Genomic DNA, 144,179 nt, shown 5'->3' with positions numbered 1-144,179 from the left:
GGGGAGCGCTTGGCAGTCGCTGCGGTGTTGGCTCGGACAAGGGTGAGCAGAAATAGCTGCAGCGGAAGCTTTCGGAGTCGCCGTTTGGACAGTTACAGCCCAGGGTTTTCACACTGAGAGGGACCGGAATGAAACAGCGCCTTGTAGTCAGAGAAAAGAGGGTATAATGGGGAGATTGTTTCTGTTTGCTGAACCCAACGAGGATTGTGTTACCCCAAAAGCATCACTTTACACACACACACACACACACACACACACACACACAAACCCAGAACCTCTCGCTGTGTTTCTCCTTCCTCTCTTTCACTCGTTATGTTCTTTTCCCCCCCTCGCAAAAAAAAAAAAATCATTATTATTGTTCCGTGTTAATCAGCAGGCTTTTTATCTTTCCTGCACTAATTTCTGAAAATAGAAAACGCAGGTTTTGCAGAACGAGTCAAACTAAACAAAACAGAAAAGATGTTACGCAACGTTTCTGGAAACCCGACTTTAACCCGCCGCGGCGTGCAGTCGCCTTTGAGAAACCAGGAATGGCCGCCCTTTACGCGCGCATATCGGTGACCTTAAACCCACCACACTTAGCCGCCTTTTGTCTCAGCGCACAAAGATAACCAGGGGACTGTAGTTGGACGGGAAAAAAACAAAGTAGATGTATGGTAATGTGCTGTCCGGTTGCACTGGCGCTGCCGCTGTGGCAAACAAAACACTCTTTAAAAGACCCATAGAGGCAGAGAGGTAAGGAGATACATCAATCAATTAACAATTACCCCTGCTGCTAATCAGCTGTCCCCGGCCTGCGCCGGCCGGCCCTTTTGTAATCCCGTTGGCAGCATCAATTAAATTCTTAAGGTTAGTCTATTGAATTTTCCAGATAGTGGAAAATAGGGGTGGGGGGAGTTCGAGGGGAAGGACAAACTGAAGCCCAAACCTTCACCTCCTTTTCTTTCATCCACCCCCCCTTTTCTCCGAGCGTACTGTATGTGGCAGACCCGGAGTCAGAATTAATGGAATCAGATGGAAGCCGAAAAAGAAAGGGGAGACAGTAACACGACGTGGAAGGGAAAAGGAGAGGCTAACGGTATGTGATGGAGCAGGGCGGCAGGCTACAATACGGGGCTAATACAACAAGACAGAGCAGGACAATAGAAACAGGAGAGGTGGATTCTCAAGTGTGAGAGGGAAGAGAACAGGGTGACGCCGCTGTGAGCTGAAGGGTAAGAGGGGTGTGATTTAATAAAGTGAGGCGGGTAAGTGAGACCATGTCGCAGCGCCGCTGTACAGTGTGTGTTTACTCCTGTCTTGCTCGCCACGATCTACCTCGCTGTAAACTCCAGAATATCTCATTTAGTAAGAAGGAAACAAAATGAACGTGGATGTCACATTAATATTGCGTTTGATTTGGAGTCTGTCGCCATGATCTCCAGGGAATCATCATCAGCGAACATGAATAAAGATCAGAATGGTAGCAAAGTAGTTTCTCTATTTTTAATAATTGCACATATACTTGCACATTATCTTTATTTATGTAGATAAATAAACTCTTCTGATTCATTATCTCTCTTGTGATATGACAAATAATCGTCTAAACTTTTCTGGGTCCCAATTTTATACGTTTATCCATCAACTGCATGAGCTAAATCTCGCTATATGAGTGTACGTTACTCTTTTTTATAACATCGATCAAACCGCGACTTTGTCATGTTAAACCTCACATATTAATTTCAAAGATTGAATTTGTGTTTTGTTGCGTTTTCTGAGACATTCCTGGAAATGTTTCACCACCAGTCACAATTTCTGTTGAGCTGTTTTCACACAATGCATTGTGGGACAACAGTGTCAAGTGTTTTTAGCTCTTGGTGGTGAAAGATTTTGAAGAAATGACACAGCGATGCATCATAAAAGCTTTGGGAAAAAGATTTTTGTTGCCTCTGCCCCGCTGAATGAACTATATACCATCCTGTTCTCACAAACGTGGACACATATCACCTTTAACATTAACCTTGTTTGTCTGGCGATTCCCGTTTGTGGTTAGGCTGAGAGTGAATGTAACGTATGTATATCAGCCAAGGTCCTCACAAGAATAGCGGCACGAACACGTGGATCTGCTTCGCCAAAGTCAGCACAAACATGCAGAGATGCAGCCGCACATGCAGCGAACAAAAGGTGGAGGGGAATCTTTGATCTGTCCATAATGACCTGTAGAGAAAGCAGGAATCACATCATTATGTTAAAACAATCCCCTCTTCCATACACATCTGCTGACCGCACTAATTACCCACCGCCGGATCGATCCATTATTTAATCTTCTTCCCAGCAACACAAAGCTCTCTGCAAGAACCAAACCAGTCCGTGGTTCTTTTATTGCTCGCTGTTTATTGCTTACTTCCTCGAAAAAAAGGCTATCTGTAATTTAAACCGGGGCGGGATGCATGTGAACCTGATCGGAGAGGCCCGGCCGGAGGATGAGGGCGAAGAATGCTGACGGCGCTCCGATGTCCTCGAGTGAAACCTTAACTGGCTGACACCCGGCGGCCTCTGGCACCTCACTGAACTGCTGCTGGGTGCGATTGATCCGGACGCTGAACTTATCATGGAGTGTGACGGGATGGAGGAAAGGAAGAGTTCTGCCTCGGAATTAGGGTTTCCAGCAAATAACTGGTGGCAAAACGTAAAGACAAGAGGAAGGATGAAGCTGTTGATCAGACGCAGAAGCATTAAAACCTTCCGCTTATATTATCCCCCTTTCTCTATCCCTTTGTTTTCTAGAAAGATACATCAAGGGCTCCAAGAAGACGTTACTTTTCAGGCACTGTTCGGGATATACCTTGTTCACAATGGAATATAAATGGTCCATCGGATAGCGGTAACCCTGACCCCAAGTCAGCCCCAGCGCTTACAGATGCCAGCAACCAAAAGCCATAACAGAAGAAGGACGACGGTTCAAAGCAGGTAGACGTCTACGAGGTGGAAGACGTCTCCTGTTTCCAGGCTCTTGTACCTTCGACATCACGAAATGGATGCAAACTCAAAGCTGACTGAACGATTTGTGAGTCCTGTTCCTGAAATCGGGAACTATTGACGCGCCGACTATCTTAAATTCAACGCACATCACGCCAGAAAAAAATGTGCGTTGTCTCCATCACCCCCGATCGGTATTGGAGCCAATCAATACCCGACTACTGCGAAGTCATTCGACCCGTCATGAATGCCGATTGTACCCTTTCCCACTGAAGACAAAAGCCAGAGTAACGTATTAAATTTAGCACTTTCGGCTGTTAGAAGTCGGTGAATTCAGGCCCTTGAAAACAAAGAAAGAAAAGGTCAGTCCGGGTGAAGAATAAAGACGATGGCGCTCACTGTGCGGGGATTCAAACGCTCGACTGTAGCTACTGTGATGAAAGTCTCCACCAAAACAAAAAGCAGAGGGTGCGTGTTCACTTCTGCAACATCTCCCCATCACGCGCCCTCCATCACCGCGTCTGGCTGCGCGTCGGAGCGTGAACGGGCAGATTTTCCGGTAGCACAAGCCTGAGATGGGCTCCTGCGTCTCGGTGAGCTCGTTTCGCCGGGGCCTCCCGCCGAGTCCCCCTACCGCCGCTGCACAGACACGAGCCTCTGCAGCCCCAGGACACAGTCACCACGGGGGGAAGGAGAGGGGGGTAGCAACAGAGGGTGGGTTGAAGAAGGATGCATGAAGGGTGGGGGGGGGGGGAGATAATGAGAGGTAGAGGAGATGAAGGGACAGAGATGAGAAAGAAGGGAGCGGAGGGGAGGGGGGAGGCAGAGAGAGGTAAACAGAAAGCAAGGAGAAGTCGAGGCGCGAAAAGAGAGACGGAGGGGGGAAGAAAGAGACGGAGAGAATGATTGCTCGCGGCTCATTTCTCCACACATGAGCCCATCTGTACGGCGCCCAGGGTGGGACGGCACCACTGCTCTGTCTGAAATGACTGAGCGAGCCAAAGACACCCCAGCACCGCAGGAAGCCAAATGCAATCCCATGAATCCCGGGCTCGCCTATTATTCTGCAGAAAGCCCTTTTAAAGTGCCATTTTTTCTCGCTGATGGCGCCTTGTTGATTTACTTTCTTTTCCATCATGACTTAAGTTGACCGTAATGTGTTTGACAGAGGCTCATGGCTGAATATCGTGTTTGGGAATATCTTGGAGTCTCGCGCACTCATGTTATATACACAGTATAGATGCTGTATGTACACACACACACACACATGATTGCACACACAGACTTTCTCTCCTGGTTCCATCAACAGAGCAGCACCACAGGGGTAAAAATGGAGAAATTGACTGGCAGAGAGCAAGAAATGGTGTTTGCAGTGAGCATCTTGTGGTATTGTAATATTTACTGTTAGCACCTCAGGCTACATGATACGCTCCACTGTCACCATCAAACAAGCAGCTCTCTGAAGGAGGGAGCACATCTGTTGTCACCCCTCCAACCTCCCTCCCTCCCTCGCTCACCCTCCCTCCCCTATCTCTGGGAGTGAGGGGAGAAAAAAAAAATGTGGAGTAAGAAGCTAAAGCAGAAAAAAAAAAACCCTGGAGACACAAAAACACACAACTTTCTGACCTCTTTCCCTTCTTACCCACACACACACACACACCACGCCCTTCCTCTTCCGTCTGACCACGGCTTAGGATGCAGCTTAGGATTCAAATTGATCATCCCTCCGACCAATAATTCATCGTGATGGAGCAGACGTGGTGTGTGCACGGCGAGCGCCGGCCGCGCAATCGCACCTGCATACTAAACAGCCCCGCCGGCCAATCGCGCCGCGGCGATCCCGGTCAGGTGACCCGCTGTTTATCCTCTGATAAATGGCAGGTCAAGCCTGGTGGCGCTCACCGCCACATCCCTCAGCGCCATGTCACCCGCACTCCCGACCGCTCATCAAACCCCCTCGCTCCCTTTTTTCCCTCAAACCCCTCTCGGTCCCCTCCCGCCCCCTTAAACCCCTTTTCTGCAATCACCTCCCCCCCCCTCCTCCGCCTCCACCGCAAACTCCCCCCCCCGGCATTTGCCCCGCATGCATCCATTATTCTCCACGCTCGCTGCACCGTCAGCACAGTCATGATTGCTGACTTCTCCTTCCACTGCCAGCCTCCACTTTGAACACAATTAACTTAGTAATTGCATTTGTTTTAGGAGTATGGGAGTGATTATCAAAGCCACCTATGATCCTCCAAGCATACACACTGCCTCGCTGCCTCGCCTGTCTGTTGATGGGCGCTTGTGCAGGCGGGACCACGGCGGGGGGGTTGGGGTTGATGGGGGGGGGGGGGTACACAGATAGGGCTGGGAGCACTTCAAAGCAAAACCTCGCTTCCTTGCTCAACCTCATATACCTTATTAGAATCCCCTGATTGCCAAGCCCCTCTGTTGCTTTTGTTTATCTGTTTGTTTCTTGGGCGGCCAAGCCACGCCGGCTTTTGAAATCCAGGGGGTCATTTTCAGCACAGCTGCCACTAACAATGCAAAACACGAGGAGAGATTGAGCGGTGGAAGTAGCGCACGCCGACGCCCGCAGAAGCAGTTTTTGATTTGAATTTGAAGAGGGCTGAAGCGAAAATGCGTGTTGGGGGTGAAGTGTTTTGCTTTTGAGTTGGCCTTCTGTCGCAATCAAAGGGAGGAATGGGTCTGTACGTTGCCTCAGATAGAGCTTTAAGTTAGCCGGTGAGGTCCGGGTGATAAAAACCGGTTCCCACCGAAAGCATCTCCATCTTTTCCAAGCTCTCGAAAGTCTTGTTTTTACCAGTTCTGTTGGATTCTTTTGAGCTGAATCTAGCTTTTTCATATTTTTCAGAAAGATTATCCAATTGAATTACAAACGGGGGTCATGAACTCGCCATCCGCGTCCCCAACAATGCAGCTTCAACCGTTTTGCTTTCACGGCGTTGCTCAAAAAACTTTCGCCATTCAGCCGTGAACACAACCGGCGACGCTGAAATCCTGCAACCCAGCATTATGAGTCCGGACGCCGGCTTGTGTGATGTCCCCGCGCATTATTACACTACACACAAAATACTCCATTCTGCCTGCATTTTGTGGATCCTTCTTACGACATTGACTTTGAATAAAAGACCAGTATTGCAGCCCTTTTTTAATTGAAATGCAAACTACATCAACGGCCGGGCCGCGGAATTGGCAATACTCTCCTGGCGGCGTGATAAAGGCTTTTTTGCTGTTTCTGTGGCTATCGACTTGGTCATGTGTGTAATTGCCTAAAGCGTTTCTGAAGCCTCCGATGCACCAATGTAAATATTAAAGAGAGCGCTCAGCTTAATAAAACGCTGTTCAAACAATATGGGGCCCAAGTTATCTCCGCCTGTCCATTTTTCAGCGGGGCCCGGGGAGTCGAGAGGGTTCTGCACGGCAGACGGGGTCAGTATCAAGATGAGGCCTGCTCCTTCATGAGTGCCGGCGAGAGGAGAAAAAAAAAACGAAGGGGAGCGAGGCGACAAGCGATTAAATGAATCCACTAAAGAGTGAATAGGGCTGAGGTAAGAAAAAGGAAGTGAAAATGGGAGATATTATAGCTACTGAGAGGAAGGAGGAGGAGGAAGGAGCGAGACAGAAGAAGGGAGGGGAGTGATGGATCAGACAGATTCTCTAATGGTATTGATCCGGTCCAAGGCCACGGTGGAGATGAAGGCCTCCCTGCGCAGATACCCCGCTGTCACCTTGACCTTGGGCCAATCCCTGACCTCCGACCCCGTGACCCCCCTCTCCAGCCTTCCTTGACCTCCCATCACCTCCCCTGCTGGTCCCCCTCGCTCCCAACGCCACCTTTTCCAAATGAGAATTGACTTTGCCGCCGCGCGCCGATGTGGAAATGCAGGTTAAAGCGTGTCAATATTGTTTCACGAGAACAATTTCTCCGGCCGGCTTCGCGCGCCGGCGTATCGCTTTGACATTTGCTCGCCGTGTGGACACCACCGGGCAGTTGAAGGGGAGCTGCGAGGGCCCCGCTAACAGCCTTTAGCTATTGATCCGTCGGTTAAATTGCATGCACACAGATCCAGCAGAGAGGGAGCCTCGAGAGTCAGACGCCGGGGCGACGCACACTTGGCTCGCGATAGCCACCATCTAATGGTAATTGCTTTCGATCTCTCCCCGCAGACGCGCGATTTACAGCCGCTCTCCTCCTGAATAGGTGACACCAAATATTTAGTGCGTGCGCTTTGTGTGTGTGCGCGGGGCGAGTCGAGGTAGGGAAAAAAAGTGTATCACGGTTTGTTCTCACGCTCAGGTAGTCGAGGAACCGTACCAGAAAAGAAAGAAAAAAAGAACAACGGTTGTAAAAACATGATAGTTGATCATCTCTAAAAGGGACACTTGGCTTTCTCCTCACCCTGCACTTCATCACCGTGTCGCCGCTGAATGGTGTTTAGGGAGCGGCGGGAGGGGCGGCGGTGCTTCTCCCGCGGCCCCCAGGTGATTACGCTGAATGGATTACAGCGGGAAACGGCTGTCCTTCTTTCAAACTGCCAGGTGGCGTCCATTTTTCTCCCGGCCTCATTGTTCGGCTCTGTGTACAGGACAGATTTAGACGGCCCAATAAAGTCCCATCTTTAGACGAGACAGCTTGATGCAGCACACTCGGATCTCAAAGGGAATACAGTAGATCAACCGGCGTCGCCGTTAACTTGAGAGACAAAAGGTAGAGGCTGAAATGAAGTTACGCGCCCGCGCGCGCCTGGAAATCCTCCATAAGCCGTTAAAAACTGACCCGTTGGACGTTTTCCAAACTAATCAATCTTGTGCCCGTTCGCTCGTCCCTCAACTTTTTTTTCTTCCCCTCCTCCTCCTCCTCCTCCTACGCTCATCTCTTTCCCTTGTTACAAACAACAGCCGAGTTCATTAGCTGGTATTTGCATCAGGCCGTTCCCTACGGAGCGGGGAGCTCTTTGTATCCCTCGTAGCCTGATACCTGCCAATGCTAATCCTGTTTACAGTCGCACTAAAACACAACTTAGTGGGCCATCCATCCCAAACATCCTCTCCGCCTGTCAATAGGCTTAACACGTCCACCACATTTACGTCAGCGTCGTCGCGCGGGATCATGTGAGTCATTTGTAACACTTATCCGACCGGCGGCTCGCCATTAACAAACAGATCAGTGCAGGGGTGTTGAACTCTGCGGTACTTTTCAAGATTAAAGGAAAATAACCCACTTTAAATGATGCAAATCCTACGTGTTATTAGTGTTTGCTGTTTGCGAAGCTCACTTAGGAGCTTTTTAAAGGGGCAGCAGCGTGTTTTTTACTCTCACCTGTGGAGCTATTTATCCATTTAGATTGTTTTAGTGTCAAGGTCCGGAGATATCGGCCGTAGAGATGTCTGTGTTCTCTGTTCTCTGGAGACAGCGAAGACACATTCAGTCCTATGAAAGTTGCTCAATAAAGCTCAACTTCGTGCATATAACATCACCAGAATCTTCTGCGCTGTGCATCAGGTTTAGCAACTCAGACTTTTCAGATGCTACGGATCAAATTCTGTCATTTTATGGGGTTTATGGCCCTATCTTACGTTAAAGCAATTCATTGTGCATTGTTACGGGATGAGAAAACAGCAACCCTAACGTTAACTGTGCCAAAGGAAGCATGGATGAGGAGCTAGCTGACTATGCTAACTAAACTGGCTAACACTACGATGGAGGATGCTTATAATGTTTACATCCTGCGTTGTCACAATTACCAACCTCTCGTCTGTGAGAAGATGGGTAATAATATCTGGAAATAGACATTTATGTTAAGTGTATTGAATGTATGTTTTTTTATGTGCTATCTTGTTTAATTACATACGATAGACGGCGGACGTCTCTACTGCAGATATCTCCCAGACTTCACCGAAACGACCTAGATGATGGATCTGGATATGTATTTTCTTGTCCACCTTCTCACTTTGAAGATTTGGATCCACGTTTAGAAGAGTTTTTGGTTATTTCACCTGAGATTCTGATTTTAAAAAAATGAGGATTTAGCAACTTTGGAATCTGAATCTGATGACAGCCGGGAGGTCGTTTTGCTTCGCTGTCAGTCATTCCTGATCAAACCACACCGACGCGGCTCTGAAGAAGCAGAGGTGTTGAGTGTTAAACTCTTAATAAATGATACTTTTTTAACTTATTTTTTTCTTTGATTGATTCGTTCGCAGTCATGAATATTTGATGTTGCAGGGGAAAAAAAAGCCAGGTTTTCAGGGACATCAACAAATCAACAGAACTAGTCTGGATGGAGGTTTCCACCCAGCAACAACAAAATAATGAGCCTGACAATTAGCGAGCGGCTCTAAGGGGGCAGCTTGTTATCCATCATCCTTTTAAACTTGGATTTGTGGCAGCTTTGGGAACAATATTATTTAAAAAATCCTGGATCTAAATCCATCTCTGCAGCAAGAGGCAGCGTGATGAGGACGCAGCCCTCGGTTGTGCCGCTGTCGCCGGTTTCACGAGCACCTGATGTGTCCTACTCCTAAGTGTTTGATTCACCCGGAGCTGATGTTAAAATGGATTCCTGGAAGTTTTCCAGCGCTGTTTTTGTTCTCTCCTTTGTTACCGGTGGAGTATTGTGTATGATAGAGGGACCGCTGGGACTGTTTGTCACACTGATCCTCTTATACCGCCTCTATCCCTTTGTTTAAAGCAACAATTAAAACTGTTAAGCCACACACTGTTGTATTTTTTTTCCCCCTCTAAGAGCATTTTTCTCATCACTTCAAAGAGTTTAAGGGCCTTGATAAAAATACCATATTCTGAACAGCACTCGTTTTCATGTGAACAAATAATGTCACTTTATATTATGAGCACGGGACGAGGAGTGCTGTAGGTAGAGAGGTGCAAAATGAAATGTCTGCTTCTGCCGTCACTTTAGCCGGATTCGGACTCAGTAACACAGTAACGTCGTACTCTGTTAACACTAAAAGGAAATGACCCCGACAATTCTGTCCTAGCACAATGCAGAGTGACCCGTATCTGTTGCCTACGTCCTGTCGGCTTTCTAGTAACGTCCACCTTACATCCTCAGGCTAGTCATAGGAAACGTTAGCTTGATTTTCAAAGCTTAACACTAGGTCACCATACGGTTGGATGTTTGAGAGAAGACAAGGATCATCCATCCATCCATCATCCTTGTGAGCAAAGTAATCAAAACCTGACATACCCTCTCCATCCCATGTCCCGGTCCAGACTCAGACGCCACCCTATCTGGACCCAACCTAGAACTAGTGGCCCAGGAAATCAAATCCAATCAAAAATCTGCCTTGTGTTTAGCATTGGGATTAGAGAAGAAAAGCAAACAACTTTTAAAATGCTCGTTCCTTGAATGGAGTTGGGATCATTCAGCGCTGCACTGTGCAGACGTATTTCCATGACTTACCACATTGTCAGACTTCCTCGCTCACGTTCCTCCACGGCAGCTCCTTTTTTCGCCCCGTCTTGGTACAAATAGATGTGTTATGATACAGCTCTGGGTGTCCACGACGTCCATGAATAGTGATTATTATCCTCTCCTCCATTGTTGTTCATGTTCATTGTCCATTGCTTATGAACCTGACAGACCCCTTCTTTCACTTTTGTAACCAGAGACGTGAAGTTGCTAAAAACAACACATCCTCATACCTAACGACTGAATAGGTTGACCCCCAAAAACAACATACCGGAACTTCGTCACGTGTTTGCAGTTTGGTTTAGACACCAAACTACGTGGTTTGGGTGAAAATATGTTGCCACGCTAGCTCCACCCTGTCCCTTTGTTGCCATAGCAATTACTAAAACGTTTGAGTTCAGAATAAGCTGCTTTCACACCCGACCTTTACGTCCGTTTGTCTGATGAGGACAGACTGCGACAAACGACACGAAAAGAATGATAAATACTGTCAACGGTGACAGTGATGTAAGGATGGAGGCATCGGTGACGCGACTGTGGAGTAAACAGGTGCGTAGGTCGTAAAACGGATGCGTCGCGCTACATTCTGCGAGTAGAAAATCACATCGAGTGTCCGGAGTTGCTCCTTTTCACAATTTTCAACTTCCTCTATTCGTCAAGTTCTTGCTACAGTTGTGATTTTTTAATGGCTCATCTCAGCTTGTGAAATTGTTCCAACCATCCAGTCAGTATCCAGCGATAATCCCCTCATAATGAAGTCATTTTCATTTTTTGGAGTACACTTGGCCTTGCTCCAGGTTCCCTCAGATGGCGACCAGATGTCGAGATGTATCTCTAAAGACTCCCCAACACTTCAACATTTAATTTTTATTTATTTATTTTTTTTTTTTTACGGGCTTCTTCTCTCGACATGTGAATCTGTCATTCACACATGAGGGAGAGAATCAGTTTTTTAGGCTCAAGCTTATGTGTTTTTTTTTTCTCCTCCTCCTCCTCCTCAGCGAAAAAAACCCTTTAGACTCGAAAAATATTGATCGGCATCCATGAGTCCTTTGAGCGAGAGGGTCTGATTGTTGGCAAAACATTTAAACATGCAATTTGGTGGTATCTGCCTCTCTCATTAAGCCACTGCACAAGGCTGAATCTAAAGCAACGACAAGCAAGTGGCGAGTGTAAACAGGCAGGGTTCGCCTGCCAGCAGAGGCGAGTGTGTTAGTAAAGGGGGTCCAGGGAGCGAGGAGTAGTCTTGCAATATTTATAGGGTTTGACTTGGATCCCTCCCCGAGGATCAAGCATTGAAAACTTGCAATCTGTGGATCGCCAAAGGCAAACTGACGCAGGGGTCAAGCCTATAGGTTTTTCTTTACATGAAAACAACTCGTAAAAGGGAAAGAGACAGAGCAAGGGGAGAGAATAATATATTCAGCACCCGGGAGCAGGATTTTAGCTTGAGAGGGTTATGGATTTTTTTTTTTTTTTTCTTCCTCCTTCCTCCTTTCTTTCTTTTTTTTTTTTTTTGTTGTTGTTACAGACATCTCCCCTCATTTTCCCCGGGATCAAAAATCCATTTTGGATCATCCATTCAATATTAAATCTGGCAGGTACTTGTATACACAACAAACTCAATTTGCCGCTGCGATTCTGAGATCTTCCACGGACGTGTCGCTGACAGACAACAAAGATCCTTTTCTTTCTTTTTTTTTTTTTAAAGCGGCAACAGGTCGAGCGACGCCCGCTCGTGTTCCTGAGGGGAGAAAAACGGACGCCGCTCTTTCCTTTTTTTTGTTTCCCTCGCTTCTATTTAGAAATGAATATTGACATTGAGTTCCCGTCATATCATCCGTGACTTTTATCGGCGTGTTTATCCGACAGACACTCGGAGCCGTTTTCATGCCACAACAGAGGCCGGCCACTCCACTGAACTGCCACCCACGACTCGCACCAAAACAGAGCGAGGTTGAGTCTCATTTCCTCATGGTTACCCAGGCAATGAGGCCAGGAAATTGGACAGTAGGAGGCAGCCTCTCAGCGCACCATATGACATGCCTCAAATCCCTCTAAAGGACTCCTTAAGAGAAGCCACAACTATGCTTGATTACTTTTCTTACCATCTTTATTTCAGCTTCTCTCTCCAATCTGGATTTTTTTTTTTTTTTTTAAAGCGGAAAGCAATTATTTTTCATCCGAGCTGCGAGAACTCTCCTGCAATTGTCCGCCCGCCGCACGCTGTAATTTGCTGAAATGAGGCGAGACTTGTGTCCTCTTGTGCGAAATTCGCCCCGTTTTTTTCGTCGCTCCCTGAAAAAAAAACCAAAAAAAAAACCACAACATGTGAAGTAATTACGAGGCAACAATTACCCAGCCGCGGACCAGACGTAATCGATAGGCCATCAGACAGTCGGGTCGCGGGGGGGGGACGGGGGGGGCAAATGTCAGGGGTCAAAGTTCAGCCTCTCTCTAACTCGGTGTGTATATGTGTATGTATGCATCGTGTTCGTCTGGGTCCTCTGGAGGAAGAGGATGCTGATTCATAACCAGCAGGGGGACGGACAGCGAGGTGGAGTCCAGCTGTAGCTCCGCCAGCTATTCTTCTCCGGGCGGCGAGTATTGATTAGTATCTCGCACATTATGGTAGCCCTGAGGAGAGGCAATCCAAACAGCTGGGATAACACTGGAGGCGCCTGCTCCGGCACACCCTGGGGGGGGGAGGGGTGATACGGAGGCCGATAACATCACAATACCTAAAATATGTGGACGAGTGGAGACATTTATCCATCAGGTGGTCACCGACAGAACATCTTAAACAAGCCGGGGTTAAAATTGAGAGGCAAAAATTGGAATTTGTGCTTAAACATGTTTTTATTGAAGCATTTCTTCCAGTGTATGTGTTCAAAACGACGCGGGGGAAGCACTCAGATTGTATACATTTAAGTAAAAGCAGCAGTCAAAGTCATTCATTCAAATGTGTACTCGAGTAAAAGTACTGCAGTTTCAGCAACACCAACATAAAGTACCAAAAAGTGAAAGTACTCATGATGCAGTACAACATCCGTGTGCTTCTTCCACCTCCGTGTCGTTCATGTTTATCATGCAGCAGCTTTAAAAACAGCAAAAACGCTGTAAAAAATATGGAAACAAGGCGTCTCTTGATTGAAATAAGTTTAAAAAGTGGAAAAAAGTTCATATTGTCTCAATTAAATAATAGTTTATCATGATAGACTCTTATATTTAGAGATAATTTTGTCTGGAAAAAAAATACTTTTTTGACTTTTCATGGCCATTTTTTTCAGCGTTTCAAGTAAAACACTAGTTAAAGTAATTAATTTCTGAATTAATTTTTGAAGAATAAACTTGAAGTACCAAAAAGTAAAAGTACTCTTAATGCAAAATTACATATTATCAGAATATCGTCTCACTTCTGTGCAACAAAACGCTAAGAAGCTATTTCTCTAAAACCTTCAAATGAAAGAAGACTGCCTTTAAAAACTCAAAATCTTATTTATTTAAAAATAAATATCTCATTGCACTAAATATAAGAGACAATCCTGATTAATGGTCACTTTAAGAATATATTCTGGCAAAGTTACTGTTAAAACAAAGAATGTAATCCAAGTTTTACTTTTGGATGACACCAAAGGTCTAAAAAAAAAGACTCATTTATATTTCATCTTCATAATGAGTGTGAATCTTTACTGAATGACTCTGTAATCAGATTACATCAAGTTTTCTTGCATTTCCACATTGAAATGTCTCAAAACGAGTCGAGCTTTCTCACATAAAGAGTGATGAAGTCTCCCATGATTCAACAGTATCATTTGTGTTGATCTAAACTGAACTGAAGTTAAAAGCGGCAGAAAACGTTCCTCAAGTTAATATAAGAACAACAGCCTCTTAATCCTGCGAGTGTTATTTATGTTATTCGGTCCTTGTCCTGTGACATCGTTACTCCTAATTGGCTCTGGTGAGTAATCAGCCGGCACACCTGCTGAGTATTAGCGGCTGATTGTGACACCTCCACCGACTGATGGGGCCCCCTTTTTTTTTTTAAATAAAAAAAATGGAAGTGTACGGCTCGAAAACAGAAGCGATGTTGTTGGGAATGATTTGATTGGATAACGGCGCGATTATTTCTCTGTGAAATCAACTTAAAGGTACGACGACGACGATGATGATGATGATGATGATGATGATGATGCATTTGTTTAATCAGCGGTGAGGATTGATGTGCTGCGTTCTGAGATATCAACACTAACTCCAGTGGCGTCACACTCGTGCAGGATGTGATTGTGTTCTGCTGTTTGGATGCTCGATACGTGAGATGTGTCGCTGCACCGCTGTCCGATACTTTTAATACACTTTGAGGTACTTTAGTTGAGTTTTTATGGTGCGTATTGTACTTTTTACTCCACGACATGCTTTGGATTACTTTAGTTACTAGTTACTTTGAATGTTGCTGCAAAGTTAGCACAGCCATCATCAACTCTTGCTACTTAAGTACATTTAATATCCGATACTTTTAGACTTTTACCCAATTACTATTCATATGAGTGAGAGAGTAATACTCAGAGTAATACTTCAACATGATATCTTTACTTTTACTCAAGTGTGTTTTCCAGTGATGCAATGTAACTAAGTATATTTATTAAGTAATGAACTTAAGTGCAATTTTAAGGTACTTTTCACATTTAAATTATATTTCAATAGCTTTACTTTAATTATGCTGATGTACGTCCAATCTCCAGTGTTGTAATGTAACTAAGTACATTTACTCTCATCCTGTTCTTCAGAACAATTCAACATTCACCCGTAAAGCTTCTCTCGCTGGTCATAAGTTGTGATTTCTCCAGTGAGAGCCGCTGTGTCGTCCACGCTGTGTTCCTCCGTCCAATCACGCGGCGCCCAGTCCGGTGACATCACGCCGCGTCGACCTCCGAGCAGCCGGCGGCCGCACCAAATGATCCAGAACCTTTCTGCTGTAAAGTGGCTGGCCTGCGACGCGCAGGAGGAAGAGGTACAGTCCATCATCAGCCTCCTCCTGCGTGAGACCACCCCCCCTGCTCTCCTCCCTCCCTCGAACAGGGATGTATCCATGAAATATGTGCAACTTCCCGTTGAAATTAGAGGGCCCTGAACCATGAAAGGCACCACAGGTATTGGGCTGTACGGCGTGCAGCGGCGGCGGCGGCGGCGGCTACACAGCCGGCCTCCGCGTTGTAAAGCTCAGACGGCAGAAAGACACACGAGCAGCCGGCTGTAACATATTAAAACCAGGGGAAATAAATTACCCCGGCGCTCTGATGAATTATGAGTTGCGTCTCCGGAGCAGGAGACGCACGGAAATCTTCTTTGGAGTACGGCGAGCATCACCCGATTCTTCTTTCCCCCCTCTGGACTCCTCACATCCTCCTTAATCACCACTCTGAGTTAAAACACCATCAATTTTTAATAAGAAGACGAACTATTATTAGAAAAAATGAACAACTAACAAAAGTGACATTTAGTCTTCTTCTAGTTTCCCGCAATTAAAATCCATTTTTATGGATTCGTCTGCCGTCAGACTTCACAGGGATCCTTATAACCCATGTGATTTTTAAAAGTAGCTTGTCGTGTCAAACCAGTGCAGAACTCCATTCATAAAATACGCGTTTTTAAGAATCCACACATACAGAGCTCCCCTAAGAATAAACAGGGGAACAGCAGGTTTGAATGAATACAAAATGAGAGTTTCGTCTCTGCTCTCGCTCTCTTCAAAAGGACGATGTATTAATATGCTCATGAATGCTACTTTTGCTGTTAGTTATTTACATCTACAAAAGACTGAAATCTGACTCTGACAGTGTTCACAGCAGCTCGTGCTGAAGTTGTACCTCGATGCTCAAAATCTCAGCAGCAAAAATATGTCATAACTTTAATATTTCTTTCTGTTTCTTGAAATTAAAATATACCTTTTATAGATGTATCTGTCCTGCACAATACATTCAGTACCAACAGTACAGTACCAACAAAACGCTGTCAGACTTCACCTGTATCTTGCTAATCCGTGTGACTTTACAAACGGGTTTTTAGCGCTGCGTGTCAAAATAATGCAGAACTCCATTCATAAAAAAGTGCGTTTTACTAGACAAATGTACAGAGAGTAAACACAAGAAGTTAGCATCGAGTATGAAAGAATTGGCGAGTGTATTTCCAGAGTAACCACTAACTGCTGCTAGCTGTAGTTCCTTAGCTGCTAGCTGGTTAGCATGCTAATATCAGTGGATGTCTCTGGAGCGCAGCACACAGACACCATAACATTTAAAGAGCTGTTTATTCACATTCTGTTGGTCATTTTAATTCATTTCTTTTGAACGTTTTCAAGCAAAGTTCTTTCATATTGTCCGTTTAAATCCGGCTTAAATTCCTACGTACTGCCCCTTTAAATCGACTAAACAAATAGTTTCCTCTCTGCACGACTGTCGATCAATATTTCCATGAGTGCTGGGAGTTAAACCACGCAGCGTCTCTCTCTCTCTCTCTCTCTCTCTCTGTTCGTTGTTATTTACATCTCCAAAAAAAGGCTGCGATCTACTTCTGGCTCTATTTATAGCGGAGGAGGAAACGTATTGACGTTTTGGGGGTAATTTGGATGTACAAATACCGCTTTGGCAGTAAGCTTAGTCACACATCCGTGTTTACACTTTTACAGTCGCTCTATATTCCCCCCCCCCCCCGTTTGGTGAATCAATACGAGGCTCGCGGTGCTGCTGTGATAGATCTCTCCTCCCGCTCTGCGTCATTAAGAGGTCTTCCTCTTTTGGCGCTCGGGTAGCTGACGGTTAACAACGCAAAGCGACCGGCGTTATTAACTTAACAGTAAGCGCGTAGGAGGAGAAATCCATAGGAGAGTAATGAGCGCAGGCCGCCGGCGATGCAGTAAATATTTGCAGAGTTAATAAATCCGATCCATTGTCCGATTGAATTAGGAGGGGGACCATAATGCGATCCCGCCCCTCCCATTGGCTCACACGGCTGTTTTATGGACTGGTACAGTGAAACATCTTCATCAGGAAAAGAAAAAAAAAAAAAAAAACATGGCACCCCCCCCCCCCACCCCATCCTAGGACGGAACCGTATTTCTTTTTTTTCTTTCCGAGGGCACCTCTGACAAGTCGAGCATCCGTCTCGGCACGATTTAAAGGTGAACAACTTTATCTGGCGCCACTTTAAAGAACATCACCTCTAGAAGATTGATACTGTCAGAAGTGAAACATTGTTGAGCCACATGACTGATGGGGCCGCTCAGAGGGAAAAAGTGGAGCGCTTGATGAGATATTAATCAGGCGGCGGTGGCGGCGGCGGGAGAAGGGGGTGGAGCAGCCGGCGCCGGATTCCTAAACGCGAGGTTGTGATGGAGATGTTGGAGATCTGAGGTGTCTGCGGCGAGGCGGGGCTTGTTGGAGGAGGAGGAGGTGGATGGGGGGAATAATGAATCGCTCCATTAGCATATTGTCACTGGTTGTCTTGTTTACTCCGAGGTGTTTGCCAAGCAGCTCTCCCCAAGGAGAAACGGTGGCGCTTCACAGTAACTTCTGGAGTAAACAGTGATATGCTAATGCGGATGCAAATACCCACGTGCCCGGGCGCAAGAAAAAAAAAAAAAAACACACAATCAACTTTGCTTTTAACAACCTGTGACGGGGCGATGGCTCACGCTCTCTTGTCAATATTTATTGCGGAGAGGGAGGATGGGAGGGCTCAACACGGAAACGCTAAAGGCCTCGTGCATCTCCGCATCTGACGCCGCCCGTCGCGCCGAATCAAAGGGTACAAAACAGGCGAGTTTACCCACGGCAAACATCCGAGCGTCGCTTTTTCAGACGCCCGGGCAAAACAATCCGGCACAATGCCGCTCCGAAGCTATCTCACTGACGTTTTTCATCACGTCTCATGACCCGTACGCGCCCGTATCATCGTTTCCCGTTGATTACACTTGTATTTGTGAAAAAAAAAAAAAAATAAAAATAGGGGGGGTCGGGATGTTCATCTCATCCTGTCACTACTCCCTCTCTCTCGTTTTCCCACCTTTCTCTCCCTCCGCCGTCTCTCTCTTCTTTGTCTGCCTACATCCTTCTCCCTCCTAAAAACTCTCTCCGCCAGGCGCTCCGACTCGGGGGCTCGCGTAATTGCCGGTAGTCTGCTTAACAGTCACAATGCCTTACTGTAATCAAAGAACTGACAAAAGACCTCTTTCATTCCACTGTCTGCCTCTGTGTACAGTATAATAAGCTTCCATCTCGCTCGCATGTCGAGAAGCCAAGGACCCCGGCGCAGTAATTTTGCATTGAATGAGATGCAGGTGATCAAAGTCCGCATAGTCTTTTTGATTCCGTAGAATAGCCAGGCCCTCCCTCTGCTATGCCTTTTGAACATCTTAAGATTCCTCTGTGTTAAAAAAAAAAAAAAAATGCTATTCCTGCATTCTTCTTGTAGATATTCCCACTACAGTGAGAGGCTGGATCCCCAGCGTTTTTTTAGGGGGGGAAACTTTTGAAGGAAAGTAAAGGACAAGCAGCTTTTGGTGGAATGAAACCCAGACTTTGTCCGTACATCTGTTGGAGCGCAGCCTGTACAGCAGCAGTGAGCGAGCCTGGATTCACTTAGTCTGCAGAATGACTAACTGCTCATTTCTGCTGCATTGAACACCTGAAAGGAGCTCTGATTCACACGTTTCATCCTCATATGTCATCAGAGTTGTCTTTTCTTGATTTAAAGGCTGCAAAGTGATATTTTTCTGATCTTACCAGACTTGCTTGCCATCAAATCCACATTACTGGTCATTATTGATCAAAAGTCTCCTTTATGTTAATATTTAAAAGGAGTTGCAACGTCAATATTGAGTCATGTGGTCACAAATATTGTTATATTTGAGTTCGTCGCCCAGTCCAAGCATTCATGGTGAATTAAGTGCTTCTGAGGAGATTTTGAGATCAATAAATATCAAAATGTACCTTTAAAATATGACAGTTTCATTTAAAAGTGCAATACATAAGAATTGGCCACCTTGAATTCATACTTCATGCAGCATATCACCAGAGAAACTGCTGCGAGCTGTGCTCTGTTTCTGCATCCATGACCGTAGCTACGCTTAGCTTGTTAGCTCAGTTAGCTGTGCAGGTAGTGGGACTACCAGGGGGATTGTGTTTACACTGCTAGCACGGTTTATTTTACACTAGACCACTGGGACAAAAGTGGCTAGCTGGTAAACATGCTAACTTCAGTAGATATCTGTGCAATAATATCTATTAGCGGTAAAAACAATTTGTTAAGATTAACAAACATCATTCAGTGTATCTTTCAGCTTTAACATGATAAAGTTTCTTCTTTTTGATGCCATGTTGGATGACAAACAAAAGAAAAGAAACAAGTCTCTCTGTTCAGGTCAATAGTTGTTTTGCTGATGATTAAAATATTACTTTTTAATATTTATGATCTACTTAATCCCTTTCACTACTACTTCTTCTCTTGCTGGTTTCTTGTATAATCAGTTTTCTAAGCAAATGTCAGCCTCATGCATCCAGTGCTTTGCGGCGGTAGGTGGTGTCTGGCTGCAGCAACTTTTGGAACACCAGCAGAGCCCCTCTCCGCGCTCCTACATTCAATTAGAGGATTTCTCAGGTGATAAAGGCCGGCCGGAGGGGCCGATATCCCGGGGATCCCGGGCCGTCCCCTCTCCTCCCGTCCCTCCATCCGTCAGGGGCTCCAAATCCATTGTCAGAATTATGGCGAGCAGTTCAATAATTCAGATTAGAGCTCATGTTTATTAATGTCCTACATCTGTGCAAACAACGTGTCAAGCCGAGAGTTTATTGTAATTGCCTGAGCAAACAAAACCTGAAAGAAGCAATTTCCAGTTACAATGTGCTATGACAAGTAATGAGGCCATTGGCATTCCGCTCCCATCGTCGCCGCTGCTTCTTTTCATCGCCCCAGTATTGTGTGTGATAGATATTTTTATAAGGAATGAAGGTGCTGGATAATGTGGTGGCGCCACTAGAGGCAGGTTAGTGATTAAAGATAATCATCATTTTTTCTCTCTCCCCCCTCCTTTTCCCCGCAAGATCTTATTAGGTTTCCCTTAGCATTACTTACTCTGACTTCCATGCCGGGACTGAACGGCGGCCATCTCCTCCGCTTACGACCGAGAGACCAAACTATTAATTTGCATTCTCGGAACGGGGGGAAAAAAATAATAATAACATCGCCTCGTGGCCACCTGAGGGACGCGGCGCGGTCCCACTGTTTTTGAAAAATAGTTGTTGCATAATGCGCCAAAGCTCTAAATAATTGGAATTGACACAGGATATCAACCCCGACTTTCCTATCTGTGTCTAACATATTAGCCATCTCTGGAAATTAGCTATTATTGCCTAATTGAATTTTGGCTGCCAAATGTTTAATTAAATGGCAGTTGCGGGTTTATTGAATTCGCCCCGTGTTTGTGTAATGGCCGAGACCTGTGAGCAGATTATGGAGTAAGTGCTGCGGTTTGATACATTCTCCCCATCCCTCTATGGTGTTTTAATGTGATCACAGTCTTTGTTTTCAGTCACAGATGGTTGAGAGCAACCAGGGGCTTGTTCTGCAGTAGACTGCCATGCTGTTACACTGGAGCTGATGGACCCATGAGGATCTCAGGATGCCGATTGATGTCTCTACTTAGTGCTGTGCGATGTAGCTAAACTCCTCTCTTTTGGGTTAAATAGAGCTGTACGCCGCTGAAATGTGCTGCTGAAGACATTTATCTTGTCGGGAGCCGCCTGCACCTAGAGAATCAATGAAATATGTTTGTGCTTTTATACACTCTAATTATTCTCAGATAATTTCAGTTGTCGGGATTTATCACTGCAGAGTGTTGCATAAAATACACTTTTTCTATTTTAGCCGGAGTTTAAAGTTTCCCACTTGGCTTGTTGCTGTCACTGGTGGAACAGTTTTTATATATTACTTATTTGTGTATGTACTAGGAATGGGCGGGGCTTAATATTAAAGTGGGTGGGGCTAACTGGAAGTTAATCATTCAGTTACTATTATTCATGAGGAAACTAATGGTTCTTCATGCTAACGTGTTAATAAGGATGAGTGGGTACACCATTATATGTATCCCTGTCAATTCTGGAAATGGGCGGGGCTTTAACCAAAAGTGGGTGGGACTAACTGGAAGTTTTTAACTGAAGCTTGAAATTGATAGTTGATCAAAAGTTGCTTTATTTGTTATTTATCAGAAAAAATAAACATTTCCAGAAGAGCCTCAGAATGGAGCTGCATACTAACAACAGTATGCTAAAATGCTTAAAATAGCAAAGCTAGCATGCTGATGTCAAACAGGTATAATGATTAGCATGTTCGCTATCTTAGCTTAGCGTGTTAGCATGCTAACATTTACACCATTTAAACTATCATCTGTTCAATCAACGAAATTATCTGTATATAGAATTTAGCTTCATTCTGACAGTGTTTGCTATACATGTTTAGCATGTTAGCATGCTAAAGGGGGATGAGTGAATCAGATTATCTGTATCTGTACTTTGAATGGGCGTGGCTTAATACACAAGTAGGTAGTGCTTAAACATATAACGGGCGTGGCTAAACAGAAGTTAGTTAAGCCTTAAATTGATGTAGGTCAATCAAAAGTTGCAATATTTCTGAGTTAAAAAATATAGAACAGCATCAGAACTGAACTTTAGACCAGTATTTAGATAGATAGATAGATAGATAGATAGATAGATAGATAGATATACTTTATTGATCCAAGCTGGGAAATTACGGTGTAGCAGCAGCATTACACAGAGACATGAACAGTACAATGAAAAAAGAGGAACACTTAGACATATTAAATAGCAATAGAAACAAAAAAGTAATATGTACGAAATGTAAAAATGTACAGAATGTAAGAAATGTACAAGAAATATTTACAAATGTAAATGTACAATTAGTATTTACAAATGTATAAATAGGCAGAGTGACTGTAGTGCAAGATAAAATATAAGGTGCGGTGAAATGAGTGTGTAAAAACCACAGTGCACAGACAATATGTGTAATGACCAGAGTTTTAGCTGTTATTATTGTACAGTGTGATGGCGTGTGGCAGGAAAGATTTCCAGTAAAGAAGAGTCTGAGAGTTTGATAAGAAGAGTCAGAGAACTTTACTGGTAATGTTTTTTATAAAGCTAAATGAATAGATAGAGGTTTTGACCAACATCAACTCATAGAGCAGAGAGTGAAAACATGCTACAACCCTCTTTTGCTAACTACAGTAGCACTCTGAGCGACAGAGCAGCACAATCATGTTCAAAGTGCTGTGTTAACTATACGCTAAGTGTGTGTTTACAGCAGAACGTGGGCCCTGCTCGCTCCGTGACAAAGTGTTTAGGTTGCAACTCTGTCTGATGGCTCGGGGATTAGAAAATCCCTCTGATGATTGATAGATTTATTTGTCACCGCTGTCTGGACGCCAGCAGCTTACACCCTGCCAAAGCTGGGGACCATTAATCAGTGTAAATAACGCTCTTCTTATACACATATCAGGAGTCCGTACGCGGAGACATTTGACATGGTGGTGGTGGGGGGGGCCGGCATCTTTGCTGCAAATAGGCGTGTGACCGGATGATCAGGAAAGTGGCGCGCGAGGAGCTGCTGACGCCAACCAAGAGGAAATTGGTATTTTTTTTGCTGTAGGTTGGGACAGTAGGATTTGATTAATGACTCCATCGGATGTCCCGCTGTTGAAGACGGCATCTTACTCTCTGAAATATTGATTGATTTATAATTTAGGGTTTAAATATGAGATTTTTCTTGTGGCGGAAAAGTTGCAGACAAGTTTCAGGAATCAAGTTTCGATCAGCCCAGAAACTGCCAAGCAACACAATCCCCCCCCCCCCCTCAGTTTCTGGATATCCCGGCGATTATTACCCTATTAATTATCTTTCTGAATACATTTCAGGGCAATGATGATTATCACACATGTTTAATGCACTGCTCAACAATGGTCAAACATGTCCGCTGGATGCGCTTAATCCCCGTCCATTGTTGTCCAAAGAAACGATCTGATTGGGCAACTTCTCCGGGGTATCGCTTCACCCAAGGTTCGCTATTATCTTTGCATAAATGCACACCTTGTCATTATTTATTGCTTAATTAGCGCGCCGCTTAATTAAATCGGCATTAATCAAGGAGACAGAGGTGGCGCTTGGGGAACGCTTTACACATGTTAGCGATACTGTACTTTATTATCCAAGGAAACATAAATCAAGCGTCCCCTCGCTGGAATTAACTGATAACAGTCGGTTGTTGGCGGCGCGGGGGGAACGAAAGCAGCTCCCGCGCTCAGGTATCACGGGGAAGTGGACAACAACGGAGATGCTATCGCCTCGTTTCTAAAAAGAAAATTAAGTCGGGACAGAGAGAGAGATGGTAACGTTACGTCTCTTTTCTAATCTCTCTAAAAGTTTCCTCCCAATTCTTTGAAACCCCCCGGACACATTCGATGGGATTCTCGGAAAATCGTTCACATATAAGCAAACATGCTCAAACACATGAATCATTTTTAATTTGCTTCAAAAAATGTGTCATCTACGAAGAAGAAGAAGAGGAGGAGGAGGAGGAGGAGGTGGTGGAAGTGGTGGAGGGGGAAGAGAAAGAAATAAATAAAACCAATCTGTGAAAAGACATTTGAAGCTGAAAATGGTATTTGCTCCCTGCTGCATGTGTGGAAGTGCCGGTCTCTGCAGGCTCCTCTCCCCTCGCTCTCTCAATCTTAATGGAGAGGAGACGAGGAGTGCTCCCCTGTGGAGAGGGAGAGATAGGCGTGGGGAGGGCGGAGGGGGGAGTAGAGGGAAGAGGGAGGAGGGGGGAGTGGAGGTGGTGGAGGAGTCATCTCTGTGTAATTAAAGCTGTTTTAATGGGAGGTGCCAGGCGGTGGAAGGAAGAGGGAGGTCAGTCCCGACGGAGAGGAGCCCCAGAACGGCCGGCCCGGCACCCCCTCCGCGTGGGCACAAACTCTTTTTTAGCCCGCCGCCACTAAGAGGATTTCACTGGCGGCCCTCATGGGGAAGGGTGCTCCGGTTGGAGGCGAATGGGAGCCCCTGCTATGGCACCATGGAAAGCCCTGATTAACTCCCTCCACCAGTCCAAGCCCCCGCCATGCAAATGAAGGCAGCCCGGCGCTTTTATGAAGGGGGAAGCGCTTGTCAGTCAGGCTTGGCCGTCCCTTGATGTGCCTCCATTGTAATTCTAGGTGTGCTGGTTGTACCGTCTCAGATAGGAAGCGCAAGGTTGATTCATCCCCGTAGGATTGTTAAAAGGTGGATCCGCTAAGTTTTCAAAGTGACTCAAATGGGGGAAGGAGAAGGGTGGCGAGCGCTCTCTTGTCAGCTCTTTCTTAGCCCATCACAGACATTGGTTTTGAAGATTTCGCTGTCTGACTTTGTGATAATACATAATGGGGATTCTTTGACAGGGCGGGCGTCCCCTGAGGACAGGAGATATGTTTGCACCCCGAAGGTACGGGTCTGCGTTGTCTGCGGAGCGCTCACAGTCATTTAAGTGCTCCATTGAGCGAAGCTTTATCCCCTTTTTCATTAAGTGTTTCCGCAGACGTTTTTATAGGCAGATTCTTTACAGTGAGGGTGTCCAACGTACGCCACACGGGCCAGAACCGGCTGTCCAAAGGGTCCAATCAGGCCATCTGTATGACTTTTGTAATATTTTGATAAAATGCACTGCTATTCCTGATTTGTCCATTGGAGGTCGATGTTTAGGATTAAGAGCAGCAGGCCCTTTGCTACTGTCCTTTGTACTTTTACACATTAACGTGTGTTTACCGGTCTGTGTATTTGAACGCAGTGTAAAGTCTTTTGTGGCTCCAGAGAGCTGCATGTAATCTGATAAACTACCTCCAGTGATGTCACTCAGTGGCCAAGATGCATTGTGGGTAATGTTTTTTTTTGTTTGTTTAATTAAAAAGTATGTGTCGAATAAAATAAGTTATATCTCCATTAGTTTGTTTCTTATCTTTTCATAATGTCTCCAGCAGTGTTATAGGTCTGTTTTTAATGTCCTGGTTCCTACATTACCCACAATGCATCTCAGCCACTGAGTGACATCACTGATGGCAGATTATTAGACGACATGCAGCTTCCTCTAAGGCTTTACACTACTTCAGTAGTGCTCCACAGGACCTTTAAACACACTTTAAAGTGTAAAATTGGAGTAACAGGTATGCTTTAATTGACTTTATATCTCCTTTACAGAGGTCACAATGAAATATATCGAATAAATTGTGCACAGGAAATGTTGTCAAATGGTTTTTGGGGTCATGGGTACAAAATTTTGAACCAGATGTCGATCATGTGCTATCTACTCTTTAGACTTACCAACATTTCTGATGATGCCTGAGAGCTAATTGGAGTTTAACTGGTGTTTCTGTTCTAAGAAATCAGCCCGCTGTAAATTAGGACCGGGAGCTATGTTGCCGCTTTCTGGAGTCTCGCACACAATTTTCTCTCGTCCTTCTCCCGCCTGTCACAGATTGTAGCTTAGCAACCTTTCATAATGAGCCCTCGGTGACCTTGAGGGCGGCTTTTTCCTGCTCCCTCCCCCCCTTTTTCAATCGCTGCCAATTCCCTCCAAATTTAACCATCATTAGAAAAATCTTAAAGCCAGATTTTAAACTTCCCAAACATGTCAATAAATCTCCTGACCCGCGCCGTTTTGTTGGAACTACATTCCCTGACGTCTTCCTTCTCGAGCCTGTCGAGGAAGCGAGATCATTAAATCTACTTTATGGTGATAAAACCAGACTTTCTTCTTCCTTCCTCGACTTACTGAGAGTAATTTGTAAGGGTGAATTAGTTTGGAGAAGAGAGATGCCTGCTCTGCTTCGCCCCTGGCACGGCAATACTCTTAATTTTTTAGGAGAGAGAAAAGGACCGGCTTGAAACGAATGGATGGCGACTCCCTCTCATCTCCCCGCGTTTTGTCATTCGTTAACGCACTTGACCTCATAATCAGACTGCCGGCGCAACAAGGCAGCAAACAAGTTATGTCATGTTATCAATTTATCCGACATGACAAAGTAATAACCGCAATAAATGAACATGTACTTTGGAAACGGCGGCGTCGCAAATTGAAACGCCGGAGTGTGAGATGTGCCTCTCGCCCCCTCCAAAAGAAGGCGCAATGAAGATGATGGAAAATCTAATATGAAGGAAGACAAGTGTTTACATTGCGGCTTCGTGCGTTTTACATCCTAAGTACTCTCCGTCGCTCCGCTAGCATCCCCAGGGCTGCTGCCACTGTTAGCAAAGCATATGCGACGGAATTGGAATACAGTTCCAGCCCTTCCACGAGGAGAGGGGCTGCAAATAAAACTGCTGCGATCACACGAAACAACCGGGAAAAAAAGATAACAATCAGGATTTTCAATTTGGAGCATTTGGCTGATTTGCGGCCTGTTGGGTGCAGTTCTGCTCACCCGGGAGTGGGGGGGGGAGGTCCAGTTGGTTCCAGTTAGAGAGTCTAAATCAATCCATCAATCACCGAAGAAAAGGATTTCAAAGACGGCTCGACTCAAGCTGGAATACATCTCGATACATATTTCATGCAACCTCCTTGAAGTCGCTCTCATTTGACATCAATTCTCGGAGCGGTCCACAAAGGCCCTGGGCAGTCCACCTGCACACAGGACAAGCCGGGCCGGTTCAGTCCTCCCTTTATTCTCCGTGCCCCGGGCGCTTCACAGTTCAGCAGCTCTGCACACCAAACAGCACATCAGCCCCGGACAAATACCGACGACTGAGAGAACAGCGTGTTTTCTCTTGGCGCGTTTTCTTCGAGGCCCGCACGAGACTGCACGGAGGAGTTTCACCTGGAATCATGAAAGGAGCCATCAGGGGAGCTCGAAATCCCCCGAACACCTGCAGGTCGAAGGATCAAATCGGGCCACAGACCTCTCTGCTCCACTTTACTGCGTGTCTTTGCACAGAAGGAAGTGGTGGAGCAGACCAATGGAAGCAATAAAAGGAAAGAGTGTGTCATGTGTGGATTTCTATGTCTTTGTAATGTACTTTGACCGATCTCAGAGTTCGGATCAAAGATAATATGTGAGCTTTTCACAATAAAACAACTAAAAGCGACTTATTATTAGCGCACTTTATCCTAAATGTTTCCAACAACGTTCAACCCAAAGGTAATGGGTCTCCTGCCACTTCATCTTCAGTGAAGCATCAGTGAGGGTATAAATGTGAATGTGTTTGTCGAGCAATCTACTCGGTTGGAAAACATTTTGAGCGAGAACTTCTTCAAAGCTGTTAGCGTTAGCTACCAGGAAGTCCTTCCTTCAGGTCGGGACGTAAAGTCGTCACTTGTTTGCTGCAATTAAAGTGATTTATTGAATGATAAACACACATTGTTAGCTTTGCTTTTGATTAGCGTTGACGGTGGCTATTCTTCTTCCAGGAACCAGACTTTCTCTCAATCTGATTGGCTGTTTTTGACGAGCGATAGTGAAAGTGATGACCAGTATTTATTGTTGCACCTGCTCCCTCCCAATCACGACCACCGCCGGCCCTCACCGGTGCCTCCTCCTCCCAACTTTTTTTTCATCCCGCAGCTTCACCCAGTCTCTGAAGCTAAAAGTATACCCTGTCATCTTTAAGCTTGTAATTGCTCGACTTGCTGTTGCCCCCTTGGTATTTTTTATGTTTTTTTTCCCAGGCTGCGGCAATTACAGAAATACAATGAGGCTTGGCTTTTTTCTCGCGGGGTGTAGAATGTATATACTAATTCGCAATAAAGTGCTACAGCTGTCAGTGCATTTTCTGCTCGGTTACTTCAATAAATTGGAACTCCGAGTAGGGAACGGAATGGGAATATCGCTCCAGACGCGGAGGGGTAACCCTCTCGCAAACACAATTTTCATTTTCCTGCGATGAGAAAAATGCGAGTTGTCGTCTGAGAGATAGACGAGCGCCGACGCCGCGGCGCCCTAATAATGGATTTCACTTTTCAGGAAACAATTATTGCAGACTGGAAGTAAAACAGCTCCGTTTCTGATATCGAATTATGTAAATTGACAGCAACAAAAGTGCTTGATTACAGCTGGCGACCTCCTTCTTTGTCTCTCAGAAGTGACCTGCTTATTTTTGTTATTTCCAGGCTGATCCGTCCTCCGGCTTGACCCTCATCCACGCCGCTTCCTCATTGTTTAGTATCAATGATGGCCAGGGCCAGCTGGAGGGTCAGACTCGCTTCCAGATGATTAGCCGTTTTTCTCCCTCCCCTCCTCCTCTCCCTCCATCTCTCCCTTTTCTGCCTCTCCATTTCTCAGAGCTGCTGTCATTCACATCTGTTCCCAATGGCGTCCTCGGCTCGTCTTGGAATCCGAGCCGGGCCAAGCATCCGGAAGCGCCGCGGCCGCGATCCAGAAACGGCGCCGGAAGCGTCTGAAATCAAGGCTCTAATGATGCCACTGCATAATGCAGGATCTGCAGGGTGACGATGATTCGGGGGGAAGAGAAGAAAAGAAAAGGGGGGAGATGAGGAAAAGAGGGGGTACCCAGCAGCCAAATGGAAGCAGAAGGACGGAGAGGGGAGAGCAGCCAGAGTCGGCGTTAGCTGTGTTGTTCTGTAACTGCGTGCCGTTAACAGCTGCCCCTGCCATTAACACAATGGGACGTGGAGAGAGAGCGCTCCTTGTTAGGGATCATTTATTAACTGAGATCATCTTTTCGTTAGCCTTGGGGTAATGACTAATGTCAATGGCGAATTTCACAGTTGTCTAGAGAAATGAATTAGATTTGCAATAAAAAGGCCCCTTGGCTTGTTGTACATGCTCATTTGCCGGAGTTGGTGAACTTGGAGAACGGTAACGAAACCGAAAGCGCCGCTCCCTCTTCCCTCTCCTCGCGCCAGACGCTGACCTTTTTTTCTCTCATTAAAAAAAAAAAAAAAATCTATAAAAAGAAACGTTACAGTAATATGTGGGCAGCATCATTACGTTGAAGCGATGCAAATGAGACCTATAGATTCCAGCGAGCGTTTAGCTAAAAAAAAAAACCCACACACACATGCACACAAGCTGCGTGGGACCCGACCCTGACAGACCCGATTCAGCTGTTTGTGCATCTGTGTCTGCGCGGTTCAAAGATTAAGACTCTGGCGTTTTCTTTAATCCGCCCATTGAGCAGTAGCAGAGTGTGGAGACGGAATGGAGTGGGCACAATGACCCCCCATCGGTGGCGACTCACGCCATCTCCCAACGCCGCTGACGGCACCACAAAAACCGGCCCTCACCTTACGTGCACCCCCGCCTCCTCCTCCTCTCTGACCCCCCCTTTACAAAAGAACCTGTCAGGATGGGACCCCCACCCTCCGGACCCTCCACCCCACACTGCTGTCATCGCCCCTGGGGGTAGCGGACCCCCAAAAAACAGCACTCTTTCTCCCCTCTGTGTCTCATTCTCCTTTTCTCCCGGCTCCCTTTCTTTACAGGACAGATGACACAATGCGGTGATTCACACGGGGCCGGGCGCTCGCTCGCATACTGTAGGCCGCCTCCATTGGCCCATGTGGGGCTGGCTCGCAGCGTGGGGTTAATTGCGAGCGAGGTTAACAAAATAGGAGACAAAAATCAGTTTCAGAAGAGGGACTGGGACCCAGGAGGCTGCAGTGAGATGAAGTGGAGCCCAAAAAAAGCTGTCTGTGTGTGCGAGTGTGTGTGTGTGTCTGTGTGTGTGTGTGTGTGTGTGTGTGAACAGACGTGGGTCAAATATTAGATTAGATTACAAGATGAGGACGGTTCAGATTTAAGTGCATGATTTATTTTAAAGTTATATTTTCCTCAGTCTTAGTTTTTGATGTTTGATGATTGATCAACACAAATTTAATTAACAAAAACTCTGATAATAGAGGCAATTCATACTCCGAACAGATAGGGGGCAGCATATCACCAGAGTGTCTGCTAACTGTAGCCGGTGTTAGCTTGTAGGCTAAGTTAACCATGCAGCTAGCGGTCATACTGGCTGCCTCTGCCCAGATGGGGAGCTGGAGAGTGTTGGTGTCGCTTGCTATTCGACTCTCGCCTCTTGTTACAAACTAGCCAGAAGCTAGCTGGTTAGCATGCTAACTTCAATAGAAATATGTGCAACACAATACATAGACAAAACATCAAAACTGATATTCTTCATGTTCTGTTAGTAGTTTTCTTATCAATAATACATATAGCAAATTCTGCTCCACCCAGATCAAACTATCATCTTCCGATTAGCCACACCCCCTTTTAATGTAAACCCCACCCATCCTGAGTAAGGATACAGACATAGCTTATTGAATATTTGATTGTCAGACAGATAATTACTTTTTAGATAAGTTTGTGTCCATCTGATTGATCCAAGGACAATATTCAGTGTCTTTTAGCTCTCACGGAAAATTTTGGTCTTTAGTTGATAAATCCTCTTATGTTCACCAACTAGCTGCTGTATTTGTCTGGCTAACAAGCTAACGTGCCTTGATTTAACACAGATGCCTACATGTGACCTACATAAGTGAATGAGACCATTGTCAAGCAGATTTCTATACACTTATTATAGTTATTCTTATTATAGTCATCGAGGTAGTGGTGCTCATACAAGCTTTTGCCACAGGGGGCACCAGAATCAACCAAAATGAAAGTTCCCCGCAGCAGCTTTAATGTTATAACGCTCGGTAGAAAACTTTAGAGTTGGGTGATGACTCTCTGTGTATTTGTCATTATGAGTGCAACAAATGCCAAATATTTGCAGGTTTGAGCTTCTCATGTGAGTTCTTCCTTTTCTAATTTGTGTACGTCTTGCAGTAAGCGGGAATCAGTTTATTTAGATCGGCAGAATAATTAAGAGCCAAATGGAAGAAGACGAAAATGAGGATTTGTATTCACGATGGCACAAATTATATCACAAAGCAGGATGTAATAAAACAGTGACGCGGTTTGTATGAATGGCTTCGCTCCGGTTGTGTGACATCAACATAGGCTGCCGCATCACTCCAGCACAGTGCCATAAAGCCTCAGCTGTGTGTTATTAGGGAGCACTGTAGCAGTCAGTCACTTACTGTACACTTTCTCCACAATCGCATTTTTTTTTTTTTTTTTTTTTTTTTTTGGAAAATGGATGTAACATTTAGCTGTTAATACCAGCTGCTGGAGTGTTCGTCTTCAGATGATTTAATTGCCCGGCAATTTTCTCCTGTCAAAAAAGCAATGTGCACCTCGGATGAAAACGAGCGAGCGCAAGTGGGAGAGTTAATTAGCGACCTCGTTAGGGACCTGGAAGTGTCTGGTGGGGCCTCTGTGTGTGTGTGTGTGTGTGTGTGTGTGTATGTGTGTGAGCTGATGACTAGGAAACCCGAGAAGCCGTGCAGCAAAGGCCTAATCTCTCATTGTATGTATACATGACCAGCTTACCCTGTGTGACTGACAGGATGTTCACACTGTGAGCCAATTGGTTGATCTCTGTGTATGCGCTGATGCATTGTGGGTGGTGGCAGGGGTTGCTATGGCATCTAGATGGTTGGTCTGCAGCTAGATTGAGATGTGTATGAATAAAGACCATACATATTTGATTCGCTTTGGGAGAATTATCCTTCCGTCGGGTCAAAAACAATCAGAAGTATATTTTAGTTGAGTCATGTGGACTCTGTGTTTATAACATTGATGCTTGGTGTGTCAGGTCCTCATCATTCGATCCTGATTTGTTTTTTGGATATACAAGAAGTGCCTACATCTGTATTCTTTTATAGCCAGCTGACTGCTTTCAAAAAGAAGTCTTATTATATATAAGCTTATGAGAAAATGACCCTACTTCTCACCTGATTTGTGACCTCAGTGAACTGTTCACTTATGGGTTTATGGTCTCAAACTTTAGTGCCAAGTCTTCTTCAACACAACATGACGCTCAGTTTTTAAAGTATGGTCCCATTTTGTGTCAAATAGACGAAGAAGCAGGGTGTTTTTGAGGGCCAACTTATGATTGACAAGTTGGTACCACGGCATGTCCTCAGCAATCAAGATATCCCTCCCAGCTCAAAACCTGGATTCTCAACACCCATCAGGGGGGTTGAATCCAGTGGTTTCAAGGAAAAGTCAGATTTTATGTAAGCTTATGAGCAAATGACCCCGCTTCTAACTTGATTTATTACGTCAGAGAACAGTTTCCTGATGAGTTTATGGTCTCAAACTTTAGTGTCAAGTCTTCTTCAACACAACTTGATGCTGAATTTGTAAATTATTGTCCTTTTACGGCTCCAGAAACCCAAAGAGTTAAATCCTCACAAACTACACAGGCGGGCATAAGCATTCAGAGTGAAGGCTTTGTTTCGGGGGCTTCCCCACCTGTAGAATCAGAGTTCATCGGTTCCTGAAGCAGATCAGTGAAAGCAGCTCTTTAACTGAGGAAAAGACCCATCTTATCTCCCGATACGGAGATATCACAGCGGAGACGCTCTCTAACGCTGATCTGCTGAGACACGTCTCGCTATCAAAAAAAAAAAAAAATGATTGAATTATGCTCGAGATTTGGCTCCTTGCAAAAATGTCACCATCACATTCCAAGGGCGTGTCGTGTGTGTGTGTGTGTGTGTGTGTGTGTGTGTGTGGCGCCGTGGCTCAGTGAACTCTGTTGGTTTGGGGAGCGGTGCGGTAATTTGTTAAGACTGGGCCCCTGAATTATTAAAGGCATATGAGTGTAAATAATTCACTGATCACCAAACAGCATGACAGGCCATTCATCAGCGTGTGTCGCGTCGTGTGCGCACGTTTGGTGGGAGGCGGAGGAGGCGGAGGAGGTGGGCGGGTGGATGGCGTGGAGGAGAGGAGAGGAGAGTTGGAGGTAGCTGGGCCTCCTTCAAATGTTTCGCACCATCCCTGAGATGAATTTCTGCACCAGTGTACCTTAATTACACCTCCACGACGAAGCATGAGGAGAACTCCTGTGTTTTTTGTGGAATTATCTGGATGAAAGTGCTTCATCATAACCTGCTTTTGAATTTTTATATTCCTGGAGAGCCTTGCACTGCCTCCCCCTTTTCCTTTTCCTTTTTTTTCTTTCTCCTAAACTGTGTCTTCTCAATGGCAAAGCGAGTATGGTGACAAATTGCCATAAACGGGCGGAGAGCATGCAAATGCGGTCGAGGAGACAAATGTCCAACCTTGTGTTTAGTCGGAAGCTAAGGTCATCCACCCTCCCATCTATCACTGTTCTAATCAGCTCCACGCAGCCCCAATGCATAGCTCAGTACCTGCTGCATAGATAACAGAGAAGAGGGAGAGGTGGAGGAGGAAGACGAGGAGGAGGAGAAGGAGGAGGAGGAGGAGGTGGAGAGATAAAAACAAAACTGATAAAAAGATTCAACAAGTAAACATTCATATTGCTCCTGAGCAGCTTGGGGGTTTTGCTTTGTTTCATTTCTCTGGCTGTTTTTACGTGCGTTTCTTTCTCCACCAACCACCTTCACACACTTATATTCTCGTGTTTGCTAATCGTAAATTAGTTTTTTTTGGGGTTTTTTTTGACCCGAGCTGTATTCCAAGGCGAATGGATACGAGTTGATGTAATTGTAGTTGTCGACTCTCTCCTGTTTTGATTTCACTTTCTATCACGTCCCTTTTGTTTCCTCTTTACTTCATTTTCACACAAACTGAAAGCCAAACTGTCTTCTATTTGATATCACCCCCCCCCCCCCCTTTCCCTTTTTCTCCCCTTCTTTGCTCCCAATGAGTGTTTGCCCCCGTCAAGCGATCCAGAGATAGTTGAATTAGAGCCTTGGCCCACGCAATTAAAATCATATTATTGCTCGAGTGTGACCCGGCCTAATTTAATTGCTGTACATGCTCAAAAATGATTAATAGATACAGTTTGTAAATAGCCTGGGCAATGATGATAACACCACAGATATGGTTAGTTGAGTGCATTATTTCTTGCTAAAATAAACATTTGGGGAAACGGCACATTGGATCCTTGAGACGTTAGCGAGCGGTGGCAGCGTCTGATTGTAATAACTCTAAATGAAAGATCAAAGGACGCGGCAGCCACCCAAGGGAGAAAGTTTACCCGAACTAGGGAAAAGAGGAGTTGTGTCTCATGCATAGAGCCTATTAATCATTCAGCTTGCCTACCGTTATTACTCGCACACTCGTCTCTCTCTGTCAGAGTGTTATTCCGCCCGGCCGACACGGCGGTGGATATTTGTGATGAGACATTTTGTCCCCCAGACAGAATGCAAGTGTTGCCAAAACCTTGTAGACAGCTGGTGAATGTGTGTGTGCGCCTGTAACTGCAGGTAAGAGAGATAGAGTGGTGTGTCATGAATGTCCTCAGAAGGATAGAAAACCGACTTGAGGTTAGGCTTAAGAATACTATTAGAGAAAATGGGTAACTATAAAGCAAGAAATCTGTCTGTCTGTTGGTTTGTTACTGGCATATCTCAAGAACTGTTCATCCGATCTGCTTCACACTTGGCAGGTTTGTTGCCAAGAACTAAAGAAGGTGCAGTGTCAAATTTGATGCAATTTGGACGCACCACATGTTTTATATTAACTATTTTTGAAAAAACAGCTAACACCGCTTTGTACAGTAGCAGGGGTGTGGCCTCACTGCTCTGTCTTCATGACTCTGCAGACAAAAGCATGGCTCACACGTGATCCCTGTCATGGGGATTAGCATGGTGCAGCATAACACATTAGCATAAAGGAAAAAATAAAAAGCAGGAGGATGAACAAGTCTGGGTGAGTACAATTCTGCTCATAACTTAATTCCCTGTATATGTTGAATTTATGAGTAAGATCTAAATATTCACAATGATCCACATTAAAATAAAACATTACTCGTTGAGACAACTGTATTTTGTGTTTGGCTGGTTTTGATTGCTGTACTCAAAGGCAATAAATAGTATTATAAATAAATAATAAATAATCTGCCTATAAACACAGATTTCATTACTTTACTTAAAGCACCCAATGACCCTTTATAAACACATTATAATTCATAATAAAAGTTATTCTAACTTGTTATTAAATGATTATAATGTGTTACAACAATACAATTAGAATTGTAATGCACCAGTACGTCTAATGTATTGATACTTGACCACATAACTTATCATATAATGCCTTAAAAAGCAGGAATATTAAATAATAAATATTCTTGAACGCTCATAACAAAGCATAACATCACTATAGGTGCATTTTAATGCATTATAAGTATGTTCACACTGTGTTTTAATGCTTTATAGACGTGGGCTTCATAGAGAGTGTTACCAAGTGTTGTCATATAAATCAAATAATGTATTTTAGTCTGTGTGTGTGTGTGTGTGTGTGTGTGTGTGTGTGTGTGCTTTTGTGTATCCGGGGCAAGGTAAATGGGCGTGTGCTCATTAATCTCAGAGTGTGTGATGGAGCAGAGTGCTCGGCCGAGCTGCTGAATGTCTGTGCATGTGATTTATAGGGAGGAGCGTGCATTAGGGCCCATTCGTAGCCATTAGCCTGGACAGCTAAGAACGCCGTCGCCGCCACCTCCTACTGCAGCCACGGCGGTGGGTTACAGCCACTCCCCCTTTCAGCTTGGGACATTTTGTCCAGCATGTATTAGGAGCTACCAATAAGTATTGATGAGGTAGTGACATTTTGATGATGTTGACAGCTTTTTTTGCGACTGCACTTCCTGGAGGTCATCTGTCAATCAAACGGCACTCAGTTCTTCTGTTCACTCCATAGAAACGACAAATGTGATGCACCTTCGTTTCAATAAAGACTCCTCAAGTTCATGAATTGGCTCAAGGTTGATTGATTAGATGCCTGAGATGAATATAAGAGTTCTACCCATCATACAAGATGCAAGATGGAAAACCTCACCGCCTCAAATTTGAACCATAACCTTTAAATTTAACTTAAAGGAGCATTTCTCCCCCCAAAAAAATCTAAATTCATCTCCTCCCCTCCGTGCTGATGGAAAGTCTGGATATATTTCATAGTCCACAAAACATTTCTGGAGCTCGACAGCAAAACAGTGATAACATTCTCCTCTCCTGAGAATAAGACAGGGACTTTTTAAAACAAAACCAAACAACCAAAAAAGAAAACATCACAAGTGTTAGCATGCACCCCATCTGAAGACAGTGCACAAGCTCGAATGTGACTCGAGGATGTATATAACCTCTTTTCAAAAAGTTTGGGATCTCAAGGCTTTTGGGGATCTGGCCTGATGAGCTGTTTACCTCCACAAAACAGGTTGTGTTTTTGCCCATGTCTGTTTGTTGGTTTGTGACCAGGAATTCCTAAAAACTACTGAACAGATTACCACAAAACTTGGATAGAAGGATGAGTCTCGGCCCAGAATAGTGCAGATCTGGATAAAAGGGGCGGATTGAGGAATTTTTCGTTCTATTTTCTGAGAACAAAACAAAAATCTTGATGGGGAAAAAAAATCTGGCATATTTAGGTGGCTGGTGTCTGTGAGTGAGTACAATTTGATGCAGGTAATAAAAATAAAATCTGGATCTAGTGTTTGGAATGTTTAATTTCATACTGGATTGGGATTGATTGAATTAAAAAGGGACAGTCGAGCCGTGATGGAGGTATGCATTTGCCATCTCCTGCCAAATGTTGTAACTTTGTTTTCTGACTACAAAAGCTCCATGTGAAATTTGTACTTTTGGCTGAACGGTTCCTTTTAGATAAACAATGTAATTTTCCACCCAGACAATGCACTACGCACACAAGAAAGAACATTTAAAATTAAAGATATTATTCAAAAATGTCATTTTGATTAAAAAAAAGGTCTACAAAGATTCATTTGAGTGCCGACCAGGTGAATTAAGGGTTCAAGAGCAGAGTCACGATTTTATTTTGGGTGTGTCATTTTTAAGCTTTTTCCACAAACAAGATGCTCATTTACTCCCAAAAACTAGGACACGGAGGCGGAATACGAAGTGTTTAATGCTCCTTTAAAAACAAAAACATTTATTGAATTGACCAGAAAACGTCACGTCCTGAATATTCAAATTACAAACTGCACACACACACACACACACACAAGTGTTTGTATATGTGTGTGTGTCCGGGTGAGTCTATATCATCCAGTGTCAGTGGCTGTGTGAATGAGCGAGGTGGGCGGGTGAGGTTATGAGGGGTGGCGTTAGTCGGGGGGAGGCGGGGAGTAGATGGTGGTGGTGGTGTCGTGTGGGGAGGGGGTCACTCTATTTTGGCTGAGGTAATCCATCCATTGTGTTGAACTTCTTCATCTGTATCAATTCATTGAAAACACACCGGCCCTGTGGAGTGAAACTGAGCCTGCCCGCTCCTTTCTTGACAGGGCAACGACTGAGAGAGAGCGAGTACCACGGGATGGAGGAGGAGGGGGGGTGCTGGTTCTGTGGGTTTGGGTGGAGGTCCATGAAGGGAAGGGTGGCGGTGTGTGGGGAGGGGAAGGGGGTAGCGGACCATGGGAAAAACACAATCCCTGGCCCCTCTATAGCACTTGTTCCACCCCACTTCACCCGCACACCCACCCTGTGTGTGCCACTTGTCACTGACCCCTGCAACCCCCTCTCCGAGCCTTTGAGCCCGTCCCTCTCTCTCTCTTTCTGGGCTGCAGATGTAGCTCACGCCCTCCTCCACCACCTCCTCCACATCCTCCTCCTCCTCCTCCTCCTCCTACTAGGCCCCTTCCTCTACCTCTCTACGCCCAGGGATGGTGAAGCGTGGTGGGGCAGAGGCGGCGCCCGAAACCCCCTCGCATCCCGTCCCCGGAGAAGAATGGACCAAAGGGACGAAGAAATAACAGAGAGGATCTCTTTTCTTTGTGGGGCAAAAACACAACGAGAGATGTGTGTTTGTGGCTGCACACACACACACATGTCCGGTGGGAGGAGGGAGGATTATTGCGGCAACATGCGCCCTCGGTGACAGTGTAGTAATTGGTGTAAGGGCGTCCGCTCCCGCCGCCACCACCGCCGCCGCTGACAATGTAAGCTTTCATTAAAACATACGGCAGAAATACTTATGAAATGAATCATTACCACGCACCATTAGCCCGTCTCCTTCCAATAATTGAATTTGTCAGCAGTATCCTTTTCAAGCACGAAAACGCCGCCATCACATCTCGATGATGAAGGCGATCACTAACAACAGTTACAGGAATATCTGCACTCCTTAATTATCCCCCTTCCTTCTTCTCCTCCGGCCTGTCAATCACTGCCGTTGATGAACCTGAGTCGGATGATTAAGCGTCGGCGCTGACATTACAAGATTGATTTCATCTGCGACGCGCTGTTATCAATATCATTGATTAATTGTTAACATTTGTTGGATGCTTTAATCTGTAATTACAGTAGAATGGGTGGCCCCCGTGGCAGTGTTAGTGCCACACTTTCTCAGAAATGCAAGCTGTTAAGTAGCATTTGATGCTCCTCCGCCATGTAAAAATGTAAAAATAATGGTAATTGCGACGGCGCCGAGGGATTTTTCTGCATGCAAACTCATGACGCAGCACTCGGCGGAATGCAAATCTGCGTTACAGCATCGCCCCGCTTTTTCTTTTTTCTTTTTTTCTTTTTTTTTCCTTATGTTAAGCTCCTCTGGTTGCTGTAGTGCCAGAGCAGAGAAGCCCGTGAGAGAGTCTTTTTTTTTTTTTTACAGAAAGGAGGAGGAAAGAGAGAGAGGCAGCCAGCAGGGGGAGGTAAGACAAAAGGAAAAGTGATGGAGAGCGGGAGAGGTGGGAGAGGGTAGACAGGGGAAGGATGGGAGATGGGAGAACGGGTGGGGAGGAGGTGGAGGAGGAGGGGGAGGCTTTCTGGATCCGATCGATCCCATTGGTTTTCGGTCGTACATCAAGCGCGCCGGTCGGACCTCCCCCTTCAGTGGCCCCGTGGAGAGGAGGGCATGTGTGGCGTTGTCGGCAGAGCTCCGGCCTTCCTGCGTCCAGCTGTGTGCTCGGCGGGGAGTACAATACAGTATTTTGGAGCTGACCTGCGAGAGAAAGTATCCAATGTACTTTTACACCAATGACCTTTTTGAGGGAGGACGGGGGGGGAGACGATCACATGTGTTGACTTTACAACCTTGAATTCAAAGACGATTGGCGCTCAAGTTCTTTATATTCAACTGTTGAGGGAAATGCACTCAATATTTCAGTTTCATCTGCTAAATTGAAATCGTTGTCGCAGCGTGAGGACGGCTGATTGACTTCAATAATATTATACCGAGATATTTTTTCAAGTGGCGCCCACAGTTCGGCTTCGGTTCGTATTAGTGAGCGATCAGCAGCCAGAAATGAGCGAGAAGTGTTTGCTCTGCCTGCGAATCTGTAAAATCAGACGGGTGAATGTGCTCGGAATCAATCGACGGAGGCTGTCAGAGCTCCCTGGGGTTGAACGGGTGTATTTTTCCTTTATTGGACCTCACAAAAAAACAAAAGAAGACGTCCAAATTGTCGTTCAATCAATCAAAAAAAAAGAAGAAAGAAAACGAACACCTGACTCTGCTCAACTCAACCCAGATTCTTCCTTCTAAGCAGCACTTATAGGGACAAAGCTCCCTCTGAGCCGAGCAGCGTTCACCTCTAAGGCAGCGGCGCGTCGGCTGTTATAAATAATATATCACTTAGTTCATTTTCGGTATCTAAAGAGTTTAACAGTCTATTTTGAGGGTGTGACTCCGACAAGGGCTGTGAAGTTTTTCTCGCTTTGCAGGAGTCAACTGCTGCTGAAGTGACACTAAAAGAAGAGCAGAAGAGAGAGGAAGTGTGCAGGCATGAGTGTACTGTCGGCATTTTACTGTAGTTGTACTGCAGCTAGTGTGTCGTAGCACTACAGCAGCTGCAGCCTGGTCTCATACCAACGTATATATGAGACCAGGCTGCAATCTAATATCAAAATAAATGTTATTTCTGGTGCAAAATGTAGCTTTGATTTTGTTCTTCTTTCATGATGGATGAAAACTTTATCATAATCATCATTACTTAATGGTTAATTAATAGTTAATTAAACATTAGTTAATATATATTTAACTGATATAGATAATACAATACTTAATAAACTATGTATTAAGCAATGTAAAGGTTTATAAACATCAGTTGCAACAATAAAGAGTTGCTGAATAAATGTTTTATAATTGTGCTGCAGATGCTGTATTAAAGTACCACAACAGCTGCAGCCTGGTCTCATACCAACGTGTACATGAGACCAGGCTGCAGCTGAAAACTGCATATTTGACCTTTCTAATTACCAAACAAATGTCACATCTGACACAATATGTAGCTTGTTTTTATCCAATATTAAACATATGTACTGCAGATACCATACTATAGTAAACAACAGCTGCAGCCTGGTCTCATATACACGCTGGTATGAGTGTATAACTGTACGTTTGACCTCTCTTATTACCAAAAAAAACGGAAAACGGAACAGAACTACTTAATAGTTATTTGACATTTGTGGCTTTCTAAACATTTATTGAGCATTTTAAAGGTTTAGTTGGAACTTAAGAATACACAATTGCTTAGTAAATGGTTTATTTGGCGTTTTATTGTTTGTTAACAGTAAGTAACTCTAAAGTAATGATAAATTAACCATTCACTAACCATTTTGTAATGATGATTATTAGAAAATGTTACTGAATCACATTTCTGAAGGACAGAAAGTCTCTTGGTGTCGTGACCTAAACCGAACCTGCAGTTATATCTCTTAGAATGTTTTTAGTTTTTGCTAAAGTTCTTATTTGCTTCAATCTTTTCTAAAATTCAGCTAAACAGCTTTAATTTGGATGTTTTTCTTATGAAGTCTGGCTCATCTTCTGTTCTCTCAGACTCTATATGTATATATGTTTTCAATCCATCTATATTTTTGTCAACCTCATTAGTAGTGGGAGGGTAGGGTACACTTTGCTCATCTGAATAAAGGATCTAAGGAGAAAGGGAACAGATTGTAAAGCACATTTATTATATTGGGCTGTATAAATTAAAAAAAACAACTTGAGAATGAAAATCAGGACTTCTTTTCTCCACATTTAAAACAAGCCACTTGCCATTATTCAGTATTTTACCTCGTCGTTAATGGCTGCGAACACGAAGCCTCACTTCGGCTTTGTGAAACTTTTATTCCAGCGCGCCCTGCTTGGATGTTTTCACATCAGCGCGAGTATTACTTTACATTCTGCTTGCTGTCAATCACCTGACACCCACAGGAAGAAACTGAAGCCTCCTCCAGGAAATAACCCTTCAGAAACATGCTGCTTTACAAACTGTACTGTCACATCCAGGGCTTTTTATTTAGAAAGTCTTTGTTAGCCGGGACAGCAGATACTTTTAGGCTCAAACTCCAGACTCTAAGAAAGAAATGGGAAAAAAAAAGAGGCTCATTTGAAATCGGGAGTAAATTAGCGCTGACGGTTTGCAGCAAACAGCGATATGTGTGGAGGTGAGTCATGCTTGGTTTCGCTTGAGTGAAAGGTGTTAGCGGTGATGGTGGAGGACAGGATCAGGGAAAGTGTCCAAGGGCTCTCCAGTTTGCTCCCCGAGCTGCCTCCGTGCGTGCATCAGCCTCGTTTCTCAGAGGAAGGCGAAAAGAAAGAAAAAAAACGTGGGGTTCGAGAGGGTGGGGGAGAGGTGAAGGGAGGGGAGGAGGAGGGGGGAGCGTCGCGGTAGCTGTCCGGTGAGATCCGCTCGCAGCTGCCTCCACCCCCTCCCTCCATCCTCTCTCCTCGACGGCTCCTCCGGTTGAAAAAAAGGGCCCTGAGTGGCGAGCGGATCCATTTCAGCGTGGAAACCCCACACACACAAAGCTCTGAAAGCTGCTCTTATGCCACGTCTCGGTATCTCTTACCTGTTAGCCCGATTAATTATTCCCCCAAGTACAGGAGCCAGGGAAAGGAGACACCGCGGATGGGCCGGCGAGATACGGCTGCACTCTCTCAACTGAACGGGAGAGGCCAGATAAAGAAAGAGTGGGTGGTGGGGGGGTGAAGGAGAGGAAGAGGAGGGGAGGAAGGGGGAGAGAGCTCTGTTGTCTCTTTTTTTTCTCCCCCCCCCCCCTACAGTAGGAGCCTTCAATCTCCAGCTAATGTACTAGAAAGTTGCTCTTACAATGTACCCACACTTTCTTAGTCACAGTAGAGTGGGTTGAGAGAGCCACTAGCGTAGATAATCACAGTTTTTTTTTTTTTGCTTCTTTCCCTCCGACAGCTCAAGCGGCAGCATGCAGCACACGTGAAAGACCTCTCACCCCCCTCCCAAAAGAACGAAAGAAAAAAGTTGTGCTGTTTCCGCTGTTAGGGAGCATGTCGTGTGGATGGCGCTCTTGGCAGCCAAACTGCCGACGCACTGACCAGGAACGCCATTAGACGTGGCGCTCGTTGCACGCCCTGATTGCTCTGACCGCCGCGGAGAGAGAGAGTCGGAGGCAGCTTCGAGATAGGCGGTGTTGTGAAGAGTACACAAAATGGTAACTTGAGTAAAAGTATCTGACATTCAATGTAATTAAGAATCAAATATATGTAATCTAGTAAAGTAAAAGTTATCATGAATGCAGCTGAGTAAAAGCATTTGCCAGCATGTGTTGGAGTGTAAGCATAAAGTACCTCACAATTGCACAAAAAGTACTCGAGTAAATGTACTTAGTTACATTCCATCACTGGAGACGGAGTAAAGACGAACGCCGGATCAGAATCCAAACCTCGTCCCGGCCGTGCTCTCCTGACAACACCCTCAGGTCTCGGCGTCCAATCGCCTTCCCCGAGCGAGCACTTCCTGGTTATGCAGAGCAGGGGTTTCCATGGCTATCAATCAGCCAATGGCGGCGCGGCTCCTCGGAGCAGCGTGTTGAGAGCGGGGGTCTCTGGGGCAGCCTGTCTTTTTAAACAAGGCCAGACACTTCACAGACAGGGAGAGGGCCAATTAATTCTGCCGGGGGCAACGCTCCCAGGTTAGCATTTGCTTATAGTGATAAATTGGCGCTTTGTATCCGCAGTAAACTACCTAGGCTCCCCCTGCTCGGGCCGGCTTGGCAGGTCCGGGAGTGATGTCATGGGGGTTCAGGGCTGATTAGTCGGGTTGTGCCTCGTCCCTTTTCACGGGGTCACTGCGCTACTGTCTGTGTAAAATTAATTAAAAGCTGGCTGGGGTTAGTGTCCGCGCTAATTCCTGCTCGTCGCTAGCATCTGCTGAGGAGGAGGAGGAGGTGGAAGGGGAGGAGGAGGGGGGAGTGTGGAGGTGAGGGAGAGACCTTGAAATTTACAATATTGATCAGCTGTATGCAAATATTCCTTCATTTGTACATCGTGGGCTCGGGCGAGAAAGTACAGATTGGAGGGAGAGCTCGTCAGCATCACAACAAACCGTCCTGCTGAGCTTTCCCCCCGCTGAAACTTGACGACACTCTCCCCGACGATGATGATCTGAGCATGAATAACCGTCCACCGGTCCCCCTTTCCCCCCCGCTCTTATCCCAGTTTCATAAAGCTACCGTGACTGGACGTAGCCCCTGGTGACTGCTCTCGTACAGCCATGTGGTCTGAATTTAGCCATCCTTTATCTCCCTCTCCCATCCGGCTTCCTCTCCTGACTCAGCCTTCGCTAAGTGGTTGCATACATACATACATGTGCAAACCCAAGAAGAAGAAGAAAAAGGGGGGGGAGCATCTCGGATATTTACTTTTATTTAAATACTTTTCCAAATGCCTCATTATTTCTCACGCTACTCTGCAGCGCGTCGAACGCCCTCGCCGCTCTACCTTTTAAAAAACAAAAGGAAAGAAAAACTCGCCCAAGGTGAGAGGGGTTGATCATTTTTCTTCTCCGGTGCGAGCAGCGTGAGCGAAAGTCACGGCCAATTTCCCTTTTAACATGGACGCGGCAAAACACAACAAGTGCTGCAGCAACAAAACAGCCTTCAGTTGCAGGAGCGGGATCTTTGATTTGGCATATCAAAGTGTATGGTGGTGGTGGTGGTGGGCGGGGGGGGAACGCGATCCCTGGGTTGCCGTGGCTCCCAAGGTCGGAAACACACAGACCTACTTCGGCTGGATGTGATTGGCTGGCTGCTCGAGCAGCGCCGCACATTTGCCTAAGTGAAAAAAAGAGCTCCATTAGAGTATAGGTAGAAAATGTATTTTTCACCCCCTAAACAAATAATCAAAGTGCTTGAATTAATACACTTCAGAGACTGTAAATTATGATGAAATAGCAGGCAAATCCCTTAACTACCTTTTATTTGTTTATCACGTTGCTGCAAATTGAATTTGCATCAAGGACTCTCACGCAAATCATGAAAATGCAAAAAGGAGTGCTTCAGAAAAAAAACGACTTTTAGAGCTAAAAAAATTAGAGCTTTTCTTTAGCCCCAACGAAACGGCCTCCAACAGTCCAGAAACTTGTACAAGAATTAATAAATTCACAGGCGGATTAAATTCACGCCATGACAGATCTTTACATTCACTGGGTTGATTTCTGAGCGTCTGGAATAAACTTCATCTGGAGGCGCTGATCCTCCGAGAGAAAGTTGATATCATCCTCCTCTGTCGGCTGAGCAGGGCCCAGAGGTTTCCCCTCATGGGGGGTCCTGAGAATGTCACTCTCTCTCTCGCCCACGTGCAGGAGACCCCTCCTCCTCCTCCTCCTGCCGTTATATTCACCTACTTTATCTCCAAATGTCACCGGGAGTAAAACCAACAGCGCAGCGAGGATTTATCAAGGAGGTGCTCTGCTTCTTCGAGGCGTTTTGATGGAAGCATGTAAAAGTGGGTTTTAGCTCCGTGTGCTGTATGATGTCTTTATCACGTACGAGGTGTTCAGATCTCATTCTAAATGTCTAAATGTTTTAAATATCGCAAGCAATTTGTACTCCTCTGTACAGGATATGACATTTCAACCTCAGAAAATATCAGAGTTTCACGATATTACACAATTATGTTATTATTTTTATTATTATTATTATCAGTTAAAATGACCCTTAAAGTAATGCCAACATTGTGTTTCATGGGTTTTAGTTTAATTTAGCAAGACATTATGTTCTGACAGACATCACACTGAAATATATTTAGTTTTAGGAACACTAATATGGTAGACTTCAATATCAAACATAAGGAAATGTACACAATATGATAACGGTGCCATGGGGTACATTAAAAATGCTATGCAGCTGCAACCCCCTTCTTGATATTAGGTATATTTTTGACCGCCTTTAAAACTTAAAAGAAAGTCTTGCGTTATTGTCAGCAAGTTTTTGACAAACTATAAAAAAAACACACTGATGTTCCTTCACTACCATAAACATACATACAACAATCTAATTTTGCATCCGAAGCCAGTTCTGTTTAAGACATTTAACTGCATTACACATCTGATAATATCCTGGATCTTATTTCATTTGAACAGGACGGAAGGATGGATGAAAGACAGTCTTCAGTCTGCTGTGTTTTCAACATGCGGTACACATTTTACAAGCGCTTTGAGTCAAAACTCAAATCTGCAGCTGTAAATACCAAAGCACGAGTGCACTGCTGCAAGTAGTCCCCCAAAAGATTTACTCTGGATTGAATAACATTTGCTGAAACATACAAACCGTTTCTAAATAAAACTAAAGTAATTACTTTTCCTCATCGATTAATCTGTCCTTTTTTCCAGATTTTTAGTTGTTAGGTCCATATAATGTCACAAAATTATGAAAAATGTTGATTACAGCCGAATATGACATCCTTGAGTGTCTTGTTTTGTCCAAAACCCGAAGAAAATTCAGTTTAGTGTCATAGTGTTTAAGCAGCTGGAATCAGAGAATCATTTTTTTTTACGTTAAAAAAGGACTAAAAATGGTTTATTGATTATCAAAACTAGCTGTTGATTAATCGCATAGTTGCCAACTAATCACAGCTGTAATTAAAACTGCAATAAGAACGACTGTCCCTGGACAAAGAGCCATGGTATAGAAAAATACAATTTTGTTGGTATTTGGTACATCAAGTACCTGCAACTCTCAAGTTTTTAATTAATTGTCAACTATTTTTTATAATCGATAGTCCAAATTCTCTGATTCCAGCTTCTACAATGACAATATTTTGAATGTCTTTGGGTTTAACCATTTCCTGAAATTGATAAACCAAACAACTGATCAATTAATCAAGAAAATAATCAACAAATTAATTGACAGTAGAATTGCTCCTTAGTTGCAGCCCTAACTCATTCCTATGTTGGTATTCATCATCACAAATGAAGGCATATTCCTGCTATTCTCAGACTGTGTCCCTCTGAGGAATATGAGTAATCTACCCAGGGCTGTTTAGCATGTTAAATACAGGACACATGCACATTTGATGGTCCTAAGCTCTGAGTACAACCGCTGTCAGCATATTTCCTCTGTTGGTCTGGCTCATTATAGCCACGGCTTTATGAAATGTGACACTGTGAATAGTGAAAGAAAAGTTCTTTTTGCATGAGCCGCGAGTTCAATTGGAACAGTGGGATATGACGGATTTTTCTCCTGAAAGGCTACAAACACCTGGCGGTTATGGGTTTGGACAGCAGACATGTCATATTGACGGCTCCCAACCACCACCACCACCACCACCTCCTCCCCTCCACTCCACTTCAGCGACACCCCAAGCTCCGGCTTTTGTGGATTTTTTTAACACTCTGAAATTGTCAATCGAGTCAGTGGCCTGGACAAGCTCTTTCTTTGTGACGCTGGGGCTTTAAAATGGTGCCAACCAAGCAGCATGGACGAAGGATTTGAAAAAGGCACAATGAGCTGGAAAAAAAAAGAAAAATCCCAGCTACCTGGGAAACAAAACCAGGGGCAGGCGAGAAAATGTCGAAGAAAGAGGAAAAAGGGGAGGGAGACCCTCCTCACTCCCCTCTATTCCCCAGCCAATTCTGAGTCCTCAGAGTAAGCGGCAGGCATTTCTAGTCTTGAGAGGAGTGACAGAGAGAAAGGCAGGGACACACAAAAAAAAGGAGAGAAAGAAAGTGAGAGCCCGTCCGAAAGAGGGGGGGAGAACAAGAGAGAAGAGAGTGGCAAGCGGGGGAGGGAGGGGAGAGCAACTTGAATCGTTGTCATCAGCTCCGTCACGTTGAATAGGCCTAATGAATGCAAGTGAGTGTTGAGGAGCCATGGCCAGCTCTATCAAGGCAGGTAATACCGCCCAGATTTAATTGGGAGCAGGTATTGGAAGGGCTGTATTACTTTAATTGGGTAGGGGTTCTCTAAATGGAAAAGACAAAGTATAATGGCCAAATTGTGGTGCACAATAGCACTTAGCCTGGGATTGTATGCATTCGCTAATCTGCCCTGGAATGAGGCAATTCTGAACAATTTTCTCAGTGAAACCAGCTGCAGAAAGCTTGTCCCCCCGTTTTTTGTTCTCCCTTGGGAAAGTGTAAGATTGAAACAGAAAATACCTTTACCCGGGCAATCATTTGCCACGTGTGGAAAGCGGATACAGCAGTGAGTGGTGGAGAGGGACGGAAAAAAAGAAAGAAAGAGGGGGAGCGAGAGAAAGGGGAATCTTTGTAGCAGGGAGAATGGAAAGGCAGAGGAGATAAAGCGGGGCTCAAAGTGGGGCCTGTCACGGTCGCCAACGAGAGAATAAAGTGATGACATTTACAGTGACAGATGAGACTGCATGGGAGAACTGCCCACTATTTAGAGGGAGGAATCTGATATTTAACAGACATGGCCTCTGATAATTAACAGTGGACATGTATTTAGCGGTGGGCCTTGTCATTATTAATGACAGGCTGAGATACTGATATCTGCGCCATCTTAATGAAGTACAGCCAGCCGTGCCAGTGCCAGGGGATGCACGATGCTCACATGGATGGTTGGGAGACTTGCGAGAAAGTTGAGATGCATTTTGTTCTGTGGAGTTTATCTTTAAGGTTGTAGTTAAAAACCACCTAAACCAAGAAAGTCATGAACAAGACCAGGGTGTACTGAGACCAAGGCATTGAGGGGTTGAGTCCGAGGCAAAACCAAGACCAGAACAATCAAACCATTGCCGCTTTTGAAGTTGATCCAAAAGATCCACATTTCCAATAAAGCAACCACAGAAAACACCTCTTTCATCACCATATTCATACACCAATCAGCCACAACTTTAGAAGGACTAGCTATTAAAGTGAAACACATTCATCATCTCATTAAAGCCCATGTTCTGCTGGGAAACTTTGGGTCCTGGCATTCATTTGGATGCCCCTTCACACGTATCATCCACCCAAGACCTCATCATATCGGCTTGGCCTGAATTCCCCTTGATCACAATCCCATCTAGCACCCGAACAAATCTGATCCTTGGAGGTACCAACCCACAAGACTCAAAGGTTCTGTGCCAACGCCTTAGGCCAGACACCACAGGACAAGCCCAAAGATCCTGTATTCAATCCTTGACGGGTCCAAGCTAAGTCTCATCCATGGTGTGGATTGGACTTGTTCTGTTACATCCTATGGATGCTCAATCGGATTCGGATTTGTTGGATTCCAAGGTTAGTTTGTCAACTCGACCTCTTCTGGGGCAATTTCTGTGGCGTGTCAGGGTGCACTGCCCTCAAGTGCCAAGTGCCATTACCATTAGGGGGTGTACTTGGTCTACCTTTTTTTTTGCTGGGTGATTCAGAACATTGAATTGTAAAAAGATGATCAATGTTGGTCACTTCATCTGTTAGTTCTTTAACTGTATGAGTGTACCAGAGGAATAGCTCGACAAACTAATCAAAAAGCATTGCAGATGTGAATTTCTGGTAACAGCGTTTCTGGTTTTCTTTCATCTTCCCACAGAAACCATCATTAAGCACAAAACGTATAAATGATTACCCAAAACAGTAATATCCCTGCTCCTGTGGTCTTTAAAGTAAAACTGTGAAACAAGACTGAGACCTTCACAAAGTAGACCTGAGACCAAAACCAATCTCAAGAACACAAGGTAACACGACTGAAAGGAGCAAAGAAAACCATCCCAAAACGCTGCAACTACCACCCCTGCACTTGCTGTGGACAGGAAGTGCTTAACAGCATGCTGCCACATTATCCCAGCATGCACTGTGCCAGTGCGCTCAGCCTTGTGTATCTTATCACCAAGGGAAATGGAGGGAAGAGGAGCGAGCAGCAGAGAAGTCGAAGCTCGCATCAAAAGAACTTCTGCTTTCACTTCTTGAGAGAAGGGAGTGGGGGGAAGGCAGGGGAGCTAAGTTGTACAGTAATTGTGCTGGTGAAGTGAGAATGATTGCTTTTTATTGTCCATTGTCCCCACAGGTTAGTGCGAGGAAGGTATTGTGTATCCTCATGGTGGAGAGGGAGTAAGGGGAGTTGGGCAGAGCAAGCGGTGGCGAGGGCCAGTCCTTCAGCCCAGGTGGGTTTTCGCCAGCTGAGATGAGAGATTGCGTCCGGACATTGCGCTCAGTAAAAGGACGCACCGCTGGGCTATCATCGCCGTGCAATCCAGAACATTCACTCCACGTATGGTTACATTCACAAAGACTCAGTGCAAAGTTTCTTTTCATTTTGCCGCCATCAAGTCCGAACTGTAATGACTATATCCCGTATTCTGCATTGTAACGGCAGACAGAGAAAAAAACCCAACAGCAGTATTGTCCCAAGGAAGCAAACCTTGGCATATTGTTTGAAGGCTAAATTGCTCCCTGCGAAATGCACCCTCTGCTTTATTGCAGGCGTCTCTCCCATTAAATGTGTGGGTATTGTGTATGGATTACAATAGCTAAGAGGAACCCAGGGACAGCTTAACCGTTCAGAGAGAGTGAGAGGGAGAGTCTATAAAAAGCAGCGAGTGGCTGGGGTTTCTGTCGAGAGACGCTTACTTGCTTCCCCACCCGGTGAGGAGAAGAGAGGGGTTTTTTAGGGAAGAACCCTGTCATGAATTTTACATGTGGAGGAGGAGATGTAGGAGGAAGTGGCCGAGTCCAGAATAGAGCATTTCTGTATATTAGATTATAGTAAAGGGACTCCTCGGAGGGAAACTCTTGATTAACTTGTACCAAGTGTGTCTCGCAATTAGTTACACTCTGCAGTGGGTAATCCACTGGTATCAGAATGACTTAGTAATGATATGCAATTAAAAGATGAATGAATATGTTACTCACGCATAATACAAATTGGATCTCGAGCACACTTTGTGGCATTAATCTAATAAATTTGAATACGAGTCCGATGTATCACGTCCTTAATTTTACCTGTCAGCATCAACAGTCTGGTTTTCGTCCAACAACCTCGAGCCGTTTTCAGAGATGAAGTCTTTCTTTTTTTCTCTCCTTCACACCGATCATCAGTCGCACTGCAGTGATGCAACTCGAGTCCCATTTGCTGGATGATTACTGGTATCTTAAGTCGTGCTTTTTGTGTAGTTTGTAGAAGTTTTTTCTTCTGTTCTCGGGGGCAGAAAGAAATGTTTGATCTACTGACACTGACTGGAAAAAAAAGATGTGGGGAAACAGCTGCAGAGTTATTCATGTTAGTAAAGATACACATGTTGGAAAGCTGCTACCTAATAGCGTAGAACAGCAAGTGAATTTGCATATTCACATTTTAAACTAATGCAATAGAAATGCAATAAATGGTGTAAACATAAAGGTTTTTTTGAGGTAATGGGAGATAAAAACACCTCTAATTAAGACGCGACCTAATCAGCTGTTTCCACACGAAGAGAAGAAGAAGCTGTTTCCACTGTTGGTGTCTCTGTGGATATTCACATAACAACAAACATGAAGACCTCTATTTTTCTGTCGGCGACTGCTTTTGGTGACCAGGCAAACACCTGGTTTTGTTTCGTCGCCTGTGCCTCTACCTCCCAACGAAAAGCAAAGTTTGTGCCACTTCCTCTAAACAAGCCGACGGGATCGCAACTAACTCGCATTTACTGGTAAATCTTTTTTACGCCAATTTAAACGTTCGCTTCAAAACAACTTGATGAGTAGATCGAAACAATATGTATATATGTACAATAAGGCTCCACACACTCTGTCTTGACAACACGTCTTCAGATTAACCGTCAGATTTAGCTTCTTTGTGTAATTCTCATAAGCGGTGCCACAAATTGGTACGATGTCGGGCCTGAGAAAAAAAAATGTCGCATCATCAGCAAAACCAGGCTTTCAGGGGCACCTTCACGAGACATTGTTGATTGACAGACACAAAAAGAAATGCAGGTATAACATTTAAACAGCGTCACCGGTGTAAATGCAAAGTTTTCCATTTTGTCTTATCATGGTTGGATTAACCTTACTGTGTCTCAGGGATATGTTGTCTTCTCTTTGTGCATTGTGTACAGTTGTTTCTTATTTGCTTTGTTAATATTTAATTGTATTTTTTCGTCATTTGTTTCGGGAATACACAGAATATTCGCACAGAATTTTACTTGAAATCAAGCGCCTTGACTTTGACAGGTGCGTATCAGGACAACATGATAAATCAGGGTCTTTATAACATTAGTTAATCTTGTGCTTTTATCCAAAAACTTAAATTTGCACAAACAAGTTGACACATATCAAGATTCTGGGCTGGAGTCTGAAGGCCCTGGGGCAATTTACCTGGTTGAAAACAGTCTCTCAGCTTATTGGTTATTGCTTGGATACACTTGACAAACTTTCATGTTTTTCGCTGTCTACACCCTCGGATGCACCACCATAATGGATCATTTGCTCTTCAGAACTACGATAGAGGCACACTAGGAGAAAAGGTGTAACAATGGCGAACGTTTTGCTCAGGTATAATGTGGGGAGAAGGGAATAGGTTCACTTCAGCCTGTGAACACAGATGTGGGGAAGAATCTGTGTTACATCTCTCCAGCTTGATTTCTTGGGTTTCAAAACAAAGCCTTCAAATTTTCACAAGTTTCTCTCTCACCATCCACATCACACATGTCATTCCAACACATGTTGCTTTCAATGGCTCCTTTACAAATCAGGTATTTGTCACTTTTAATGAACATTACTTCACACCTGGCGCGGGGACAATCTGCCGTACAGATGTACGTTACTTCAGCGCTGCTGCAGCTTCTGTTTGGACCGCGGACTGGGAAAAAAAAGGTGTTATTTTGTTAGAGGAGGATATATTTTTAACACCATCAGACCATCAAAAAGCAGAAGATGTAAGAGGAGTGGTTGGAAGAAAACAGTTACTGTATCAGATTCATTGGGTGGAAATGTAATTAACTGCAAATGAACTGGCGCCTGATACTTCAAACTGCAACCGAAGCAGCACTTTGAAATTCTCACTTTGTTATCTGCTCTTTCAACAAATCGCCATCTTCTTCTGCTTATTATCCATTTAAAAAACTTATTTATTCAATTCATCTTTAAAAAGACAAAACATTTTCCCTTTCAATACACATATTTTTAACTGATATCAACATCTGATTGAAGCTCAGAAAAACATGTCAACAACAAAACAGACCTCGATTGTCCTACTTTATGGCTCGTTTTTCCAATTAGGGATAAATTTGGTCCACAATGAAACATCTACTACGTGAATCAACATATAATTTGGTTCAAACGTTGATTATGCCAACAGGACGAGTCTTATAACTTTAGTGAACCCGTGACTTCCTTCACACCAACGTCATGTTGGAATTGTGGCTTTTTTAATGACGTTTATCAATATCTATTTGATGGATCTCTTTGGACAGATGTTTTGCCCGAAGGATAAATCCTAATCGCCTTTTTGAACCACTGAATGTTCTTGTAGCACCAGCAGCAGGTCAGATTGTTTAACTATCCAGTGAAATATTTCTCCATCTACATAACCAACACATCCTCATACTTATAAATAAATTGGTTGATTGCTGATGACTTCCAGAACAAAAGCTGCTGAACAGACGCTTGGATGGGGGATGGATCTGGGCCCAGAAAAGACCTCATTGACTTTTGCTGCCAATCAGGATAAAGGGACAGAACCAGGAATATGTTCTCACTTTCGTTAACATTGTATTTAGATGGCTGTTAACCAGGAGTACAATTGGATGCTGATCCTAGATCTGATGAGCTTGAAATGATGGCATGTGCTTCCATTTTAGTTTACTTATCCAATGTCGTGATGGCTGCATGGATGCACAATGAATCCTGATCCTTCACTTTTCATGTGGTGCCACTGGCAGGTTGACCATTTTCCCTAAAGCAGCAACAATTAAACAATGAATTGCTCCGTTATTAACCCCTAACCATAAAATAATAACCAACTTCTTTTCAAGGAGAAAAAAAAAGACTGATTCCATCTTCTTAAACGTAAATACAATCTTGTTTATTTCCTTCCGTATGACAGTAAACTGAATATCTTTGGATTTTGATTAAACTTAAACTTATGGAGCCACTAGTTTGGCTGTAGACTCTTGTCTTCTTCTAATTAAGGATAATTGATTGCACTGTACATCATTTTTTACATTACATCTGCGGGTGAACTTCCTTCTTTCCCAGCAAACTGTAAAAACCTTGTCCAGAGCCACAACAGTGTACCCCTACACTCAAAGCCCACTCTGTTTTGGGCATCGGGAGTTTCCTCTCCTGAAATCAGAGGCGAAGTATAAACAGCGAGCATCCATCCATCAGTGTACAACAGATGAATCGGTCTGATTCTGTTAAAGGTTTTTTTGGGGTAGGAGGTGGCGAGAGCTGGGGCTCTAGATTGTATGATAAAGTACGGCAGGAAGATGAAAACAAATAGGACCAAATGAGTAATCAGGCCCTCGCTTCCCCTGATTCGTCTCTCACAACAGAAGTACCATTGGGCTGAGAGTGTGTACAGACGCTGTAGTCTGGTTGTGAGGTAATGCGAGCTTGTTTTTTGGCAGGGGGTTGTGCTTCTGGTGTAATTTGTTCTGTCTGGCGGAGGTATGTTGTGTTGATGAGGATGGGGGGGGGGGGGCTTTGTACACTTGCTCCCAGTACGATTCCAGTCTGGGGTTGCAGGGCCCCGGGTGGCTGTAACATACCCACATCCCTCTGCTATGTGAGCCCGTGGAGGGCCTCCACCGGTAGTCGTGAGTGTGAGATGCATAGATAACACACACACATACGCACACACATCTGGCAAACAATGTTTCCTTCACTCACAGTTAAACATTTTCTTTGACAAGTCAGAGAGGTGTTTTTCCTCCTCCCTGCGACTCAGACTTTTTTTCCCAAACGGCCTCTCTGCATCTGGCCTCGGCCCGAGCTGGTGTCAGTTATTTCATGGTGACAGGCAGAGTTAGGCCGACATGTGTTAGCGCTGAACCCTCCCAGCAGCCGAGTCTGCCGAGGCTGCCGCTGATGAGAACAGACAGCCAGGTAGATCCACGGGCACGATAGAAGTCAACCGAGGATTTCGAGGCTTCTCGGAGGGTTTCATCAGTGGAGGATTTCTGGGTCCCTCAAAGTGTTACATCACTCCCACTGCAGTGATATACAGTAACAGATTGTGTGCCTGCGTAGAGGTGTGAGTCCTGAAAATATTAATGCTATAGGTGCAGTTTATGTTGTTTTAGGACACCAGATGGATCGGCATGTTAAAGCCTGCGCTTTTTGAAATCTGTAAATCTTCAGAACATCTCTCATTTTGCTTTTCTTTGTTTCATTTTTGGTCAACTGCAGTAATAATTGGTGCCGCCACACGTCCTAAGCTTAAAGTTGGATCAACTCACAACATTTGGCCAATTGGAGGCTGTAACCACTTGACATATTATCGGCTTATTAAGCTCACATGGCAATTGCGTCTAGCAGAGAACAGAGCAACATTAGAAAAAAATTGCCCACCTTTGTCCTGAGTAAGATTCACTTGCTCCACTTTTGGTCTCCACCAGCTCCCGAAATATTTTGACTTTATGTGGCTAAGTGCTAAATAGCTGGTCACTAACTTTGTCTGTTGTTTGGTACTGGTCAGTTAGACAGTGAGATAATGAAACAACTGTATGCTACATCAGAAAATAATATTTCTATCTTTATTTAGCTGCTGAATGCAATAGAAAGCTAGTTGTTATCTTTGTTTAGCTGCTGGATAGCTTCCTGCTAACAAATACTATAGCTAGTCATTATCTTTATTTAGCCTATGAATGCTATAGACAGCTTGCTGTTAAACTACTAAATGCTATAGCTAGCTGGTTGCTAACTTTGTCCAAGCCTTGAGAATGAGCACCAGGCTCTGGGGCCCAAAATTACATTTTTTTCATATGTACAGTTCTCATTATACATTCATAACTTTGTGTGTATCTAAATTTGCCATTTGGTGCTGAGATCCAAGAAGAATTGTGTCAGTTATTTTTGAGGTGTTTATAGAAGAGCCGTAACTTGTTACATCTCAAATAAATTCTCCTGTAAGTAACTCTCCCCGGTGTACTTGGCCCCACTTCCCCCTACAAAAACTGACTTCTGCATTTCCCTTTTCGAACAAGTTTATTTACTCTCCCCGCGCCCCTCTTCTCTCTCAGCGTGGAATGAAATCATGCGAGCTCTGTCCGCGGAGAATAATCAGACTCGTGTTTGTATACATTTCAGCGAGCGTGCCTGGATGTGCATGTTTCATAGCTCGTTGGTTTTCCTTCCCCGTGTTGTCAAATGAGTCACTGCTGTTCTGGTGAGTTTGCAAGTGGGCACATGTGGGAATGTAGAAGGAGGAGGTGGGTGGGTGGATGGGTGGGTGAGTGAGTGGTGGGGGGCTTATGAGTACAAGGTTGCTGGTTGAAACCTTTTGAGATGTCTAGGAGCGAGAGAGGCATCTCCAACCGGATTGAGGTCGGACTGGGAGGCTTGCAGGTGCAAACTCAAAGCGGGGCTTTGCTGGGAAAAGTTCAGTTTGACTTTCCCTGGATAAATAAAGGTTAAAAAGAAGAAGCACTGTAATGTGTGTGTTTGTGTGTGAGTGTGTGTGCACTTGTCTGTTTGAAGCACTGCACCCTTTGAAGGCGGCCTGCCTGTGAGCTGTCAGTGGGTCCCGGGAAGGGAGGGGGCGGTGGCGCTGGTGGTGCTGGTGGTGGTGGTGGGGACGAGGTTAAGTGTAGCTTTTACACACACACAGTGAGGGAGAGGACGAGGGCAGCGATGGCAACCCGGTGCCTAGGATGAACCAACGCCTGAGTAAATGTGTGTGTTATTGTGTGTGTGGAGGGGGGGCTGAGGTCGTAGCCAGCAGCAAGGTTAATGCAGAGATCCTTTCACACACACCGCCCTGCTTTTTCTTTGTCTTTCTGCCTCAAAGAGGTAGATGTAAAGACATACAGACACACACTCACACACACATGAGCACACCATAGGTTCAAAGCCGAGTTCTGTATTTGAAGTGAAGGCCATATTCTCGGCTTCATTAGGCCGGACAATGAGTTTTTCACAGCGGCGTTGCAGCCTCCCGTCACTTCAAAACTTTCACGCTAACTGATCGGATGAAGCGCACGTTCTGTCACACATGTTGGACAGAGTTAAAGGAAACGGTCTGAAGATGGCAACGCTTTCATGCTGAACAACGTATAGCTTGTTTCCCATGTCCACATCTTGTTTTTACATTATCATAACAAGATCTTAAAGGATCTCCGTAAGTTGCCGTACGTGACAAAAAACAGCTCCATAGATATTGTAATAGCTCATCAACATCCGACATTTGTCATCAAGTTACAGGCGGGATAGAAGTGAGTGTGCGGCGTTTACATAAAGAAATGATTTCCATCATCCACTCTGCGTCTTCTTGTTGTTAACAGCCTGTTCGCTGTGAAGTCCGCACGTCGGCTCGGAGATGACACGGTCTTGATTGTGCCTGTGATTTGTGATATCATCGCTCTCGATGTCTCATCCTGCACTCATCCACTCTCCGCCTGTGGGTGTATGTTTGTGGATGTGTGGGAGTGCATGAGAGACGGCGGTGGGCTTGGAAACGCCAACAGCTGTGTTGGTACCTTGTACGTCTGGATCCAATTAGTTGTTTGGTTGTGTGTATCTTATTTCTTTGGGTATCAGGTTAGAGGATGTGCCATCGCATTGTAATGTTGTTGTGGGACTGACTGGGTTTCAGCTCTAAGGGCCGGTCACGCAACAACATTTTTTTGACAAACACGGCTGAAAATTGTCCGGTTTTGTTGGAAATATTCAGTGGTTTCATGCTTACAAATGTTGAAACGCCATCTCAGACAGTGGTAACTTCCTGGTCGAATGTCTTGTGTCCCCAAGTCTTGTCAAAAATATCTTTTATTGCAACAAACATGACTGGAAATTGTCCCAATGTTTCCTCAAAAAATAGCCAGTAGTTTCATGCCAAAAATTGTTGAAAAGCCATTTCAGACAGTGGTCTCTCGCTCATCCTAGGTCTTTCATCTGAAGTCTTGTAAAAAATATATTACAGCAACCATGGCTGGAAACTGTCCCAATTTCTTATTGAAAATATTCAATGGTTTCATGTTAACAAATGTTGAAGCGCCATCTCAGACAGTGGTATCTTCCTGGTGGTATATCTTGTGTCCCCAAGTCTTGTCAAAAATATCCTGTTTTATTGCGACAAACATGACCGTAAATGGTCCCAATGTCTCCTCAAAAATAGCCAGTAGTTTCATGCCCAAAAATGTTGAAAAGCCATTTCAGACAGTGGTCTCTCGCTTTCGTCTGAAGTCTTATAAAAAATATCTGGATTTGTTCCAGCAACCATGGCTGGAAACTGTCCCAACATCTTATAAAGTAAAATAGTAAAAAGAAAAATATTCAGTGGTTTCATGCTTACAAATGATGAAACACCATCCAGCTCAGTGGTCTCTCGCTCATTGTATCTGTGGTGTACTTAGGTCTCTTCAAAAATATCTGGTTTAGTCGGATGAACACGGCTGAAAGTTGTCTGGTTATATTACAGATATTCAGGTTTCAGGCTTTCAAATGTTGTTTCGTACGTCTAAAGTCCGTACTCCAGTTTTAATCTGACGTAACACGGCTGGAAATTGTCCAAAAGCCTTGCTAAAAGCATTTAATGGTTTCTTGGCCACAGCTGTTTGAGCACCAATCTGGAACAACGGTGTCTCGGCAGCATGGTTTGCATTTTTCGGGGAAAGGGGGTGCATTATTCAGTATATCACCAATCTTCCACCACCTCTCATTTTGCTGTGTCACTTCCTTTTCTGACTGGGCGCTCAGAACCGAAAGTGCTCCGTCCCTCTGATATTCAGCAGTCGAACACTTCTGACATTTAAAAGTCATTTTATCTCAAGTGGAAAACTTACCTTAGTCATCACTTCCATCCGGAGCTGAATGGGTCGTCTCTGCTGCCCTCAGAGTGTCGGTCGAACGCCTTAATGTAAGGAATGCACCTCAAGCTAAAGCAGGTAAACCATTAAACACATGCACCAGCGTAACATACAGCAGTTGGTCTCGTGAGGTATTTCATAAAAGTCAAAGCCTCTCCGTCTGTGAGAGAGGGTAGCTGTGAACACGTGACGCTCGGCAGCTCGCGCTGCTTGTTGACGAGCAGTATTTTCATGCCTCTGATGGTCTCCGTCCTAATGAATTAGACGGGGCGCTAACGAGAATCACCGAAGGGGGAGATGGGGAACTGCTGACAGTTATCGGATCTCTTTAACGACACTGGTCACCTCAAGAATGATGTAAGTTTTTACACCTAATGATGATATCTGAGACCACAGTCTGTGGAATAAACAGATTTTTCCTCGAATGATGCCAATTTTCTACAGTGTGCACCATTTTCTCTGCACGTTCATGTCTTTGGTGTGTTGTACCACTGCAATTATTTCTAACCTGTTCGCTCCAAATATGTTGTCTTGTGTTTGGTTTTAAGCGAGGGTTTTTTTAAAAGAGATGTACCCGTTCTAAAACATTAAAAAATGGAGAAACAACAAGTGGAATAAGAAAACAACCGGCCCTGATGAATTAAGCGCTTATAAAAGCTGCTGCACATTCACTTTGCAACCTTGGCCTTTATGTGTCTTGTTTAGACAGTGCTTTTAGTATGATTTGCGTTTCTTTATGGATGTTCTCTTCGCGGAGATCAATCTCCCCCACAAAGCCCTTTATTTAGCCATTCGGCGGGATTATGAAAAATGTATTAATTAGAATAAGAGCCTTCTGGAAGGCATCACGTCACCGAAATGGATCAAAATAGAATATTTATTGGTGACGCTCGCGCAGGATGGAGCTTTTCTGTCGGAGATAAAGTTGATCGGCCATAACCTTGATTGCCGGCGGAGAACTCAAGTGGCTAAAGTTTGTGATTTATGACGGAAGTCTTGTTGGCGCTCGTGCCATCAATCAGTAAACGGGCGGCGTTGCTTTTTGTCTGCTAAGAGAAAACAGTTGACGACTTGAGGACTTGTTGGCATTGAGGCGAGCTCTCAGCACCAAGCAGCGAGAGCTCAGACTGGTGTTTTTGGCATCCACTGTTGTAAACATTATTGCCATCCTTCTCAACCGAGCTGCTAGATTAGCTAGTTTAGTTAGCTAGCCTTATTATGTTGCGGTATCGGGTCATGATTTCTGAAAAGAGACGTCGCTGGTGAGCTTTTCATATATTTGGTGGGGGGTGGGCTCTGGGATCTAAGTGCCTGAAGCCAAGTGCCGTCAGTTCCCTTTAGTTTGAAGACAAGATAGACATCTTGATGGCTTATAAACCTAAAATGAGGCAACTCACACTAAAAATAATCTACATGTATAAAGAGCACTACAGGTAAATATGCATTTATTTTTGGTTTGAACTGTCCCTTTTAATACAGCTTTAAATCCTGCGTAAGATTGATCCTGATGTATAAAAAGAATAAATCCCTTCAGCACAGCCCGAAGAAGCACTTTTACTGTACGCCACATAAGCAACGTCTTCCCGAGTCAAACAAGTTTACTCAGAGCCTCCGTCTCATTTACCATGATTGATTAACGCCACAATTAAAATTCCTGGCTGGGATTGTTTTGATTAATATTCCCTCCTTGTCTTGAGGTTTCAAACCACCCATGATGACATGGAAATAAATAAACACACACCGGAGCCCTGGCAGGATTCACAGAGGCGAACAACATCCACCCAGGATCTTTGGCGAGAGAGCGAGCAAGAGGGAAAGAGAGAGAACGAGAGAGAGAGAGAGGGGGAGCACTTCCCATATTTCTGCCGCTGATTGACAAGGCTGACATATGGAATAGTTCACCTATTCCCCAGTGACAGGAAGATGGGGGAGAGCGCAGGGAGAGGCGGGTAAACTTGCCTGCGAGGCTGAGCACCGTTTCTTTTTTTTTTCTTCTTTTTTTTTTTTTTTTTTAGATTCAGTGCTTCTGATCAAAAGGACTCATATCTCCCCTACTAAATTTAGCACCAGTGGCAATTAGTGGCGGAGTCACACAGCCACTCCAGGAGCAGCTGACAAATGGTACCTTAACAAGTCGGAGATGTACGCCACGGTTTGATGGATTTGTGTGTGTACAGCTGAGGGGGAACTTACTGGAGTGTTTTTCTTTCCGGGTGCATGTGAAACACACACTGCATATGTGTGTGTGTGTGTGTGTGTGTGTGTGTGGATGGATGCTGATCACTCCAGCTCGTGTTGGTTAGTGAGCCTCAGAGAAGTTCTGCAGCTACAGTATGTTTTGCAACTAAATTATATCCGTACAGTCAGTTTGATCAGGTTTTATCAGAGCTGGAGCCTTCAGGCGATTGCAGTGTAAGTGGCCTGTCAATAAGCAGAATATGAATCAATTCTGAAAGATGGTATCAAACTTCAGATCAGATTTTTTCTGTTTTTCCATGTTTTATATCACTTTTAATCGAATATATTACTGAACTTTGGAGCATTATGATAACAGCTTTCCTTACATTTTAAGGACAAGTTATTCGTCCAGTGGCCATTTCCAAACAAGCTAGTTGGCTATTAGTCAAACATGTTACTTTAGTATGAACGTATGTATTTATTGATAAGTTTTTTGTTTGTTTGTTCATTCTATAGTAAAGCTGCAAAATGTTTGATTCTTTATTCTTTTTATCATATATTTTTCTGTTCATTTTATATTTTGGGTCGGAACACAAGATGGAAGCTGAGTGAGAGACCACTGTTTGAGAAAGCATTTTAACATTTACAAGCATGAAACCACTGAAATTTTAGCAAGATTTCCCGCAGGATATTTTAGTTGACACGCAGCAAGAGACCACTGTTTGAGATGGCGATTCAACATTTACAAGCGTGAAACCACTGAAAACTGACTGGATATTTTTTTCAAGACTTTGAGACACATGATGGGCGCACAGTGAGACTTCTGTTTTGCGCTGCCGTTTCAATATTTCAAGAGTGAAACCGCTGGACATCTTTAACAAGATGTCAAGATATTTTCAAGTCAGACGGACACAAAGTGAGAGACCGCTGTTTTAGACGGCATTTCAACATTTCTATGCAGGGACATTTTTCAGCAGGGTTTATAGCAACAACAAAAAGAAAAAAATTGACTAGATCGGGGTCGAGCAAGAGACCACTGTTTGAGATGGCGTTTCAACATTTACAAGCATGAAACCACTGGATATTTTTAATAGGACATCAAGACATTTTCTAGTTATGTTTATGGTGGCAATGACAGATTATTTTTTTTGGTAGACGTTGGTAGATGAGAGACAAAGTGGCAACAAAAGTGGGACTGGTTAAGTTATTTTTCAGACATGAAACCGCTGGGTAGCCTTATTTGTGGCAACAAAATCGGATCTTTTTGATGAGGCGGACACGAGATGGATGCCGAGGGAGAGACAGCATTTCAACTTTTCTAAGTGGGGACATTTTTCCAGCAGCGTTTTATCATTCGTAAGCATGAAACCACTGGATATTCTTAAAGTGACGCAAGCGACAACAGATTGTTTTCCTCACCCGATTCAAGTGGTTTTTGTGCCTCAACCTAACGAGTACCGTACTGTTATTGTCTCACACTACGACAGAAACAACTTCTACCTGAGGATCCGTGTGTCCCCTCGTGATTTTGTGCGTCCTTTCTGCACAGTTAGGACAATTTATGTGACTGTTGAAACGCACAGATCCGATCACTTGAAAACGTCTCTCCGTTCCCCTCTTACGTATTGGATTCGAGGAAAAAAGGAAACAGAAGGAAGGACAGACATGCAAACACACTGAGAGACAGACGGCTGAATCACAGACCGCACTGCTAACAGGGAGAGAATGACATCATGGCTCATTTGAGTCACTTCCCAGTTAATGCAGAGACGCCGTCATATCAACAAAGCAGCGTTTCCTGTAAATGACCAAAACAACCACACTGATAAACACAAACCAAGATGGATCGACACTGCAGGACATTATCTCCGATGCATCTCCCGGTGTATGTTCTAATATATGCCATTTAAGAGCAAAACTCTTGGCCCTGTTTCTGTTTATCTGCGAGTCTGTTGGAGCTGCTAAACCTTTTTAAGAATTGTTGCCGCCGCCGCCTGCGTGAAGTGAAGTGGAGTGAAGTCGATGAACTGCCCTTACATCATCCTCGCCTACCCAGGAGAGTCTGTTGTCTGTTAGATGCGCACACAAACACAACATCCACACACTCCTCACATGGCTAGCCAACCTCCTGAGAGAGGAAAAGGCAGCTAACCGTCTCAGTAGAGGAAATGAGCTATCTGCTCCACTTCTCTCCGAGACGCACACACTCCCCCACCCTCCCCCCCACCCTGACATTTTTAGACTATCTGTACTCCCTCGCAGATCTTCTGTTTATTTGTATGTGTTTGTGAATACATGCATGCACATCTGGTTGTGTGTGTGTGTGTGAGTGTGAGTGAGTTTGACCTTAAGCTTCTCCTCCCCTTCTTTACAGTGCCAGCTCTTGTGTACGTTTTTCCCGGGCCTCCGAGATATGAGGGGGGAAAATATCTGCCGACAGCCCATCACAGTTCACGGCTCTTTGTTTATCCATTAATAATTGAGCGTAGCTGAAGACAATACAAGGTGTGTGCTTGTGAGGGTGTTTTTTTTTTTTTTTTTTTTTTTGCGAGCGGGTGTGTTTGGCTGAGCTTTCGGAGGCGGGTTGGGAAGGAGGGTGTCACCGAGGGAATTTCACCGCCGTGCATCGCAGTTTGGAGCTAAACTGTAGGTTTTTTTCCCCCTCTGAAGTTTGTCCATAAGACAGGAGGAGCGATTATGTGTTGTGTGTTCATGAAGGGAATTATGATCTTTACACCTGCATTTAAAATAATGCAAAAATTAAAGGTTATTTGGGATGAATATCCAACCTTTGAACCTTGTTAGCATATTAGCTTGTGTGCCATACTCTAGTTAACTCTAGTTTGGGCTCCTTGGGAGTAGCTAGAGCTAGCAAAAGCTATTGTGAGGCTAAGTGTGGTCGCCATCTTGGCTAGGTAGACAGCTAGCTGGTCACTCAAAGCGCCCTTATTTAATTTACTTCAAAACCCAGTATGTACATGGATATAAGCTAGGCTATAGAGACGAGAACTGTTTTTGTACCCGACTGTAAACATGTTTATTTCTGCTGTGAAGTTCGGCATCTTAATGTTTGAGGTCTACAAGGATTTATTCAGTTTTTGAGCACTCAAAAATGTGACATGTTAGCCGACATGGCTTATCAGGGAGAAGACAGAGCAACATTAGCATTAATTTTGTTGTGTTTGTGTCAGTTTGATTAAAAGTTCAATATTAACTCTCTCTCAGATTTTTTTTTTATTTGCTCTCCTGTCAGTCCTTAGCAGTTAAGCGCACCACGTGTTCACCAGCTAATCGCTAACATTGCCGGTCTGTTTATTGAGGCTGGGTAGCTAGCTTAAAGCAGATTCTTGTTTGTGCAGAAAAGAGTTTGATGATTAATGTAAAACTGTGAACCAATAAATATTTTTTTATTATCTTTGCATTTTTTTCCAACTTTATACTAAAGCTAATGGCTAATATAAAATGTCAACTAGTGCAAATTAACATTTTGTTATTCAGTTCAAACAAGAATTTGATTATTTGCTCAGACTCTATAAAGCTCCTCAAGCCACAGAATGCATATATATATATATATATATATATATATATATATATATATATATATGTGTATATATATATATATATATATATATATATATGTGTGTGTGTGTAAAATCTCTGGACTGTCCCTTTAACACCATATTCCAAAGACGTCATACCTCTGAGATGTCCACTAAGGATTTGTTTTGAGCCCTTTATCGCAACACTTTAAACATTTTTCAGGCGAGCTCAAATTCAATTGCAAACCATCTGGGAATCAATTAAGAAGAAGTGTTGTCTCTCCTTTAAGTCCATTTTCCACCCGCGTCCTGCTCCTCACCCCAAATGAACTGAATACATCAGAGCAGTAGCGTGTTTCCAGGCTGCTGCCGCCGTCGATATGTAGCATCTAAAAAGCGCCTCTGCGTCCGAGCCCGAACTGATTCCCCCTATATATCGAGTTCACATCTAAACCGGGGTTTGTCTTTACCTCTCACTCCCTCCTCTAATTATGTGGGCCTTTCTAGATGTTTTTCCCCACAGAGCGCTCGCTGCCAGAACAAAGTCGAAATCGTTTCCCCCTCGGAGACGGCCCTTGAGTGAGAGTCTCCTGACGCCTCTGCGCCTCCCTCCGGGGGGCTTTCAGCAAAAGTAAGACAAATTTACAAAATATTTAGGTTAAAATAGAGGGACAGATGGAAAAGGATGATTTTCCCTTTTGACTGCTGGCCGTCACTCCATATGTGCTGTCGGAGAGTTTGGAGGGTATTGATCAGAGGAGACTGTAACACTCTGAATTCCCTCTGGTGTCGGACGACCATCGTGGCCCCGTAAAGAGCGAGTGGGACATGGTGATTAGCTTAGCATACTGAGGTTTAGCTTGAGAACGTTTGTTCCACGGCAGGAAACTCGAGACATGCCCCTTGAAATGTACAGGCACATGACAAATGGTACAAAAGTGGGGGTTGGGTTATTTAAAGGGGCAATATGTAGAAATTCACATTGAGAATGTTGATATTTGCAATGTGAATGAGGTGATGAAACACATTCAGACGTATGTAACTGAATAAACAAGCTGTCCTGAGAGGAAAACATTGTGTGATGTTCGAAAAGGTGGCAGGGTCCGCCAAGTAAAACGCTATGAAATCTGTCCTTTAAGGCCACTTTTTTTATTTTGTTCCCCGAAACCACACAGTAACACGTATTTAAAGTTCAATGACCAACACCTGCCTGAGATTGAACTCCCCCATGAATCCTGCTGAGTTGGTTCGGGCCGATGACCCTCACCTGTGGTGTACCAGGAAGTCCATGCCAGGGCTGGTTACATGTGACCATGCCAGGTTTAAAGACAACAGTCCAGATATCTGTAATCAGGCTAGTTATTGTTGCGTTTTCTACATTTTAAGTGACCATTTTTGAGGAGCATCGACAGAATTTGGTGCCTCAAACAGCCTGACAGGCCCGAAAAGGTAAATAAATCTCAAGTCGTTTCTCTTCTTACAGCGACTGTTGAGCGAGATGCTCAAACATGACCCGCTGCAGAGGAGTTTCTGTCAGCACACAGTGTGTTTGTGTAAGTATCTGTCAGCGGGACGCACAGAGGCGCAGTACAGGAAAGTAAATACGACTAAAAGGATCCGTTTCTATAATGTCTGCCAGTCGGTTTAGATTCTTTCCTTAACTTACATGCTTACATTTATTACAACGTGATGTCATTTTGTCTCCCTGCCTGGCGCTCACTTTATAGATTTTGTTCTGTTTATTTGTCTTTCTGTGTGGATTCACCGTCCGACTCTCTCTTTTTTTCTCTTTCTGGCAGCTTCTCTACGTCCACCTTCACGCTCGCCCATCAACGCTGCCAACAGACAGCCGCGCAATCCGCGGATGCCACTTCCTTTGATATGGTAAAGCAATATTGCACTTCATCTTTCTTTTTATTTGCCCATTTGTGAAGGAGATGCCATTAGCAGTGTATTATGCTCTTCTGGCGGGGGAAAAAATATCTCCAAAAGGATAGTCGGCGGCCGCCCGCATCCTGCAACGCCTCATTAGTGCATTGCCTCTCGAACAAACGTATCAACAATGTTCCGAGCTAATAAGCTTTTATATTCCCAGGCTATATGATGTAGAAAGAGGCAGAGCTGAAGGTCACGGGTGCGTTTGAACGCAGCAAGTGGCTCCGTGAGGGAATGATTTATCTGGAATTATTGCCGCGCTTTGCTCTGGAGAGTTGGGCCATTGATGTGCGAGGTTGAAATGGCTTTCTTCAAGAGGGGGAAGATAGGGGGGGAGGCTTCAGTGGTGACACGAGGCTTTCGCTATCATCAGCCGGACACATGCTCCTCTCTTCTGCGCTTCATTTGATTCATCTGCTCACATACATGAAGCACGCGTGCAGCCTCTGGTGCGACATATGGGGCGACCAGACAACGTGTAGGGGGGAACAAAGCGAAGTGGCAGCAGATATAAGCATCCGTGCATCCATTTTGCTCCTCATCTTTCTGTACTTAACTACAAATGTAGAGACAAGGCATTACACGGATTGCCACATTGACAGCTACGATTAATAGAATATAAAAATCTGCTTAAAATCCAAAGGTAAAGAAGTAACACACAGTTCTTCAGGGAAACGATCACAATTTCACCAATTTCTTCCATGCTAATGTTTCAGCCTGGATTCCGAAACGTTAGCATGTTTCTTTTTTATTTGTTTGTGAACAAATACGGGTGAAATTTAGATTAGTCTACTTGAAGATGTGTATGGTCCTTACAAACGTTGAAGCTTATACTCCCAGAAGTTAAAAAGTCAACCAACATGCTAACATTGGGCATACTGGCCTTCATCAGAGCCGGATAGTCGGCCGAAACGAAGACCAGTAGTCCGTAACGTAAGCATCTTTGTGGATCAGAATCAATTGGTGAAATTGAGATTAGTCACCTTTATCTGGAAGATCTGTTTATGTAACTTTATTAGATGATTTCTTAAAAGTGTCTTTAAGGTATTTTTGTTTCGTGATGGTGAACCAAAGTCACATATTCCAACTGTTCAATATCCAAAGGTTTTCAGGTCGCACGCATACATCCTCAGTACAAAGGCCATTGCCATGTTCCGATATCCATACTTCCTGTACTTACTATACTTAGTTTGAGTACTTAGGGTGTTCCGATATCGATCGCGGCGAAAAGAAGTGTACCTAAAGGACCCAGATGTTGCCCTCATAATGGCAAAAACATTGAGTGTGCAACAATGTACACTTTACGCACTCAACGGCCGCCATCTTGTCTATGTAGCGGAAGAAGCGGAGCCAGGCAGAGGCACTCAGCTTGAATTTTTTTTTTAATGGCTACTGAGACGACAGCCCCTGCAGCAGAGCCATATTGCATGATTGTAGGACTGTAATTGTTAAAAAGTGAAGTCGTAGATGTCTTTCATTCACCGTTCAAAGCGGGATGTTTTTGGAGGGTGACGAGCCGCGGCGGTAATTTCCGGTAAGTGCACCACGGAGTATTAGATTTGGAACAACACTCACCTGCTGAAATCTGCGTACTTAGTAAGTGCGGATAGTGTACTATGTTTAAGTGTACTCATGGAAGTATGAATATCGCAACACAGCACATGTCAACAAACATGCTAACGTCTTGACCTCCTTCATCAGAGCACAATAGTAGAGAACACAGGCTAGTAGGCTAAAATGTTAGCATGTTTGTGGCGTGGCTAGAATAAACTGGTGAAATTGAGATTATTCAATTTTGTGTTGTCTTTTGACCAAATCCTAATTCCACAAATGTATCCTAGCCATGACAACAACATGCTAACATTACAGCCCATTGGTCTAGGCGGAAGCTAAGGCCAGTCGGCTAAAAGGTTAGCATGTTTGTTCACATGGTCTGAATAAATTGGTGAAATTGAGACCTCTTTATCTCAAGTATTCAAAAGTTTGAATGTGTAACTTTGGTTGAGCACAAAAAAAATTAAAAAACACTGAGAAGATTCCTCCATTCAGAGTTCAACTAATTAAAAAATCCGGTTCAGATCTCATAAAGAGCAAGTTCATCTTTTAAAACTCACCATTTTCCATTGATGTTTAACAATCATGAAGGGATTAATCCACCATAGAGCAGGAAGAGATACCAGTCTCTCTCTCTCTCGCTCTCTCTCTCTCTCTCTCTCTCTCTCTCTCTCTCTTTCCGCCACAACACATTTCATTTTTACAGAATAACATCGACTGGAAAGAATGTTCTCTCTCGCCTACACGTTTAACCCTCAGCCCAATGCAACAAGTTTATGTCCCTTCTCTGGAAGTTGTTGAAAGGCGTGCTGGGGAAAAAAAAGGAAAAAGAAAAAGCGGAAATCATTAGCCGACGTGGATATTTCACCAGGATGGGGAAAATCCGGCACAGAAAATGCAAATTGCAAACAGAAAAACTACCTCTTGGAATGCGTTCAACGCGGCAACAGATTAATGATATTTAATACTGCGAGCGTTTTGGCGTCGTCCTTTTTCTTTCCATATGCATTTTTTTTTTTAATAAGTTCCTGCAACCTTATCTGCTCGCTCGACGCAAGCCGCTGTGACTGAGTGTCAGCTAATTGCCTAAAATGTATCTAAATGTATGCAACCCATGTGGATAGACATGAGGCGCAAACACATAAACATACATCCAGCATCGCACTCCTCCTCCTCCTCCTCCTCCTCCTCCATCCAGATTATTTGGAATCCACATTAAAATGCAATAACGAGCGAGGTAACAAACTAATTATCCCAATTAGCTCACTGTTCATGCAAGCAGGCTCAACTGTATTTGTTATCATCCGACTATTCCGAAGGCGTCCTCTGGGGATTGCGGTGTGTTCGTGCGCACACCCCACACAGTCATGACCACTTTCCGGCAAAACATCTGGCCGTGCACGATGGGACGCCGAGATCTTATTGTTTTTTTTTTTTTTTACTCCCGTCTGTCTTTATAGTTTTGAGATTTTTTTTTTTTTTTTACCTCGGCGTTCGCATCCCCTGCTACCGGGAGCTCTGTTTTCTTGAAGTTGTGCCGGTTTTCAGGCATTTCTCTTCCCCCCCTTGTGTTTATTTGAGTGTTTGAACGTGTAGTCCTGGCGGGATTGTGGGAGTCGGAGTACTGTCAGGTCTAATTGCCGCGTGGTGTTTGGTAGGGAGACGGGCCTGATTAGGGAGGAGGTGAGGGAAAACATCATGTCCCCGCTCTCTTCTTTCACTGTCTCACCCATTTTTCTGTCTTTCCAGCTTCTTCTTCTTTTTTTTCCTCCCCTCTCGCTGACTCTCTACATGACTACACAGAATGATGGCAGTCCTGCATGGCTCATTAACCGGCAGAGAGAGAGACGGACAGACACAAAAGGATAGGAGAAGAGAGAGTGGGGGGATGTAGAGAGGGCAGCTCGCAGACTTCTCAAACACAGGTTACCACGGTGCTCGCCGGGCGTCTGCCGACTACATCAAAGCCTTTAGATGCCAGTCGAGGGGCAACGTGAGCTGCCAAATGAGTGAGGAAGGATCAGGAATAGCAGGTAGTGGGAGGAAGTGCGAGCAAATGAGTTTTTATATATTTCATTTCACTGATTTTTTTTGTCTTTTTAAACCTTTTGTCTGTTTTACCGCCTCTACATTTTCTTTTTCATTTCTTTTTTTTTTCTTTTTACCCTGTCGCTCAAAACCTAATTTAAGAAATCGATGTCAGTGCCTGAGCTGCAATTAGCTTGTCCAGCTAGTCAGTGTGATATTTTAGCAATCAGGAAGTGTGGGCATACATTTTATTGCACAGAAAAAAAGATTGATATAACATCTATAATGCATCATATGGAGAGCAGGAAAATGAGCTATAGTTCTGTGGATAACAGGGGTCTATTTGTGGATGATATAATGTAGACACGAATGTCTTGATTAACCCAATTATTGGTGTTTCACAGCAGGAGGCCATTTGCTTTCTGTTCTGGCTTGTTCGTTTAGCACAGGAAGCTAATAATAGAAAGCCGGTGTTGAGCCTAACACAACGCTTCTTGTTGTTTCACAGGGGAATGGATTTTTACGTGATGATAATGGTGAACTCTCAACCCCAGGAATGCTGACACGGATAGCAAACCAAGTGCTTGACGATTCAATCTGTAGTATACTTTAAATAGACAAGGGCCTGGATTTATACTCGCAGGTCAATTTAGAGATTTAAATGTATTACATAGCTTGTTGTTGCATGGCGGTGTATGTGGTGTAATTGGGCGTAAGCAGATGTAGGCACATTGCTCTGATGATGACATTTACATCATGTAGACCAAAAAGGAAACCCTTGCTCAATCAATCCACCGCTTTCAAAAACGAAACTACCCTCTTGATTTATTTCCTCAGTAAGCAGTTTCCTGGTGAGTTTGCAATCTCAATCTCTTGTTTGAAGTCTTCTTCAACACAGCATGATGTTGATTTAGTAAATTATGGTCGATATTTAGAGTCATATAGACGATGACGCAGGGTGTGCCTAAGGGAGTGTCAACCTTGTGACTGACAAGTCGCTACCATCGTGTGCCCCACTGCGGTCACTTCTGGTTCCAAAAACGAAGATGGCGACGACCATAGTGGCAAACGGGAGGCTTAAAAACAGTAGCCAATAAACCAAATCTCAAAGTTACCCTCAACCAAAACTACTTGACCATAGTTATTCACAATCCTGACCAGTACAAATCTAAAGTTGTGAAATCCGAGAAATATAGATTAGATTATTTTGGATTCTACGCAGACGATACTGCACTGTTTTGTTCCATCGGTATTAAATGCGATCGATACTGAAAGGCTGCTCGTAGTTCTTCAATAGACTTCAAGGTAAGGATGCTGTGGAGAGACCAGGCAGCTCTCTGTTCGGTGCTTTGTAAACCTCTTCCTAGATGAGTCGAGGCGAGAAAAACCCACAAAGATGATATCAGCACGCTTGTGAAATAATCATCACAAGATCTTTTTCCTGTTCTGAGTCATGGGGTGAAGGATAACGAGAGACAAACAGAGATGGAGAGGAGAGCGGCGATGGATCGGAGCAAGAGAGGAATAAAAAAAAAGAAAGAGAGAGAAAGAGAAAGAGCAAGGCTTCAGAGACCAAGGGTGAAAGTCTAAATCTTTCATCCTCTCTCTGGGTTCAGAACGAGAGGAGAATTGTGGGTTGGATTATTGGTGCTAAGCCGCAGAAAGAGCTTAACTATAGCTCTCCTCCTATGTTCTGAAGACGGGCAGACTATCTACCTGACTCACCGCCAGACTGAGCAATCTGCAATCACGACTCACTGGCCTCTGAATGGAGTGATTGTGGACCTGCGGGTCATTTAATTTGCTGTTTAATTTCCTCTTTGAATAGAAGAATACTGTATCAATTCTCCTGATCGTCAACGCCGTCATCGTCGTTGTCATGAAAGCAATGATGACCTTTGTCAGATGAGCATTTGTGGATGGCAAAAAAAAATAATAATGTTAACTGGGGATGGTTACATGTGCATTCAAACCCGGCTGCCATCTCCAGCTCCTTCAGCCCCCCCTTCATGTTGACGCCGGCATGTTATTCAGTTGGGAGATTCGACACGAGTCCAGGAGAAAACACTTGAAATGCTATTAAGCCTGTAGTGGGGCTTGTGTGTGCCAGTTGTAAGCCTCCTCTTGTCAACACGACTGTAGGATGCACACAAGTGCACTGACTGGGATGGAGGGGATGGGGAGAGGGAGACGCTCTGCAAAAAATGACCGTCTTAGCAAAGTGTTACGTTGTGAAATCAGATGATCGTATCGTATTACTTTGCAGAAATAAAACAGTTAAACAGACTGTGGATTCAATAATATGATGAAAAAAGATCAGATTTGCACTTGAGTGTTAAGATATTTGCACTCGTACTCGTACCCAACCTAATCCTAACACAGTTTTAACCCTACCCTGACGCTAACCTCTGTTTTAATCCAACTCTAACTCTGTTTTAACCGAACCTTTACCCTAACCTCTGTTCTAAGCCAAACCTACCCCTGTTTTCACTCAACCCCAACACTGTTTTTATTCTGACCCTACTCCTGGTTTTTTACCCAACCCTAACCCTCTGTTTGACCCCCAGTCCAAACCTGACCATTGTTTTAACCCAGCCTTTACTCTAACCACTGTTTTAAGACAAACCTACCCCTGTTTTAACATTAACCCCAACCCCTGTTTCTATTCTGACCCTAATCCCTGTTTTTTAACCAACCCTAAGCTTCTGTTGGACCCCGAGTCCAACCATAACCATTGTTTTAACCCAACCTTTACCCAGACCTCTGTTTTAAGCCAAACCTACCACTGGTCTCACCCAAACCCAACCCCTGTTTTTATTCTGTCCCTAATCCTGTTTTTTTACCCAACCCTAACCCTCTGTTTTAATGCAGCCCCAACCCTCACTGTAAATACCTCAAAGATGTGACATTTCCTCACCCTTTATCTAGATTTCTGCGCCTGTTTTCATGAAAAACACGACTAATACCCAGCGCTTGGTGAAATAACTTGCACTGACGGACATTTCTTGCAGCGTTGGGAGAGACTGAGTTAGAGAAGAGATTGCTTGTCAGGGCCCTGATTTCACCGTTCTCCGCTGATGACGATAATAATAACCATTCGCAGGAGTGGCAGCAAATGGGGAAGAGAGAGCATAGACGTCTTTTTAAAGAGGCGTACACGCAGTTACTTTCTGCAATCAAAACACAGATTTCTGAAGACGAGCCGGAGCCGAACACACAAGCCATAGATTGCGGGCGCACACATCCTGTTGTTTGCCATCGATGGAGGATATTAGCCTGGTATTTGTGTACAGTAATCAGTCGGCCTCTTGACAGACTAGTCTCTAGAGATCTGAGGAAAGATTGTCTGGTAATCAGGCTCTGCGGTTTGAAGCGGGGGACTTAAACCTTGTATGTCCAGTTGTGGCGACTGTTGTGTTTTAAAGAATGTGATTGATTTGCCCAACAGGAGGACAAAAATCTAATCATAATTTGTGGTTTTACCTGCCAGGAAGGTTGAAGTGTTTGCCTTTTTTTCCACCCAAGTCTGTTCAGTCCATATGTCACCAATCATCATGTTGTCTGTTGAAGAGAAATAACACCCTGTTATTGTCTGTCAGGCTGCAAACAGTGTTGGTTTGTACCTGTGCGTATGCTATGTATCGTGTGTTTTCACGTCCAGTATGTGCATTGCAAGCTGTATCGCTGCTGTTGCATTCAGATACTCTCGCCTCCACTCCCCCTCCTCATCCTCTCTTGATTTTTTTCCCCCGTCTTGTCATATGCGTGATCACTCCCTCCCCCTTTCTCCTCCTCACTCTGCATCCCTCTCCTCCCACTATTCCCCCTCGACGCTTTTAATCTTGGGTTGATGATACTTGGTGGAAGCACTTAAGTTTCTGTGCCAGGTGTCTCCCCCGTGCTTAACATCCCGGGCTTAGCTTCCTCGTTTTTTTTTTTTTTTCCTTCTGCAGCTCATTCGCCTCCCTCCCCCGGCTCCCGAAACACACAAACACACACTCGTACACAGGGGCATGTGCATATATGTACACATAAGTGCATTCAGTAGAGATATATGCATGTTTTAAATCATGCAACCTGCAATCAAACCCCGAAAACTTTTAAATGGCCAGATTTGTCTTTTCACACTTGAAAATTAGAACGTGACATGTGGAAAATAATTGGAAAATAGCCATCATGAAAATTCCCACATGTGAGTTTTTACATTTTCAGATTTGAATAACAAACTTTGCCATACAAAATCACACAACATTTGCGTCTTCACATGTGGATGCCTCATTTTTCACATTTTGCAGACCTGAATTTTGACATTTAAAAAGAAAACGTCACATTTTTGTCACCACACTTTTTTCCGAAGCCTTTTTTTTCCCTGCATATGAATAAAAAATAGCTCATGTGAAACCTACATTACCACACACGTGAAATCCTGTAAAATTGCTTCTGCACATGTGAAGATTGACATTTTGACACCTTTTTCACATGTAGGTTGTCATTTTCTCAAGTAAAATGTTCATATGTGAAAAAAATAACGTGAAGTGGAAATTTTCGCACGTAAATGTACTTTTTCACGTGAATGAAAACTCCTACGTGTGAATTACACACATTCATACTCTCGTTGATACAAATCGTTATGATTTAGATATTTTTGCACGTTTTCACCTGTATTTTTTTTCCCCATGCGATTTCCTTTTTTTCAATACGTAGATTCAAATTTCCACATGTGAAGTCAAAGCTGCAGGAACATTTGCAGGATATTTCAATCTGTTCCGGGCAACAAATCATTGTGTTCTTTATCTTAACAGAGTCAACTTGCTGCATTAGCATCAAGACGATGAGCAGATTTCAGCTGATTTGCGCTGACAACAGGATGGAATTCTGCTTCTTCAGTGGCAGATTTTTCTTTTTACTTTTGAAAGACTTAAAAGGCTCAATTACAGTCAAAATGACTTGATAATGACTTTTTACAGTGTCCAGGTCTTTGGGGCGTCTTTTAAAAACACATTACCCTCAAAAAGTGTGGCTGCACGTTGTAGCGGTTGTAATTACAGTGCTCTCAGATGGATAAATCAGATCCCCACAGCCACTGTAACGCTTGCTGAGTCATATGGATCTTGATGTGCGCCGACTGTACAAAATGCTGTTTACATCTCGCGTACCAAGATTTTTTCGGCAATGTGTGGAGAATTTGTGTGCTGAAGGAGTTTGCTTTGCGCCGCTTTGTTCTTTAAAGACAGCCGGCACAAGAGAGGAGGAGGAAGGAGACAGAGGACTGAGGGAACGGGAGAGACGTGGAGAAGGCAGAGAGATAAAGAACGGAGATAGCTCTCATGTGTTTATCATATGTTTGTTTGTGTTGCCGCGGGGACCTCCTTTTTCCTCAACCCCCGTTTCCTCTCCCTCTTCCCTCGCTGTCTGAATATTTTTGCCTCTCTCTCCGTCATGTATCTGCCGCCTGTCCAGGCAGCGCTCTCTGTTTCAATCCCGTCTGATGTCTCAATTAAAATTAATGTGTTCAGTCTGCGCAGATAAAGAAGAAAGAGGAAGGAAAAAGGCTTTCCAGGAACAATGGCAGCTTCTTGCGTATTGGTAACCAATCCTTTCTCGTCTGGGCCCACGCTAGCGCTTCACAATATTGACAGCTCTAATGGCACCGGCTCGCCTGAAGGGGTAGTTATTCGAAAAACCGAGGGTGGATTTCAGGTGGGCTTTTATTGTGAAAGGTTTTGCTGGACATCAGAAGTTTTACTCGCCGTCCTCAGTGTGGGGTAATCACATGGACAGAAGGAGGTGGGTTGCGTGTGGTCATCCCAGGGAGTGGATGCACTCCGACCTTCCCCCCTCGGCGCGCCATGTTCCCTCGTCCTTGAGACGTCTTCATCCCCAGGCTTGGCGGTGGCGCTCCTTCCCCTTCATCAGGACAGAATGCTGGTGTCAGCACTGCTCCCTCCTCTCCCCCCTTCCTTCCCCGCCCTCCTCCACCTTTGCCTTTATCTGTCGCTTCTTCTAAAGATGCTCTCTCCATCTCCGGTACCCCAGGGGTCAACTTGGTGGAGGAACAAGGGGGGAGGGAATGGAGGGAAGAGGTGGAAGTAAAAAGGGGGGAAGGGAGAGAAAAGAAAGGAAGGAGGGTGAGCACCTGACTTGAAGGCAGAAAGATAATTTCGGCCGGGCGGCTCTGTTTAAGGTTAAAGCCTCATTTGCATTTCAAAAGCGGCGGCCGGCCGTGTTGCCACCTCAGGGACGCCATCGGACCAACCAGCGTGTCATTTAATGTCAGCAGGCACCGGGGCCTTGATGAAATTAATAGAGCGGGCCCGTGATTGATAACGGCGCCGCTCGTCAAACGCCGCCGTCACGACCGTCTCCCTCAAGCCCAGGTGTCCACCGCAGCACTTTCAAAGATCCCATCAGCCGCACAGTCCTGATCTCCCAGCGGCGTCTCTAGCGAAAGAGATCATCCTCTTCTGTCGGCCGGCAGGACAATGTGAGGAATAATCTGGTGCTTTTTAGGTAACCAGGGTAACCTCAGCTGCTGGATTACCTACCGTCGATGGAGCGTGTTTGCCTAAAGGCGACAGATGACCAAGAGCCAGGAAAGAAATGTGTAATACCTCACTGTACGGGGGAAAAACATAACAGTCTTCTAGTCTTAGCTAACTTTAACAATGAACAATGATTCTGATTGCATCTTGTCCTTAATTTCCCTAGTTGTCTTGATGTGACGATGCGGCCTAATTGTCAGGGATTTACTTGATTACACTTGATTTAGAGCCCTGAGGGTGAAAATCAGGTCTCTGAGCACTACATGTGCAAAAGAAAGGACCAAAACGATATTGTGGTGTCGTCTGCGGCTGAATAAAATCAGAATAGACTGAAGGAGCTGGGTTGGTGTAACCACTCGGCAAAGCGGAACTAGCCGTATATGTAAAAGCTAAACGTACGCGGTGGTAGAGGGTCGCAGATTGGTGTTTGAAGCAGAAAACAGGAACTAAACTGGAATGGCACTAATATGTTTGTACCTCAAATGTAAGAAGAGGTATGAAAGACATCACAGAGCGATAACAAAAGTATCACGATACAGCGATTCTGCGATACTTGATACATGCGGGACAAACATCCAACGATGCATCACGATGTCTGTGTGTCTAAAGACGAAATCTGACAAGAGAAATTAAACAATGTGCGGTAAAGAGTCGTAAGTCAATATCTGTTTAACGCTCACTGACTGAAACTTCTCCATGTGTGAGATTATGCCGACGTAAACTTATCATAAACTGGCAAAAGGCTTCTAAGAAAGAAGAACAGTTACGAAAGACAAAACTAGGGGGCACTGAAATCTTTTCAATCTGTGAAAATTAAGTTTACACCACAAGGCACAAGCTGGAAATATGTGTTACATTACTGTGGCGCCATTTATGTAAATGTCATTGAGCTGCACTGCTTTGTAACAGGGCTCTCTCTCCGTCTCAAACAACATATTCAGTGTAAATTTGACTAAAGTTTTGATCTCACTTTTCACTCTGGTTCAACGCAGCATTTTATTTACTGCAGTAGACTTATTTTAACCCATGTGGGAACACGGAAATATTCAATTTACCAAAATTGAAGATATGTCGCTTTCACGGGACAGTGTGGTAACACTTTATAGCAACAATCAACTGGTTAATTAATAGTTCATTAAACATTAGTTAATAGTTATTTAACCATTAACAAACACAGAAATGCATTTAAAATGTTTATTAAGTAGTTGTTTATTGTAAAGTAACAACTATCAATTTTAGAAATGTTAAAAAATACCAGTAGTTCATCTGTAAACAGTATGTGGATGGTCGTTATCAAGTTGCAACTGATGTTTATAAACAAATGGTTTCTTAACAGTTAACTAATGCTTAGTTAACTATTAATTAGCCATTTATTAACATTATTATAACATTAAGTCAACAAAGTCCATATTTGAATTTTAATAACAAAATTAACTTTCAGAACAACTTATTAACTTTACATATTTACATTTGAAGTTATGCATTCGTGAGCCCGACCAGCTCTCGTCTGAGCAGTAAAATGCACGTCTCGTGCCGCCTCAAACGACCCGCTGTGATCGGAGGATAAGTCACACTGAAGTGACAAGAATCAGTTAAACCTGTAACTACAGCCCAACCCCTCGATTCTGGATGTCAGCCGCCGCGTCTCCACCTGACACCTGAGTGTTTCACCGCGATAAAAAACATGAACCCGAAGCCTGGAGAGCAGCAGGCCGAAGCCACGAGTGGAAGAAGGGGGGAGTCGGAGATAGAGAGCCCCAGCGGGAGGTGTCAGTGCTGGGCAGGGGATGGAGCTGTTAGCTGGCGCTAATGGATGTCCCGATCCTGGACGTCTGTGGTCACCGGGGTCGCGCTCGGCACACATTACACCTCGGAGAACCTCCCAGTCAACGCGGCGTGGACGGGGAGACAGACAAATGAAGAAGAGACAAGGGAAGAGAGGAGGGAGGGAAAGCGAGGCAGCGAGAGAAGAAAGTGTTTTGAGAGGAAAAAGGCCCAGGGAGGAGAGATGAGAGTGAGAGATCCGCTTGTCCTGAAATGACTTGATATGTTCTTGTCAGTCTTAATCTCTGGGTGCCGCGGAGGAGCGGCGAGGAGGGGAGCACAGTAATCTCCTTCACAAGCAAACGGACAGAGCTCGCCGTTTCCCAGCCTGCATTCAATTCCACCGTCATCTCCAATCCACTTCATAAGAGCCCCGCTATTTTTTTCTGTCTTTTTCTTTTTCTTCTTTTTTTTTACCCTCATCTTCCAGCCCCGAAAAGACAAAACAAGAAAAAAAAGGGGTGATTCACATCCTTCTTTCTTTCCTTTTCCCTCATTCACTCATTTACATCAGCCATTATCTGTGTATATTGAAAGCGGCGAGATAAAGAGAGAGGGAGAGGAAAAAAAAAACAAGTGCCAGGGAGAAAAAAGAGAAAGAACAATAAAAGGAGGCAGAGGAGGCGCAGCGACGTTTGAATCAATTACATCCTAAAGAATCTTTCATTTGCATCCGTATCTGCTCAGAACCTGAACAAATGCCAGATGCCTTTGTGTGTCCAGTTATTTATAGAGGGTGTTTTTTCCTCTCGTAATTGTGCAGGAAATATCAAATTTGCATAGAGTGATTATTGTTGATTGTTTATCTAGCCGTCAGGACGTTTCAATATTCCGAGGCTGACAGGTTGTCAAGTACTTAAAACTCATTTATTTGGGGAAATTTGCATGTAATTTGGCGGTAATGAGGGGGATGTCTGTGGTCATGGATTAGATGCTGGAGATGCTGCAGGGGGAAAAAAAAAAGAAAGGAAAGAGAGAGAGAGAGAGAGAGAGGGATTCTTGGCTGACTGGCATTCCTCCACTTGAAACACACGCTTTATCCTCGGCTCGGATGCCGGGGTGATGCTAACGCTACCTAGCGCCGCACAGCCCAAACAACAGAGGATTGTGTACAAACGCTTGGCATGGCTGTGGACTTAATAACGGCGGCGGCAGCAGCGAGCCAGCAGCGGCGGCGCGGAGCTACACAGGAGGAATTGTGTTGAGCGCTGCTCCCGTCGCCCTGCAGGCCTCCCGCTGTAAAACATGCTTGTAAACAGAGAAGTTAGTGTTTCTCGGCGCAGCAGATGCTAAATTGTCTCGCCCAAGAAAATATATTTTCATATACTGTAGATTCTCGAGTCAAGAGGGGCAGTGTTTAAACAACGGCACAGCCTCACATGACAAACAAACAAAGCTGAAAACAGACGGGTAGGGAAATCACCTGGACTATGAAGGCAAATATACAACACAGGCACCTTTTTAATGGTTTATTTTACTTAACGACCAGGAGACTTCTCTCAGCATAGAAAGAAACATGTGGTTGTTGAGTTTATCTGAAAGTGATCACCAAATCTGAGGTCATCATTTGGTAATTATCACATTGATTCTTGACGGAGGATCCCAGTTTACATCTGACTTATTTGAACGCGGGAACAATATTAACAAAATCCATAAAGGGGCAGTTTAAATGGGACTTTCACAAGTTCTGTATAAAGTGGTACAGATGTGGATACACCATCTGAGCCTCAAAAAGAGTTTACATATGAATTGTATCCACTTTATTCCAAATCCCTTACGATACTATTTCGTCACTTAACTGGAACCATTTTTCATGGTAACAAGATGCTAGTCCTCGTTCTGAGAGAGATTGGTATGGCTTATTTATGATTTTATCAAGTGAACACTAGCCTTGAACGCTGCCAAAGCCTTGAAAGTGTTGCTTTTTTTAACAGAACACATTTGTTCTGATAAAAAAAACGTGGAATCTGGTGAACTTTGACCTGCAAAGTCGCAGTAGGAACCGTAGTAACACGTTGTGGATACCCGATGCTGAAGCCTGCTCACACATGATTGGTCAGAAATACAAATTAATACCAAAGTCTCGTCCCTTGCTTCCTATCCATTCAAAACAAAAAGACTCCTTACCAAAAATGTATAACAGAATGGCACCATTTTGAAAACAAATCTACAGTTAAGTTAAACAAATGCTACAATTTGAGAATTTTCCATGTTTTCCACATCCCAAATACCTTCATTCCCGGCTTGGAGGGATGAATCACATCCAGAGTGATACAAACCCGTCGTGGAGCGGTTGATGTCCTCCAGCCCACCCAACAAACCCCATCGGAAAGTCTGAGTACTTGTGTTTTAATAATAAACCAGAGCGCGACACCGCCCGTCCCGGCTACATGGACGAGAGGAGCGTCTCCCAGTGGGGTTTGCGCTCGCTGTTTGTTACATTTAACTGCATTGTCTCTCATTATCAGTCCTTGGCATCATCTTTCATCTCACAAGGCAGTGGACGTGGCGAGCTAATGAGTAAACATAGCTGGGGGGCGAAACCCCACTTTGATGAGTCGCGCGTTTGTTTGTCTGCGCTCGAATTTCCAACTCCGGCGGTTTTGGTTCACCTGTCGCAGCCAGGCGAGTCCGGACTGGCTGCAGCGGCGAGATATGAGGCCGCGCTTCAGAGCGTGAAACTTTGAAAACATCCGGCGTGTTTTACCTCCAGCCCAAGGTCATCTTCAGAAGGAAGCCTTAGTTCTCAGCTCACAGACCGAGCGGCTGACTCACTCGCTGAGAACATGAGAAAATCCGGCACCCACAAAAGAGCAACTCCCACACCTCTGTGACTCACTCAAAGTCACCTCAACTCCAAGGTTAACCGCTCACTGTATCTCCCTCTTAAATATAGATCTGTCCCTGAGTCGGGGCTGCAGCCTCTGCCAACACGAGCCACTTGGCGGATGTATCCGACTGTATGCATGCGTGTATGTGCGCCGCTCTCTAATGTGCTTACATCTCCACGCGAGTGAGAGCGTTCCCGTGTGTTCATGTGACTTTTTTAAAAGGGTGAGTGAGGATAATCGGCCCCCGGCGCACCGGACTAAAAGGCCGGGTCAGGGTTTTTAAAGAGAAGCTATGTATTTCCCATCCCTGGATAACGGCGATGAAGTGGGCCCTTGTGACTCAACCTGAGAGCATGAAAAAGGGCCTCAGAGGGGACCCGCCATCGCCGGCCCTCTCTTTATGGTCCTAACGGGCTGCCTGAGCAAGCGAGGGGAGAGAACGGAGTGGAGTGGTGGAGAGCTCTCAGTGCTCTACCTACCCAGCAGCCACTCGGCGCCATGAAAGCCCAGGTAATGTCCCCTGTTCAGAGAGATAACATTTCAAAGAACACCGGCCTTGTTATGTGTGAGTGTGTGTGTGTGTGTGCATGTGTGAAGTTTACAGGCTGCAGTGAAACCACAGAGTGTGGGTTTAAGACAAGTGGCCGCTGGTGGCCATGTTTGGACTGTTGTCTGTTGAACCTGAGGCTACAGAACGCGTTGCTAACCGTTAGCATGTCAGGAAATCGTAAACCTAACACAGAGCGTCGTCTGTAAAGCGGCAGGTTTCGCAGTTTCATCAGTTTCATCTTATCATAGATCATATATCAGTTGTATGATCAATGATTGAAAGTAATCAATACAAGTATTCTGCTTGAGTACAATTTGAGGTTCTTGTATTCAATTTTTTCCACTTTCGACTGCTTTATACTTCCATTCCACTCCATCTTTGAGTTGTATATTGTACTTTTTATCCACTAAATTCACATATCTTTAGTAACTATTCACTGGTTGTTACTTTGCAGATTGCATGCCGCAACTGAGCCAAAGAAACACACCTTTAAATTAATGTTATTGTCAGCCGGATTAAAGAAAACACAGTTTCTGATAGTCATAAAAATCCAAATATCAGATCCGATAATCGACCAGGCGGATAATCAGTCATCACAATCATACATTTTTACTTGCTCTTTTAATACTTAAGCACATTAAATATCATATACTTTACACTCTAGTGGTATTTTTTTTATCCAATCAGGACAGAGAACTCCATAAAGAGGCGGTCCTGGAGGGAGGGGATTGCTAACTGCAAAACGGACAGGAAGTTATATTCAACCCACTCGCCATAATGCACTTTGCTAATGTATGTTTCTGCAAACCACGGTTATGTTGAAACTTCTGGTCAAAAGATAACAATTTGGCTTAGAATACCTGGTTCTGTCGTCACAGACACGGCCGGAAAATGTCTGGATAAAAATAATCCATCGTTTTCTTATTTCGAAATGTTGAAACACAGTCTTGAACAGCGGTCTCTGGCTTCACCGCCAATGCAAAGCTACTTCTGAGCGACGTTGTAACTCTGCCTGACTGAACCGTGTTCATTTTAATTTTATATTTCAAAGAACCGGGTTTAAGTACAGGATATCGGAGTCATCTTGCACATTATGGTCACCGCTGTACATCCAGCCGCCAAATCCCCCCCAAAAAGTTGGACTGAAAATAATGTCATCACTCATGCAAATGCTCCGCAGTGGGGTGTCGTTTTTATATCTTTTCATAAAATGTGATCATTGTCAGTCAATTTCACTCTCCGGCTTTCTCTTTCTTGTCCTATAAACAGGCTACCCGAGGCTCTCGTGGGACGCTCAGCCGAGTCAGTGGATGTTGCTACCGGTCCGTCTCGCACTTGTCAGCATTACGGCGCTATTAATTCTTATCGCCGTACAGTGTGTTGACAGCGGAGACAGCAAAATATGTAAAAGTTGACATGGATGACATCGTGACAGGCTGACAGAAATATGAAGTCGAGGTTTATATGATGATCTATAAATAAGTGTTTGGGATGGGATCTATAAAGCCTGTGTACCCCATTAGTTTTTCCCTCTTTTTCTGGGTTCTTCTTCTTCCTTTTTTTTTTTTTTTGACTATCCCTCCCTCCCTCCATCTCCGCCATCCATCTCTCTCTCTCTCTCTGGATGGCTGCCTACCTCTGTGCCTGAGCCTGGGAGTTGGCTGGGGCAGAAATAAACCACAGTAATGGCTTTGCTTTGCTGCTAATCTTGTCATAAGAAGGTGCGGCCCTGAGAGGATAGCTCCGCGCGTGTGATATCCTAATTTAAACATCAAAAGATTCCATCATTAGGAAGCGTGCGTCTAGCCCCAGTTTTCAAGGGAAATTATTACATCTCGCCGCCGCAGAAGTGTAATGCAGGAAGACGTTTCTGTCAAGCGCACGCCGCCGACACACGCGCTCATAAAACCCTCACCGGACTTGATGTTTGTGCACTTGAAGAAAAACATCATCATTAGCAGCTTTCTCTTGTGATAGACGGAGCGATGACTTTTTGTGTCGCAGCCCCACCGCGGGCTCTGATGATAGCCTTCATTTGGAGGGCTGTTTTCAGTTTCTGAGACGGGGATGGGATCCGCTAAGTGGGATCCGGCCCCGCCGCCTGACAGCTTCCTCTGGTGGGTCCTCCCCGCGCTTCAGAGCCGTCACGCGCAAATCTGATGTATGTCGCGCGGCGAGGGAGCGTCAGGCGCCACCACACCTGGTTAAGGTTGTCATACACTGCGTGACAGGTGTGACTCCACCACAAGAGGAGTGAGAGCGGAGAGCAAACACGCCGGGCTGTAAATGTTTGGTACCAGAGGCGTAGTGTTTACGGCGCCGAGAGTGAAGTTTACGTTCTACGATTAGTGAAAAAGAGGATATTTCCTTGATTTTAAAGATATAATATGTAATGTTTCGGCTATGAAATGACTTAAACGCACTAGACTTAAGTCGTAAGTTTCGTTATTTGTATGCATGTGTTATCCCAAATGTCTCATCTCTTTTTAAACACGTGTTGTCAGAAAGAGAATCAAAGTGTTGATGCTTAAGGCAACCTAACTTCACCACGTCCCTGTCCTGACTCTGCAGCTTTAACAAGCATTTTAGCATCTTTCAGCTCATTGTTTTGGATTTTACAGCATGCAATGTTTCTGGTTTTGGCAAAGTTAGCAATTAGCTAGTGAGCACAGTGGAGCATTCAGGTGCAAAAGTGCAGACGATGGAGACAAAAATGGAGTCGAGTCGAATCGATTAGTGGACTCAGAAAAATTAGTTGCCGACTGTTTTAATAATAGAAATTGTTTCGGTAGCTTTAAAAGCAAAGCTGTCCAACATTTGCTGGTTCAAGCTTCTTAAATGTGAGGATTTTTTGCTTTTCTTTGTTATTTTAAGACAGTACATTAAGTGTTTTGGGGGTTTAGGACTTTTGGTTGGACAAAAAATGCAATTTGAAGACGTCACTTTGGGTTTCTGAGAATTGTGATGAGTGTTTTTCGACATTGTTTGAGATTTTATTTTATAGAATAGTGACAATAAGTGTTGGTTGCAGCCATCATGACCAAAAACAGTAACAGTTACCCAAATTAATTAGAAAAAACATCATGTTTTCTTCTTGGGTGGGTGTGGGGGGGCTTTCTTGGATTCATGGCCCAAGTACTGACAGAGTCAGAGCTACGGCCCTGTTAGCTACACACATTTCGACATAACATGAAAATAAAGATATCAAATGTCTTTATAAGCCTGGATTTTGAAAAAAAAAAGACATTATGTCTCCAGCAGCCTTGGAGAATAGCTGATGAACGACTGCCAAGACTAACAGGATTATACATTTCTACTGTACAAACAGAAAAAGCAGTCTCACTTTCAACGCGCTTTGTTTCAACCAGATACGAGCGGCCCTGCGCTATCAAAAGTAATGTTAATTTCCGACGTTATAGCAATAAAAAAAAAAGTGGCTCTTTGAATCAGAGTCTTGAAGTTGGTTAATAGGCTCTCCCACTGTTTGGCTCCCGTAATTTGAGTGCTCACAGGGGACGGCGCCTGGCGTATGTGATCTATTGCTTCACAGCGGCACTTACGTCGAATTATTAGCCTGACTGATGATGGATTTAAGAGTGAATCAAGAAATACCATGTTCCATAAGAGAGCGCCATCAAAAGACCAAAGAGGTGTTCGCTCTTTTCCCGTTTTCCCTTTCAACTTCTCTTTTGAGTCTCTCTCTCTCTCTCTGCGTCTTTGTCTCTCTCTCTCGCTCTCTCTTCAGGAAACGGTGCTACAGTAGAGGTTTTCGGTTGCTGTATGATTTATTCATTGTTGTGTTTTTTCTTTCTTTTTTTTTATCCTCTTCTCCTTGAATGTTTGGTAGGGAGGACAGGAAACTTTGAACCGCGGTACAAAGCGAATGTATATTTGGGTCACACGCGTTTTTCAGATTCCTTCGGAGTGTGTGCGTGCCCGTGGCGTGGCTGCTCTTCCTCCCTCCCATCCTCTTCTGAGAGCTTCGTCTGGTGACTGGGTCGACTCCTCTCCTCTCCGCCACGTTCGTCCTTGAAGTGAGAATCAGCGGGGTGCCCCGATCCGAGGGGAGGCTGGAAAAGGAGAGGAGGGAGGGAGGGAGGGAGGGGACAGGGCAGGAGAGGTTGGGAGCTAAATAATGGATGATTTCTTATTGAAATAAGGCCTGAAAACAGAGGGGGCGAGCGTGTCATTACCTGCGAAACGGAGCTGAATGCTTAATCCCGAACAGCGGATTCTGTAACGCCGCAGCCTGTTTTTTTTAGGTGTCACCACACGCCGTGCTACACCTAAACGGCGTCACGCAATGACGTCAGCGCGAAAGGGCTGAGCCGTGCACGCCGCGACTTTGACCTAACACCACCCTCGGCTCGGCGCCGATGTACTCAGCAGTCATTATACGCTCCTGCACAAAAACACCCAGACTTAACTTGTCTGGCCGCGAGCCAAGCTGGTAAAATATGAGCCGACGCTGAACCCATGACACCACTTCTTCCTCTTCTTCTTCTTCTTGCCTTCACCTTCACATAATCAACATAATCACACCTAAAAAGGGGGAAAAAGTTGTATGTTTCCTCCTCTGGTGTGAAACATGAGGCTACAAGATCGGACCCCTTTTTTTTTTCCCGCTAAAAGCTAACGCAGCCCTTCTTTTTTTTCCGAACTCATGCCGCTCCCGCGTCAGACGTGCGAACAACTTCCTCCCCGCGTGTGCGAGACTGTCGCCAGCTACTTTTTAATTATTTTCCAGGCCCACATTTTTTGGGGGAATTATGAATTCAGAAAATAAAGCAGGGAACTGCAAAGAAAAAAAAAACGAAAAACAAAAATCAGGCTAACGACGTTAGCTGTAATTAAAATGGAGGAGTAGCAGGCTGCCACACGATTGGCTTGGAGAGAGATGTATTAGCCAGGCATATGGTTATGATAATTAATCCCAGGACTACAGAGAAACAAATAAACACACGCTAAACAAACAAGGAAGGAAGGGAGGGGAGGAGGCCAGCTGAGGGCTGCAGGAATCTGAAAAAAAAAGCAGATCCTTATCGTCACAAACCCCCAAAGAAATGCAAGAGTAAGGGAAGAGGAGGAAAGTGGTGCTCCTACACAACATTTATCTCTTACTTTATATCATTGAGTCACTAATATGAAGCTATCATCGGCTTTATCCCCCCCCGCCCTTTCTTGTTTTTTTTTGTTTTTCCACAACAAGACGCACAAAAGAGCCTCATCTTCTTACAGGCTCTGAAATGAACAGCCAGCTCCTTTTGTAGGCGCTTATAAATAAACTGGAAACGCTTCCTTTTCTCTTCCTCTTAGTGTGATTCAGGGCTAAGACTGTGAAAGAAGGGGACGGGCAGAGAGAGAAAGAGAGAGAGAGAGTTAGACAGGGAAGTGAGGCCATCCAAGGCCCAATGGCGTGTGAATAGCGAGGGGGTTTCGTTTGGTGAGTCGGAAGAAGAGACGGCGGGATAATGCCTCCTCTCCCTCTCTCTCTCTCTCTTTCTCTCTTTCTCTTCCTCGCTCGGCTTCTATCTGCTCCCAGTTGGAGGATGAGGGAGACAGAAGGGAATAGCTGCTAATAAGGCGTTGGGTGAAAGGCTTTGGGAAAGCTCCCCGTGGTGCTGGTCTGTAATGGAGATAAGCGTTCGCCGTGTTGTTGTCTCACAAAAATCAACAAAGGGAACATGCGATGGGAGATTTGCGGCCGCGTCCCCAGTGAAAAGCGGGGCTTTCACGGCGCCGTAATGTTTAGCAGCATTAGAAATCATTAGGCCCGGCACCGAGGAGGAGGTGGCGGGGGGGGAGGGAGTGTGCCAGACGCCCGTGCCCCAGTTTAACGCTGTTTTCAAGAAGACGCCCGTAATCCATCCCTTAAAAAACTCACTTCTCTTACATTCACCTTCAGACGTGTTGGCGACTCAGATGGGAGAGAACGCAGCGAAGGAAACCAGATGAGCTTTCTCTCCGTCTGTCTGTTTCTTTGTTTGTTTGTTTGTTTTAGCCGGAGATTTAGCCAATCTACATCCCCGGCGCCTTGTGATCTGCAGGAGCGATAAGGCCGCGGCCAGGCTTTAGTTAGACTAGCAGCAGGTGCCCTGCCAGGCAGTCGGTGGGGAAGGGGGGGATGCAGAGGATGCTGATAAATGGGGCCAGTTTCCCCGCATAAAGCACAGCGCCCTACAGAGGGAGGAGAGATAATGTATGCAGAGTTCACAGGCGCTGTGGGTTGCTGCTGCAGGGCGGGCGGACATCTTTTGGAGCGAAATGATAGCTGCATAGCGATGAGGAGACTTCCAGAAGGGGTTATTTCGGCCTGAACGGTGCGCTCGCTGGGAATGGGACTTACTCGGATGAGAGGAGGTGTAACGAGGCAGGAGTGGTCCGGGGGAGTTGTATTTTCTTTTTCTTTTTTTTTTTTTTTATCAAACAACATGTGAGGGTCAAGTTCAGACTGCGGTCCGAAAGGAGGTTATTAGCGGGCTACATCTCTTCTTGACGAATGCTTGTTTTCAACTTCTTGATCATGAACCAGAGGTCGAGAACGAGCCTCCACCAGTTTTCCCCGTGTACCTCCAAGGTCGTTGGAATCGACTCGTTCCAGCTCCTCGTCGAAGCTATCTGATGTTTACACTCAGTGAAATATTCCAACCTGAGCGCTGATGATGTGAATGGCTTCGTACATGCCTGGTCTAGAGTTTCATGAACACTGGGCTAACATTAAGGTTGCGTTTAGACAGAACGTGGCTGGATATCACAAGTTTGTAAGTTAAAACATCATAAAACAATCACATGATCTTTGAATCAATCTATATAGCGGTTTTTCAAACTTTTAGTTTAGCTAACCAATGCTCGGGAAGCTAGCTAGCAAGCTAATATTCTGACAGGAGTTTAGCATAGCAGTGCAGGACGACGAGCATTAATCAAACTATGGACAGAAGGACATCCTGTCTGTTTTGCTGGGACGTGGCCCCTTAATTAGTGTCATAATTACCCTGCCCGGCCCTGCAATGAGGACATGTTTAGGTTAAAACATGCTAATCTACAAAATAAGCACTTCTCTCTCATCATAAACTGTTCTTCTAAGTTGCTTCTGCAGTCATTAAAGCAAACGCTCCAGTGCAGCTGACGGAGGTCTTCACGCTTTAACCTCTAACTGCAGTTAACTAGCCGAGCTAGCGCTAGCCGCTAACCAGCTGATAATGAATGCGCTGGGCCCGTGAGGTCAAGCCCGGTTGCCTTGGGACCCATTAGCGAGGCGAGCGAGCCCTCCCAGCCCCGCGCTCTCTCCTCTCCCCTCCCTGCATGGGCCCTCTGTCCTGCAGGCTCCAGCTCGCAACGCCGCCCCGGTACAGCGCCAGAGGCCGGGCCGAGCTCTGCCCAGGGACGCCACCTCGCTGAACTGTCATTTGTCTCGGCCATCCTGCCGGCACCGCGGGCTACATTAAGCCTTGATCTATGGGGCGGGTCGGCCCGCTTGGCCCTGGGATCCACATGCTGCATCAGCTGCAGAACTCAGATTTGACTCCTTCCTGGTGTTTCAATGTGGATTTGTTAAAAAAGAAGTAGCTCATTTTTTTTTTCACAAGGAGAAGCACGCTACATTTCACCCTCAGCACAACAGTATCTTGTGAATCAGACAAAGCTGTCGAGTGAAGGCCTTTCTCCGCCTGCTGGTTTACAGTATCTCCAATCTACTGCGGTCCTGGCTCTGGTGTTAAGTGTCTTTCCACGGGGTCTGTGTCGCTGTCAGCACTCACGCGTTCACTTTTCAGCGCCGGACTCCTTCAGATGGCCCCGTCGCCTTATCTCCGAGGCTCCTAAACATGGCTGTTAAGCCGATGAAACGAGATCTAGGGGTCGAGGCCGGCTTGACCGCAACCCGAGCTCGAGTTTCTCTTTGTTTTCCTGTTCCGTCTCTTCTGGTGCAACGTCCCTGGAGCCCGGCCAATCGGCAGGCCTCGACGAGAGCTGTCAAACCCAATTCTGCCAATGGCGGGGTGTTGAAAGCTGGCATGGGAAGACGTTGAAGAAAAAGGCGGCGGGCGTGCTGCTGTCACATTACTGCTCGGTTGTGTGGCGATTTGGGAGGGGAAGGGGGGAGCTGCGGGGGGGGGATCATTTTGCAGAAACACCATAAAGCCACATCAAGATGAGGGAGCACAGTTTTCTGGCTCCCGCGTCCGAAATTCTGGAAGTAGGCGGCCGGGCATTTGCATGTTTCTTTTCCGAGGCTGAGTCTATTCATTAGATTACTGTTGTGCTAATGTGAGGACTAGCCAGACTTAAATGCAGGATGTCATAAATCATAATGTTCATTTTAAGCTCATCCGCACACAAAATACTGGCGCGCGCGACACGGAAGCGCGCCGTAATCGCACACACACACACACACGCAATTACACACTTAAATAAGCCCAGTGTTTGTGTTGAGCACATGTCGGAGGTGGACATCTTCCCGTCTCTCCGGCTTCTTTTTTCTTTTCTTTTTTTTCTGGTAGGGCTCCCATGAATCATTGCCTCTTATTCCCTTTCTCAGCGCGGGGGGAAATCACATTAAGTGGAGCGCCGTGTTTGGCTCGCACCAGTCTTGTCTTAATAGCTGTAATTTGGAGAGCGGAGAAAGAAAGGGGAAAGAATGGAGAAGAAAGCTCCCTCACAACACTAATTCCAGTCAACAAAAACACCCCTCTCCAATCCCACCACGTTAATTTGCATTAAAATATCCAACAGCTAAATATGTAAAGACAAAATAGTGGCATGCTATTTATACACACGTCTCCTGCCATGTGCGCCGTGGCAGCATCAGCAGCAGCTGTGTGTGTGTGTGTGTGTGTGTGTGTGTGTGTGTGTGTGTGCACAACCTCCTGCTACTGTAGCCGGCTGAACAGACCTCCCACACCAACACAGTTAGCATTCCACCTTCGCACAAGTTTGCGAGAGTGAGTGGTGCCATGTGGAAAAAGGGGGAAAACACAATATTACAGCCACCTGTTCTTTCAGAGAGATTAATCGTGCAGGTGAGTCTGGGTAAAGGCTGGTTTACATGTTTTTCTGTTGGTAACACTTCCACATCCAGCAGAGGAGGAGGAAGAGGAGGTCACACCACGAGGACCAGCCAGAGTTTCTCTATTCCTTTATTTTATTCTGCGTTCCACTTCACGCTTAAAAATCCTGGAAATTATGAGAATTATGAGGTTTGGTAGGTTTGGTAGTGTCATATATTCAAACTTAACCAGTAATCGGTCAAAATGTTCCTTATTTTGGCAGAAGTATAAAAGCCAGGAAGCCATTTGGAACCCGGACGAGCCGGCTTTGAATGATCTGGCTCCCGGAAAAAGAGTCTGAGAGTTGCTCTTTTTATTCCAAGGAAACTGGTTTTGTTGCCGTTGGAAACATAAAACCCGTCACTTCTCGTGCACCCAGCGATTCGTCCAAATTACTGTGAGAGCCGCTCCAAGTGTTGGCATCGTACGTTTCTGCAAAACCAAGGATATGTTGGAAGTGACATTTCAATTCTGCGTTGTGTCAGCGCTGAGCTAAAGGCCGGGTTAGGGTTAGGAAAAGATCATGTTTTGTCACCACAGACACAGGGTTAGGAAAGCGTCCTGACGTCTTGATAAAAATGTCTAGTTTTGTTTGCATGAAGGCCGCGGCAAAATATCACAACCATCAATGAAATAACAGGACTTTTGATGGTTGAGATGGGAGGTGAATGGTCGAATCCAAGTGGTCCCAACTAGTCAGCAATGTTAGGTTTAGGCTGACACAGGAAGCAGACCTGTGATCTCAAACGACTCTCTTTTCTGACAACTGTCACAACACCACCCTCCTCCTTCTGAAACATATCATGGATTCTTGTCGTCTGACTGTGTAAAAGAACCTCCGAGAGGACGTGAATCCAGACTTGAAATCTGTTATTCATTACACTCATGTAAAGAAAATTAAGGACAGAGAATGATGTTTAGGTTTAAGGTGACTAATATGCGAAATGTATCTGATGGCGGCGGACGTGGCTGCACCCACACAGCTCAGTTCATGTGTTGTACCCGGTATATCACATATACCAACACCTATAGAATCAAAGAAAACCACCATCTCCAGCTTGTGTTTTGTATTCCAGCTGTTCCCTTAAAGAGCGAAAAAAAAAAAACAACAAAAGAAGAATGCGGCGGATTAATGGGAGCCGCGTCGGCGGGGAGGAGTGTTGTCTTGTTGGCGCGGTGAGAAAAGACGCGTTTGATCATCCTCTCGTTAAATACCTGTTTACCCAACAAGACACGGAAACGTGATGACTTCTAATTCGAAGATTTACCGTCAAGTTTTTGATTCTCGGAGTGCCTGTTTTTTTTTTTTCTATATCTGGATCTCATCTCTTTGGGTATAATGCAATGATTTTATGGCGATTCTCTGCTGCTGAATCCGTGGAATTATCCATGCTAATGCTCCTTTCTAATGCTACTATCACACTGATAATAGCATTATCTAATCCTGCCGGTGAGCGTTTGCACCTCTAGCTGTTGCAGCCGTGATCCACATAATTCCACTAACTAATGCGCCAGTCACTCCCCACACTCCCCGACTGCTGCGCCGCACAGACGAGCACCCTCTCGTGACCTCGAGCCTCCAGGAGCACCGAAATCGATATCCGGGTGCCCCGTTCATGGTCTGGCTACGGGGCACTCTGTAACAGAAAAGACAGAAGGGAACACAAACTACCCCCCTTACTTCCAAAAGCAACCAGATTGTATGTTCTTCGTGTATAAACTGTGAAATAAGCAACTTTTTCACCTCGAGAAGTAAAAAAAAAATCCCTGCCCTGTTCAACTCCTGAACTAAAGTACGCGACCACATGCACGGTGACTGTGTGTATTATTTATTCAGGCGTATGTACAATTCTCTGGATGAGGAGCGCACATCAAATCCAACAGGAACATTCAGTACCAGAACTGGCACAGTGCTTCGTTTATAGCACATCCGTGCATACAGTAAGTATTTTCTGTCCTCGCTAACCTCCGCTCTCCCCAGCGATTGCCACCCACTTCTAGCATTTCCACGGTGGCTGCAGTAATCTTTGGCTTCCCTCCTCTGTGGTCGGCTGCGCAAACAGGCACAATTCTTGGACAGAGGCGCCCCTCTCTCTCTCTCTCTCACTCTCTCGTTCTTTAGTGGAGGTGAGGGAAGGTGAGGGAGATGGGTGAGACGAGGAGGGAGGGATGGAGGGGTTTGTAGAGGATATGTTATGTGGATTTACTGCTCGGGCAGCTGAATTATCACATAATCGTTAGAATCTGTTTTGTTGTGCGGCGGCGCTATGTTTTGAGGGAGAAACGGCGTTGTTTGGTTGTTGAAGACCTCATTTAAAACTCAAGATTCATCTGTTTAACACCCGCTTAGAACAGTATATGCATCATGGTCTTGTACAAGTATGAAGAAATACTTCCAACAAGCAGTATGTATTATTAGAAAACTCTTACAAGTCCTCTAAACTGGTGTCGTTACTTCTTGTCATGGGAAAACAGACCAATTTTAAGCATTAACAAGTGGGATAATCTGATTTAATGGGATATGTTGAAACGCTGGATGGCCATATTTAACATCTGAGCACAGATCGCTGTTATGTTGACGAATGATTGCTAGAACGCCAAACCACGAAAGTGACGATGAACGAGGACGTGAAGGTTTTTAAGGCGGTCTGTTTACTTTTCTGATACCTACGTCATCGAATATCTAGTTGCTTGCAACGTATGAGGAGTCACAAGGGTCTGAAAACATTTTAGAAACTTTCTTTCTTTGCCTTTTTCGATACTTATCCAGACCTGGATGTTACTAAAATCTAATTCCGTGCTTATATACAGGAACCCTAGCAAAAGCAGCAGTTTTCTGGGTTGCTGTTGTATACTTTCTTACATTGCACAACCAAAACTATTGATCTCCAGTTTTGGAATAACTCTGCATTGGTGACTATTGACCACTTCCTCAGGGATTTACTCTTCGGTTCCTTGGTACCTTGACATAACTACTCACACACAAGTTGATTTTTGAGTCTCATTTCAAGACGCTTTGGGTGTCTGAACTTGCCAAACACCTACGTTACTTACAAATCTCATCCTAACGTTGTGAATCCAGGTGTTTCGCTGCTTGGCGTCCTACACTACTTCATTGTTATCTCACCATTATTCTCATATTTAAAGTCCTGTGCAGTAAAGCATCAATCCAAACTTACCTTCCTGGAATCAAACAAAAAACCAACCAATGACAATCCATCAGTCAGTAGAGCTGTCAATGAGTTATTCAGACGCTGCTTATCAGTATTCAATGCATCCGTTCATGATGTTCATCACTCAGTCTTCGGCCCTGAACTCTATATTTAGTCCACCATGTTGTCAAGTGTTCCTGTAATTATGTCGGCGTTGGTGCCGTGATCACCATAGATTAGCTGTAACATGTAGAGTAGATTGCGTTTTGTGTTGACCCCTGTTTCAGATTACTGTTAAACCCATCGGGGAGATGTCCTCTCCGTACAAAAAGGCCTCTATAGTCACGCAGGACGCCTGGGGACTGCATGGAGAAATCCTTCCCCTCTGCCAACCCTGGATTCATGCTCCTGTGTGTTTGGCTAGCCATTTCCTGGTGCAGCACTTGCTGTTTTATTTGGCCGGCTGCAGCCCCAAGGATAGGGGGACAGTTGTCTTCCCCCGCTGCTGAGCCCGGAGAATTTCTTTGCTTACTTTTCCTCTCGCTCTGTGGGAGGAAAGTCAAAAAAGAAGAAAAACTGGACGGCGGCCCTGTTGGAGTTATTAGTTAAGAGTGGGAGGCAGGGGGAGGGATGAGCTGAGGAGGGGGGGGAGCAGAAGATAAAGATTGAAAGAGTTTGTTTCTCTGAACGCCGAGTTCTCACCTCTCAATGCTTCTCGGGCTCAAAGAGATGCTCGAAAGGCGCCGTCGACTGAACCCGATCTAAACAGATTCATATGCGTGATGTTTACCCTTCGCTGCTTTTTCCGCTTAGCCACATTGGATGGGAAGACCGGCTGAAATTGCAGGGTGAGGGGACAAAACTATCTTTGGGGGGGGGGGGGACCACGCTGAAGGGAGGTTCTGTTTTCAGGTGGAATTACAAGGCAGAAAACACGTTTTCACATTCATGCTCAGGTGTTTATTCACTCCTCGCCCTCCGAGAGCAAAAGTGTGTGTAATTTTTTTTCGCGCCATTCGCAATGATAGTTTGGCTGAATTCCCTCCAGGTGCCGCCGTGTTGTGTGTCGAGAGGGACAAAAAAAGACAAAGAGGGAAGAGCGATGCACCTGGCTCTCCACCACACCTGGGAGGAGGAGGAGGAGGAGGAGGATGGCGAGGGCTAATGATGTGGTTTTTGAAGCTCGCTAAACGCTGCGAGCAGCACTCGCCCTTCCCTAGATGGCCCGTGGTCGGTCAGACCTCACCGCAGAAATATTCCAGAGATTCCTTCTCCCACGCCTTCGCCTCCTCCACTGGAGACAAACTTTAGCGCTCGCACACATTCCAAGACATTTAAGGGTGTCCCAAACCTAAAAACGTCAATAAAATAAAACATTTTGGATGAAGTATACAAATGTGATCGCTGCTTCTGCTCAAATTTATGTCGCAAAACACAATAGTTGTTATTTGGTGGGCGAAGGAGAATGAGATCGCTGTTCTAGGAGCTAATTGAGCTACGATTATTGAAAAATTAACAGAAGTCCTGTGAAATGTTAATGATCAAATAACATCGTCTCCAGAGCAGAAACCAGCAGGGTTTTGCGCGACAACACTGGTGTTACAAGTTTTAATAGTCTTAACTGAGATCTCATTTGTTTTCCGTTAACAAATCCAAGGTGTCTCATTTCAAAACGATAAATTAATAACCAAAAGATTGATTTGAATTAAACAAGTGCACCAATCTCTCTGCCCTCAGGATTTACAATTAGTTTCCATCTGCTGGTTACAAACTTGGTTAATTAGTTCCTTCTTGTGTCACTAATCAGATTGTTACGATTCCACAACTGAGATCCACCATTTTTTAAGATTTGATATAATTTGCTGAAGATACGGCGCCACATTGTTTTGCTGTTTATCTTAGTGTCAAGATGCAGCTGATCAGATTGTGATGAAAACATAGGAAATATTAGAAATATATAATCTTATATATGACCTAGAGGAGGGTTATTCTGTCTAGCTGGATTCCATTTTATTTCTTTATTATTAATACTTTTGCTTGTAAACGAAGGTTTCTGGAACAAACCCTTGCACTTCACTGTTTTTCAGACAAAATTCTCGTCACCGATCTCTTGGACTTATATAAAACATATAGGAACATGATGTTATGCCCACACTGTGTGATAGACAGGCAATCTGTGGAGGATCACTTAGCACCAAAGACGTCAGCATGAACACCAATCGTGTTAAATTATCGCTGTTGGAGTCAAATGTAGTCACAAATTCCATTTTACACATTTCTGCTGTTTCTAAGCAGGCACTGTACAGCAGCTTCACTCCTCACCCTCATCCAGCTTTACTCCAGTGTCCCTTATCCCTGTCTAATGTAGCTGATCCCTCCACACTCTCCCTCTCCCTCTCTCCCTCACCCATCCTTCTTCCCTGGCTTTTGTGAGAGGGAGAGGTGAGGGGATATGTGTCTTTAAGTGAGCTGGAGCTCTGCTGCAGCTTACCTCTTACTGCTAAGATAGGATATGTGCTCTGCTTTGTTACTGCTAACCTGCTTGTTTGGGGTGAGATCAGTGTGTGTGTGTTTGTGTGTGTGTGTGTGTGTGTGTGTGTGTGTGTGTGTGTGTGTGTGAGCAGAGTAGGAGTACTGAGAAATCCCATTATGGAGCCAAGTTGCTGCCACGCTTCCCCCATACACACTGTGAACCCGGTGTAATCCACTCACACACTCACCATGCATCCTTGTTTGTGTGCGCACGCTCGCACAAACACACATATACCCTCTAGACTCGGCGGTGAGCTGTGTATCCCCGCGCACTGTTGTGTTACCCACCGTGAAACATGACAGCTAATGATATCGAAGGCTTTTTAAAGGTGTGTGTGTGCGAGAGAGAGAGAGAGAGAAAGAGAGAGCTGGATTTCTTCCAGACAGACATCGATTAGCAGGGAAAGAGCATCAGCTCAAAGTGAATGCTACAAAGTCAAAAGCTACGCTTTTCATGTCTCAAATTAATTTAGCTCTACGCCCTTTTGCCTTTACATTGTTACATTTACAGCCACATTCAAACAATAAATGCTCATATTACTGAATATATCTGCTCTTTTTCTTACTGGAGGTTGAATCTTTCCAGTTAGCATGTTTTTTTTTGTCATGTGTAGGTTGTAAGATGAACGTTTTTAAGGCGTCTTGTCCGCATGTTACATTTAAGGACCTGTTTGGTGTTGAAATGATGTCATTTAAAGGTGCAATGTGTAGGAACTTTAGTTCAAAACATTAAAAAAACAAGTAAAAATGTCATCAGAATGTGAAGAAATACCATTTCTTTTGTAAGATTTTGTATCAGGAACGTGATTAAAAATCAAGAAACCCACACAGGTGCACCCTCTGAGGGGGTTTTCCTCTCTGATAACTTCCTCCGGGCCGAGCGTAGGGGGCGCTGCACACACTGCATTACACCTGCGAGACGGGCACACAGGGAAGCCTATTTGTCACCATCCTGTCGTCCTGCCTTTGCCATTGAGTCCTCACTCACTCTGTGTGGATGTATGTGTGTGTACGTGACACACACACACACACACACACACACACACTCTCTCTCTCTCCATCCTGTCCTCGTCGACTCTCTCCTTTCTCTCTCCCCCCTGACCCCAGCGCCATCTTCTCTGTCTCATCCTTTATGCATACTGACAGCGAGCCCCTCCGTTTATGGCACTGCATAACGTTCCCTCATTACCGCCCAGGACTCAGAAACCCAAACGCAGCAAGGAGGGGAGAAGGAGGGGAGGCGGGGAGGGGGGGGAGTGAGGTTTAGGTGGAGGTAGAGATGGGCGGGTGGGTGGGGGGGGGAGAGAAGTGCCAATGATGACATTCGCTTTGGCTAATATTAATCTGATTCATTTGGCACGCCAGGAAGCATCACTTTAACTGTTTCTTTGCTGCTGCTGCTGCTGAGCTGCTCCGTCACATGCACTGATGAATGTGTGTGTGTGTGTGTGTGTGTGTGTGTGTGTGTGTGTGTGTGTGAGGACATAACATGCAATTAAACGACGCACACCGAGATGGAAAGCAGATGCGGGGCAAACAAGGGGAGCAATTTGTTGCACATGCACACACTTTTTACCGCGGCGTGCACACACAAGCCCGGCGTCCCATGTACACATACAATACATTATTATGTTTTTAGAGCTAATTACAATATGAACTGATGCGTCACGCACATACGCACGCATGTCACTTAGTCCACCGATGCTTAAATCCCCCCCCCCAGCACACACAGATATACACATCAGCTGGTGCAGAGTGCGCGAGCAGGGCGCAGCAGCTTGTGTTGGCTGTAAACAGCAGCGCAGGCAGTATGGAGAGCGGCGGCTTTGTGAGCGCCGGGCCGGCCAGCCAATCAACCCCTCGATCTCCTGTCCCTGCCCTTCCATTGATCCCCATTAAAATGCTTAGCAGATGCTTGGCTTGAGAGAGACAAGCGCTTTTTTTTTTTTTTTTTTTTTTTTTTCTGCTGCTGCTATTTTCATTTGTATGCTCCTTACCGCCGGCCCACAGTCTGGAATAGTCATTTTGCCAACTGGGATACAGGCCCACTCCAGACAGTACAGTAGCATCCATTCAGACACAGCCACGGAGTGTGCTGAAACTAGCGGGCGTTTTTTTTCGTGTTGAATGGGATGCTGTCAGGACGGGCCCGCACCGGGTCCGCGAAACCTGTTGTCGGTTTGAGTGCCAGGATGATGAATTTACCATCTGTGGTGGCGCAGACAGACAGACACGCACCTCATGGTTTTTGTCTAATCGGAACTTCAACATCGTTCCGCCAATGGTTTCGTTTGGGATGTCTTGTGAAAACAGTCTGTTTTTCGAAAAAAGGCCAGTCTGGATCTCATGGATGTAGTTTCAGCCACCGTCAGAAGAACATTGTTAGAAGAACATAGTCGTCTTCAACACAATCAGCAGAATGAATTTAGGAAATGTACCTTTTCTGCAAACCGCAGATATGTTAAAACTTTACCTTTCTTTATATTTCCCCCTTGTAGTGTGCAACTTGGTTTGGGATTTCCTGATGGTTAATCTTGTTTTGTTGCCACTGAGACGGCTCGAAATGCCCATGACGTCTCGTGAAATATGTCTGGTTTTATTGCTACCAACACAGCTGGAAATGTCCCAACTCCTCATTAATAATATCTGGTTCTGTTGCCACGAACAGCTGAGAATTGTCCCAACTCATCGTTCTAAAACAGCCAGTTTTGTTGCCACCAACAAGGCTGCAAAAATGTTCTGATGTCTTGTGAAAAATATCCAGTGGTTTCACGCCTTCTAACACGTCTCGTGTTTCTTACAAAAAAACATCCAATGGTTTCACGCTTGCAAATCAAATCACGTTTTTCATATAATAAGTCTGAAGAGCGTCCTCTGAACTCACCCCCAGATGAAACCGATCGGACGTTTAGCCTCGGCGTTCTTCTTCACTCGACATGTTTCCCAAACTGTCCGTCACAATCATCATTTTGAGTTTAATCTTGACAGATCTTTGTTCAAATTTGACCTCCTTCGCTTGCCGTCTTGTGCTGGCACACAGTTGCCGCGTGCAATTAGGGATTGTTACCGAGATTTTTGGCGCGCTCGCCTCTCGCCTCGCCTTTTTGTCTTGTTCACGACCTTTCTTTCTCGCCCTGTCAAAATTAGTCAGAGCCGTGTTTTGCAATATTCCCAGAGCTCACTGATTCTTCTTCACAGCTACCTCAAGCACTTTGACCATTCTGGCATCTGGAGATTTGTTTCTAATGATGCAGATTGACGTAATATTGCCGTCATACCCTTCTGCCTCTCTCACCCTTGGACTATAAACATCCCACTTGTGACATAATCCTGTAAGCAGCGCGTGTCTGGAGCATGTGGGACAAAGCATGTCAGGCCCTGGCTTGTGTTGTTATGCCAGCCAGTCAAAGAAAGCAGCTATTGTTCGGCCATGCATGTGTGTATCCTACTCGGATGCCTTCACATGTTCTACAGCGCGTATGACTTTTTTTCTAGCACAACATACGTGGGCATCTTTGTTAATTGCGTGTAGCTCGGACGTCGGAGCGTCCGCGCGGTAACCGAAGCGGGCCGTCTTCTTGTTACTGTGTCTGTGTGTGGCGCTCGCCTCTGAGTACAGGCGGCGTACACTAGCCGGCTTTGTCTGCCCCGGGGGGCTGACGTACGTCGGTGGAAGAAGCCCTTCACTTTCGGGCCGCGGCTATGAAAGAGACACTCTGTTCTCGCGGCCTGCCAATCACTCCCCGGGCTTGTCGAAAGGGGAGGAGAGGATGTCTAGGGCTCCTTAAAGTTCTTCAAGCGTGGAGGAAATACAGATATATGTTCTATCCGGATCTGTCTCGTCTGATGACAAAGCAGGACAGAAGGGGAAATGGAGAAACCTCAACTCTTTGGGTGGAAAATTGGGTTCGGAAAGGATTTGAAGGATCACAGGAAGCTAAGGATGGTTAGGAATCATGAAACGATCTTTGTCACTGACAGAATGTCAATACCATCTACCCAAATCTAACCAGCAAATAATTAGTTTAAGGTAAAAAAAAATTATTGTAATTACTTCTGTGGTTCATTTAGAGTCAAAAACCGCCAGATGAACTTACGAGATCCGATCGACCTCGACCTAGATCTGATGCAACGCTCTGGCTTCCGTCCGACTCGCTCCCTCCCCCGCTGGGCACTGCGTATCTGCTTACATCTGACATGCATAAAAACAGGCACAGTCAGAGCGAAGGAAGAGCGTCATTTCTGAATAAATTACACCAAACCTGATTCTATCCCGAGCTCCAATCTTTCTGCAGCAGACAGCCGAAACGTGATTCTTGATCCTTCGTGTCGGGATCACATATTGGTACTTTAGACCAGTGGTTCTCAAAAAGGGATCCAGGGTCCTTGAGGGGGGTTCAAGGGGTTCCTTGGCAAGGCAGCTGAAGGGTCTGAGATGTGAGAAAGTTTGAGAACCACTCTACTTGACTGATGCTTCCCAATCTGGTGCACATGAACATTCAGGAGCCTTTTCTCAGACCATGTGACGTCCATGCAACAATTAAAAATTAACATGAAACGACTTGTAAAGGGTTAGTTTCATAGACAAATGTAACTTCTGATCGGGGAGAATAATAGGAGGGCCTTGCTTGGTTATAAAGGGTCACAAAATAGCCATAAAGGAGCCTGTTTCCCATGAGCTACTGTTGGAGGGTAATGGGAGCATGTCTGGGACTGTAGTGGCCTGAAAATGAGGGCTACTGTATTCAAGCCGATCTAAAATAGGAAAGAAGTAAGAAATATTTGTCTATACACAGGGGGAAGGAGTGGACTGACATCCCAAATGCAATTGAATCTGTGTTTACTAGGTGTAAAAATTGGATTTTAGTAGCATATACTGTACATGTAAGTCTCATTTCCTGCCTGCCTGGACCACAATGTGATATTCTGATGAATTTAATGAAAAAATAATAAGAGAATAAGCTCTATATTCATCTCTAAATGTATCAAACAAACAATTAATGACTGAAATAACCAAATAAAGCACAATAATTCCCCTAAAAGTAGAGCTGAAGGTGCCAACACGCAAACACACACATACACAGATACAGTAAACACAAAGTAAACACCAGCACAAACACACACCCATACACACACTTCCCACTCCTCTCTTCCCATAACCGTCACAGCGAGGGGACACATTGACAGCGCTCCATTTAGTCGACAGGACAACTCTGACAACAGCTTGAACGGTGCGCTGGGAGTTGGCAAGAAGATACGATAAGGGGGTGAGGAATGCTCTGTGAGGAGGGTGTGAGGTGTGAGGGGAGGCGGGGGGAGGCAGAAGCTGAATTTGCGATGTCATGCGGCCGATTAGGCAGCTAGTCTATCTCGCCGGCGTCAGGGGGCCCCTGACGGCAGCTTCGCCGTCCCGCCAGCACATCGTATCCATCACCCTTCCTGCTTGCACACACACACACACACACGCTCTCTCTCTGTTCGCGTCAGGAAACATCATTCCCTTCTATGTCACTTGCTCGGACCGGGAGCGTGAAAAATGGTTGAAAACGAGAGGAGAGGGAAAATAAAAAGTGGAGCGGGGCGAGGAGGAGGAGGAGGAGGCGGCCGGGGAAGGTGAAATTGGAGGAAACTCTTGCCAGATTAGGTGCGGGTTAAGAGAATATTGATCTGTGTGCCGAGGACTGTTGATCTCTCTTAGCAGCACAAGACAAATGGCAGCAAACAGAAAATCGAGCGCTCGCCTTCTCTCCAAGGACGGGCTCAGCCTCTCTCTCTCTCTCTCTGCCGTTCTCTTCTTCTTGACATTTTTTCCCCCTATTTTTGGCGCTATTTCTTTACAACAACATCCAGCTTCCCATAACATGAAATCTATAAATTGACATGTTTTTACATTTTGGAGCTAAAACACGAATAAGCTTTCGACTTAAACGACAACATCTTTGCTCGTATTTTTTTTTTTACTCCTTTTCCCTCAATCTCTCTCCTCCAGCGTCGGCACACAAACACACACCTAACCTAAATGGTAAGAGGCAGGAGTTTGTGTCAATGTTAGATGCAGCTGAGTGATTCTGAAGGTTGCTTCGATAATTAGTCTTTTTCTCCCATTTGGAGTGTACGAGGGGGTCCGTGGAGGCACCGCGTTTGATTAGGGCCACAGCCTTGGCCCGGCACCCAGCCGGGATGTTTGATGATGGGGAGCGAACTCTGGGCGGGGGCTGAGGTTCATCCGCACCGGCTCAACATCAAACAGCCGGGAGCAAAAGGACTCCAGCCCTGGGGGACCCCTCCAGCACTGCTGCCTGGGTAGGTAGATACGCTCCCGAGTCGGATGAGGAGAGAGGAAGGGAAGGGAGGGAGGGAGGGAGGGGTTAGTTGAGGTGGGAGAGAGATGGTGGAAAAAAAATCAAGAAAGGAAAAAGAGGAGGGGGGGGTGCAGAGGTAGAGGGAAGTTGCAGTGTATCACATTTTTGAAAAGGAAGAGGAAACGGTGAAATTCAAGTCATGCTCCAAAGTTTTACACTCACACCTTGAATTCAGAACTCGTCAGATACGAACGATTTGGGTTGGTAGATCGGGCCACCAACCCAAAGCATCTGGTATCTGACAAGTTCGGAATGAGACCCAACAATCAACTATCTTACAAATTGGACCTTTAAGGTCTTTTACATCCTCTTGGTTCCTAACTCAAGAAATGAGCCCGGCTACAAACTCCAACAAACACTCTTACCCAACTTATTCCAGACTTGATGATTGTGATTTACAAAGCTTGTAGTTGGTCTGGGCCGTGGAAAAGCAGCACTGGTTAAAATAGAAACTCTTTTGTCCAATTTTCTAATTCTGAACAAGAAGTTGTAAGTCCAGGTCTAGATAACATCATGTCTGGGGTCAGGACTTGGACAGAGGTCGGGCTCATTAGTAATCTTGAGTTGGATGGAGAAAGGTGAAAGGTGATCAGGGGGGTTTGCATTTTCATCAATTTGCAAACCTCGAATCCTATAATTATCCTTAGATCTAATTTTGACCAGTTCTAGACCCTGTACATCGGCACTCACTTATATTTGGTCCAAACAAAGTAATGAATTGGGGTCGAATTCCAGCCCATAACTCAAGCCGACGTCGTAAGTTCTGGCCATCAGCTCTAGGCCGTTTGTGGACTGTACTTTTGTTATGTGGGCCGCATCGATGGCTATTCATTGTAGTATCTTTCCTCTCCACTCTTAGGTTTCAGGTTTGTATTCCACTTCTATTTCGGACTCCTCCTTAGCATCTTTTCCAGGGAGACTTGAAAGACTAACCCTAACCCAAACAGTCCTTCTCACCAGTTCTTCCTCTTCCATTGTCTCTCCATTTCTTACCTTTCAACCCACTTCCTCTCCCTCCGTCTGTCTCTTCTTCCTCCCAGGTAGAAGGCAGTGGATCCACTGTGCTACTTTTTTCCTGTCCTTTTCATTTCAAGTCAACATATGCAGCTCCTTCCCTTCCTCCAGTCTCTCCCCCTCTCTCTCTATCTCTGCTCTCCTTTCATGTCTCTCTGGCTCTGAGATGGTGGTGATGGTGGTGGTGGGGGGGTGCTAGCTGTTGCACCTTTGCCTGACTATTCACCCTTCACCAGTCATGTTTCATTACAAGGCCTCAGTCTTCCACCTGTCTGCCTGTCTATCTTTCCGCTCCTTTCCTTGTGTGTGAGATGTTGGAAGGTTAACTCGGACAGGGCGTGCTGGGATGCAGTTGAAGGGTTAAACGTTGCATCAGTCTGATTGGGGGGTTCAGAGGGAGGCTTGATGCGAGTGGAAATAATGTGGCAAGTCGAGCCAGAAAGTCTTTTTCTCTGTCTTTATTTGCCCTACTTGGCTAAAAAGATGACACCGCAACCCTAACCCTCACCCCAGATATCTCATTCCAAAATCTAGCTGTTAACCTTCAGCTATCGCAGCCTCTACTCTTCTAGGAAGACTTTCTTGGACTTTCTTGAACCTGGCTGCATCGAGAGCGTTGGCTACTGATCTTAAGGTTTGGCTTGAAGTTGGCAATTCAGTTCAAACATGTTTGACAAGGTTGAAGTCAAGTCTGCAGCGCGGCGAAGGTCTTCCACACCAAACTTGGTCGGAAAACAGTTTCTTCATTGTCCAAAGGAGCATCGTCACGTCAAAACTGGATTTTTTTTAAGAAGGTCCTTCCTTGAAAGTTGGTGCGCTATTTCCAAAGTTTACACCAACTGTATGCGGACATACTTGCCAATCTAGTACATCACTTTAATGCAATTAATTTCAACTTGAGATATTTTGGCGATCTGAGTGTAATACACTTCATCAAAGCAAAAGCAAACCCAAAAAAAATAAAAAATAAAAAATCAATGCTGGCACGGATGTGCTGCGGCGAATACAGTAGCCCACGTAATAAGATGCACCAGGCAGAATGCTCCTCAATTAGAAGAGCAAAACTCTGGAGAATATTTACAGTAATCAATGTACAATTCTCAAGTCAACATTTTTTAATTAATTCTCTTCAGCAATTAACTCCGGGAATGAAAAAAAAACACCCACAAAAAAGACCTCTCTTTGTGACATTAAACTTATTGCCGAAGCGGGCCGTCTCATTACCCTTCTTGGCTGAAAACAAACGAGTGTGTGTTTTGGGAGGGTCCAAAACACACACACACACACTTGTGGCTAAAAAAACAACTCGTCTCTTTGCCGTGGATGGATTTCTGAGATAAAATGGGTCAAGCTCGCTATTTAGTTTTCGACTGCAGGGATTGAGTCGCCTACCTCTCCTCCCACCATCCATATGGGCTCATGCATATGCATGCTCTCAGGACAGGTACGCCAAAAAATGGGATTTTTTTGTGTGTGTGTGTGCGTGTTATCCTAGATTCACGGATTTGTGACGAAGACCGGTCGCTGCGACAAGCTGTCTTTTGACTCCTCTAAAGGGGTCATGTGATAATGAATTCCGCCGAGGCAGGGGGAGACGTGGCGTTGTGCAGGAAACACACAGCGCTCTGTAGACGCCGGAACAAATGGAATAGTTCATATCAGTCAGAGGAAAACAATAATCCGGGGCTAGATTTGTCGTCGCCCGTAAATGATCGTGGCAATTACGCTCACATTGTGAGGCAAGCAAACAGAATTACAGTGAGATTTTCTCTGTGATTGGGGTGTCACCCCCCCATTATTGTTGTGCCTCCTGATTGATCCTCTCCCTCTCTCTCTCAATCACTCTCCTCTCCCTTTCACTGCCTGTCTTGTTTCATCTTTTCCTTTGTCTCATCTCCCCTCTCACTCTCCTTTTTTCTCCTCCGGCTCGTTCTCCAGGCTAATGAATCTGAAAGCTGGGGGGAATAGTCTGGCCCGGTGAGACCTCCAGCCTGTTGCGGGCCTTATTTCCTGCTCCACAATGTCTTCACACCCCGGTCAGCCAGGGAAATCCAGCTGTCCATCACTCTTCCGCAGGTCGCCGCTAACACTTTTACTACCTTTAAATTAGCCACTGTCACCGACAACCATGCCTCCGTGTCACGCGTATCCAGATGTTGCGGGCTGCTTTTTTCCAAGGCCGCCGCTGTAAATCTTTCCTTTCCAGAGCGGGAAGGCAGGCGAGAATGGCCTGGAGGACGACCACAGCTCACCTCCTCCCATCTGTTGGCTCAGGAAGCATTTGCACGAACACTCATTCTTTATGGTTTGTGGCACGTGGGGTATCACAAAGAGCTTCGGCTTTGTCGACCATGCAGGAGATGCATGTACTGTGAATAAAACCAGTCACCCAGCGTCAATCACTGGGGGGGTCGTGTAGCTCAGTTGATTGAATACGACACCAGTAGCACGAGTTTGTCTTTTAGAAGATGGCGTTACAAACCAGACTGACAACTGAACAAACAATTAAACAGAAGTTGAATGCATGTTCTGAACGGCAGATGTGGTGTATAAACTGATGTCTGTCAGATGTCAGACAAATTGGCGCAGATCCGCGGATAATCCACTCCTTTCCCATCGCCAGTGGACGAGTTTGTTTTCTGTCACATTCGAACACACTGGATGGATCATGGAGGCCAGTGACAATGTGACTGGTTGCTTTTGCACATCTTCTACTCTTTCAAAATCAATAACAACTGATCAGTGTACCAGTGCTGCTTCAAGGGGTGCATTTGCACGCCAACATCTTTAATTTTGGGCCAAATAAGGGGCAGAAAAAGAATTGCCTGTCCACCCAGGTGTCATGTTCCAATCACAGCAGATCTTAGGTTCTTCAGAATCATTTCACCCTGGAGTGATTTGCCGATTGTACCTTTTCGAGTTGAAGACAAAAGTCAGATGTGTAAAAGGGTTTTTTCCTCAATGCAAGAGTGGTATTCTTAAGGTGTTAGACTCCCACATGCTGTCAGAACAGCGACAGTTATCCTTGGCATTGATTCTCCAAGAGAGGGATGAGCACCCTTGTCCCAAAATATATCCCCTCATTTGGTGTTTTGAAGATGGTGGTGGGGAACATGTCGGTCCGAAAATCTCCCAAAGGCGTTCAGTTTGGTTGATTTTCACCCTCCTCAAATCTCCTCCTCCAGCTCAATCTTTGACAACGGCTGTGCCTCAGGAGGTAAAGTGGTCATCCAACAATTTACATGTCAAAGTGTTCTTGGGCAAGATACTGAACCCCAATCTGCTCCCTCCACCGCCGTGTGAATGGTTACCACTCCTGATGAGCTGGTGGCGTCATGCATGGTCGCCTCTGCCACCACTGTGTGATCGCTGACTGGTCGGTAAGACTCGAACAACAAAAAATAAATGCACATGTCGATCCTTGTATTCCTGGCCCATCCAGTTTTGTCATATCTCCAAACAAACACGACTTTGTTCTTTCTTTAACCTTCACCTCGAGTGCTTTCGGTTGCCAAAACTCGACAATAACTTAGTAAATGTTTATGCGAGTCAGTTCGGAAGGAAAAGGGCAAACACGTTTTTTTTTTTTTTTTGTTTTACGTTATGAGACGTTTACCTTTTTTGCACAAGGCGTCACATCTGTGTTGTTTTCACAGACGATCTTCATCTTGACAGCTTTCTCTTCAGCGTGCTATTCTTAAACTGATGAATTTTCATGATCTGTGCTGCCTCGTTTTTTTTTTCTGTCTGCCAAAATAAGTTGCAGCATATAGAGAAAAGAAAAGCTTCGTCTCATGCATTGCGTGGATAACTCTTGGATTTTGACCTGAGTGCTCTTCGGACAAAAATCCACCTACTTGTGTTCTTGGTTGGAGGCCAGTTCATAGGTTATCCTCCGCCTCAGCACTATATTAGGAGCTCCAGCAGAGGTTTTTGGCAGCGAACATAATGTACCTCCACAATGGATATAGCTGTGAGGGTCAAAATATCACCACCACGTGTTCCTTCCTTGCCGCTGGTGCTGGTTTTCCGACTACAGTCGATCAGCTGGACAGCGCCGACTTGTTGCTGCTGTATTTTAGGGAGATGAGGCAATCAAAGCAACGTTTCAGTGCACCCAAATTCAGTAAAAGCCCAGAAGTTTGTAATTACGAATAGGGAGCATGGCGGTTCTTCCAATTTTGCTCTCACATATTTTCCAAATACTCATCCCAGAACACAGAAAAGATAAGAAAACCCAACTTCCTTCTCATGTGTTATGTATCATGGTCGTTGGAAATGGAAATCGCTCGTGGCCAAAGCCCATTTTCGTCAGCTGACTAAACATGAAACCTTCAAATTTCAGCTCCTAATGTCTTAATTTTTAAAGAGAAAAGGAACCCTTTTTAAACCTGGAACGACTTAAACAAGCGAAAGAAGAGGGTCGAGTGAACCGCCGAGACCTGAACGAACCCTAACCCAACATCTGTATCTGTCTCTTCCCAAATCTTTATCTCCTTTCCTTCTCCCTTCATCCTCCTCTCTCTCTCCTCTGAGGCTCCCTCCCTCCCCTCTCCTCCGTCCATTCATCCAATTAACAACAGCCCTTCAGTTTTGTGTAATTTAGAACAGAACACAGCGGTCGTGGATGTTATTAGAGGTGGTATCAATCAGTCCGGGGACAGTAAGGAGACGTCCCTGATGCTCCGTCACGTAGCTTCGGCTCCTGTATTTTTTTACGAGCAGGGGCCCTATGCTGAGCGGCTGGCATCGCCCGGCCATCAAATAATAAAATAAATCAAAACATAAGAGTTTTGTCTATTTGCAATTTCCTTTCGGGGAGACTCCGAATATGAAACCAGATGTTTCCGGCATCCTAAAGATGCTTTTCATCTGGACCTTCTTTTTCCTTTCTGTCTGTGTCTTCTCTCTGTGTCTTGCTCTCCTCCCTGCCTCCCCTCTGCTTTCAAAATTATTGTGAGCCCAGAAAAAAAAAAAAAAAAAAAAAAGAAGAAGAAGGGGAGGCTTATAAAAAGTGAAATGTCCTCTTTGCCCAAGGAAGTAGTCTGTTTTGCATTGATAGAGAGGCACAGGCAGCCCCTGGCCATCTGAGGCTGAGCCTGTTTTTCCTCTGCGATATCCTGCCGCCACATCTCTGCCTCTCGAGTGCGCCTCCGAGTAAAGCGGGTGGGTCAAAGCAATAGCGTTCAGCGCCACCGCCCCCCCCCCCCCCCCCCACCCCTCCGCCTTCCCATCCCCCCCCTTTTTCTCCAATCCTCTAATTGGAGGTGCTCAGGTTAAAGAATGTCCTGGTTATCGCAAAGCCAGCAGAGGAACACAATTCAGCACTATAATTCCGCTGATGAGTGACTTGCATTTTCAAATATTTAGCGCCGGTGTTTACACAAGCTGTGTCATTATCTCATTCATGCACATTCAAACGTTGACATGAGTTTATACAGGAGAATTAATTCCAAGTCAACCCCCGAATGGGATTTTTAATAGATTCTGGATATATGTGGGGGAATTCATAACCGTCTCTAAAGCGCAGACATGGATACCGTGTTTGTGTAATTCCCTCGGTGCAGCAAGTGTGGTCCCAGTCATCTCCCCTTGTATGAAGAGGTTGTCTGTTTTATGCCCCTGGCCTCTGTTCATTTTGACAAACTGTGCGTGCTTACTGCCAGTCACTTCCAGGCAGCCGCAGCTACAATAAACACCGACCGCTTTTTTTTTCTTTCTTTTCCAGCTCGAGGCCCAGGTTTGATCCCGAGCAGAACCCCGGCCAGCTCACTTCCTCCCGGGGCTTGAAAGAGGGGCCGAGCCCAAACAAACAGGAACTCCGACATATACGGCAGCTCCCCGTGAGCCCTGCACCTGCCTAGTGTTACGCCGGACTTAAAGGCTCCGTGTTTGAGAGCTCGGCGCTTGGTGAAATTTGCAGACTAGCAGCAAAGGTTTCACCACCGAGGAATTCCGTTTTTTAGGGTATCAGCGCAGGGATTTTGTTGGCATCCGGATCCTTGAATGTCCACTTTGTAAGAATGTTGTTCGCACATGCTTTGAGACTGTAGGGTCAGTCGCCATTCCACAGCGTCAGTATTTGTCTTAAAAAGGAACAGCGTTGTTCTTTTAATCTTTAGAAATGGTCTCTTGAATGCCTCTGCAGGCAGCAGAGAAGGGAAAACTGCATGAGCAACCTTGAATTCCTGAGTCGTTGATTATTACAGTCCTTAGTGCCTCATTTTCTGTGCAAACAGGTCTTAAAAGTCTTGACATTTCCACGCAGGCAACCAAAAATACCCCCTTATGTTTACAGAAATCAAAAGGAATTCCTCATTTTCAGGGAGCGCAGAAATCTCCACGCTGACAACTAACAGCATTTTACGCCTACCGTTAAATACACGAGTCCAATTACGGTTGTCCTCGTTAACGTGACAGGATGTCAAACAAGCACTTCCTGTTAACTGCCTCTTATCTTAATTGGTCTGGTCTCCGAGGAGGGTCCGGCTCTGCGCTGACTACGGTCACAGAGTCTGCTTCTTGTCTGGCTCAAAGCAGCGCAGCCTCATTTTGCTGTCATCGCAGCCGGGGCAAAGACGGGACCGGTTTTGAAATGTTTTGGAGTTGTCTGACTGTATCCGAAAGAAGGTATCCAGGCGGACGTTTTCTGCTTTACCTGCGAGGAAAAGTGGACTCATTTAAAGAAGTGTGGACACTGAGACGCAAGTCAAAGTCCTGGAAAACCAACGCCCAGCTTCCTGCAAAAAAACGTGACTCTTGCTGAAACCTTTCTCTGAACTCTTGGACTCTAATCCTTACCCCAACCCTGACCCGTCTCAGTCCCTTGCTTACTGTCACTCAGACGCCCAAGCAATCGCTTCCTCTTTAGGGGTCCTCGACGGCGACCGAGAGCAGCACTCTTAATAAACCCCAAATGCAATCTCTCTCTAACCCCAATGAGATGCCGAGGCTCCTCAGCTCTTCCATAATGCACTATTCATGCTTTTTATTAATCTCTTCTTTCCTGCAGCCATTTTTCAAATCACTCCTTTTGTTTACTCATGAATATTTTTCTGCCTTGTTGACAGAGAGGGAGAGAGAGAGAAAGAGAGAGAGAGAGCGAGAGAGAGAAAGACAGACCATCAGCAGGGCGTAGGAATGGCCTGGTGGCGCTTCATCCGTGGGTAATTTGTGGCGGGGAAGCCTTGTATTTCATCACGGGATAATCTAACCTTAGAGGTGTTTTACAGACTGCCTCCCAGCCCCAAAATAGGTCACTTAAGCAGGCTTAGCAGGCGAGGCCAGCCTGATACGAGGGCCCTGCACCCCAGGGACACCTAGCCACGGTAATTGGTGGTTATGGCCCCGGGTTTTTATAGGCGATGAACAAAGTTGGCCTTCTAATGTCACATTTAGGACAACGGCCTACGCCGTGCTCATTAACAAGCTCCTAATTACAGGAGGGCAGAGATAAGGCAGCAATACGGAAACATTTCTTATTAGGTCAGTGTTTTTTTGCAGATTTGCGGCGCCCTACTCTGTGTTTTTGATAAAAAAGCGGGTAGTGATCATAATAGGCCGTCTATAAAAGGTACCCAGCATTAGGCTAATCTGTCACCCATTTCCATTTTTGCCAATTTTTTTCAGATCCGACGCGAGAGGGAAAGAGTTAGGTGTGTGTGCAAAGGGGGGGGGAGGCGTAATGAAAAGGGCCTAAATGACAGTGGGTTGACAGTGGGATTGGCTGGTAAATGACTGCGGAGTGGCTCGCCTGCGGAGAGGGGATGGAGGAGGCTCCCAGTAGGCCTGATTAATTCCACTCTCGGCGGCTGCCAGGGGAGAGCCGGGGTTAGCGGCTGCTCGAAGAGGAGCCTATTACCAGTCCGCCGCTGAAACTGATATAATCAGCTACACAGCGACCCGGCCTTCCCCGAGACAAACTTTTCCAGGGCTCGCTCCCCATTCGTTCCACACTGGGACTTAAATAGGGGAGAGAAAGGGGGGGAAAGGGAGGGTTGAGGTGAGGGAGGGCGTCGGGCGTGGATGAGGGGTACAAAGGATTCTTCTTTTTGAGAGATGGTTAGGGGAGCTTTGTAAGAAATCCTCTCTGCTGCTCCGACTGTACCTCTGTATCTCTTTATCCCTATCTCCCTCCCTTCTCCTTCCCCCTCGCCGGCTGATTTCGTGCAGCTTTGATAGCGACAGACCCTCCCGTGTGGCGGCAGCTTTAAGTCCGGTCAGATATGAATATGTCACCGCTCTTAATCCCAGGCGCTTCTCAAACGGCAGCGAGTATGACGCGTTTTTTATCTGATGTGGGCTCGCTCCCCCCCCCGCCGTGAATGTGCTCCTGAACCCTGCTCCCTCTGTTTTTGTGGGATTGACCTAGAATATGAGTACAGGATAGAGTAACATTTCCATAGCGACGTATGTTCATCTATCTTGCAGGTATGTCTTGTACTGCAGCTGGATTACCGCCTGCCTAATTACCTGCCCAGCGAGGATTAACAGGACGACCAATTTACCTCTGTTAGAGATGTTTTCCCTCACGTTTTTCTGCAAATATGGACGTTAAAGGGCCAGTTTACCCAATTTAGAAATAAAAACCTTTTGTTGGATTGGGTTTTGTTCTGGTGGTGTAACTTACAGGCTAGAGGGTGCTTGATCTGAGGACCTGTCCTATTTTTAGGGGTTTCATTTAACCTCTTTATTGTGAAGGCAACTATTGTTGTGTTAGCATATAATTACGCCAACACAACGATAGTTTTGTAGTCTCCATGGACTGCCCGTGGCTTGATTCCTGAGCAGATGTAGATGGTTGTGACTGCAACATGCTTTACGTCGGTTGCCACAAGTTTCTTGTATTACTGGACTTGTTGGGGACGGTCCTCTTGCAAAACAAAAAACAAAAGTACTATACTTTTTTATTCTTCTCCTCCATCAACACTCATTTGATTGGCTGTTTGAATGAGCCAGGGAGGAAGCGCGCCCAGGATTTGTCTGTTTGCGTGTCAGTTGTAACACGCTCCACTATCCGGGCCGGATTCATTACCTGCTTTCCATTGGTTTGCTTTTAATGCTTACACGTGAAGCTATCAAAGATTTTCATTTAACCATTCCCTGATTGCTTTCAATGACGCTTTCTATCACCGATGCACATTGCTATTGTTTTCCTGCCATGGCCTATAATGTAATGAATTGCACATGGCCCATTCAGCCAAATTAGTTCCCCTTGATTAAGTATTAATAGGCATATAGTGCAAATAGGTGTACAAAAAAAAATGCATCACACAGTCGTTGTGTATAAAAACACACATCTTGCCGCACGTCGGAACCACACACGTATGGAAAAACTGACTTTTTATTAGATTAATTCGTATTTACATCTATTGAACCTCACATGTTGTCGCTCTCATGTGAGCTGACTGCACTTTCCTCCGCTAGCCTCCTTGAAAATGTAACAGCTGTAAAGGAAAATCCCTTTTCACTGACACCGTATACGAATGAAACCAGAATGAAATGCTCGCTGGAGGTGAGGAGCTCTGTTTTTTGTTGTAATTTGTGTGATCCAGTCTTTTAACCATACGTCTTCAGGCCTGTGGATGTGTTCCTGCAGCCGCTCACACACACACACCGACACTCACACTCACACACACACACACACACACACAGCAGCCCATTTCCATTTGTGTGCATTACACAGTCCCATTCATGTCCCAGATAGAGCAGGCCCTCTTCCCTGCCTCAGTCTGAAAAATGTCAGCCCTCCCTCCATATATCTGCCTCCCTCCACGCTGATAAAGGTCGTGAATAATACATATTAAGCACTGTACTGAAGGCCGTAACCGAACTGTTAAAATATTGATCTTTGCCAATCATAATAAAGAGAAATTACTGAAAGCGATCCATCACCATAAGCCAAGTGTCTGCTCCTACTCCAGGCTTAACTTGCTCAATTTCCCCCCCTCTGCGTAGCGCCACATTATGGCTCAATAATAATAAAGATGATATCGGCGCCGCAATTGCCACCGCCGCCGCCGCCGCTGAAAGGTACCGTGTTGTCATGCAAATTAAGCGACAACAAATCCATAACACGACTAAATATATTTGGGGGGGATTACGTCCCGTTCGTGTGCGGAAAAGAAATAAATACTTTCAATATTTGCCGGTTGCTCGCTCGCTCCACAATCCAAATGGTGCATGACATTTGGGTTGTGTGTTGAGTGTGTGTGTGTGTGTGTGTGTGTGTGTGTGTGTGTGTGTGTGTGTGGAGGGAGAGAAAGTGTGTAATTCCACATATTGCATGAGGATTTGATATTGTACATGCAGACAGAGAACTGTATGTGTGTGTGTGTACGTGTTTGTCTGTATGAGAGTGTGTGAGGCCTGATGTTTTGTTTGTATACGTGTGTGTGTGTGTGTGTATGTGTGTGATTCCAACTTGTGCATCATATTGTGCTGTGTGAGCTGCACGTGTATGTGACGACGAGTGTCTGTTTATATATTTGTGTGCAATTTTGTGCGATTGTACGTATTACCCTGCAGCTTGATAAGAGGCATTCGGCTTCATTGACACGTACGACGCTCTACCACCTCTGGGTAGACTTTCAAAATAAAAGCTTGTTGACAAACGTTTGGATCGTTGTTAACGATGTCAGGTGGTCGGTTAGGTTTAGGAAAAGATCGTATACTGGGTCCCTAGAAGCCCTGAGATCCCTGTTAATTTTATGTTTTTTATTTTATTTAATTTGGTTGTGTTTTTAACTTTTTTTTAACAAAGTCTCCATCTACTTCTGTTGCTTAGGAGTATGCTGCAATCCTGAAGCACCAGAATCGTTTATGGACTAAGAAACTTCACCAGACTTTCCCATAAGCATGTGTGGATGAGTAGATGACGACCAAATCTTTATTTTTTTTTGGAAGAACTGGTCCTTTAAGTCAACTTTTAAAGCTTGTTTACACAATGTGATGTTGTTAGCTGGAGATTGTGTTCAGTTATTGTGTGTGTTGCAGTTGCATTTGGATGTTTGTGTTGTATTTGCTGTCATTTTTGCTCTTGAAAAAGAAGATTTTGATCTAACAGTGGCTTTTACCTGCTTAAACAGAGAATATATGTGTGTGTGTGTTGAAGTGTTTCCTGTGTGTGAAAGCATCAGCCTGCAGCTTTACTCCTTACAGCAGCTTTACTCCTTAAAGCAGCTCCGACCAGATCAGACTTGAAAACGCACCCTGACATTTCACATGATCGCCTTTAATAGCACCTAAAGGTGATCATACAAGGCCGCCTGCCCAACTAAGCGCGACGTCGCCCCACACCTAATGAGTTTTTAAATATTAAAAGCAGCACACATCGTCGTCACTATTGTGAGCTCTTAATTTACCAAGCAATTAGGCGCGGGCCCTCATTTATCAGCGCGTGTTGGTTTGCTGAAAACCTCGTCACTTTTTATTAATCGATGCCATAGAAACGGCGAGCTGAAATTAATGTGCGCCCAGCCGAGGTCACGCCAGCCCGTGTGCTAGCTAGCTGCGGCTCAGCGAGACGGGAGATAAATAGGAAGTGGGCTTCGGCGGGCACACCTGAGATGTGTCGAGGCACGCCGAGGGACCGGAAACGCTGCTCGGCTTCTCTTAGACCATCTGGGTATTTTTCAGCTCCTTTTTTTTTTCCTCATACAGGAGCAAAATTAGCTTTAAAGGAAAAACAATTATAGTTTTAACCTTGCTGCTTCGGTGCTTTCCCTCCTTCTGTGTTTCTCCTCCATCACTGCGAGGATCCTGCTTGTTATTCATACAGAAAAGTGGGAATGAATCAGAAAGTATCCCAATGTTCTTCTGCAGGGTCGTAAACATATACAGCATCAGTGTTGTACAAAGTACCTATACTGTAAACTATATGGAGGATTGATGGTGCCAAAATAAATAAATGGCTCAATAAATGAATTAATATCCTGTTAAATGCACCAAAAATGATACTGATGATACAAAATGTGACTGAAATTGATATTACTATTTCAACCTGCTTCCGTATTTATTTACCTTTGTTTAAATTCCTGTATTTAATATATTTAATCATTCATTTTCATGCATTTATTTATTTATTTATGCAGCATGTAATCTGCATGCTGCAAAGTAACTAGTAACTTATGTAACTAATCATTACAGTGGAGTATAAAGTACACTATTTGCCTACAGAATGTAGCGGAGTGGAAGTATAAAGTAGCAGAAAATGAAAATACTCAAGTAAAGTACCTCAAAATTAAACTGAAGTACACTACTGAAGTAAATGTACTCAGTTACATTCCATCACAGGCATCACCACCCTCGTAATTCTTGATGCACAGGTTTCTTTGTCCAAGAGAACCTCTTAATCTGCTCGTCGTGTGGCTCTACATCGTCTCACTCCAGCACAATCAAAGCCGTCCGCTGGTAATGGATGTTGAGACACCTGCTCGGCTCGTGTTTACAGCAGCATGCTAATGTTAGCTCCACCCTGGGATAGCTCTCCACTGTGATGTGCACAGGTGTTGTTTGCCGCGCTGCCCCCACTGTTGTGCTGCCGCCTGTCTGTTGGACGGGACCAATGTGGGATTTCTTAATCTCGCCGGCGCCGTGGGAGCGAGCAAACACACTGTACGCCTGCGAGATAATTCCAGATGTAAAGCGAGCGGAGTGTGTGTGTGTGTGTTGGCAGGCAGCCCTTCTTCTGGTCGGAAAGTTTGCCGTAGCAAAATCCAACAATGATAGATCTTGGTGGTTTGTTTGGAAAGGATACACGACTTTAGAACGACAACAGGGTTGAGCGCTTTTATTGTAAGTCGGACAACGACATCTGCTTTGATGCATGAAATGTCATCTGGGAGAGAATCTGGTGAGGAGCAAGGAAAGAAAAGTAAAAAGTGTCCTAAAAGTAAAGAAATCATGTTGAAAAAAGTTACCCATGCAGATAAAAGTCTAACAGTATCTGATATTAAATGTACTTGTAAAATGGAATTACACATATATTTACATGTTTGTGTATACTGATACTCAGACCATCAATAATCAGAATATTTATGATTATCAGAAACAGATTTATCATCTTTTTTTCTTGTTTCAATCAATCCTTTTAGGGGATTTAGGGGATTGCTAATTAATGCAGTTGCCAAGGGGAATGTGGAAAGGAGTAGTTCACGTAAATCTAAGTGCTGTATGGTAGTAACTGGATTTTTACCTCTCATCCAAGAAGCTTCTGCAGTTCTAACTAACTGGAAGGGAGTTGCAGGGTTTTAAACTCTGTGTGGGAGTGTCCTTACAACTGGCCTCCATGTGGGTTGGTAGGGCCAGGTGAGCTCAGGTGTGAATGGTTGTTCAGCTAATTTGTAAAACAAGAAACAAAATCGTTATGCTCAGGAGAGTACCATCAGTCACAATATATAAAGTACCTGGTCTGACAGGTCGATCGCCAACCAGCCTTCATATTCGAACGCAACCCGGTTTGACCGCCAGTGCGTGAAAGTTGGTTAGCAGCTAGATGCTAAAGCTGTTAGCATCTACATCTCAATTTATGTGTTTGTATTTAATTAATGGTGTGGTGTAACATTTAGTTTTAGTCTCATATTTAACACGGCGGGTGGTGTTGCAGGTTTTTCAGGCAACGCAGCCTCGTAAGGTCTACATAAGGTCCAGTGGCATCTTTGCAGTGAGGATGCAGATCGCAACCAACTGAATACCCCTCGTTTCGCCGAGCACATAGCTGTAAATACGGTGGCTGCTAAAGGAAGGTGTCTTTCTAGAGCCAGTGTTTGATTTGACTGTAGAAACATGGTGGTGCAGTGTGGCAGACTTGTAGAAGAGGACGAGCTCCCTGTAGATATAAAAGGCTCATTTTAAGGTAATAAAGACACAACAACTGAGTTTCAGGTGATTATACACTAATGAAAACACAATAATGAGCCTTATATTCCATTTCTGCCCCTTAATCTTACACACTGGGCTGAAAAGATACTCTCCTGTAGCTGTAAAAGCTGTAGTTGAACATGAAATGAGATGTAAACGTAATCCTCAACCTTAACTTTCAATTAAAAAAAACAAAAAAAAAAAAAGGTGCTAACAGTCACAGAACAGCGTTAACAAAAACCACCTCATGTGGATCTATCTGGAATCATTCCTCCACAGTCCCACCACCTTCTCCCCTCCTCCACCTCCTCCTCCTCCTCCTCCACCCCCGTGTGCCCCTGATCCACGACCCCCCAGGGGTGTTTGCAGCAGACTGTGATGGTGCTGTGCCAGGTTGGTGCTGCTCCAGCCTCGGCCCCAGCCCCCGTCTCAGGCCCGGGCCCGGCACTGCGCTAATATGCTCCCATTCCTCATCCAGACAGTCCGTAAAGCACTGGGGCAAAATATTCTGTCTCCCTGAGCAGCTCCTAATAAATTGTCCTTTCATCGACGCGCAAGACAAATTCTGCCTTCTCTATCCCCCCACCGCCCTCCTCGCCCCTCGCTACACTCTTTCTCACTTTCACTACATGCTCTGGAGCTCCCTCTCTCCCAGTTCCTCTGCTCCCTGTGGTTTAGTGAAACTGGCACACTCACTTTACCTCTCAATAAACTACAGGGATGCCAGGGGCGCCGCTCGGTTGGGGCCAGAGAACCTCTGGAAAAAGGGGTGATGGAGAGGAGGAGGAGGAGGAGGCAGCTAGAGGGACGAGTCACAAGGTAGAAGATAAAAAGAAGTCAAGAGAGAGGGATGTTATGGTGCACGATGCGCTCCTCCACTGTCTCGCTCTCCTCCACGCGCTGCCACAACACGGCACTGCTTCCGCTTTGTAATTGCACAATTAGTGCCACAGCCTGGTTTTCATATATCACAAATGGCTAGCTGCTGCTATTAAAGCGGCTCCAGCACCGGGCTAGGGGGCATGGCTAGCCGAGGTGCATTAAGGGCAGCGTTTTGTAAAATGTGAGCCAATTTATCATGATCTGTTTTTCGCTCCCACCCACTGCTAAAACGCCCCTACTCCCTTGTCTTTGAGCCTGACCTTGTGCTGCGTATATGTGTGTGTGTGTGTGTGTGTGTGTGTCAGCGTGCGGAGGTTCAATTTGCTCATTGTTACTTGCTTGCATAATTTCAGGCGGCTGGCTCGGCGCAGAGCCTCACACTGAGCCTGCAGTTAGGCACACAAACATACCTTTCGCGGGCACAAACACACACACACACACACACACACACACACACCTCCGCAGAAAAAACACGCCGGCCACTGATTGCTTGCACTTCCTCTGTCTCTCATTCCTCCGCTCTCCTTTCGTTCTCTTTCCCTCTCCAAGCAAAATCCACTCATTTATATGCTGAGGCTAAACGGTATTCATTTGTAAGATGGCAAGCGGTATAACACTGGTAATTCCTCCTCACCAATTTCCAGCGCACTTTCCCCTTTAGCTGTCATAAGCAGTGCATTAAGTGAGTGAGGCAAATCCGCCATCTCTCCCTCTCTCTCTCTCTTTTCCTTCCTGCCTGCCGTTCTCCATCACCCACTCGTCACCCTCCCTTCTCCACGGTTGCATGTTGCCGCTGTGAAGATTTACAACGCACGCCTATTCACTCAACCACCAACCCCCTCCACCACCATTTCACTCTCCCCGCTCTCCTTTCATTTTGCCGGGCGCCGGTGGAAGCTGGAGATGACACCCCGAGCTCATCAGAACCCTGCCGGCTTTTCACCCCCGGAGAGCCGCCTCGAGCGCCAGGCGCAGCACGCTGCACTGCAGATACCTGCCCCACCCCCCCCTGCTGGGTAGCCTGTAGCCCAGAGAGAGGCTGAGCCAGGGGGGGGATGAGGCTCGGGGTGGGGCTGGAGGAGGCCGGATGAAGGGATTTGAAGGTGAAGGAAGGGAGCAGAACAGTGGAGGAGATGAAGGATTTGGGTTTGGAGGAAGGAGTTACTGCTGGAAGGGTTGAGGTAAGGTTGAGGCAGTGCACAGTTAAATAATAAATTTTTTGGCCAAGATGGTAGGCTGAATTTCACAAGCTTAGTTTTTTGCTATGAAAGACACGTTGGGAAACCATCCACGGATATCCTACTGAGCACAGCAGCTAAAAAAGTCAAAACAATCGGAAACAAAGAAGGATAGCTCGGATAGTAAACCAGTTTGCAAATAGTTCTGGTCCAACTTGACTTCCCAGGTCCTCAAATACAGACACTTTGGGTTAGAACTCTTGCCAAATACCAGCAAACGTTGACATTATTGCTTGAAAAATGACCGAAACAAATCATCGCTCATCACAAAAGTTGGCGACTAATTCTCTTTTGATCGACTAATCGGTTAGCAACAATTATCCACCAAAACACAACCTACCAATTTGGCAGTCTGTATCTCAAGCTCAGACTAGAGGTTTCAAGATGTCTTGCCTGTCACTCCCCAATATCTATTTGTAAGCATGTTTCTGGGGAGTGACGAGGTCAAAGTCGAGACAATCTAAGTTAGTTGTCTGGCTGAAGGCACTGCTCATTTATTCCAAGGCTGACAATGCCGGGCTTTGAGCCATCCAGAACACAAGTGCTCATTGAGGGAGTGACCATAGACTGCAAACTTTCCATGAAAGTAATGCAGCAGCTTGTTCGGCTATATGCCACGACTTGGTTTTTAATGGGATCTGCCACAGCTTGCACCAAAATTAGGGCTGGCAAACGGCCGACTGCAGTTGTGACCGGAAAGAAATCGAAAATTCAATCTGAAAGGCAGATCTTGCTTACCTTTTTAGGTCGGAGTACATGAGAAACCCTTCCCCACCAAGCCGACTTGAGATTCGATCATGGAGGCTGACAGTCGGGCCAAATGAACAAACAAATACTGTGTTGAAAAGCTGCTCTATCAAGTCGTCTATCCTCTCCAAACCCTTTTCATGTCTCTGTTATCGTGGCTGACGGAACACAATTGTGGTGTTGCTGACAGCCTAATTATCAGGTAGTTAGGATTATTCGCAGATAACAGGTTTTAGAGTTGTCAGATGAGCACATTTCATCAGAGTTTTTCAGTATATGTGGAAAAAGGAGGAGCGCAAACAACTAGAATTACAAGACTGTTCCGGGCCGATCAAATGCAAAATGGCACAAAAACAGGTTTTGAACATGTGCTGACCAACACTCAGCCTCTGAGCTACCATTTCTCCCACCTTGGCGTTAATGCGTTTGTCGCTACTTGTCAAACACCCACTTGTTTTGAATTTTACCACAAGAGTCTTGGCACCGCTGCCTCGTAGCACCGGCAATACGGACAAGAGAGCAATCATTGTTTTGTTGTTTAGAGTGCCACACGAGTTGCTAACTTTTTTGGAGGACTTGGCAAAGGGCCCCTTTTTTATCCCCTCACCCCCCATTTGGATGATAAGTGGCCAACTACCAGCTCAGAATAGGGTCAACACAGGCCAATGGATTCAACCATGTTCCCCCCTCGTGGAGGGGTGCAAATTGAGCAAATGTAACATAGAAGTGAGTTTGCATCCGTTCTTCTTCTCCCAGATTCAAATTGATCTGATGTACAACGGCTTAATTTACATGCAGGGGACATAGATGCAAATAATCCTTTTACCGGAAAAAAAAAACAGCTCACTCTGTGTGGTCTGTACACTTGAGAATGAGATGGTAGCAGAGGGTTTATACAAACAGATGTTTTTTCAGGCTAATTGCCATATTTTTGCTGATATTCACCATCTTGAAATTGGATTCATCTTACCAGGCAGGAAATATCAGGAGTTATTTTAACTCAATTACCTCAAACTAATCAAAATCAGTCAAGTGAGCCGCCATTTTAGGGCAGTGTGACCCACCCATACCTCGTTACACTGTCGTCAGGAAGGAACCTCCATACCTCCAATGCAAACTTTTCCAAAAGTGCCAGCTGTCGGATCGATGGTTGGACACAAAAACATTTCCTGCTGGCTACTTTATAAGCAGCCAATACTATCTCTAGATACACATCAGCACAAAAAGCCGACAAAAAGCGTCGCCAAGCAAAAGCGTTCTTTTTAAAATGTTCTGAAGAGTCGCATAGTTCATTTTGTGGCGCACACAGCTCCACTGCAAAGACGCACCTCGCTGTTTCACCCGTCGTGCTTTTCCAAGGTGTTTGTGTAGCAGCTATTCCTATAGCAGTGACTCTCCACTCGAAGTTTTAACTTCAACCGGATGAAGGGTTTTAGTCATCAGACGTCTGGATCTTAAATTAACAAAGAAGCAAGCTGACAAGCGCTGCAGAGACTCTGACTTCCCTCCTCCTTTATTCAGTGTTTCATTCCAGTTTTAATTAGCGGGTCTGTTTGTTCCAGTTAGGAGGAGACATTTGTAGATAACTTGGCTTCTGATTAAAAAAACGTGTGGATGATGAAAAGTGAAGGAGTCCTCACCTAAAAACAAGAACCTGGAAGCAAGCTAGCGTTAGCGGCACACTGGCCTCCAGGGCCTCCTGATGACCTGTGTCTGACCAAAGAGCATCAGAGAAACACAGATTTTTAGTTTAGTATAGTTTTAGTTATCTGGTTCATTTGGAGGAGGATGCGACCTCTTTGGATAATTGAGTCCTGGTAAACACTAAAGGATGCTGATGATGCTACACGACTTCACCATGTTGGTTATTGTCTTGATTGAGATATCCATAGCATCAGTCATTTGATGCCGGCTTCAGGGATTTGAAGACAACCACTGATGTTGGACTTTAGGGCCTGGCTTCCGGTTTGTCCCAAAGGTGTTGGGTGGGAAATCTGCGCAGGCCGGTCGGGTTTATCGACCACAAACTAGGAAACCCACATCTTTATGGAGCTGAGTTTATCACGTTATAACAGAGGCACGGTGTTGTCCAAAATACTGCATGTTGTCTCATTAAGGATTCCCTTAATTGGAGCAAACCATGATAAACAGCCTCAGACAAAAAGGTACACAAGCGTAGATGACACTGACTGATGAATATTTAATAAAGGTGGTTCATTTGACGCGTCTAATCTAAGTTTATACAGACGCCGGTGGCTCAGACGTGCCTCGTGTTGATCTCATCCCGACCTCCTCGATGTCACCGCATCATTATTCCGCTCTTGTTCGTTTCCACCAGGAGAGCAGAGGTCAAACTGCGGACCGGTCCCCTCCCCGCTAAACACCGGCCACTTCCATGCTGGGACTGACTTTATCCGAGTGTGGATGAACTGTCTCCGTGCAGCGGTCAATCTGTTCCGGGGGGTTTCACATGCAGACATCAGATTGAAGGGCGTTGGTTTAGTTTAGTTTTGCAAACCTCTCGTATACCTGCAAAGACAATGCAAGAAACACGCCTCAGAAAGTGACACAGCAGATAATTGAAATGTATTCCCCATTATTCCACACAACAAACAAACCTCCCCTGGTGTTTTTTTTTTTCCTTCCTCCACAGTCGATGAGCGGCGGTCGCGGCGCTTCCTTCCTATGGGAGGACTGCTGCTCCGCACTGAGGTGTAATAGCCGAGAGAGTTAATGTAGCTTAAACAGCCAAACTAATTGTCCCTGTCTCTGTCATATTTGTCTAGTCGAACACTCCTAAATACCACAGCGATTAATTACCTCGCAGCCAGGTATGTGGAGACAGCGCCCAGTGTCATTCTGTCAGTGTGTGTGTGTGTGTGTGTGCATGGAACAGTGTTACATGTGTGTTCATGTCAAACCAAGTGTAGTCGGGGCGTGTTTGTCCATCTTTACCACACGTATTAATGTGAGGACTTGTTGTTTCGTCGGGGGTGAAGCGCCCCTCTTTCTGATTCTTGTCTTAATTAAAGCAGAGTTATAGAGAGTCATGATGTCACTTCCTGTCTAGCATCTGTTCATTAGCCCCAGTGTATTTAAGGCTGAGTTTTTCCTCTACTCTGTTGGTTCGTCGTTGTCTACTGCGTCTCCTGTGTTCCCACTTTGTTTCCTATGGCTTTATGGTTTGAAGCATATGGATAGCTCTCCTAACAATGTTCGAGGGCCTCGCCAAGGCGACATAGTTGGTGAAATTGATGATTTTGTGTCTTCGGCTTGTTATTAAAGCCAACTTATCGTTGTTCAATCTGCGCTTGGGTCCTTTTTTGATGACCTGTAAGATTAATGACTCTTGGAATGGTATTATCATTGGGAAACAGTCATGGTTTGGTGAAGTTTAGGCACCAAACTACTTGGTTAGGTTTAGGAAAATATCACACTTTGGTTTCTAATAACAACGTTTTCCGTAGTTTACATTAACATAATTCACGTTATGCAACAAATTTGAATCTTCCCACCATCCTTGTCACTAGAAGGGCAACAACTCAGAAGCATAGGGTCCCTGGCTACTGTATTTGACCAGGCTGCAGTATCTGACACACTGGGAATAAGAATGGGCCAAAAATGTAGTATTTCAAGGACCGTTGTGTTGTCTGCTTGTTCCCTGACTGCTTCTGTACACTATAAGATGCTGATTTAGCGAGACTACCCCAAAAGCAGCCTGGCTGCATGTTAAAAATGGTGCCCCTCAAGAGTCTCTTGAAAACTAAAAGTAATCTTCGTCCACTGAGGGAACCCTGGGAAATTTAGCCCAAGCCCAATCCAAATCATCTTCCTGAAGATGCGGTCTTGTCCACATTAGAAGGTTTAAAGATGGATGATGATGGATCGGATGTTTTTTTCCCCCCTCGCACCGCCGTCAGTGCTGCTTCTTCACTTCGTGTCAGGATTAATGGAAACAAATGGTATCACATCTGCACAGCCGACTGTGTAGGATCTCTGCGATACACGCTCGGTCTGTTTGTGAGTACTTTTGTGTGTGTTTTTTTTTTTTTTTCTGCACACAGGTGTGCGGCGATCATGCCTACGTGTTGGGGCTTGTTTGCCAAGATCAGAGGCAGGCGCCCCGGGTGTGTGAAGTGTTCCCATCATGCATCGCTCCATGCCTGGGCAGCCCACGCCCACTCATCATCCCCACATTAGCGCTCATCTCTCTCCCGCTATCTCCCTCGCACACACACGCGCTCTTTTCTTCTTTCTCATTCTGTCTGTGTTTCTCTCTCCCGCTCTGTGATCTCTCTGTTTATGTTTGACCTTTTTGCCGTTCTGCACCAGCTAATGATGGTACAGGGATAGCAGGTGTGCTGCATTAGCCGACTTCTGCCGTGGCGGAACAAATTAGAGGTCCACCAACACCGAAGGCCAACCTTTCACCGCCGTTGCTCCCGTTAGTCGCAGACACACCCACCGATGCCCACGCGCTCTTCACACGACGCGGGCGGATATGCAAACATACAGTACCGCGGCGGCCATACGCGGACGAACATGCGCTCTCCGGGCCGTCAGATGTGTGCAATTTGTGCAAAATGACACAACCCAGACACATAATCTTCTCACCTGGAAAAATGGGAAAAGGAGGACAGGGGAGAACGTGGAGGCGAGGTATATAATCACGCTTTGTTCGAACAGCTAGCCCAGGTTTACAAATACTATACTCCGCTGATTTTGCATAACTAGACGACTGTGTCGCTTTGACTTTTTTCTTTCTTTTTTTCCATTTCTGTTTCCTCCCGCGGGGTTGGGCTGTGCGTTGAATTCGAAGAGGGAAAGAGATTGAGAGATAGATGCACAGAAGGAGAGATTACTGGCTTTCAAACGCACACACACACACACACACACGCACACACACACACACACACACACACACACACATGCATCCTTTAGTCGCATTACGATACACAAAACGCCGCCTTGTCTCACACTACCTTCCGACCAGCCGCTCAGCTCTGACTTTGCAGAGTCAAATTCACGCAGGCATCCCTTGGAAAAAAATAAATAAATAAAAAATCAAAGGAGGATATCAGCTCGATTTGGACCCCCGCTGCCGGCGAGGATTTGTGTGAGAGCGAGTTTTGTTGGTTTGCTTGAATGCAAATAGAAGCGCATGTGTAATGTTTGTTGTTGGAGAGCGGCGGGCAAATAGAGGAAGGTATTGTGTGTTGATTTGTGTGTAATCAGTGAAACCTTCAAACATATCTGAACAGAGGCCCATCAAATACTTGTCTTTACTCTACATTAAATGGAGACATTCATCGGAATATAAGGTATAAGGTGTGGAAACACAGAAGTCTACTTTGTCTTTCTTTTATTTTCAGCTGACAAAAGATACACAAGCGTCCGCTGCCGTACCACCCAACTACAGAACAGCTTCACTCCTCTGTAACTTTTTGTTTTATTTGTGTTGTTTTCCATGTAGCATAAAGGGACTCAAACTCAGCTTTGTGTTGCAGCCCTGGTGTTGTTTTGTGTGTGATGTAATTTTACTTATTACCAAGGAAACTGTTGGCACTCATGGCCTAGATTTCCATCAACAGCTTGCGATGATGTTTCCATTCACAACATTCTGTGTCTTAGAAGTTCCATATTGTAGAAAGTGATTATAAATCAGGCTGCTTTTTAAAAAATCCCAGCCCGTTATCAAAAACTGTGCCTTTAAATGAGCCGTCAGGACTTCTGTGACGTTGTGATGTCACAACTGTACAGTCACTGCCCCCAGCATGGCCGTGGTTGCGAAAATACGGACAGAGTTTATGTGGAAAGATGGTTGGCGGTGCCTGCTCAGGCCTGAGAGCGCTGACCAATCAGAGCAGACTTGGCCTTAAAGAGACAGAGCAGAGCATTCACACAGAGGGTGAATAGAGGTGTTGCAACAATGGACAGTATACGACAGATAAGGTGTTTTTTTTTTAGCACAAGCATTTTTTCTAGCACCTAAAATAAAAGTATGAACCTGAAGTTTTTTTTTTTTTTCTGAGCAGCCCACCTTCTGATCTTCACACTTCAAATGACATCCGGATGAATCAACAGCCTCAACAAAAACTGAACATCATAATCTTTCTGAACGTAGGATTCATTGCAGGGTATTGTCGATTTGGCTACCTAATATACTGGCAACTGTGTGTACATCCCTTTTTAAACACGGGTGGATCAGGAACGAGTATTGATATGCAAAGAAGTGATTAAGAGCGAGTCCACATTCATTACTGGCTAACTATAGAAGTGGAAATCAGGCTTGTGTGCCAAGCTTTACCATGATTCACCAGCGGATTTATAAAACAAAAACCACGGCTTTATGATTCTGACGAGAGGATTTCGTGTGTTTGAGCAGGTGTTGTCCGGCCCCGCGGTGTTCTGTTCTCCCAAAGTACGTGCCGAACATGCGGCATGAGCGAGGAAACTCCGGGGGAGACAAAGAGTCAAACCCGTATATGTTTGCGGATTACTAGTAATGGCCAAGGGAAGGCCTCCAGCCCAGAAATTGTACAATCAAGTGAGATGTTAACATCAATTGTAGGCTTCACACACAAGCCGCCCTGAGAGGGACAAGGAAAATTAAACACACACTTGATGGGAGGGAAATTGCCCCCCACTTGCCGTGTCGCAACCGTTTCACCTCGGCAAATGAGCACCTTTAGCTGAGGGGAAAAAGAGAGAAACTGGAAATCTTTTCCCTTATTTCCGTCTCTGTCAACCTTGGCCAAAGTGCTATTCTGTTGTCTGTCATCAGGCTTGCTCTATTACTGTCATTACGGCCCCGGTGGTTAATGTGTTTGTCTATGTACACAAGTCAGAGGAGGCCGGCTGCTGAATGACACCCAATCTACATGTGGCGGGATTGCCTTTTTTCGCTTTGGAGCGAAATGGGAACCTGCCGTCGTCCTCTTAATCAGACACCTTTGATTGATCCGCCTATCCACTGCCTCGCACACACACACACCCTCTCTTGCACTTTTGCTGACTGACACGCGACGAAACACCTCTCCGACCTCGCCCTCCTCCCGTAACGGCTATAAAGACGCGTTTGGTCGTCACGCCGAGTGCCGGGGACGACTGAAGGCTTGACAGGTCGACTGTCGGCCGTAATGGGCAAACACACATCACCGGGGGGCCGCCTCTATTTTTGAACCGCGCCGCGGAGATGAAAGGCAAACAGCTAAGACGAGGCTCGAGGGGAGCTCTTCTCGCCGCCTCAATCTAAAAGTTCAAGTGGGACGTCGGAGAACAGAGGCGGGGTCCGCCTTCTGGGAGAATCTCCGCAATGAGTGCAAGACTCGTCCGCCCAAGGCTTCCCTCTTCTTCCTCTTCGGCAAGTTGATTCCAAACACACTGCCCACACTGTGAGAGGAATCTGAGGGAATCCAGTCCCCCAGGACTCCAGGGTTTTCCAGGCAGACAAGTGGGCTTTCCACAGATTTGTGCGTTTGTGTGTGTGTGTGTCGGGGATATTTTTCATCCACGCAGGCCTCAGGAAGCGGCGGTCTGGCCGGGGATCAGCAGTGCGCCTGAGGAGACACCTCTATGGGAGCAGTGTTTGGCCACTGGAACGAGTCCTCACACACACACACACACACACACACACACACTTTGTTTCAGCTCACGTAAACACACTAATGGACATTTGCACACACGCAGATCTACCTCCAAACACACACATGCACACGCCGCTTGACCACAAGCCGTATATCACATTACAGCGCGTCAGATCTAGAAAAAACGTATCAGATCTGGGCTGAAGGTCTCGATGTTACCGGGGCGGAGGACGAGATCCCCCCCTCCTGTAACAGAACTAAACAAACACCTAATTGCTGCTAAAACAAACATTTGACGAGCCTGCTTCCCAGCAGCCAGACGACGCAGAAACGCTGAAGGTGCAGAATGAATTCCGGGTTCCTCAAAGCAGCTTAACTCGAGCCACTTTAAACATTATAATAATTAATAATGATTCTGGACGACGGCCAATCGCCCAATTGCTTCACTCCAGAGTAAAAGAATGTGTTGCCTTTCCAGCGCGCGCTCCCACACGCACGGTCCGACGGGGCCGACAGATGCTCCCACGAATCAATTCCGTCCTCGCTCTGGCAAGAAGCACGCAAGGTGCCGCGACTGCCAAGCGAAAGCACAAAGAATCCAAGGAAATGTAGGTGAAATCTGGGTTCACTGGGACCGAAGAAAATGCACTCGGGCTCACAGCAATGCCAGTTTGTTTAGAGTGAAGTTATAAAGAGATAATGTGTTTAGTCACAGGGCTAAACACCTCTATTTTTAACAGCCTTTAGATTGCCAAAAATATATTTCACGTTTCCACCAGAATTGTACTCGTGTCAGAGTGAGAAAGTATCGAAACATCGCGAGAGTTCACACCTTCCAGATTCTGTTCTCTCTTAAGTCATTTTAGCCTTGAATTTAAAGGACACCTGTCATGTTCTTTTTATTTTTTTATTCCTTAAGTGTTTTGTGGGTTCTTGTGCATTTAAAAGCTCTTGGAAGTTAAGACAGATGCTTCTTTCTCCCACAGAAAACACAGCTCCTGAAATGCTTCATCAGTCGTCCCGCCTTTACTTCATCGACTTTGTGACATCACACTACGTCACCGTGTCACACATTTGCATAATCAATGCTGAGCGGCTAGTTTGGCATGTGAGAATTGATTTAGCACAGCTGCCCTGTTGTTGTTGTTGTTGTTGTTGTTATTGTTGTTGCTGTTGTTGTTAGCAGTGCTGGCTCAGGCGTGCATGAGCTGACCAATCAGAGAAGCCTGGGAATACAGAGCCGCTGCAGTAGACGGTATAAAGCTAGACAAACTGTTCTAGTAGTAACCCAGAATGAATTGATAAACCCAAAAATGAGCACGATATGGGACCTTTAACTCTAAATGTTCCTGGTGGCATTTATACATTGTCACACTTGGTTCGTGCAGAACTGTTATGAGACATAAATCCTCATCGAAATAATGCAAAAGTAGGAGTACAATATGAATATGAAAAAATGGAACTCAAGCAATAATTTAAGGGAAACGATCTTGAGGAAACAAAATAAACACACAACAGAGAACGGATCGGGATATGGATGCATAGTTTTTTAGCCGTCTTCCTTTGTAACTTCAACAGCATAAGGTTGAGAATCACTGCATGTAACCTCAAAATGTCTTTTTGCTGCCCCTTTGTGACACGTTGACACGTTGATCCATGAGCAGAAGTTCAAACTATCTCCTATTTTACACAAAATATCAACGAAACATCTGATTGTGTGCAGCAGGAGCATGTGACCCTTCAGTACCTGGTTCGGGAACGAACACAATGCACACATGTACTCTGCTGGGATGTTGAACGCGGTGAGATTAAAGTAATCACGGTGATAAAACGTCACAATATCACAATCCTGGCTGACAGTTGCGCATTAACAGCGCACGCTACGGAGAGTTAAAGCAGTTCAGTCTGAAAATTAAACTGCTGTTTGATTGCTTTCCTCGCGCTCCCGCCGCCTCGCCGGGGCGAACGCTTTTCCACACAGAGCGCCTAATATTGATATCACACAATTGATATTAATGAAAACATATGGAACGCAGCTGCGGCGAAACGTACACGAGGTGTACACTCCCTGCGAAATGAACCGAGGCCTGGCGAGCGCTTTGAAATTAAACGCTATGATTTGTTTGCCTGATTGTGTGTTTGCTCATGTGTGCTGCAGACGCGGCTAATGAGGCATTACTGGCGGGGGGGAAGCCCAATCGATCGCGCGCTGTCGCCGGACAATGCTGATCAATTGTACTGTATTGACTGCGTTTCCCCCTCATTAGCTTCTATGAGATGTGTGTGTGTGTGTGTGTGTGTGTGTGTGGAGCAGGAGGGGGAGGCGGTGTGTGTTTTGGGTAAACACACTCAGGTGGCGGTGCAGGCCTGTGCCATGTCTCTGCTGTGCTATGTAGGCTGGTAGCAGGCATGGGGGCACTGATTACTCTTATTAACACGGAGGGTGTCAGGCACCGGTCCAAATGGCACCACGGCGACTGTTTGCTCGCACACACACACACACACACACACACACACACACTCGCAGAGCCGCGTTCGAGTCGAGAGCCCGAGCCAAGAGTCCCAGCTGAACCCTGCCGTCAGGCCCGATGTGTTGCCACGAGCTCAGGAGGAGATCTTTGTAGCGAGCTGTCAGAGTTTGAACGGCTAATATGCCGCCTCGTCGCTCTGTGAAGCTGTTGTCTCCGATGCCATTCCAAAAAAACAAGCAGGGTGAAGAAAAACACCTGCTTTTTTTTTCCTAATCCCGTGAGGAATATTTCACTTTGAAGATTTCTCATACTTTTTTACATCTTGGATTCCTTCCTCCTCCTCCTCCTCCTCCTCCTCCTCCTGCTCCTCTTTCTTTTCTTCTCCCCCCTCCCTCCCCACCCGCAGCTGACCACTGAATAAAAAAAAATGAATAAAAAAAAAAAAAAACAACCCATAAAGCCATTTAGAGGCTTTTTGGTCCGCTGCCAACATTCACAAACCGCTTTCAACTCTGCAAATTCACAATGTAGCACTCAGCCTGGCAGATAGTGAGCGAGGGTTCATGCATCCGCGCAGCTCATTGTGTTGATTTCTTCATTATTTTTATGATTTTTTTCTTTTCTCTTTTATCCGGAGGGTTGAGGAGTGCATCGCTCCGGCCCGTCCTGATATCTCGTCGAAGTTTTTACGGCATAATTTTTAAGCAGCTGCAGAATGTCTGTTGTTTCATCGGGGTTTAGGAGGTCACCGTGTTACACGCTCTTATTTCGTTGTCAGTCTTCCGGCCCTGCTAACCATTTTGTACTCCCTCGAATGATATTTCATTAACTTTTGTCGGCAGCTCACCTCCAGATGCAGTTCTTGTGTTTTTGAAATAAAAACATGTCCGTGCTGTGCTCCCTCCTTTTCTCTTCTCTCTGCCTTCAGGTCACAGCTGATGACGGCTAGCTCATTAGCATCATAGCTACAGAGCTCACAGGTCGCGTTTGTGATTTAGTTTATCTCTTGTCGGATGGTTTTGTGTTTCCAGTTTTATTTAACTTTTTTAAAATGTGATAAAAAATGAGGTTGAAAACAAAGTCATGTAGAACTAGCATAACTGTGGATCCTGTTAGCGTACTGAAACGCAGCTACGATGGACGCCGACACCAGAAATTCTTCTCTTGCAGGTGTTCAACAGTGCGGAAGAACGGGAAAGCTAGCAATTACAAAATCGCCGTGAGGTAACGCCACCATCACCAGACACGGCGACACACCAGATATCCATTAGGTCTTGAGCGAGAATTCAACTAAAACACACAATTATGTTCTTTTTACGAGTAAAATGTGACGATATCTGTTCTCGTGATGAAGGAAAGTCCTCTTTGGGCGGCTGACAAGTTTATAAAAACACTTCCTGTAAAAAGTACTCTTATTGTTGTGATCAAAAACATTGATCTGAAGCTCAAATCTGAAGCTGTTCTGTAAATAATGATCTACTTAGTAATAAATAAAGCAACTTCTGATCAATTTATATCAATTTCAGGCTTAAATTAAACCCACTTCTGGTCCAAGTCCCACTTCTGGTACGCAAACAGATAAAGACCTTTTAATTGATTGAACTTGGCCATTCCTCCTTTTTTGTGTCGGCTATCAATCCTATTGATCAAATATTTGACCAATGGCTGCCACACTGGGTTGTTAATGCCTTTCTAGAACTGTAATTTTGAGGTAGAGTAGATTTTACTTACAGAATCTAATTCAGCTTCAAGACAGTTTTGAGTTGTAATTCTGTTTTCTCAGCTGCCTCGGGACCAATAACGGATCGACTCAACAATTTAGTTGTACATTGAGCACCTGAATCACTCCGCCTGTGGATTTTAATCTAAAAGTTCCATATTAGCGCTGCGGTTTGACTGCGGTAAAGTTTAACGAACCCTTCCTGACTTCATTCTGGACAACCTCCCCCCATCTCTCCACATTAACCACGATTACAAACGTAACCTACAGCAGCTGCCGCTACAAGTTTCGGGGAAAAATCGATTGTTATTGAAAGGCACTCTGGGAAATGTAGTAAATCATAGCTCGAGGAGGCTGAGAGAGGAAAAAAAAAAAAGCAGGTACGCTGAATCACACTTCATCACGAGATAAGCGGCGCTCAGAGGGGAACAGCAGGGAAATTACGTGTTGCGGGGAAAACGGGGATAAGTTTGGCTGCGGCGCGAAGCTCCCAGCAGGAAGCGTGTTCAGGAGGGGCGTCGCTTGGAATGAAAATAAAAAAATCACGCGAGATAAATAAACGTCAGAGAGAGAGAGAGAGAGAGAGAGAGAAGGAAACGTACAAGATGTCGTCGCCGCCCTCCTCCATGTTGGTTCCACAGCGCCTGTATCAGGAGAGCCCAGCTCCCCGACTGTACGATGATTGGCTTCCACAGAACTTATTAAACATAATTGCAAACTAATTAGTACAGCGATGGCTTGGCACCTCCGTCTAGTGCCAGACACTCAATGTGGGTTTACAACATGCATTTAAATTTTACACTAATTACCAATCCCTGATTAATTCATGACTGGGGTGTGCTTTATAATAGTTATTAATAGGGCTGTATAGATTAGATTAGGAATTAATTTCCAAATAAAAACCTGGCATTACATGCATGGGGAAAGCCATGTGTTGCAGAGCGACCTGATGTATGTGTTGTGTCACAATGCATCGGCGAGGCGCTTTGATTTAACAATCGGCGGTTCGGGCAATTTGTACGAAATCGCGCGATCTAATGAGGATTTGCTTCGAACTGCTCGTCTAATGAGCGTTTCGCGTCGGATTCCGCTGCTGAAACGAGCGCGGGAAAAGAGAGGGGGGTTTTATTTTACCTGCAGTGAACGCCTCTAATTATATCAAAACGGGCTGCGAAACAACACGCCGCTCCGTCATCGTCCTCCAACCCTGGATGGAGGTCGTTAGCATCGGAAAAAAACCCGGAGAAGCCCTCCAGGACGGTGACCTGCGACGTTCTCCATCGCGCTCTTGGGGGATTAATCCTGGCCCACACTCCTCGTCCTTTCCCTCCAACAACTAATGGTCACAGCATGGACCTCACAATGCTTCCCTAATTTCCACTAATTGAATGGTCGTTAGCAGCCACGGGCCTTGGCACTCGAGCAATGTGTGGGTGGTGTGTGTGCATGCGTGCGTCTTCATCGAGCTACGCGTTTGCCTCCGCACGCACGTGTATTCGGAGTGTATTTGCTCCGCATCAAATGGCCTGGCACCGTTTCGGAGGGCGTGCAGGGCACCGGTGGCACAGGGAGATCATTAATTCGCCCTGCCTCTCTGCACGGCTTATTTTGATGTTTTTGTAATGAGCGCCTGCTAGGGAGGGTAAACAGCGAGAGTCGTCGCGGCCCCTTTGATGTCAAATGATGTGAGAGGCGATGAGGGTGGAGGAGACGTGGAGGAGCAGGTCTGAGGAAGGAGTGGATGCTGAGAGGCCCCGCGAGGAGCGGCGAAGATGAGGAGAAATCGCTCCTAGGTCGAGTGGCTGCTGGTGATTTCCTGTCACACACACACACAGGAAGGTGTGAAGAAACTAAGTTGTGTGTGTGTGTGTGCTTGTCATGGCTTAGGAGCATAAGTGTGCGTCTGTGTGAGCTCTGGCTTCAAGCCCGTTCAAACTAAAGGAGCCCCGAGACATGTAAAATCTGTCGGGTTTGAAGTGAACGTGGATTAAGTGTTGCTTTTTAATTGTGAGTTTGAGTCATCGGTGGGCGGAGCTACGGAATCAGCCTTCGCGCGTTGATGTCAAACACCACAGTGCAACTTTAGATAGAGATGTAGAAACTAGGACTTCGACGACCGAAGGAGTTTGAACACACCGTTAAAGACACAATGTGCAACATTTCTGCTCTAAAATGTCTAAACAACGACCACACCGATGTTTTATATCATGTTGAGGTGTGTAATTACATCATCCCAGATGTTTCCAACTATTTTGAAGCCAAAGAAATTCATTCCGTCGCCTGTTGCAAGAACACTCGTCTATTACCTCGTCTGAGAGCCTATCAGATTTTCTTCAGGAATGGTGTTTGATGGGCACATCTGTGGCTCGCTGCTGCAGAAAAGTTGAGAAGTGAGAGCGAAGATGAATCCAATCTTTTAATCCCAAAAGTTTAAGACTCCTCGACTGCGGGTGTTCCTCCAGAGCTCGCCGGCTCCAGCAGCAGTCTGCAGGTTAACGCCAACAAAACGCCGTCGACGTCTGTCCCTCCCCTCCCGTCTGTTAGTCTAATTACCAGCACAGCAGGCTGCACCGCATTTGTCAGATACTTGCGTTTTTTAAAATAATCTTTAAAGCATAAATTCACCCAGAAGATCATTCAGTTACTACAATCAGATGGAAAAAATGTAAGAAAATCAATCATACGCGGTAACATCAGCCTTTTGAGGTTGTGCTGCTGCTCCGTAACTTAATGAATTTAAACTCAACAACAAGTTCCCCACATCCGTCACTTGTACATCTGCAGGTGTCGAACAGCAACTTTTCCAGCTCATCAAATACATTTGTTTGTGATTCCACACACGCGCTCGCACAATAAATCCAAAGTTCCAGGTAAAATTGCAACATGCACTCTCCAAACTCTCGGAGTAAACAGCTCCGGGGTAAAGCAATAATGATTACTTAGAGTGGGAGATTGACAATTTTCTAATGTTAAATGTGTTTCATCCCTTTCTGCCCCAGACTTGCGTCAGCGTCTCCGTGGAGTTTAATTTTAAGGTCGGGGAATAAAGTGGGCTCTTGATGCCGGGGTGACTAACCGAGATGCATTTTTTGTGACTCGGATCACTCGTCTCCCGCCAATCATCACCCCTTCCCTCCTTTCCCTCTGCCGTTTTGCTTTTGATTTCTCTCTTTTGTCAATCTTTCTAGTGTTTCCACTCAGTCCACTTGTGTCTTTCCTTCACCGTCCCCCTCTCCTGACTACAATTAGACCCCTCCTCCGCTGTTTACCGGCGCGGCGTGCCGAGGGCCCCAGCCGAGGGTGACATCTTGACAGTTTCCTGTTATACTGCAAACAAAAGGACCTTTTTGAATGATGAGCTGTTATTATGTAAATGCCCTCTGACTGATACTGTCTCGGCGCGGCAGACTACCGAAGTCCAGTCGACGGCGGCGGCGGAGGCTGCTGCCGTGATAGTGATCATTTTCATGATTGCGGGGACCGCAGAGAGGGGCGAGGAGCGGGGGAAGTGACCGGGAGGTTACGCTGGATGAGCAGGTCTGTTTACCGCACAGTGACTGACCCCCGTATGGAAAACATAGCTTCTACTGTTGGTGTTAATGGACTGACTTTGAGTAGTGTGTTTCAGACAGACGCGTGCTCAAGGTGAAGAAGTGGCTGGTAATTTGTTACATGTTAAAATACAGACATTAAAGAGCCTGAAGTGGCAAAACTTTCACGTATTCTCACTTGTATTAAACCATTAAACCACTTTGGGTTAGGAAAAACAGATTTGAAGGGGGACTCCAATGAGTTTCAGTTTATTCCCAAGTGAAAACAGCTGTATAGAGTCAAAAAATAACCCTGTAGACGTCGTAAAGATATCCTTGGCGGAGGTGTGCGCTCTACTGTAAGCCATTGTAATTTCGACTGGGCTTGGAAAATAGAAATGTAGGCATTGAGCAGAGATGGAGGTTTTATTGAAAACACGCTATGAGAAATGCATTATGGGAAACGTAGGATCCAGCACGTTTGGAGTGCAACTCTTACTCAAATATAGAATATGGTGTCATCTTTAAACGTGAGCACTGAAATTTTTCTTCTGTTGGCGCCCGTACCTTTTTGAAGTCCTAGAGGGCATCGGGGCGCCCACGTGGGTGCTTTTCCAAACATGGGGGCACGAGTGGTCCATACACCGATTGCAGATGGAGGATTTGTAGTAGAAGCAAAAAAATTACTCATCAATATTTTGGATTTAAACCCAATGCTAACGTCAATACAGAAAATTGTGTTAAACTCACTGAACATGTTGCATTTCCTGTGACTACCCGACTTCAAAATAAAAGTCAACATGTGTTTAATTGTCAGCGTATATTTAAGTGGGAACATTTCAACACCGCGGCCACTCAACTGGACGTATTTCGCGTTTATTCAAGCTGATTGTTCCTCTTTTATCTGGATCCTTTTTAAATACGTTGAGGTAAAAATCTAGAGAAAACAGAGACTTACAAGAGGACGAATCTAAGTTCAGACGCTTATTTACCTCGCCTGTCTTCTCATTAGCAGCCAGTTTAAACTCCTGACCCACTGGCTGGTTCCCAGTCGGCAGGTTTGCAGCCGCTGCTCCAACTTTTTCCCCTCGGATTGCAGCGAAATCCACTCAGAACTTTGTGTGTTTCGTGAGCTGCTTCAGTCGGACGTGATGATGTTGTTGCTGCGTTCCTGGTGGGCTTAGAACTGTTTTTAATTGATTTTCTGTATATAAAACCCGGGAGGCCCTTCAGGAAAGGCTGATGTGCGCGCATCAAAGTATGATCTACCCTTCTGTGTGTCTTTATCGGTGAGTGAGCTTGTTGTGTTTCAGAAGTGTGTGTGTGTGTGTGTGTGTGTGTGTGTGTAGGCCTGTGTGGTTGCAGTGACTCACTCATCCCTGACCTCTGCGCTGCCCACACACACAAACACAGAGAGAGAGAGAGCCCGGCGCTAGCTTTGTGCTTTCTCATCAGCCGACCTCCGACCCCTGCCAGCAGCCTCTCCGACGCCGAGCCGAGCCGTATTAACCCGGACCTCTTCTGTTTCCAAGCACAATCACCCGTCCGCATAACAACCGTGGCCGCCGAATCCGTCGCAGCGTCCGGGGGAAGATGTGCAATAATGCATGCATGCTCACACCGCGCCGCCGTACGACACACCCTCGCGGGGAGATCAGAGACGGAGAGGAGGGAAGGAGGGGGGGGGCGGTGATGAATAGGAGGAAGAGCGAGGCAGAGGAGACTAGGTGTGTTCATACTCTTCACTTCATTGGGTCTCATTATTCCCCAGCATGGGTGTTGCGAGCATGTCCATGTATGATTCATCCAGAAGCACCTCAGCATGGCTCAGGGAAATTAGCATGCATGCTACCAACACACACACACACACACACACTCTGGGTGTACAAATCTTAATGATATTTGCTCTTTTCCAAGAAACAGACTAAGTCCAGGTGAGGATTTAAGATTGAATTTGTCCATTAAATTCACTTAAGTGTAAGAAGCCGTGACCGATTCTGTACACTTGGGCTCCTAGTTAACGAGATGTTTTCATGTTTTAATGGCGTTTTTTTTTTCTTTTTCTTTTCTTTTCGTTCCTCCTGCTGATTTAAATTCGAACGAGGACCCCACTCGAGTGTCAGCTGCCGAATGACACAGCTCTCAAGACAGCAGGACTTTAACCCAGACAACCAAAGAAACAAGCGTGGGGTCATGATTGAGCTGTAACGTAAGCAGGACTGTGAGCTGTGGTTCGGCCGTGAGTTTGTCTTTGCTCAACATCTGGACTACCGAGAAAATGGATTGATGGATGGAATTATGTTCCACGGGTGAAGTTTTCCAGCTCCTCCTGGAGCATCCCAAGGCGTTCCTAAGCCAGATCAGATATTCATATAATGTCTCCAGTGTGTTCTCGGTCCACCCTGAGGTCTCCGAGTAGTTGTGGCAGGGCGGGGAAAGGAGCTCAGACTTTAGTTTAGTTTAGTTTGATGGAGCCGGTAGAGATGGTTGGGCCAGGACATGATTGCACAACTTGTCACAGTATTTTTAGTATCAGCTTGTTTGTGCCTCCAAATGTGATTTAAAAAAACGTAGTGGACGCAGTAAACATTGGGAAGAGCGGGTGAGGGTGGCGCGCCAGTTTGGCAAGATGGCTGCCGAGCCGGGGAGCACTTTTGGAGACGGCGCTGGATATTTTTTGTTGAGAGCAACTAATCCGTATATCTTGGAAGAGACATCAGGACATTTTTTTTTGACAAGCTTTTGGGACAATTCCAAGCTATGATAGCAACAACAAAATTAGATATATTTAAGAAGCGGTCAGGACGCTTTCGTTGTGTTTAAGGCAGCAAAACCAAATGTTTTTGACAAGATGTCGGGACATTTCTAGGCATGTTAGTGGCAACAAAACTGGTTATTTTTGACAAGATGTTGGGATTATTCTAGCTGTGTTTGTGGCAGCAAAACAGCAATTTATTGATGAGACGTCAGGACATTTAACAACAGATATTCCAGGCTTCAGGACGTTTCCAGCCTTGTTATTGGCAACAAATTGGACATTTTTAACGAGATATTAGGGCATTTTCCAACCGTGTTAGTGTAAATAAAACCAGATGTTTTTGGAAAGATTTTGGGAAAAATTTGGGAAGGGGTTTATAGCGACATGTTAGCCAAAGCGGGATCTTTTCCTCCAGACTACAACTGCTGCATTGTCACAACAAAGGAATTCAATCAAATAAAGTTTGTAACCACATTTATTCTGCTGATGGAGTTGGTTCTACGGCGGTCGCTCCCCGAAGGTAATTGTTTATTTCATTACTTTTAACTTCAGAATATCGCAACAAGTGCTCGCCCTCGATGGTAAAGCCCGCCGACTGAAGAGACGGGCCGGCAATCAAAACAAACAGAGCTCCTCGCTGATCAACGCCGTCCCACACAATCACAACACACCTCTCCTCCTCCTCGTCGCCACCGCCGCCGCCGCCGCCATCATCTTAAACACTAAGACGTACACATCGGCCCCGGACACATACATGCTGCCTCCACACACACACACACACACACACACATACTCTCACTCTCCAAGCCAGACCAGTATTTATGAAGCTGCCCGCCTGCCTATCTCTTCCCCAGCCCGGGCGAATGATTTTCTTTGAGTGCTGTAACTATCATGTCACACCATGTTGTCATTATAGTGATTGCCGACGGCCCTGATAACCTCCCCGCGGTGATTTGTACCATTGAGGAGTAGTTTCATTTTTTTCTCCCCTTTTCTCTCGGCGCTCTCTCTCTCCCTCCCTCCTCCCTCCCTCCCTCTCCTCTCATCTTGATTGCGGCGGCTCCCATCAGCGCCCTTGCCCTGTTTGTAGTCGCGGGTGAAAGAGATCTCTCCCCGGCGCGCAACATTTCATCTGCCAGCCGAGGGGAGACGCAACTCCATCATCCTTCCTTCCTCCCTCCTCCCTCTTCCTTTTTTTTTTTTTTTCGCGTCACACTCTCCACTAAACTCTCTCCCCTCCCGTACCTCGCGTTCCCTCTCTGTCTTTCCCCGTATCCCCTTTCATTTCGCAGAAAGCATCAGCCATCTCCTGGCATGATACGGCTCGCCATCAGCACTGTTTACCGCCCGCCTTTTGATAGAGGAATCGGCTCTTCCCCTCCCTTCTCTCTCCCCTCTTTCTCTTTGTTTTCTCACTCCTTTATTTCTGCCTCACCCCCCACCCCCAACCCCCCGCCCCATCCCAACACTCCCTCCTCACGTAAGTTGTCATTTGTTGCCCATTGTCTCGGTGGTATTTAGTGGCGGGGAGATTAGGCAGCTGTGAATGGACTGCAGCTGTCTGTGCTGGATTAGGGGAGTTTAATCAAAGTATTTTCTAATGCGCCTCGTAATGATGATCCATAGGGACGGAGGCTCTTTAACAGATAATGATAGCTAGGCTGGCTGCCGGAGATGACTCGCTTGGAAGCGCCACAGTCGCCGTCTTATCGTTGCTTTATATAGGCCCGGCTTTAGCTGCGGGAACGTGCGACATAACAGCCGGTTAGCCAAAACTGTTGCCTTTTTCAGGAAAAGTGGTGCATCGAGCTCCGATCGGGTTGTTTTGACTTGCGCGAACATTCCGGGGTTTTTTGGGTTGTTTTTTTTTTTAAAGCTTAAATGTCACTTTTGATGCTTTGCTTTGTGCGAGCGTGATAACAGTGGAAACAGGTGTTGATTGGCCCCTTCCAGTTACAACTCTGGTGTTAATGATATGCCTCCTTCACTTGACACAAGCAAACTATTGTTTGTGTACTTGGCTTTCTTCTGGACTTGGCTTCCCTCGGCGCGTTGGTGACGCCGAGGACGAGCTAATCAGCCTCTCGCCCCTTCTGTCGACATGCTCACTTTAAATTTTGGACTTTGAGCAGGTAGCCCCTCTCAGCAGGAAATCAGAAAAGACTTCACCCCCTCCCCTAGCCACGACACTTTAATACTTCTAAGTCTAAAGCGATAATTTAACATTAATGTAATCGACTCTCTATTTCAACCTCCCCTCAGAGTGCGGAGGGCAGGTTGATTGGAATAATCTTCAAACCGCAGCCAAAGTTAATATTCAAATACTGCTTGTCTGGCATCCTGACAGTGGAAAACATTCACATTGGATCAGATATTCAGAATACGGCAACCGTGTCAAATACATGTTGAACTCAGTCCCAGTCCGGATAAACTGGCCTGCAGAATCGGTGCCAAGGGGTGAAAGAGGAGGCTGTTTCGCTTACGGACACAATGAAGATGAAGGAATAATGTGTTCTGCAGTAATTTGTTTCTTGACTTGAATACATATCTGACAACTTCATGAGCCCTTGATCTGCAGCTGGTAGTGCCAGAATATCAGCAGAAATGTTCTTGAGGTGGCCCCACATTACATCTCTGCATGCAGATTCTGTCAGATTTAGCTCAATAAGCCAAAGTTTGGTAATATGTTTTACTCTTGAGAAGATTTGCGGAAAAGTGTCTAAAGTTTGATACTAATTATGGGGAAGTTGGTGAAAGTGTCCGTCGGTCGAAATCAATAATGCAGAATTTGTCTGCAGGAAGCATAAAGTGCTAACTTGTAATGTTTCCATTCGTAAATGGATATTTTGTGTAAAGTTTTCAACATTTCTCTCCAGGAATTATGTCTGAAAGTCAAATTACAAACTCACAACCTGATTATTGTCTCTTGCAAAGCTCATTCCTGAAACACCAGCACACACAGGACTGTTTGAAATACAGTGTAAAATTCACAGATGGCAAGATGTTTACCGAAAAACCAGGTGGCCCAGGCTACTCTAAAACCACATGAACACTGGCATTAGGAAGGGTTGGAGAGCAAGAGGTAGAAGAAAGATGATCCGGCATCAGCAACTGTTTGATTCACCCTGAATCTAAAAGGTGTGTCTGTGCTTTAACTTGGCGTCAATGTGAGGTCCGCCACATGAAGGCCTGCTGCCTCGCGCCACTCATACTGACATAAAACCCGACATGTTGTCCTGAAGATTAGACAGTAGCTCTTTCTTTGGCTCTGAAATGCCACTTTACTCAACCTGCTCCCGCCTCAGTTACAGTCGGAGGCTATTAATAGACCCGTCTACCTCTTCAAGGACACTCGGAGTTATTCAACCTCTGCGTGTAAACACTCAGGAAGCTCATAGAGTCTGGTTGCGTTCTTTACATTGGACTTTCGTTGTTGAGGTGAGGCCACCTTACGCATACTGCAGCACGGAATCTGCTCTAGCAAATAATTACGTACGTTACGTACACGTCATCTCAACATTTCTGGAGGGGATTGCCGAGATGGCCGCCAAGCAAAGACCACTGTTCAATAAATATTTTTGACGAGACGGCAGGACATTCTCCAGCCGTCTGCGCCAACAAAACCAAATATTTGACAAGATGACGTGACATCTTCCAGTCTTGCCAATGGCGCCAAATCTGGATATTTTAAATGAGACATCAGGACATTTTCCAGCTGATCTTTTCCTAACCAAGTGGTTTTTGTGTCTAAAACCTAACCAGACTATGAGCACAACCTTTTTAAAATATGAATTTCGGCGTGAACTTATCCCCAGTGCTCCAAAAAAAGACACAACACATCGTTGATTCTGCCGATTGGGTTGCATAAAAAGCAGTAGCATACAAGCCAGCCGTATCGTCCCCCTCCATGCTGTACTGTATATGTTAATTAAGGTTAAATAAGGTGTGTTTTTTTCAATCAGGGGCAGAAGGAGCTCATATTTGAAACGAGCCAAAGCACGCATCAACAACCTCAGAATCAAAACATCCCTCGTAATTCCAACTCGTCAACTTCCTGGACTGGGTGAACTGGATGAAATAGCACCCCAACAGAGCTGGCATATGGAGCCGATCATCTCACAGCCAGCCGACTCCATTTTGCACCTTTTATTACTAATCATTACAGCTAAAGAGAGATGATATCCGCAGCGATGGGAACGCAATTACAAGGGCGTATTCTGCCCTTACGCCTGTTAGTTAAGGAATTTCTGTTAAATGTATATCGTTCACCTTCATCTGACCTATATTTGGAGCATTAGCGCCAATTTAAAAACAAAATGGCTCGTCTGGGGATCAATTTTTTTTGGCGTTTCCGTGTTTCTTCCACTACTGCTGCTGCTGCTGCAGCTGCACAAGAAACAGAAAAAGAGGCGAGTAGTTTCAAACATCCAGGACAGCTCTTCGAATTCAACTACCCGCCTTATCTACCTCCAGTATTTTGACAGTGCGGCGCGGCGTGCCTCAAAGAAACTGTGTCTGCGCAAAAGGAAGTGGCGGGGAGCTTGTGTGTCTGGTGCTAAACTCACAGCACAGAGCGCGTCGTGTTGTGATATGACCCGGCGCTGACTCGCGGATGATGGAAGACAAAAAAACTCACACTGAGTCGAGAGACGGAGGGAGAGGGGTGCGTTTTTTTTTTATTTTTTTTTTTTAAAACCTCGAATGTTGCCTCCCAAATAATGAGAAGAGAGAGAGAGAGGAAGAGATGAAGGGAAGCCGCCTCTCCGTCGGCTTCCTCGCTCCTCCACCCTCCCTCCACCGCTCGCAGGAGGCCTCATGCTGCTCGAGACAGATGCTGGGGGAAACAGCGAGGCATGTTGCTACTGTGGCTTGTTTCTCAATCAGAGGCTTAACTCAGCACCTAACACACACAGCATCCCGGCACAAAGATAAAATTTGTGTGCACGTACACACTCACACCCACACACACACACACACACACACACACACACACACACATCCTGATAATATCCGTTGAGATGTGAGATTAAAAACGCTATAGCTCCACCTGTTCTTTGCCATAACAGGTGCCTGTGATAATTATTTCACCTCTCTCTGATGAGCCCGGCTCACACTAGACAGCACGCAACTGTAGCAACCAGAAAATTTCATTAAACTATCGCTTTGTAATTACTGTATTTGATCCCTTTATCTCCACAAATACAGTTTCCCTGCCAAAAAAAAAAGAAAAGAAAGGGAAGAAAAAAAAAAACTCAACACTGCGGCGCTTTACGCTCCACGGTCCTGGAGGTTTTCTTCCCGAGGAGCCGACAGATGGTCAAGAGTCAGAGGTCAGTGTTTGGCTTTGAGGTAACAGCCATCTTTAGTAGGGTCAATCTGTGTGTTCAATAAGCCACAGACCTGGCGAGTGCGCAAAATTGATTCACTCTTCGGCGGCACGCTGCTGGGATTCGCACTCCCGTGGCTTCTCTCCCCCCCCCCCACTCGTCTTGGTTATCTGTAACAGTTATCAGCTCTAATCGCCTGTCAGTCTCGCGCCCTCGTAGACAAAAGGAGTTGTCAAAGCAAACTCGGCGTGCAGTGGAAGACGTGACGAAAGGTCAAGGTTCGGTCATTTAAAAGGAAATGGAGATGGGTCGCAAATTAAAGGGATTCTTCCGAGAG

At 45.2% G+C, this 144,179-nt stretch overlaps 1 long non-coding RNA gene across 1 annotated transcript; it reads left to right on the top strand.

The window, feature by feature from the left end:
* Window positions 1–65,640: 65,640 nt before the first annotated feature.
* Window positions 65,641–114,604, top strand: LOC115577267 (uncharacterized). The gene is made up of 3 exons (XR_003983071.1): window positions 65,641–65,804; window positions 66,155–66,239; window positions 114,510–114,604. It is a non-coding gene; the product is annotated as an uncharacterized LOC115577267 (long non-coding RNA).
* Window positions 114,605–144,179: the final 29,575 nt, after the last annotated feature.

The sequence above is a fragment of the Sparus aurata genome, chromosome 24 (genome assembly GCF_900880675.1).
Source record: "Sparus aurata chromosome 24, fSpaAur1.1, whole genome shotgun sequence".
In the NCBI taxonomy this organism is placed as follows: Eukaryota; Metazoa; Chordata; class Actinopteri; order Spariformes; family Sparidae; genus Sparus; species Sparus aurata.
Note: the sequence above shows the minus strand (reverse complement) of the source record. Positions and strands in the feature narration are given on the sequence as shown.